Source organism: Sciurus carolinensis, chromosome 4, assembly GCF_902686445.1.
Source record: "Sciurus carolinensis chromosome 4, mSciCar1.2, whole genome shotgun sequence".
NCBI lineage: Eukaryota > Metazoa > Chordata > Mammalia > Rodentia > Sciuridae > Sciurus > Sciurus carolinensis.
The window spans coordinates 29881517-30025695 of NC_062216.1; the positions used below are offsets into that span (position 1 = coordinate 29881517).

Consider the following 144179-nt stretch of genomic DNA (forward strand, 5'->3'; position numbering starts at 1 on the left):
TCATTCTGATGGCATGCTTTAGTTATCTATTTTGTTTCAAGAGAGAATGAATCACTAACATTATTTCTAGTAATTGAACAGAATAGGGTGGTATATGAAATGCTGAGTGAGGAATTTGTGTTTAGTGCTCAGATATTCTGTCTTCCTGCGAACTCTGTGAGTTCTGAGATTTATTTATTGCTGCTGTGGCTATTGACCTCAGCTTGTGTTGCTTCAGAATAGTGGAACAGGTAGGTAAGTCCATGAAAAGTCTGCTCTCAGGGTCAATTTTTTTTCCATGTAGAAGCACAGCATCAGTGTAAATCTGTGGCTTTCAGAACCCCCCTCTCTCTCTTCCTGGGCATATCTTTTTTTTTTTTTCAGCATATTAGATCAGAATCTCACTGGCTCAGCTCACCATTCAATCCACACCACAAATCATCCTCCTGCCTATTGTGTGCACTTGGGGAAAATGCCCAGTCATCTGTAGAAGGAGACTGCATATGATTCACGTTGTATGGCTGAACTTGATAGTGGCTATAGGACTGACACATTTTCAAGGCATATGTTATGTTGTTCAATGAAGATGAATAGCTCTGTGATGGATTTACTATTTAAGAGCATCCCTGGGAAGGTCATCCAGGTCTGATTATGTATCACTCCCCAGAATTTAAATTATATTCTAAGTCCCAAGTTCCTGCAATATGGGAGGGATGGCCATCTAACATCAAATGCAGAGGGCAGGGAGTTAGGGAGAGCTCAACAGTAACTGATCTGAAGGACCTGGTGTCAGGGATCCCTAACTGTTCGGATGCTCCATTCCAAATGACTGCATTGCAGTCTTTGTTAATGAAGTGCCTTCCTTCAATCTTTAAAATGAAGAGCATGATTAAGAAAGCAGTTGAATTAGTTTAGCATCACCTTTCTCTGGTTCTAACACTAAGAGGAAGGATGCTATATCTTTCCGTGCATCCCAAGTGGGCAAGGAGGAAGCAGTTTTTGTCTTTGCTAATTGAAGAGGCGTACTGTAATCCTTAAGGGGAAGGAGATGTAGAGAAGTCTTTGAGGAGGAGGACGGTGCGAATATGATAGTGCATCCTGTAGTGAACTCACAGTCTATGGAGAAGGCAGACAAGCAATAAAAAGTTCATTCTATATTTTTAAGAATGTGGATAGAGGTCTGCACAGGGTCCCAAAGAGAGCAGATGGACACACCACCAAACTGGGGGATTTGAATTGCTTCTTGAAAGGACTGGGTTTTTTTCTTTTAGCTAACTGTTGGTGGAAATGTAGTAGTTATAAGATCTAGGTAGGGGAGGTTCCAGGCAGAGAGAACAATATTTGCAAAGATGAGGAGGCATATTAGTTCTGAGAGTCTGTTTTGTGATTTTCACACTTTGAACTCTCTTAAATCAATATAAAGACCCTTTGAGATCTGACCAAATCCCTGCCCCTCTACTATCTGCCAAATACTCACTCTCACAACACACTGAGTCTTTCAGGGAAAAGATGCTGGCAGATGTGCATTCCCTTTGAAAATGAATTTCACAAAACTATTCCGGAACTTAGATACAATCCCAGGAAGAAAGGAGGAATGGCTGAGTTCAATTGGGATATCTCCCAGAAGAGATTTAAAAGCACTGGATTGAAGGAGTTTACACACAGAAATGGCCAGAGTTCACTTGGTGAGAGTCAAGCTTGAGATAAAAACTAAGTCGTGTTTGAGATAGACGTTTTGCAAACATGAGCATGTGATTCATAAGATTTGTACTCATGATACTTGTTTTTCATAGACTAAATATAATTTTAAAACATATTTGAATCCCCAAAGTTACTTGTCAAAAGACTCGTTGAATTTAAATGTAGAATTAAAATGGAAAGAAACCCATCATTTAAAAAACTGGAAAAACTGAGACCCAGTCTCTGACCCAGACACTGATGTGACTTTTTAAGGTCAGAGAGCAGATGGGGAACTAATAATCTTCTGAATAAACTTCCTTCCATCAATCCTGAAAGCTTGAAATGTTTACTTCTGTTTTTAAGAGAGAATGTAAGCCTTAAGAGAAGGTAAATTGTAAGTGACAAGAAAAAGAAGAAGAAGAAAAATAAATTAGAGTTACAAAGAGTGTAATATGTAAGGAAGGGGATAAGTTTTTAGTCATTTTGTGGACAGAGAACTACAGTCAGCTGGGTTCAGTGCCATTATGGAAAATCAAGACATCAGTAGATATACTTAAAACTTCATCTCTGATCAGGCCTATGTTTCTCTTTACTTTCTCAAAAACATCAAATATATGCTGTGGTTATAAAAATAATAGAAGTTCAATCCTTTCTCCTAAAAGTAAATGTTTTCCCAATGTCTAGCTATAGTAATTATTTCACTGTATTTCTTTAATCTTATGCTAAATAGTAAATTATTTTGTTCTTTGCCTTTGAGGAGTTTTACCCCTGGATATGTGTGTGTGTGTGTGTGTGTGTGTGTGAGAGAGAGAGAGAGGTGGCGGGGGGGAGATAGAAAGAGGGAAATATATTTGGATTAGAAGACTTCTGAGATACTGACTTTTTCTCTGCACTACTCTACCTCAATGCCCATGATATAATGATTTGAAAAAGATTATTGCAATGGAATCATATCCTCTATTACCTTCCCTTGTAAAGTAAAATACTATTTAGAACAGAAAAGTCATTTATTCCAAGAGCTAATATTCACACTTGATGTTAACAGATATATGATACATTTAAATTAGAGCATTTCTTTTATAAAACAATCAACTGAAGCTAAGATACAAGACACAAATATAATGAAAAATTTTAAGTATCATTTTAATTTCCTATATTTATTTCTCTTATTGACACAAGACTAATGAAGAGGGACATATTATATTACTTTTACAATTTAAAACTTTACCACTAGCTCAGGGAAAATCTAGTAAAAACTTGTGTTTAGCAAAAAACACCTTTAATAGCTACTTATGTTTAATGAAGTTATTTTCTAATAAAAATCCATTTAAGGCATATTATTCATGAGGACATTACAAATATATTAGACTGAGATTTCTGTAAAACAGACATTTAAAGGTCCCTAGCCACATAGGAGATACTGTTCAACAAAAAAGCTGCAGTTATATTTTTGAAAAGCTTAACACATGTTTTTAATAACAGCTGATATTTTCTCAAAATGCAAACTTAGTGACTCTGAGGTTATACAATATGAGTTTATTTCCCCATAATCTTTAAGGAACTAAGAGGAGAGAGAAAAATGGACCCTTGGTTAATAAAACAGTAGCCAAAACACTATATCAAAATTTGATACATCTATGAAATTTATCAAGATATTTTCCCTTTCTTTACACAGTTATAAGTATTTTGATTATCTTATTTCTAACTCTATAATAATTCCAAATCTAATGTGAGTTACAAAGTTTGTACAACATTTTATTTTTTCCTTTTGCACTCAAGTATCATTAAAATGAAAGAGAATAAAAACAGTACTCCCCTTGCAGGGGACTAGTTTAGTAATTATTTTATACAACACTCTCTTTTGTTATCATTTGCAAGTACGGTGTACTGAATGAATACTTATTTTGTGTGAAATGAATCTGAGATGCTGCTATTAAGGTCTACACTAGAAACTAGAGTTATAAAAAGTACAAGGAAGGGGATATAGGGTAAATTTTTTTTACAGTCTCTAGGTATGCTAACTGACACCTCCTTTTAATTTTCTTTAAAAACTCCATAACTTGAGTTTTTTTTATCCTTGGTCTGATATGATGATCCCTAGAATATAATCCAGGTCCTCTTTATCAATTGGCTATGAAGTGCATTTACTCCAGTCCAGGTACCATGGGTATTGACAACTTTTGACATGGAAGAGTACTGAAGTCATATGAAAGCATTGAAGAGACACCTTAAGAAGCAACTCTGGAAAAGGTCTTCAGAAAGGGTTAACAGGAGCATGATCTAAAGATATCAGGGTGAGAGGGCAGTGGTAACTTTCAGTTCGCTAGTTTTTATACAGGTCCATTTACTCTGGAGAAATGACTTGTGAGTTCTTAGCAGAGAGGAATGCAATTTACTTTATGAATTAATCACTCTAACCACATGTACACATTCAGCCTAGTGGATTTTCTCAATGAGAATCATCTTTATTTCAAAAAGCACGTTTACTCTTTTCTAAATTATATTCATGTTTTGTGTCAATATCAAAAACACACAGATAATAAATTACCATAGCCAAAATTAAAGTTAACTCATTATTTGGAGAGCATAGATCTTTTGAATATAATACAAATATATTAAATTTATAATTACAATTTCAGTAAAAGTTCACATTTGTTCTTTTCCACTCTGGAAAAAAAGGATAAAATGGAGAATTTCTCATATTTTTAAATCAACAATGGATATATTGGGATAGCTACAAATGTATGGATACTTTAAATGTATCATAATTCAAACACAGTAAAAATCCTAAAATGATCGTACTAAGTAGTACACTAAAAATGAAAAGTGATATTTTACTGCTTCCCTGGGTGATCTCATACTCACTTTTACCCTGGCTTTAGCAACTTTTAATGTGCAATACTCATTATGCAAATTAAATAGAAATTTTTGATTTTCAAAGAATTTAGAGCTATTTTACTGCTTTATCGATACTGCAAGAAATTCTGCAATAATGTTGGCAACTGGAGCTGTGGAATAAGATGCAATCTTGGTCTTCCTATGCAATTTCGGATACAGAGTCGACAGAGTTGGCAAAGAGAGCTTGGGGTAGCTACAAAAAGACATGAACATTTCTGTTAATTAAAATTCAAATGAGTTTTTATATGTGGCAAGATATATGAAATGACATCATAAGATCCTACAAGGCTTATTAGGAAGTGAGTATAGTATGACCAGTATACTAAGAAACTTTATGTAAGCATTTATGTTACTTTTACTTATGAGATCTTATAATTGAGATATATGCCATGCATGTTCATTAAAACATTATCATCTTCAATCTTATGAAAGAATCATTGCATTAAAAGCCTCAGAAAGAAATTGTGCTTTTTGAAGGAGATATAAATCAAAAAACCCCAAAAGCTTTATGTATTACAAGGAGAAATTTAAAAATTATGCATTTTCCCTTAAGTTTAACATTTAAGCTAAAGAAAACTTTTATTATAGTCTCTGAACCAGGCTTAACAATTTCTGTTTTAGAACAAGAGTCTTAAGTGTTAAAATCATTCCTTATTATGTTTCTTCAATGTATTGCAGAAGGCACATGCCCTTATAAAATGGGGCATGTTTCCAAATATAAATTAACAGATATTATATCAGAACTACATATTATGCATTGTCAAAACAAGCTTAATATATTTAAACAGAGAAATGTGAACATTTGGATATGATGAAAAAAGGAAATTATCATGCTATCTTTGTAGATAAGTTGAAAATATTTCCACTTCCATGAAAAATATTCCAAATTATAAGCCATTATTATTTTACATGGCAACAAAAAGTCTTTCAGTTTCATCTGTTTGGGGCAAATATTCTTTTGTTCACATATGTCTTTCTTACCTTCATGTTGAAGCAGTATTCTCTCTACCATACTGTTAGATATAGATACATCTATAGGTCGCAGAAGCTCTGTATTTTTGGCATTGATATCTGCTCCAAATTCTAATAGTAAGTTTACAATTTCTGTACTGGATTGTTGAGCAGCAGCGTGTAACGGAGTATCCCAATATTTGCCTTTCTGCACATCAGCGCCTACACGTGAATAAGGAGTAATGACAAACACACACAAAAAAATTATTAGATGAGTCAGTTCCTATGTGGGGAAGAAAGGGAAGGTCCTTGAAGAAGGGGACAAAAGGGACCTCTACTTTGTAATGACTTATTTCTTTATATACACACACACACATATATATATCTTATATCTTCTTATATCTTTATATATACACATATATCTTTATATGGGCATATATATTAACATATATCATGTATATTTCTCATATACACATATTACATGTATAAAAATCTTAAGCGTGGTAACTTCGGATGGGGAGGTACACACACGGTATATTCTTCTCAAATACTTTATTGTATTCTTGAAAGATCTCATAATAAAGAGATTTTAAATGTTTCCAAAAGTAATTGTATTAATTAATATAAACAGGGCATGATTAAGTTCCCACATATCTATTTTCATGACAGATGACAGCTCTTAGGATTATTCAAGAGTTTATCACTTTTTTTCTTTTCACTTATTTTAAGATAATAGAGGTCTTTGATTTCTTAGAAAAGTCATGAATCTAGACATGTGATCCATTTAGGTAAAATGTATACAGATTTCCCTGCCACTTTTCACTTGTGTAGATTCCATCAATAAATATATAGACACTGAGCCTCTCAAGTGGAAAAGTACATCAATGATATCTGTGTGCAAAGTAAATTTTTTAAAAATGCTCACAACCCTACAATGTAAACTTCCCTATTGCATAATTATTGTATCCTTACATGGTGATCATTTAATGCATGCATGATGAAAAAAATGATGTTTAAAATTGTAAGATTATAATCCCATTTTCTGGTACATAAATGGTTACAACACCAAGAAATGCCTACCAGTAAAAATGCGTAAGTTCTTTTCAACTCTGTTTGCTGAAGCTGTTTGAAAAATTAATGAACTATATGAGAAGCAGTAAATTTTAAGTGTTTCTTTATGTCCCTTCTGCTATTTTCAAATTTCCATAAGTATAATAGTTTTCAATATTTTTAAAATATATATAAAATGTTTAGTGGGAAAATTACATTCCACAGCAAAATTTTCATAAAGAAAGCATAGACTCTGTTGGTTATTCAATTTTATGAGAGAATGGGGCATGAACATAATAATCAATCAGCCATTACTAACAGCACTTTCTCAATATTTTTAAGCCCATTATAAAATGTTTCTATTAAAAAAATCAGGGATATGAAAGCATAAGTCCAATGGTTATTCCAAATTTATGGGAGAGCATGGCTAGAAAATAACATTCTGCCAACTCAATAACAGGATTCATGTTTAAGACTCTAGATATGAGAATAAAATAATAGAAGCTGACTCTGCTTGTAAGAAATTTATAAATAAGATAATGTAAGTAATATATAAAAGGGTTATTATTAAAATATGTTTGAATGTATTAGGGAATCAACTGACTATCATAAACAATAAGTACCATAGAAATATATCCATTTTCTCTCTCTCTCTCTCTCTCTTTTTTTTTTTTTTGTATATTCTAAGCAACTACCCATGAGAGGGAAGGACTGTGTTAGAGGGATGATGTGGGAAGGGGGCATAATCCACATCCTCATGGAGCTCCTAGTCCTTTGGTGGTAGAGACCACTATGGTCTCAACATAATAGGAATGTTTCTCAGGGGGCTAAAGCTGAATCTTGAGTCATTTCATGTAAGTGGGAAAGAGTAGTAATTCTTTTCGAGTAAACAGAACAAAACATAAAGACTCATTAAAAACATGTGAGTTTTTATGGTTGGTAGACTATAAGACCATCCAAGCAGTCACTACCCCTTAATTTTCTTTTCATGGATTTATTTACAGATATATACATATTTAGCAACATTATATTCAACCTTGAGGATCTTAATTTTATGATCTTTCATAAGGAGGGCTTTCAGGCTCCTTTATATCCAAATGTCTGCTAATGCTGTGTGTACAAAATATAGATTGTATATTAATCTGTGAGCTTTGAAGTATTTTCATAAAGACTGAGATTCTTTTTTATTGGTTATATATTCACACGGGATTTATAAGGGAAAATGTTTGCAATGAAAACATTATTAGCAATGAGATATAACTTTTAAAGATACTTAGAGAAATGTGTAACTGCTTATGTAAGGAACGAATGGAAAATGTTTTAAAGACAAGTACCTGCATAAAGAAGTTTCCAAATGCAATGGAATTGCTGTGACATGCAAGCTACATAGAGAGGAGTTCCCAAATGAGGAACATCTTGGTCAACATCTATGCCCCAGGATATCAGTATGTCGAGACATTCATGGTGACCTGCCAACACAAATGAGATGAGTTCACTCTTGCTTTCACTACCCGCCAACACACAAGCACCTCAACCATGCTTCCCCCTAAAATGTAATTTACTAAAGGGTAAATGGAACACTGAATGTCAAGGAGCTCTCTTCCCTTTTCACTTAATCCCCTCTCTAAATTACCTTTACTGGCAGCCTCATGTGTGGGAGATGGAAGACAGGATTCCAGCTGGGCCTTGGCACCATATTCCAAAAGAAGTTCTGTACAGCTGGCACTGCCTTGTGAGCATGCATTGAATAACGGAGTCACGCCATCTATTGTGATTGCATTTACCTAAATCAAACCAAAACCTAAGAATAAGATTTATGAATCACACGCAACTAACTTAGTTATGTATTTTCAAGATATGCAATTGCAAACCAAAGTAACTAGGAAACTGTGTGCTATAAATATGACAAAGTGTATTTAGTTCTTACAGATCAATAAGAAAGCTTTAAAACTTCAAGAGGTGAATAAATAGAAATACAATATGGCAGATAGTTCACAGAAATAGGCATACAATCAGTGGAGAGCATGAAAAAAATCTCCATTATTGAACAAAAATGAATTTAATGATTAGATAAATTTCAGTGAGGGGAAACAAATGAAAAAAAAAACATAATATTGACAAAAGTTGTGCTGAAGCCTCTTTACTGTGGTTGTTTAAATTGGTAAAATTGGTCATTCTATTTCTGAGAATTTATCTGAGGAAAATCATTGAAAAAAATGAGCCAATATTATAGGCCTGAAGGTATTCATTTAGAGTTATGAAAACAAACAATAACCTAAAGAATATTCTATATTATTATGCCATGTCACCCATTCATATGATTGTTAGAAGTTCTTTTCAGATTGTAACGAGAAGGCAAAGGCAATTCAAGGGCTTTATTTTTATTCTGTTATTTTTGAGAAAGAAGGACAGAAAAGAAAAATGCTTACGTTAGCTCCAGCTTCCAGAAGAGCTCTGGCACAGGCCACATGATCTCCCAGGCAGGCTTCGTGCAATGGGGTGACATGGTCTATGGTGACAGCATTCACATTATAACCCTAAGCATGACAAACCATTTTGAAAGGTGAGCAAAGAGTTGTATGAAATCATCTCCCTAAATGTCATTAGAGAATGATACATTTTAAAGATCAAAGAATCTCAGGCAAATCAGTTTCCGGTTCAGTAGGATTGGCCAGTTTGAATGCCATAGAGTCAGTCAGTTGCCAAAACTCCTTAGCTCCTCTCCTGTAGTTATTCATAATGTGTATTACACATATCATAACTAAATCAGCCCACTGTGACCTAGAATACTAGAACTTACCTATGTTCTGGTGTCCCTCTACCCTCCCTCTCCCCACCCTTTTCTGCTTCTAGTAATCACTATTCTCCATTTAGATAGATGGTTTTAGCTTTTTTTGCATGCTGTATTTATCTTTATGTGTCTGATTTATTTCTCTTAATATCCTCCAGTTCCTCCATGTATTACAACTGATAGGATATCTTTCTTTTTGATAATCCAATAATATTCCAAGGTACCACATTTTCTTTATCCATTCATCCATTAATGGGCATCTAGGTTAATTCTGTATCTTTGCAATTTTGAACAGTTCTGCAATCAACATAAGAGTGAAGGTATTTCTTGGATATGCTGATCATTTCCTTTGGAGCAGGAAGTTTCCAAATATAAAGTAATGATAAAGAGATGGAAATATTAATTGCTCCTGATTTGATCGGTATACAATATATGCACGAATTGAAATATCACACTGTACTCCATAAATAGGCAGAATTATTGTTATTCAGAAATTGTTTAAAATATTTAAGGAAATGAAAACACCGCCTTGATTTGCTTATTACATACTATATACATGTATCGAATTATCACACTATAGCCCATAAATATGTAAAATTAAAATTTTTAAAAAAATCTTCTTAGCCCCAACGTTATAGTACCATTGTGCTGTGAAATAATAATATTTTAAGTATTTTGTTCAACAGGTTCTGGTATTTTTTAAAATTTTGCTTTCTTTTGTTTTTTGGTACCAGTGATTGAACTCAGGGGGACTAGACCACTGAGTCAAATCCCAAGCACTATTTTGAATTTTACATAGAGACAGACTCTCACTGAGTTGCTTAGCACCTCACTTTTACTAAGGCTGGCTTTGAAATCATGATCCTTCTAATTCAGCCTCCTGAGCTGCTGAGATTACAGGCATGCACCATCGCACCTGACCTAATTTTGCTTTCTTAACTGTTTTTTGTTGTTGTTGTTGTTGTTGTTTGGGGGGAGGTGTCTTTATTTTGTTTGGATTTTTGTGTGTGAAATTAAAGACTATTTATAGGCTGGATCACTAGTTTTTATTAGGGCTACAAAATTACAAGTCAGTCTAGACTGGGGGGTAAATACTATAGAATTTAATAAACTGCTTTGTGAATTTCTATCACTAGAAAGAATATGACTAAATTATAGACCAGGATTAAGAATTCTGACTATAGAGTCAGAGAGTTAAAAGCCTGGCTCCATTATGCAGTAACCTTTGTGATTTGGACAAATACCTTATCTTTTGAAGTTTAGGATTATCATGAGGATTAAATGAAATGAAACCTGTAAAGCAATTATCATTATAGCACCCAGTGTATAGGAAATATTAGGTTTTGTTTTCTTTTTCAGTCAATACTAAGTAAATACTTTTTAACTGTATTTCCATTAAACTGACCCTATAAGACTAAAATAGTTAAATACTAGGGCATGACATTCTTTGCCTTTTTGCTGTCACTAGTAATTCATTGTCTATCAACAAACATACTAAGCACTCTTATTTAAGGAAGAATTTCAGGCCAAATCCTCCTAACATATTACAGATTAGTAATCTGTAGTTACCAGAATGGACATGAAGAATCAGAAAATGAAGGTACAAATAGAGAACAACACCAAATCTTTGTCATTAGCAAGTGGAAATTTTTAAGATCCTCTAATTATCCCTGCAAAGATTTCAAGTTGCTAGCCAGCAGATTTGGAGAGCTGCCCCAGATTGCTGCAGAGTGGCCGGGTGACACAAGCATGTGAGAAGGTCGAGGTTCCCTTCCACATGGCGCCCTGGGGCAGCTTCACACTCTTCTTGGCTGGTCTGCGGAGGGATAGGAGATACACATTGAGAAATACCTTAGGACGGCCCTCTTCTCAAAGACCTGCGTGACACTCTGAGGGATTACCATTTGAAATTACTGACCTTTTTATAGGGCATATTTCCCTCTCATCAAGGGATGAGCAAAACAAAATAGTCACATGGTTGTCACAGAACTGGTTGGCCCCAAGAGAGCGTCTCATGCACATCTTCATTTTGCAGATGAGAAAATGGAGCTGGGATAGACAGTGGGTCAGCCCTAGTGCCAGCCCAGAATCCAGGTCTCCTGAGCCCTAGGCAGTGACATTTAAACTGGGCCATGGGACTCTTTGTTGTCCTTTGATACTGGGAAACACTAGTACAGTGACTCCTAGAACTGGGTGTATATTTAAATCAGAAGGGAATCTTAAAAAAATAAAATGCACAGTCCAGTGCCAGGTACCCTGTTTCAAGAAGGAATCTCTTTCCACTTTTCCTCTGGTGAGTCTGATGAGCAGGCAGGTGTAGAAATGAACATTCTATTGCCTTCATAGACAATTCCCCACATTACAGATTACCATGTCACAAAAAGATTGTTTCAGAATCTAGTCTAGTCTAATCACCCTTTGTGGTTGTTATGTGATTAAGTCTCCGATCAGCTATGCGCAATAGACAGAGTTAAGCATATTTTGAACGATTAATAAATAATACATCCAATTACTAATTACTTAAATTTCTATCAATGAACCAATATACCATATGAGAAATTTAAAATACTAAGACATAGGATTATACCAAAATATTTATAAAGTAATTTCAAAGATCAATGAGAAACTATTGACTTGCCTGGCACAAGTTAAAAGGGCAGTAGTAAAATTTAAGCAATTTTAGTGTTTTTGAATTGATTTGTTTTGACGATGTCCTATGCTGTTGGGAAGGGGGCATGTCTAAACTATATATAATATTTTACCTGTGATAATAATGTTCTCAGAGCAAGGAGACGACCTTGACTTGCAGCTTCATGTAGTGGTGATCGATCTGCCCAGGAACCTGTCAAAAGAGAAAGAAAACCAAAATTAGTGAGTCAAAGCAAACCCTAATAGGCTCAATCAATTCCCATGTCATATAAATGATTCGCACTCAGCATTCCACAAGGTGACCCAGACACACTTTTCCTACCTGCTAGGAAATTTGATTTTTACCAGAAGGACCCAAATAAGTAGTTTTGTGTGTTCTGCAATTGATCTACCTCAGACTCAACCATAGCTATCGAGTTGTTCTCCAAAGAGGATAATGATTAGGTCACCAGATAGGTCACCAAAAAAATAACCTCTATTTCACGATTTTTCAGACAGAACCAGAATTTTTTATTTTTTATTTTTTAGCAGTGACAGCAGCCAGAATACTCACCTCTCCATACTCCTAGCCTTCCCTGACCCCATGAGGTACGATATGTTGCCAAGGAACCCAAGTCTGAAATATGGAACGGTCTAGGTGGGCCCTAAAAAGGGAATTCCTAGGTTTGAAGGGGCACAGGGCCAGCTGCATTTGAATTGGTGCTGACTGTCCATGTGACAGGTGCGGATGACCCTCCCCCTACAACCCATGCTCTGGTGATACTGCGCTGACCTGTCATAAGCCCCCAAGTTTTCTTCTTCTATGTCTTCTGCACCTTTTGGTCTCTTCACATGAGAAATCCTCCTTTCCTTTACCCCAGTACTTGTTGGCACCCAGCCACCACTCAAAGGCCCAACCTCCCCTCCCATTTTCCTCACCCTGTGGTCACCTAGGTGGTTTTTAAAATATACCAGGTTGATGCACAGTGATTTTCCTGTAATTTAAACAGGACCAACACTGTTGGTTCAATTTACTAGACATGAGAGGTAATATTAGAGGTTTTGATGTGATTAAATGAATAGATTATGCACACCAGAAAAAAAATTCATTTGAAGGTTACCGCTGGCTCATAAAGCAACACTAGCGAGAGAGAAAAAACTTCCCAGCAGAAGATGATTATGGTTGCTAATATCTGTCTTCCTGTCTACTACCTCTTTTCTCCCACTTTCTAAATCCAGAGGATGCAATAAATTAAAATATTTTTAAATTTGATTCTAGCACAATAAATAAACTTACTTAATTGGTAATCAGAAATACAAGTTTATGAAAAGCACTTCTAAAGTTTGTTTAAATAGGCTAAGAAAATTATTGGAAACACAGCTGCAGTAGAATAAGGTACTTTAGAAACCATCTCCTATCCCCAACTTTCTGTGCTTTGAAAAAAATCTATACATGATTCCTCCTATTATTCTATTTTATAGTCTTACCACAGAGCTTCACCACCACACTGTAGGTTATATTCAAATTAATTCCATTAAAGAAAATTCAGGGCACATAACACAAGGTAAATGAAGCAATCCAGTGAGCTTGGTGCAGAGAGCAGAAGTGCCAATCACCCATCTTTTTATGTCTAATGATACTACAGGATTTTATTGGAAATACAAATCCTAAGGGAGAGGAGATAGAGTATGTCTTCTTACTGTTGATTTACCAGTACTTATCATAACAGCTAATGTCGAGTAGCATTTACTAAGTACATCGTCTAGCCCCTGCACACAGTGCTATACGTAGTAAAATCACTATGTATAGTATTCCAGTTAGTTCTCACAATGATATGAGGTACATGCAATTACTATTTCTATTTTAAAGTTGAGGAAATAAAATCTAGGAAAAATGAAGTAATGTAGAGGTCCACATATTCTATCTAAGCTCACGACTGATAATTCTAGTCATAGCCCTGTCCAGTGATGTGGGCCTTTGTTTTTTCTGTGGGCTTATTCAGAGTGATTTACTGTAGAGAAAGTAATTAGCTGCCTTCAAGGATTCCCTGAAACTATAATGATACCTATTTTATGGAAGCCAGCAACAGAATGCTCAGTCAATAACTTGGTGATAGTTACCTCCCAGGAATTTGTGTCTAGAAGCAGTAGAACTCAATTCTCAGGGTCCTGCAAATGCCAGAAAACTAGTATGCATTGTATTCATTAAGTATAATTTACAATGTGTAAAACGTACTCTGTAGGAATGAAAAAGAGCTTCAAAAATCTGTTGATTCCCTGAGCAGAAACTTAGATGAGTACTTTTCAGTCTTATCACATATATCTAAGGATCTGGGTTATGGAGCATCTCCTCTCTTAAGTTCTTCCTGCTCTCCAGAGTGATTATTTTACAGTGTCAAGACTATATTGAATTCTTCCTTTAAGGTCAAATACTTTAAAGCTTATTTTAAAAATAACCTTAGTTTTCTTATCATTCCAAAAATTCTGCAGTTCATATAAGAAAACTGTCTGGAGCCATTAGGCTTATCTTTATCCTATGGTTATACATGGGTCAGAGAGACCCATCCTGAGAATTAGGCACAAGCATAATACAACCTACCTTCCTTGACAGACTTGAAGTTGTCCTGAATATATTTGGATTATTACTATTATTTTTCTTTCTTTCTTTTTTTTTTTTTTTTTTTTTTGAAACAGTATCTGGTTGTGTTGTCCAGGTTGAACTTGAACTCCTGGGGGTTATCAATTTCCCTATTCAGGCTCCCAAATAGCTAGGACTACAGTAGCACGTCACTGCACCCTTCTGGATTATAGTTTTCAAATGTATGAAATTAATGAAATTAATACCTGTGACAGGTTTCTGGTTGTTATGATTTTTCTCTTTCAAAATATACTGAAACTATAGTTATTATCAGCTGGAGACTTCAATCTTGTTTGGAAAGGGGTCCTCATGCAATGAGTGAAAACGTTCTGGAAGTGCCTTAAAGTTCTGAGCACTGTTGGCAACCTTGGCAGCAACAGCCTGAGCTGAGAAAAGCTAGTTTCCTCATTGATAAAATGACTAAATAAAAACAAAAGAACACTGTTACAGTTTGGATGTGAGGTGTAACACAAGAGCTCATGTGTGAGACAATGCAAGAAGATTTGGAGGAGAAATGGGTTATGAGAGGCTTAACTCAGAGAATTAATCAACTGATGGGATTAACTAAGTGGTAACTGAAGGCAGGTAGGGTGTGGCTGGAGGAGGTGGGTCTTTGAGGGTGTGCCTTTGGGGTATACATTTTGTATCTGGCAAGTGGAGCTCTCTCTTTCTGTTGCCTAATCACCATGTGAGCCACTTCCCTCCGCCACACTCTCCTGTCATGATGTTCTGCCTTACCTCAAGCCCTGAGAAATGGAGCCTGCTATCTATGGACTGAGACCTCTGAAACTGTCAGCCCCCAGATAAACTCTTCCTCCTCTAAAATTATTCTTGTCAAGTCTTTTAGTCACAGCAGTGAAAAAGCTGACTAAAACAAACACTTAATTCAGTCCTGACCATGTGTCAGGAACTGCCCAAATTGCTGGTCACAAGTTTTCTTGTTAATGCTCCCATGGATCCTTAGAGATAGGCACAACTATTATCCCCATTTTAAAGGTGAGGAAACTAAGTCATGGAGAAGTTAAGTAACTCACCCAAGGTCACACAGCTTCTAGTTATGAACGTCAAATTCAAACTGTAACCTCAGTTCTGAAGATAATATTTTTTAAAATATTTTTTTAGTTGTCAATGGACCTTTATTTTATTTATATATATGCAGTGCCAAGAATCAAACCTAGTTCCTCACACATGCCAGGTAAGCACTCTGCCACTGAGCCACAACCCCAGCCCCTGGAGATAATATTTTAAATTCTGTGTAATACTGCCTTCTCAACACACACATGCACACAATACACAGTATGCTAAGTATTTTAGTAAATGATAATACTATAAATCTCTTTGGAAATTTATTGGTTTATTTCATTGGTCTATTTTTCCTTTCAACACCCCTCTAATCTAAACAGCAATTTTATTTTATTCTTAGTAAAAGTATGCCATTGCTGTGACAAGATAAGATTTGCTGAGCAGTATAGGAAAGTTTCTATATTTTTGCAAAAGAAACAAAACAAAACAAAAAACTCATTTGTTCTGTGGGATTCAAATTAAAGGTATTTTTCTCATGTTGGATATATTTCTTAGATATTCAGGAAGCTTCAATTATGTTCTCAGGTTTTATTAATCATCTCCTAAAACTTTAAAATACAGCCTGTTTCACCATATTCCTTTTCACTATATTTTTTTCCATACTCCAATTTCAGGATAAAAAAAAAATCAATGAAGATTAAGTCATATCAAGTCTTTATAAAAGAAAATAAAAAGCAAATTCCTAAGTATGCCCTAGAAAAGGTACCAGTCCCACTGAGTTTCATGTACCGGTTTATCTTGAGTCCCAGAGCAATGACTATTGAGTTGTAAAATTTAACACACTCTAAGTCTCAAAGGAAGACTAAATTATATTTTTTCTATTTATAGTTAGATATATATTTTAAAGTTTCCTAACATTATTCCTTGCTTATCTAGAAAAATTAGTAAGCCAGACAATGAATTGAGTTTTCAGTTGCAACAGGAATTACTAGTATTAGTTTTTGTGTATTATTTATTTGCAGTGTACAACAGTGCTATCTTGGATTCAAAGCAGAACTGTAATAATGCACACCATTAAATATTAGTTGACCGGACAAAATTTGGTGGCAAATTAATAATTTATAAAAAATTGGAACATTATGTCCTCACTAAGTAAAATGCAAAATTCATCATCATAAACAATGTTTGTTGGGGGAATGATCACATTTTGAGTTCCAGCTTCTAAGACGAAACCTGATGTTTATAAGTCATATGCATTCATTTGTTTTATCATTAACAACATTGATTACAGAGTGAAACCCTAAGAACTTTAGAACATATATCAATTTTCATTGTGAATATTTAAACAAGAAAATATGAAAATTATAACATTAATTTTCCAAATTGCATATGAGAAACCACTAGGTTAAGTTATTACTAAAATTTTAAATAATCAGTGCTTAAACATATGTTTTAAATTAACTTGCAATATTTGTAATGATCAGATTTTCCCTTCCTGCATAATGACTTAATAAACTTTACTACCTTTACCTCTAAAAACCACATACTAAGAGGGCTGGTGATATAGCTCAGTTGGTAGAGTACTTGCCTCATATGCATAAGGCCTTGGGTTCAATCCCTAGCACCCCCCAAGAAAATATGCTAAATTATATGATGCTGAGTTATTATTGCTGCTGTTATTCCACTGTCACTAGCTAACATGACAATTAACCAGAATCAGGGATTGGCAGAAACCTGGAGGAAATGGCCTTTTCAATTCATTTTGGACCTATTTCCAGTATATTATTAAGACCTTTATGGGGCAACAAAGCTAACAATATTTCCAGCTGAGAGCTACTTGATATTCCTCCCAGCCCACTCTCTGTCTTTGCATTCTAATGTGTTTGTTCTTCAAAACGATTACATTAGCCTTCTGAACAATTTTTGCATTACTTGCTGGTGTTACAGAGAAACAGAGAGAAAGAAAAGGAAAATGATCATTTCAAAAACGGTCACACAAAGGCCAAAATACATCTTTTCTTTCCTAAGTAATAAGAAATAAAGCCGTATCAACCTATGAAAGGAATAATTTATAGAGCATGTCTGCCCCCAAAGAAGAAAGCCTTTTGCTTTGAATTTTGCTTGCTGAACTCCCAAGCAACTCCACCTCATTTTGCTTCTTTGTAATTTCTTCAGAAAACTTCTGTAATCTGGTAACACAAGAATCAAAGGGCACTAGATCATTTTCCAAGTTCTCTTTTGAAGTAAGTCTTCATCCTATACTGTTTCTCCCCTTCAAAATCTGAAATTTAGCAACCACAGGTTTCTATTCAAATACATGCAATAATAAATATTTTACCTTTCAATAGGGATATGGCTTTATATCATATTTAATAAGCTCTCTCAAGATCAAACAAAATATAAATCTCTCCATGTATAACTGTCCAGTAGATTTACAACTGTGTTAGACTTTAATAGAGTACCTAGGATAAAAGAAACAAAACCCCTACTTAAAAAAAATGTTCAATTTAACTCTTTAGGATAAATTATTCAGTGTGAAATTGTTTTACAAAATATCTGCAACTTTCATCATGTTAATCAAGTGCCTACTGTTAAGGCTCTGTAGCTACACAGGAGGGTGACTCTGCCTATATTTAGAAACAACACTAGTTCCCAGACATCTGGTACATAATTTACAGGGTGAAAGCCTGCCCTGTTTTGTAAATATCACATTGCTCTAGCAAAAACATTCATGGTTTAAAATATGAGTAGTTTCGTAAAGGTCTATACCATACCTAAATCACCATCTCCCCATGGCACTTCAAGCCAGCCACTGTTGAGGTAGATCCGACTCATATCTTTTTATATCAGCACGAAAAATAAAATCACTTGTCATTTGCTAGTCTGCTACGGCCATCTTAAGAAGCCCTAAGCTCCTTGTAATATGACCGTTCACCTCCAAAAAAGAAAAACAGCTTTTGAATATCTGACTTATTTTCCAAATTGAAGCAACACTTTTCTAATTGACAGTTCTTGTTTATATGATAAATTACTGGTCCAATTTATTTTCCCTCCTTACTATATAATCCTTGCAAGGAAATAAAAGCACTTCAATTCAATCTGGTCCGTGGCTATGGTGAAACCATTTAATTATTAAGAAAGCCTTTACTTGTTCTGAAGCTTAGCACCATCAATGGAAATAAGATGTGAACACATTCAGCAACTAACAGCACTGATCAGAGGTATTTCAGAGTTTTGTTACACCCAGTTTTCCTTAGTGTTCTCAAAACAGGAAACACAGGACACCTATCTCAAACAAGGAATTAAAGGAGGTAGGAAACAGTGACATTTTCATATAACATTTTCTTTTCAGTGAAAAATTTTAGTACATTTTATAGCTCTCTTAGCTGTAAAATACTAAATCGTATCTTTTTCACAGTGGAGACAGATTTACTGTGAAGCAAATGCGACTTAAGTTCAAGACCCCTAACTTGCATGGATCTTTCTTAAGACAGTAGGTAATTTCATATCTTCTTTTTTTTTACAGCTGTCCCCCAAATGTCTAGCACATAAGCTTCAGGCCCAGCCATTTGGCCTATCCTTACTCCCAAGTTTACAAATAAGTCACCAGGCATTTATTGATTGGTATTGTAAGCATTTGGGCAATCAGATTAGCAGAGCTTGAGAAATCCATAAGGAACATGATTAGTAAGGGGGAAGTAATGTGTTTTAAATGCCAGTGATTGTCCTTGTCTTTCCATTCTCACCAACTCTCTGAGTGCTCCTCAGAAAAATGGCAGTCCATGTGTGAAACCACCAGACTGAGCTGTCCCTAGTTGCTACAGGAAGATCCACAAACTTAAACTGACTTGCAACTTACTCCAATTGATTTCTTATCACTCATTGCTTATGAGCCCTTCAGACAGGAAAAAAAAAAAAAAAAGATAATGCACTGCTATAGTTTATCTAAAGAAAAAACTAAATTTTCAACAAGCAAAGATAGTAGTTTCCCCCAGGAATATCCAAAATTCAGTAAAACAGAGTTTTAAGATCCTTTTCAGAAAGTAGGGCCACTGTTGGAGATCATTCTGTCATCCCAATTATCCATTATTGATCATTGGTGCTGTGAGCAGAACGTACTGAAATTGGGTGAAAGATAGATCTGAGTTCCCATCCTAGGGTAGATGTTTACCAGTTATGTGACCCTTTACAGTCAACATTTTGGAACTCAAATTTTTAACAGTAAAGATAAAGAAAATTCTACTTCAAAAGGTTGTGGTCAATGTAAATAAAGTACTTAACATCGTACCAAACCCATTTGAAATATCACAAGTACAACCCAAATTCCATTTTAAACAATTATTTTCATGTCTTCCCCCCCATGAGCTTTTAACTACATCTTATAAACAGAAGGATGAATAACTTATTTAGAATTGTGAAATTTTACCTTATCTTTTCCTCTTGCCTATGGTCTGTAGAAGATAGAAATAAGTAGGAAATGGTCAAATTTTGGGGACAATTACCACATCCATATGGATAACCATACAATCAAGAGCTCTTACCCTGAAATCTCCCTGGGGTAGGGATGTAGTTCAGTGGTAGAGTGCTTGCCTAGCATGCATGAGGCCCTGGGTTTGATACCCAGATCAAATGAACCAACAAAAAATTCTGATTTTGCCCCTAAATTTCAGTTCCCCCATTTTAAATTTACTCCTTAGCATTTGCGTACATATTTTGCTGAATTCTCAACACATTTCTAAAAGCAAACTCATCAGCTTTTCTTTTTAGCTTCTCCATTGGTTCTAACAGTATTATCATTCCCTCTATCACCTAGCAGTAATAATTTGGTTTTACACTTAAGCACAATAATTTTTAAGGAAATTTTATGTACATTGACTGGTTTGTGTATAAAAGTAGGCTGTTATTATTGGCCCAGCTGTTTCTTGCTCACCTTCTTTTCCCCTTTGGATCTTCCTTGTCCCAAGCTCAGTCCCCACATCTATCTACATTCACTCTTGAGGAAGCTTGTTCTACTCCTATTGATACAAATATTGTCTACATATTGATTACCCCAATTTTATTTCTCCAGACCAGTCATCTCTGAACTTGAGACTTTCAGTTCCATCTGGCTGTTCAACTTTTCCACTTGACAAGTAGACCTAACATGTCCCAAACTGAACCTTTAAATTTTTCTTTTGTTTTTAGTAGATATAATTCTCTTTTGTAATTTTTTTCCATATTTTACTGGTGCATTACAACTATACATAATAGTGGGGTTCATCGTTACATATTCATACATGCACATGATACTATAATACATTTCGGTCAATACTGTTTCCTACTACTTCCCCTTTCCCTCCCCTCTCTTCTTCTCTTGGTCCCTTTCTTCTATTTTGATAGTCTCCCTTACATTTTCATGAGATCTGCCCCTCTTCTTTTCCTTTCTCCTCTCTAGCTTCCATGTGTGAGAGAAAACATACAACCTTTAACTTTCTGAGTTTGGCTTTTTTTATTTAACACATACTACTCTGAAGCTCCATTCAATTTAATGAAAATGACAGATTTTCTTCTTTATGACTGAATAAAACTCCATTGTGTATATATACCTTGTTTTCTTTATCCATTCATCCATTGACAGATACCTAGGCTTGTTCCATACTTTGACTATTGTGAATTGTGCTGCTATAAACATGGGTATGCATCTATTGCTATAGTATGATAACTTTAATTCTTTAGGATAAATACTGAGGAATGATATAGCTGGTCACATGGTGGTTCCATTTCTAGTCCTTTGAGGAAACTCCTTATTGATTTTCACAGTGGTTTTACAAATTTACATTCCCACAAACAGTGCAAAGGTTGACCTTTTAATTTGATACTCCCCAAATCTCCTTGTCTCCTTTCTATTCAATGGCAACTCTACTCATCAGGGTTAAAAATCCTTCATATAATCCGTATTTTCTCTCATCCCACAGGCCAACACCAATAAACCTGTTTTCCTCTACCATTCAAATGTAATCCAAATTCTTAACTGCATCTCAGCCTCCACTGCTACTACCCTAGTCCACACCACCATTCTTCTCACCTGACTATTTCTAAAAGCCTCCATTAACTGGTCAGTGTATTTCCAGCTGTGCCCTTCCAATAGTCAGTACCAAACACAGAAGTTAGAGAATCTACTTTTAGTCAGATAAACTCCAAAGGCTTCTATTCTCATCCACAGTATCATCCAAAGATCCTCTGAATGGCCTGCTTCTTTTTCCCCTTAGGTTGAACCACAACCTCCTAAATGATTTCCTAACACCAGTGTCTACCCACCTTTCTTGTCTGTATACTGCTTCTGAATTAAACTTCAACAAATACCTAGAGTCCCAGGGTAGTCCATATGATGCTACATGGAAAACCAGGGAAAGGCATCCCTTTCATTTTATATGCCCAACACTGGGTACACATCCCAGCCTGCACAATAGTTTATGGCTGCCTGAAATCACTACTAGGACCTTTCCATTTTCAAGCTCAAAGTTGTTAATGCCTCCTGACTGTGGTCTAACATTCTTACCCTGTTAATTGGAGATTATCTATTATATGGGTTAGGTCTTTTTTTTTTTTTTTCTTTTCTTTTCTAATGGTATCTCCACAGATTTGCATGCTCCCTCAAACAACTTTTTTCTTTCTAGTTTCATATTATCTTTCCCCACTCAATTCTTTTTTTCATGTTGCAAAGTGATTCATTGAGGTGTATATGTATTTTCTGGTTTTCCTACTTGGTTTACAGAAGATTATGAAGTCTAAACAGCTGAAGAAGCTTCAAGATTATGTCAAGAGGTTCTAGTTAGGGAGAAACTACAATAGTAGGGAGAGAAGGAGAGAGAAGGAAATGAAGAATAAAGAGGTGGGATGAAAAGTGTGAGAGAGGACGGATAAAGTGCAGAAAGAGAGAGAGCAATACAGATAGGCTTTTCATATTGGTCCTGAGAAATAGAAAGAATATAGGTCTATGCTAGGTCATGCCCCTGAGAGTTAATAAGACCTCAGGAACAAGACAGGGTTTAGGCTCTTGTGTCCACATATTCAGGACAGAGTCATATGCCTTAAGATTGGAATGGAGGCAACAGATTTGTTGGACTTTTTCCCCAAGGATAAAATCGATATATCCACTTTGTTTATCAGCAGGAATCTTGTACAAAGAAGACCAGTTGTGCTACCTAAATATATCAACCTTCACTCTAACCTTTGCACAAGCTCTAAGGGAGATGGGAGAAGACATTATTGAAAAGATGATTTTCCCAATCAGCCTAGTGGAATGAGAGCAGAGGCCCTATTTAAATTGGATACTAGGGGCTAGGTCTGTTGGCTCAGTGAGAGCACTCACCTAGCATGCACGAGGCTCTGGGATTGATATACTCCCAGAACTTAAAAAAAAAAAAAAATTAGATATTAGATACTAAATGGACCTGTCATATTTTAACCATATCATCTTGAGTAATATTCTTTCCCACCAAAATGCAATGGTTTCTCTTGGGTCTCCAACCTGCCCATATTGCAAAGTTCATCTCAAAAGCTTTCTCCTCCAAGAAACCTTCTGATAGGTCAATAAAAGTGCTCCCTTCTATAATCCTCAGGTCCTATGTATGTGAGTACTTACAGAATGGGTCCTTCCTGTGCTGCAAGTATAGAGTCTGCAAACTCTTGGACTGTTTAAAATCAGAGTCATAATCACCTCAGTTGCACAGTGAGCTTTTTCTGCTTTCTAACACCTGATGACACCAAAAAGCAAGGGGTGTGGAGGAAGACATATTTGGGTTGAACTCTATCACATATTGACTGTTGCAACTCAGTACGTTTTTCTAAATTGCTACATCTCTGTTTTTTACATCTCTAAATGGAGTCAATACCACCCATATTTTCTATTGTTGTAGGGGTTATTATATGGGCTCAGGTGTGAAGTGTCTAACACAAAGCATATCCTTAATAAAGTCATTATTATTTCCATTGTACTAACCTCCCAAGAGAATAAATGACTTGCTTCAAGTTATAAACCAGAAATGACAAAGCCAGGAAGCCAACTCAGTTCTTTTGAATGCCCAGTGAAGTTTCATGATACAATATTCTCTTTAACCCAAGAACTCATAATGTACTTAGTGAACTGTTAACCCATAAAGTGTCCATAATGAATATAACTAAGTGATGAACTAAACCAATGAAGCAGATTACCTGTTAAAAAATGAAAAGACCTGCGAAATTTTGTTTTCTACATTTTTGTATAGTAGAATGCATATCTGAAAGAGTAGTAAAATAGTACAATGCAGAAACAATATCTGATTGTCTTGGTGACTATAAGAGTGGTTTTATACATCAGATTAAAAAATGGTGACTACACAAAAAATCCTAATACATATTCCCAATATAGCCATTTTAAACATTTTGGTGTATCTTCCACCTGACTTTCTTATAAACACACACGTTTTTTAATCAAGATGCCACACTATTCATATTGCTTTCTAATCTATTTGTATTTATTTAATGATATCTCATATTCATTGTTTCATGTTGCAAAATGTAATTCTATAACATTTAAATGTTTACTTTATAATATACATTTCATTATATAGTTGGACCATTATTTATTTAGTTGATCACCTTATCAAATGTTTAAGTGACTTTTGGTTTTAAGAAATCAATGTAATTACTTATTTTTGTGAATAAGTCTAATTATCTGCTTAGACTAAATACTTAAAGTTTTTATGCAGGTTATCAAATTACCTCTAGCAGGACTGGGTATATTTACATTCACATTAACACTGCTTGTAAAATCTGAAAGTAAATTGAATAAAAGTTTGCTAAGTCTTGTCTTTTTTTATTTTTTTTAAACCAGAGCATGAATCATTTCTCCTTTAGTACATTTTCAATAATAAAGTATGTCAAAGAAAGTTATATAAAAATGAATTGTCTTTACACAAAATTAGCCTTTGAACATTATTTTGTAGCTTATTTTCAGCATCTACTGTCTCTAGCTGTGTTGCAAATACCTGAGAATCACCCAGGCAAATTCATTTGCTTTTCTTTTCTTAAATTTTTTGCCAAGTCCCACATCCTTCCTAATATCTGTGGTCTACTGCATAATTAGGCAATTTACTCTTCATTTGAAAAATGACAAGATTCTCTTTATTTCTACAATAATTGCCTGTATTCCTCCAGGACATTAAGGGCCATGAGGTGATGAGCTTATTTATTACAGCTTCCCAACGTCTAGCACAGTGCCTAGCACACAGCAAACCGCAATAAGCATTTGTTGAATTGTTAATTTGTTTTCTTTGTAGTCAGCTTCTTTTAATTTATGCTAGTGTGCTCTCAATTATTGTTTAAAAAAAAAGACAATAAAAAGGAACTGTGTTTGGGTTCCGAAGAAAGAATCCAGTTGCTTTTTTGATCTTGTAAAGAAATGCTAATATTTGATCCTATTTAAACCAATGCTTTGTTTTTAAAATTTATAATCATTTATAAATAATATTCTTCAAACTGCAACTACCCAATAGCAAATTTAATTGTTCTGGTTTTTGAGAGGGAGATCATTCATTTTCTCTGAGTCTTCATTTCCAACATTTACGTCTTCCTTGGCCCATATGATGCTGTACTACAATTTACTGTACTTTCCCCTTTAAAAATAATTTCCTTATGTAGGTCTCTTTGGTACTGTGCTCATTTTTCTCCTCTTACAATTTTCTATTATTAAAGTTAATAACTTTGTGTCAGAGCATTTTAAGGAAGTTTGTTCTATTCATTTTCTTGCCTAAATCATCCTTTTAGCTGATGGTTTAATTTGCATGATTTAAAATTTCCACATTGCCTGTAAGTAATCTTTTCCCCAATTAATATCCTGTTTCTGTTTCCATACCAATTTAGAAACACCTGCTGAAACAGAAAAGTGAACACAAAAATCTGTAAGTTTACCACTATCTTTAATATCCAGTCAGGAAAATGAGACAGCTGCTGCCTTTTCCATACACCAAAAGGTGAAAATAGTGCCATCATGTGACATGCCATACACCTACATTTCAGAATCCACACTCTGGAAAGCACCCACAATTTAAAGTTAGTATTTGCAAAAACAGATCAATATATTTCATTTCATGTCACCAACAGATTTGCAAAGGCCGCTGTACTAACCTTGACTGGTCAGAATACCCCAGCTAGCTTTTCGTTTAGAAGAACATTCCTCTATACTGGCTAGCCTTCTTTTCGTGAGGATCTGCTTAATGCAGTTCCCTTCAACAGCAATATCGGCAGACATGGTTTGGTTGGCGTCTCTGCCTGTGACAAGCAGGTATCATGAATGCAAGTGCTCTAGCCAGAAGAAACATTAGCATCTGGATTTCTACCTACTTTTCCCTTCCGTTCAGACTTTCTCAAAGGTGCCTGTGTGCTGACTGGAGAATGGCTTCACACTGAACTCTATTCAGAAACCCTTGGAGCAGGGCTGATGGATGTAGTTTGGGGGATGGGCCAGAAATGCTGTAGCATTTTCTATTTTTAAAGTGGAGACTCCCTGCTGCCTGAAGCCTTTAACTATTTGTGTGATATAGAAAGCACAACATGGGTAACACTTGTTTTTCCTGGTTGAAACTGAATAGAGATGAGCTGTCTTTAAAATATGAACGACTATTTAAATGATCTAAGAATCATTTGAATGTGAAATTGCCCATTGATAGTGGCTGCAGGCAGAATATCGTAGTCAGAAAGTCCAGTAGTGATCAGTGATAAAGTAGCCTTTTTCCTTCATCCTCAGGAATAAATACTGTGTATGCATTAGGGTCAGCCAGTAGCTAGCTCGTGTTTTAATTTTGTAAGGATCTAAGTTTAGATTTGGCTTTAGTACAAAATCACCGCCCTTATTTATATAGGCACAGCTCACAATTGTGATTTTTTTGGGGAGGTCGTTTCTAAACCAAAAGACGTCAGCAAGCAATTTAAGGGCAGCCGAGATTTTTTCACCCTAAAAGGCAGAGGAAAGGGTAGCTGGAGAGATGAGAGGAAAAACCAAACATGTTATTGTTATTTTTTGCTGGTATGTAAAGCTGAATGAGACACGGTCCAGGATGGAGTCAGGAACAGTGACTGATCTGTGCTGGGCTCCAAGGATTAACTGAGTTGGTGATCAGGTTACGGGTATTAACATATTGAGATTTGTCTGGGTGAAATATGGGTACAGATTGTGTTGTCTGTCTTTACTTTTTAATCACCATTTTTAAGACTAGCTTCTGTTGGTATGTACAGGGAACAAAACTGGGGAGTAGGAAGTTGAGTAATAGAGAAGAGCATTCCACCAGCAAAATGATTTCCTACAAGCTCCCTATTAACATACGATGCTGCTGTTGACCTCAAAGACATCGCTAATGAACACCAAGAATATGTTTTCCTCATCTTGAATTAAGTTCCGTTGTTTGTGTGCCCAGGGCAAGTACCTTAACAATACCTCAGTTTCCTCTTCCATAAAATGAAGAGCTTGGATATAATCATTTTCAGGTTCTAACATCCTTTGGTTCAAATTTTATCACTAACACACAAAAGGCAATTTACTATATGCATTTTAAGCATATTATAATCCCAAATATTTAGAGCCAGCTCAGCCTGGCAATTTGCTTAGATGGCATATTCCCAAGTCGTTAAAAAGATGGAGGAAGGGTAGGTAGGAAGATCACAAGTTCCAGGGCTGCCCAGCAGCTTAATAAGACACTGTCTCCAAATAAATAAATAAATAAATAAATAGGCTGGAAATGTAGCGCAGTGGTAAAGCAGACCTGAGTTCAATCCTCAAGTACCAAAAGAAAGAGACCGAGGGGTCTGTTTAGGTCCACTGCATTTACTTGAACCAATTGTCACTAATCACTAGCTCATTGTTCCCTAGGTTGTACTTACTAAGGGAATATAATAATCTACACCAGCTATACAATAAATGTAAATTATATTTTGTTTAAAATGAATTAAATCTAAAGAAAATTCAATTTTAAGCTTATATGACTTTTCAGCTTTATGCTTTTGTTATGCTAAAATAAATACAGGAACCTTTACTGTTAAGTATTGGGAATGTTTTTGCTTGTTTTCAAAACAAAACATTTTAGATATCATGTATTATGATGTTCTATTTCTGTATCTGTCTCTCCTAATAGACTGTGCAGTCTGATTACAGGGACTAAGTCCTGTTTCTCTGTTGTTTCATAGCCTAACTCTTAGATAGTGGGCATTCAAAAAAGTGCCAGTTTAAAGAGTAATTCAAGTATGGAACTTGAGAATGTTTCAAGAAGGCTTTTCATAGTTTTTGGTGATGACAAATTAATTTCCAGTGCAGTGGGAAAAGAAAAAAGAAAAGAGACCATTGGCTTTGACCATGACTACAGAGTTAACCGAGATGCATGCTAGCATGTGGGCGGACCAAGAAGCAGCAGTAAGTATTATTCACTCAAAAATTTCAAATAGATCAAAAGCAAAAGTAACTCTTTTTAAAAGTGATCCATGAAATGGAAGGAAAATGTTATGGTGAATTCAACAGGGAAAAAAAGGGACAAAATGTTGGATAAGTTGAATATGCTCAACTGTATGATTTTATAAAAAAATACACAGTGAAGTGAACATGTTTGGGGCAGAATCCTTTAAATGTTGGTTATCTATGTACTGTGTACTGTGGAATCTCTAGACATGTGGAATGTGACATCTCCCCTAGTATAAAAACAAAGCAAATTCGATAAATTACAGGGTATTATTAGGTCTTCTTGTGAGTGGGGCAGAAGTTTTAAAGAGAACCAATATCACATACATTAGGGAAAATAATAAAAGTTAAATGTTATAGGAAATATTATTATGTTGTGGAAAATCATCAAAGATGTACCATAAATTGGAGCTGGACCATTATTACTACTTACAGAGGATAAAATAAAATGTTAAGCCTTGTAGGGGCTGCGGCTGTAGCTCAGTGGCAGAACGCTTGCCTAGCTTCTGTGAGGCCTTGGGTTTGATCCTCAGCACCACATAAAAGTAAATAAATAAAATAAAGGCATACTGTCCACCTACAACTACAAAAAAAATTTTTTTTAAATGTTAAGCCTTGTAGGAAGGATATGGTATAAAAAATGTGGTGATTCTACTCCCAAAAGCTATTCTATTCCCATTTTAACCAATCCCCTTAACTGGGGAGTAGGCCCAAGGGTGATTTACCACAAAGCTACATCCCTAGTACTTTTTAATTTTGAGACAGGGTCTCACCAAATTACTTGGGGTCTCAGTTGTTGAGGCTGGCCTCAACTTGTAATCCTCCTGCCTCTTCCTCCTCAGTTCTTTGATTACAGAGGTCCGCCATGTGCCTTTCTGAGAAATCTTTACTTTTAAATATGTCAAAGTGGACAGTTGAATTCTATGAGGCATTATGACTGAAATCTCTATAATCATGAAAGGCACGGTTGGGAGTAACTAGAAACTAGAAAACAGGATCCCCTTCTGACAATTTTAAAAGCTAAATTAGGAACCAACGTAAACTCTTTTTTTAGTTGACACAATCAGTCGCAAACCACGAGGCCACATTGCTTCCAAGATGTAGTATTTAGATAAATTAATGAATGAGTGATCCACAGATAAAGATTTTTGAGCATATACTTCTGAATTATAGGACTTAGATGATGAGCACCTATCCCTTATTGACAGAAAAAGATCAACATAATTATATTCCTGCTTAGATCTGGGTCCACCCTTTCTCCTGCAAATTTGACTACAGAATATTTTGAACATTTCCTCATGTTCATCACCCATTTTCAGCAATTATTAACTCACAGCTAATCTTGTTTCATCTATAACCTGTCCATACTCCCACAAACAATTTTAGGATGATTTTGAAGCAAATTGCAGTATATCATTTTACACATAAATATTTTAGTATGTCTCTCTAAAGGATAAGGATTCATTGTAATCATAACTGCAATATCATACTCATGCAAAAACAGTAATTTCAAAACATCAACAACTACAGGTGGGTAATTTTTATTTTCTAAGGAGCAACTCTGTTCATATACTTCCTTCTATAAATGAAATCTGAATCATTATAATCTTTAAATCCTTTACTGTAGGGTAAAAATGTGATTTCTCTATTTTCTGAATATCTTTTTAAAACTGTGACATTCTCATTATTAATTAAAAAAATATTTATTTTCTCCAAATTACTAAGGGTTCACCTAAGGATAAGATAGTGTCTCCACTTTCAGTCATCACAAAAATATCTAAGATTCTCTTTTACCTCTTAGTGTAAAATTTCCATCCTTGTAGAGATGCATCTGGAATAGGCCATTATTCAATTCTCAGAGGCTGTGTTGCTTGGGTTTCTTTATCAGTTGCATTCAAATAAATCTAAGGAGTCATTGCTGAGCCCCATTATTGCTCCAATTTATTTTTTATTCTCTTTTATTTCAACACGAATGCCTACATGTTTTGGCCTACTGATAGTGGATGAAGGTACATGAGTTCTGAGGGCAAGCCTGACACCAGTATCCTGGGAAAAATAGAGTGATTGTTAACCCACAGTTAACCTTTGTTTCAAGGGCCATTCACTTCTCATATAAAGGTTGCTGGGAAACCTACAGATGTCAGTCTTGTGGTCCCTGGTATTTCCTCTTTTAGTTGGCATTGAATGATTGGGGAAAGCCATAAGAATCTGAAAACATCACAATGAGAGTAAAGATGGTTGGGATACCTAGAAAGTTGCACATAAAAAGACATCAGGGCCTGAACCCTGTGTGCAGGGGTTTGAGAAGAGATGTAAAAAGATCTTTTCAACTTTACCGACTTTGATACAATGAAGAATAATTTCCCTTTAGCTGTTCAAGATGATTTCTACCATATTCAAATATTTGTTAATATTGAGAGCTAAAAACTTCTCAAAACGTGACACAAATAATGTCACACACAGAAATAAAATAACAATACAATTTTAACCCCAGTGCCTAAATGCCCAAAACATGAAAGACTACCATAAGCTCTGTCTACTAAGTATATTAAATGAATGAACAAGGTGGTGAAATATTTATTCATTCATCCACTCATGCTGTGTTTATTGTGTGCCTACCAGGTGTTTTATCCTCAGGACACAAATATGAAAAGACAGTTGCTGCTCACTTCAACCGCAAACTCCAGTGAGGAATTCAAGAGGCATTGCAGAACAGAATGAAACTCAGTCATAGTAAGCAACATTAGTTGGGGAATCAAAGAATCTAAGAATCACAAAAACTCAGAAATGCTAGTAGTTAGGTTGCAGTACTGGACTATAATGTATCTAATTTCCATATGATTTTTACTGAAGTTAAGTAAATTTTTAAGTAGGGCTCTAAATCAGTGATTCTTAATATAGAGGGCATGGCATTATGGCATTATCATAGATAATATATTTCCATTACTAAAACTTTTATAAACAACAAAATAATTTGTGGAAGAGTAAGGCCGATACAACTTTTGCATTGTTGTTATTCTTTTTTTTTTTTTTTCCCCCTAGTTCTGGGGATGGAACCCAGGATGCTGTATAGGCTAGGTAAGCCACTGAGCTATAGCCCCAGTTCTTTCTGTTATTCTTAGCATATCCTTAAAAGAATTTGGCTGGCATATAATCTGTGAAATTAACAGTAGAAAGACATCAAACAGAAAGATAGCATTGTAAAACAAAACAAAACAAAAATAAACAAGGAATATCTGACCAAAAATAGAACTTGATGTCTTTAGACTTTGCTGAATATAGTGAGAAAAAAATACTGCTTTAAAAAAAAAAATATATATATATATATACATATATACTAGTTTTATTTTTTTAACCACAATACATAGAAATAAAATATTTTAAACTTACATTGGTATGATCATTTTTTATAAATGCTACTATGTTAGGAGTTTACCTACATTTAAATTCAGGATCCTCAGTAGAGATGCTCAGGGAACATAGTAGTTAGGAGTTTCGGCTCTCTAATCAAACCACCAAAGCGAGGTCTGTAGTCCAGTTCATTCAAATACTAATTCGCTATCTTGGTAAAGCTAATTCACTACTTTGTCCCTTAATTTCCTTATCTAGAAAAGGGGATGACAATAGCATCTACTTCACAGTATGTCTGAATTACTAAATAATTTCACAAACAAGACATAAATTGGACCAGTGCCCAGTACACAGCTAGCTCCAATTAATGTGAGCTTGTTGCTTGTCATGGCATTATTCATACTAGTATACAATTCACCATCCACACTTTCTTCATTGACTCTTACCTTCTTACCAAGGGATAAAGTTAAAAGGCAAATGTAAAAACTGCAACTCAAGCACTCCAGTTATTGGTAACTTCAGATATTTATGGTTCATTACTTACTTGATAACTTTGTGACAGTTCTTGGCAGACTATAAGTTTTCCTTTTTGTAAGTGAAACCAAACCTAACAAAATAAAAACTACAAACAGAAGCAAACAAACAAAAACAGTCCATGGAAAGGAAGTAACAAAAAAGCAGACTAACAGAGCCATGGACTCAAAAATGTATGAAACTTATATCATTGGTGAGTCTATTGGTTGCAAAGAAATAAATCCTGGTAGATATAATATATGATAGTCCAGTCATTATTATGTAAAAATAAATAAAAAATTAGAAAAAGTACTTAAAATATTAGAAATAAGGAAATTAAAACTAAAGGATCCATAGTAGAGGGAAGGGAACAGAGGGTGGGGGAGGGGAGGTGGGGACTGAATTAGAACAAGATATATTCTATACTTTTATAATCATGTCAAAATGGATTCTACTGGCATGTATAACTAAAAAGAACCAATTTTTAAAAAAAACTAAAGGATCAGGAAGAAGCCACAGAGTTTGAAGCAATTCAAAGCAGTAATACTCTTTTCTGTTTTGCCCTGGGAATTTAACCCGGGGACTCTCTCTACCACTGAGTTCTTTTCATTTTTATGAGACAGGATCTTGCTAATTTGCCCAGGGTGGCCTTGAACTTATGATCCTCCTGCTTCAGACTCCCAATTCACTGGGATTCAAGTGTGTATCACTGTGCCCAGCTATTGAAGCAGTCATACTTTTGAAACACAGAAATCTCCAAAATATATTTATTGACAGCCCTGGTTTCTGTAGGGTCTTGCCGATGGTAATAAAACTGTCAGACCTGAACAATCTCCACCTGCAGGTTTACTGAACTGAAATGAATGCTTTTGTCTAAGTTTTTCCCTAGGTAAAATTCCAGAGTCATGAACAAAGAACAGATGATAGTTCTTAAATGTCTAATAATGCACTATCATGTGTTCCACTGAAAGTTTATTAATAAATTTAATTGTCATTACCCCAGGACTTTCAACTGTTGAGATGGAAGTATGCATGATCCAATCCCATTGCTTCATCAATGTCAATTCTCCACTCTCAAATTTCCCTTGATGATGTTCATATTCTTTCAGTCAAAGGCCTGAACTAAGCTATAGGAAATACTCTCATAGTTGCTGACGGTTCTCCCCACATCATTCTGGCCATCATATGATCCATTTTCTTTTTATTGATTAAACAAAATGTTTGGGATTTTCTTCAAAATAACCTGCAGGTAACTTTTGCAGGTTTGATTGTATTCTGCAAAAGCGAGATTGTATCTCCTAATAGAGTACTTACTCACTCCTCCTCAATTTATAGGTCAGGGTGCTATGTAAAACAGGAAACCTTATCATGATATATTTCTTAGAAAACTGACTCCTCATGCTAGATTTGGTTTGCCGATACTTATTTTTCGTAGCTTATGTTTTGGTGATTGGTCTAAATTTGCTGATGGTGACTGGTTCAGTCAGGGGTTAGTAATGTATCAGTTTGGGTGTAGTTTGTTGTTTGGTTTAGATATTTAATTTATTTATTTAATTTTTATATGGTGCTGAGGATTGAACCCATGCCTCACACATGGCTAGGCAAGCACTCTACCATGGAGTTCCAACCCCAGTCCCATCAGTTAAGGTTTGATCACTGAATATTCTGAATAAGGGATTTATTATACCAATTATATCTTCTACCATTTCAGGGGCTGATTAAGTCTCTGCCCCTGGTGTTGGGCTTTGAAGTCACTATAGGCTGCCGGACTGGCAGCCCACAAGGAGAGCTGATGTCAAGTAGAGGAGGATAAAGCTGGAATGATGTCTGTCAACATCTCCATTCTCAATAATGCCAGTGATTGGAGGAGAAGCTATTGTTCTTCATCACAGAACTGCACTTGTACCTGGCCTGGGACTCAGGCAGACAAAAGGGGAGATCAGGTAGAGCAGAAGTAGCCATGGAGCTGGGTGTTGCAAAATGACATGTGACCAACCACAGCACCTGGTGCTTCAGCATGTATGACTGGCAGCTCCTTCACACTGCCATCCAAACCTTATACTAACTTTTCTTCGGGTCATTTCCACCCAGAACAACACAGGAAAGGGAAGCAGTTCTGGCATAACTGAGTTGACTAGCACAAAGCCATCACAGGTGGCTAATCCACAAAAATTGCCGAAACAAAAAGATTTTAAAATAGAAGAAGAGGTTAACAGAGAAATAACACCCAACAGAAGAGAAGCATGTGGCTCTTCTTGCCTTGATGTTTTTTATTCCATGCTACAGTGATATTGGGACCCCCTGCTCTCCCTAATTGCTCAAATGCAGAATTTCTATCTGTTCTACCACTGAGAGCAGTAAGAGACTTTATTTCTCCCATTTGTGCTGAAAAGTAACTGTTCATCTTTATGGAACAAACAAAGCACTCAGCATGACCTTGGAACTTTCTCCTAATACTGGAAATGTGCACAGTAGAGAGGACAAGAACCTCTGCAGATGGAAGAGTACTCCAGAGTGACTGGGGAGCAAAATTGCCCACAGTGTACTCCAAATGACCTTGGGTGACCCTGGAAAGGAAGTGAATAAATGAAATACCATTTGCAAGGACACAGGGAGTGAGTGCTTTAAAATAATTGTCATTGCATGTTATTTTGTGACTTGAGGCAGTTGTTCTGGGCATTTCTGTTTAGTACATTCTTCAAGTTCTGGAATGAGGTGGCTGAGGTCATGGGTCCAATAAAAGTCACAAAAGGTAACTTGGGTTCTCTGTGCTAAAAGCTTCTCTGGTACAGAAAATGATTCACCAGAAATCGAAATAGCATGAAAGAATCAGTGTTTCAGAACTAAAAGTGGACATAGATATCATCTACTTTAGTGATTTACAAATGGCTTCAGAGAGCCTTATTAGTTCAATAGAGCCACCGCAGAGGGTACTGGCAAAGTGTGGGGCTGTTTCAAACAGTGCAGTTTCTACTCCATCAGCTTACAAATTGAGCTTTCAAATCATTGCAAAAGAAAGGGTCAGTGACTTTAAAGAGAGATTCAAAAACCCCTGATCCTATCTATCTTCTTTCTTTTGCAGAGACAGAAACTGAGGTTGAGCAAGGCAGACTGTATCCTCAAAGTCACCCATGGAATTAAGGGCAAAGCAACCCTGGGACAGAGATTGCCTACTTTTACCTTGTGTTCTTTCCAATATACTGTTTTGCTACCCAATACCGCATGCAAATAAATCTAAACCAGTGGATATAAAATAAGGAAGGCAAAACAGATCTAATGATCAATAGCACCTACACAGCAAGATTTTTGACAAGATCAAATGAGTTTGCAAATGGCACATTTTATAAAAGCCCCTGGAACGTGTGTAAGAACAAGTTGTTTTCTATCTAGTCTCATAATATGCACTTTTTTGCTCCTTATGTATTTCTTTCACTTTTCCATATACTGTTCTATCTCTACCAACTGCCTGCTTGAAATCTTAAAAGATTCATACAGGAAATAAAATCTGCAACCCTTGTTCTCTAGTCTTAGGACAACAGCTGCTGGAGAGAAAATCTGATAAGCACCACGGAGAAGGGTTCAATGTAAGAACAATTTTACACATAATCTTTTTCCTCTCTATAGTTCTAGCTGCAAATAGCTTTATCACCGCTAGCCATGTGTTTATGGAAGGTTTACACACTGAGAGCAGTTAAAATGTGTTATGCTGCTATTTTTCATGAAAATTAAGTATATTTGTAAGAGTAGCAAAGGAAGTTGGGGGTCCCAGAGGTGCCACCTCAACTCCAGTGTTACATGCCATCTGGGGTACATCCACAGATGGGGGATGCTACCTTCTCCTTACTCGTTGTTATATCAACCATAGGAAAATTGTTCTTGACACTGGACACACAGCGTTTCTCTCAATGTGGTCCTCTAGAAATTTGTGGATGAATTAATTAGCCAGCTGTGTGCGTGAGAAAGTTAAAAACTTTTTAATTTTGCTTGTTTAATCATTTTTATCACTTTGCTAAATAAAACACATACTATAGGATTTGAGGTTCAGGTATAAAATACAGAGTGAAACCAAGGGTCAAGATTTAAAGTTCAGAGTTCTTGTTTTCAGCTCGTACTGATTCTCAGTGTTCTATCTTCCATACCCCTTCTTATAATCCTTGCTAACACTTGACAATGTTATGATCTGCTTTAGGGAAAAAAGAGAGCAAACTCTTTCCAATTATTGTGGTTTCTGGTGGTATTTTCTGTTTGCTGTACACACTTTGAAGTAAACATGTTGAGTGTTTAAGTTCAAATGAACAAAGAACATTTAATGATATTTGAAGTATTGGCTCAGAAAGTATAAAATCTTAAGAATTAAAGTATATTCACTTAAGATGGAATATCAAAGGGTGAACAAGTAATGTTCTTCACCAAAGGAAAGAAATCTTTGAGTTAAAAGGAGATGAAGAAAATGTTTAAATACATTAACAGCCATTAACTGATCCCCGTTAAAAAGAAATACATAAAGGATTCCTTTTATTTGTGGAGGGGACTAATGATGAGGATAAAAGGTGCTGGGAAAAGTAATAATAACACTGATCAAGAAGAAGGATAAAAGGCATTACCTATAGATTCAATTTCTGGATAGTATTGTCTCTATCTTTATTTGTTCTTGGAGATTCCCAGAATCACTATCTGTTAACAATTTGAATGTAAATGGGTGTACACCACTACCAGACACAATTAGACTAAGCACCACCCTGCATTAAAATTGAATGTAGTAATAAAATTGATTTACTTAAGTTGAATCCCCTCACTTTCTCCCTTCCTCGTTTCCTTCTTCCTGTATTACTTCCAACCTTGAATATTTATTAAGTACTTTCTGTTTGCTAGGCACTTTCTAAGGATGAAATGAGTCCTCATATTGGTGAGACTTCGAAGCTCTTAAGTATACTGACTTGACAGTATAGTAGGTTGAATTTGTTTAGGCTATCATGATACAAAACAAAGAAGCAGAACCCCACAATAGTAAGTCAGGAGTGATGTCAGAAGCAACCTCAGAAGACCCAGGCTCACATTTTCACTTTCCTCTAAGTAGATCAATAACCTTGAGCAAGCTCCTCTACATTTTTAAGCTTCTGTTTCCGTCAATACCATTGACTTATTTAGAGGACATAAAAAGGATGAAAATGGATAATATATGTGCAAACCTTCAAGAATTACAATATAAATCTAATATTTTATCAATAGGAAACGTGAGGTGGAGCATGCCAGTCAAAGCCTAGGTTTAGGTAATATCAAGAGCCAGGATAATCACTCTATTAAGTCTAATTATAGGGAATTTAAAATAAGGGATTCACTCTGTGCTGAAGAGGATGTTTACTTCTTTCCGTGTCTCATTTTCTCCTCTAACATATTAGCCACATAGTAGTTATTAGAAAGGCAACACATGGAATTACCTCAATTAAAGAAAATGTAGGACATGGAAAGTTTTTTTTGTTTTGTTTTGTTTTTTACACTAAATGAAGAAGTTGTTTATTTTCAATGGGACTCCTTTAAATACAAGTTTACATAGTGTAACAAAAATTCAGTTATTTAAGTTGTTTTATATACAACATCTTAAGGACAACTATTCACATATTCTGGTATAGATATTTGGTATTTTAGCAAGTTTTAAACATAGATTTTTAAAGCATCTAGGATTTAACTATTATGAAAAATAGCAATTCTGTTAAAATACTACTGTTCTAATATCATCACATGGAACTGGATTTCTATCACCTCAATGAACACATGATCAGTACCAACATCAATATTTTCCTTAAGAGTCTACCAAAGGGCTGGGGATGTGGCTCAGTGGTAGAATGCTTCCCTGTCATGTATGAGGTTCCAAGTTCAATCCCCAGCACTGCCAAAACAAAACAAGAACAGAAACAAGATTAACTGAGCCACATTCTGAAAATTTTAGAGGTTGTCACAGACTGATGTTACTCTGAAATGCTACTCTTAAATTTGGGAAGTCACCATAATACATTCTTCTTTGAGAAAGTTCCTTGTCCTTCATCATATTCCTGCAAAACTTTCAATAGTAAAACCTCAGTTTTGTCTCTATACATACCGTCGGTAGCTTCTCAGATTTTACAACTCGCAACCTTTATTTTCCTATTAGTTTGTCACTTTTCCCCAATTGTAATATTTATAGTTTATCACTTTTCCCCAATTGTAATATTTATAGTTTAATGGTCTCAAACTGAAGATTGAAGATAAAAATTATTTTTAAAATAACTTTCTGGAAAGAGGCTTAATCACTTCTCCATAGACTTTTCAGTGTCCTGAAAGCAGCAATGGCCCAGGGAGTCATAGCTCTTGAAAGGATATTTTCCAAACCTGTGCAAAGAGCCCCAGGTAATTTAAAATATGGACCAGAGTATGAAGTTTATCGATGATTACATGAGACAATTCTGTATTCATATATAATGTTTATTTTCTAAAATTATTTTCTTCTTTCTCAAAAGAAAAAAAAAAAAAAAAACTTTTGTAAAACCTAATGGACAAACAATGTTTTGGTCACTTCCTGGAGAGGAAGGCTGGCAGAAAAGAGCAGAGAAAATAAAGGAAAAAACTAAATCACTGAACTGGCTGATTCAGCTTTTCACTGTTAATGTTGTCATTATTTTTTGTCTTTCCTTTTCAGCTGCCAGGGATTAAGAGAAAAGAAAATAAAAGAGCAAGAGACTTTTAAGAAGCATGGCTTGGCAGAGGATGTTAATATCCGGTGCTTTGGTATGTTGGAGGTTAAGCAGGCTCCAAGTCTAAGATGTTGACTGTAAGAAAGCAGCCAGAAATTTGCCATTACGTGTCATTGTGACAGGCTGCTACAAATTTATCAAAGAATTTCTACAAAGAAAAGTTTCTTTGATATAGTAAGATGGTAGAAAAAAATGTCTCTAAGTAATTTTACATCTCCCAACTTCTGAACTAGGTTTCCCACCATAACATTCTGCCTAGGTTCTTGGCCACAGGAGCCAAGGAACATGACTTTGCTCCAATTCTATAATGACTCAGAATGCCTTGCTTTGTTTCATGAAGTGTATCAAAGAGAGTATCTGAAAAAACACTAATAACTTAGTCTTAAGGCATAAAATGTATGGGTTATTTTGTTTGTCTTTAATAAACATTTTAAATAGTTAAAATTCTCTGCTATGAAAAAATCCAGTAGACAAAGTATGTGGATGGGACAGACCCGATGAACTTGATTTGGCCACTCACCCTTGGTTTCCTCAGTGTGAAAAACTGTGGAGTGAGAGAGGTCACTGACCAAGAGCAAAAAGCTCAGCCCCAGCAGGGGCTGGTTAGAAATTCTGTTCCTTCCGATTACTTATTGATTTCTTATTTAAAAAGACAATAACTTCCTAAACCTTCCAGAGCTCTAATTGTTTATTACTCAGTTGACATATAAATGAAACCAGCTGCTTAAGTTCTAAAGCCATCTACCTAATGAATGGCCATGGTACTAGAACCCAGCACATGCTTAGTAGATTCATCCTGGTATTATTGCATGTTCGTAGCAACTCCTTGGCAAACAGTTAATTATCATAATTTCACTATCTTTTCTTATTGATGATTTTCTGTGTTACTAAATTCTGGCCAGTTCTATTTTTGTTTTATAGAAAGCTAATAACATTTAGGGAGTGTGAACTATATACTAGAGACTGTGAGAAGTGGCTGAGGTGATAAATTGTATCTCATGTAAGACTGACATTAATCCTCTGAAGTACTCATATCTCCATTTTGCTGCTAATGAAATTGAGGCCTACAGATGTCATGCTACTTTCCTAGGATCACACAGCTAAAACGTGTCAGAACGTAGTTGAACAACGTGTCATTAGATTATATGCAATGTGATCTTAACCTCCATTTTTTCCTAGTTTTTTTTGTTTTTGTTTTTTTCATACTACAAATATTTGCTGACTTTCTTCAATATTCAAAGCCTTATTTTTCCTGTATACCACAGACAATTATTTCAAGGACCAAGTGACTTTATTCTAGTAAACTGTAATTTCCTGCTTCAGAATGACAGCAGCTTTGAAAGATCAGCTTTACTTCTCATACTGTTACAACTCAGTCTCCATTTAAGTATTTAGCAAGAATTGCATTTGCTTCTTGAGCTTTAAGTTAATTACAAACTAATCCCCCCTTTTACTTAACCGCTTTGTCTTTCAAATTAATCAAATAATAAAAATATTAATTACAGTGCTGTAGAATCAGATCTGTGATCATATGTGTGTACTTCCTAAAATGAACTTTAAAAGATTATAAAAGTCTCTATAAATCCAATTAATCTTCATAAGCAAACTTTTTAAACACATTTAATAAATACATTTAATATAATATCATCATTGCCAGTTAATCCTAAATATTGTTCTTACTTAAACATATTTCTCCTCTTACACATTCTTGAAATATCATCTCAATTATGTAATGCAAGTATTATTTAGGACTTAACATTCACTATACCGATTTCCTTTCCACACAAACCAGCCTTGCTTCGTTGGCTTATTTGAATAAAATTTTGCTCCTACCCTACTTTTACTAGATAAGTAAATTCATAATAACTACAGGGAGTGGGAGAGAGAAAGAAAGATTGCTCAATTATCATTTATCTTCTTTAATTTTTTAGTTTTTAAATTTTTTTTGGTACTGGAGATTGAACCCAGGGGCATTTAATCACTGAGCCACATTCCCATCCCCCCTTTCTGTTTTATTTTTTCTTTTGAAACAGGGTCTTGCTAAGTTGCTTCAGGCCTCTCTATTTGCTGAGGCTACTTTCAAACTTTCAATCCTTTTGCCTCAGTACCCCAAGTTCCTAGGACTGTGTCCAACCCAGCTCCACTCCTTTCAGTTCTTGGAGAGTCACTACAAGGAAGTACTCAGTTTTTCCCAGACAAAAGATCTGTGATTCTGTGTATCTGAATTCAAAAGGACTAGCCTTGTTTCCTTTTCCAAATTTGCCCTCTGGATCACAGTTCAAGTGAGAAAGAAGACGTCTAACTTCCAAATTCAGGAATACAGTTGGTGCAACACCTCGTTCTAAAAATCACTTTCTACATTTACTTAATGGATGATAGAAATGATGGTTTCTTAGTGAATGAGGTAGAATTTGGAAAACATGAGTGTTCAAGAGTCTTCTGAGTGTTCGTCAAAGACTGGTTTTGGTTATCAATGAGGAGCTGAGTCAGAGTCCTTACTGTTTCTGTGGTCATTAACTGCTACTGGAGTGTGTTGAAACCCTTTTGGAGAAGGATGACTTTCTCTCCCACTTTGGTAACCTTACCTGATTCCCGTTCTAATAACAAGGGACTTCGCAGCATTATGATAGTGAAGAGTGGATTTTCAATGGATGAACCTTAACTTTAATTTTATCATTGTCAGTTTTCATTTAAATCAAACTGCACACTTGACAGCTGAGGTGATCCAGTGTTTCTATTTAAGAACATGAGTGGCATTTTGGTATTAAATTTCAGTTTACTTGTACTGTGCCCATAGTTTAAGACTATAAGCCTTCTGGAAAGAGCATACGTATTTCTGAAGGTTTCTATTTTACTCAGTAGGTAATGGTGACATGGAAATTTTAGCTGCCCTAATGGAGAGAGGATGCCCTTGTGCCATTTCACATAGTTATGTACATTCCTGACAGGCCCAAAATGTTAACTGTTCTTCTAATCCCTAGGAAAGAATGTCAGAAAATTGTTCAGTTATGACTCATAGAGTGAAGGTCTGTAACTCGATGCACATAACTTAAATAATATTTTAAATAAACTGGGACAGTTTGGTTTTAAACATTATTTTAGCTCTTCCTTTGAAGAAAATTCCTCCTAACACCCAACTTACAGAGATTCATGAAAGTAGAGTTAATCTATATAAAAAGGAGAAAGAGGACATGAGAATTTTACCCCTTACACCACTCAAGCCTGTCTGTCCCCAAGGCTCTTCTAGAAAACTCTTAATTTTATTTAGAAGACAGATTTTCAAAATCCTGTTTCACAGAAACCAATGGGGCTTTGTAAGACTGAAAAAATTACTAATTATTCTAAAATGTCTGCCCTTAATCTGAATTCCACAGAGTGGACTTGTTTACTCACAGACCACAGGGAGGTTTTTTTCAGAACAAACAATTTGACAATTATGAAACCCCTTCAGCACCTCCCTCTCTGACTTGATAGTACTTGAGTATTTCCATTTTAAAAAGCCAATGGTCTGCTTTAGAGCATTTCAGAGGGAAGGCTGGAAGAAATGAACTGTTGTTCCCCATACAGCTGGTAAAGAGGAAATGCCAAAAGTTCTACATCTAAAAGGGGCAAGTAACCCCCTCTGTTCCTTCCTCCTTTTCTTCTTCTCTGCTTTCTTCCTCCTTTCTTCTTCCCTCCATCTTTCCTTCCATCCATCATTCACCCTTTCTTCCATCCATCATTCACCCTTCCTTCCTTCCTTCTTTCCTTCCTTCCTTCCTTTTCTCTTTCTCCTTTCCTTCTTTCCTTTTCCTTTTTCTTCCTTCCTTTCATTTCTCTTTCAACTATTTGAGGGTAACTTTGAGGAAGAAGCATCCTAAATACTCCACCTGATTTTAATGACACGGTTTGTCTGTTACTGAGAATAAACTTTTTCCAGTTTAGAAAGTGTGCTGAAATTCTCGCAGAGATCCCTGGAACTGCCATGGAGCCACTTAGGATGTGCACCACTGAGCCAGTGTCTGTGAGGTATTCCATCTTCTCTGACATGTAGTTCATGAAATGCATATAATGACATATTAAATCATTACATCAAGGGTTTTATAAAATATTATGGCAGTAATTATTACCATCATTAGCTCATGACTCTTACATATGCTGAATTCAGGAAAAGCATTAGAGAGTTCTTAACTATGAATTTTTGGATGAGTGATTTGAAAAGATGTGTCCATTAGCACAGACCACTCAACTGTGTATCTTCATCTTTAACAAGCATGCTTCAACCTTTGCTCCAGATAAACCAGGACTTCTTTCACTCCACATTCTAAACTTTTTCTTTTTTTCATTCTTAGTATCCAATTTTATTTCATCTCCACTTCTTGCATAACTACGTGTGCTCTGCCTTTGAATTTCTGCCTTAAGTTCTGCCTTCTCTGTCGTGTCTTATATGTCAGCTGAACTCAGTCTCTTCCCCTCCTGACTTCTAAGAGAACAACTGTTGAAAAACTTCACTGCTTTTAATTTAGCACCCATGATTTTCTACTTTGCTGTTTGGTTGTTTTACATGTGCAAGGTTTGACTCCCCTCATCCAACTCTTCTCCTTTTTACTCAAAAAGCAGTGATATACTATGTGCAGTAAATATAAATATTTGTAATTTATTATGTACCTAGAAATTATATATTGTATACATATATTATATTCATATGTATTAGTATATGTACATGTAGCATATACCTGTCAGGAGTAAAGCAGATATAAAAGTATTTGGTAGACAGAGTTAAATTCAGAACTATATAGGTTATGTCAATGAACAAGAAAAATAGCTTTTTAAAATAATTTACCATTTTCTAAAAGAGATAGTAACATGGGAAACCAAAAGTTAAGACCTAGTTTTCGTTCCTTCTCCATCCTTATTATACAATTCTTTAAAGACTTAACTATGGGACTGGGGATATGGCTCAGTTGGTAGAGTGCTTACCTAACATGCAAAAGGCCCTGGGTTCAATCCCTAGCACAACCAAAAAAAGAAAAAAAAAAAAAAAAGAAGACTTGACTATGTCCAAATCACCTATCAAATTCTGAAAATTTTCACCAAAGTATTTGTAATTTTTCAAAAACATTTGTTGATAAGCAATGAGCATACTTGTCCCTTTCCTAAAACTAATTTTTTTTAACAAGACTCTGAACCTTAGGTAAAGCTTTACGCAAGAGGTATTAACTTAGAAATAACAAGTAAAAAGTAAGTTAATGAGGGCTGAAAGTGGGGAACTGGAAAGTTTTTTTGAGCATTATGAACAAGAATACATGCACAATTGAGGGAGAGAACATGTATATTGTTAGAACAGCTTTTATTTAGCTGACATATCCCAGGCAAAACTATTTTTAGCTCTATACTCTTTTCTCTGTACTCTTTCAGCACCTTCTTTAACCCTATAATTAGTGTTTACCATCTAATTACTTGGTCATAATTTCTCTCCCACTAGATTATATACATTTTAAGGACAGGGATATGAGTTTTGGTATATTTTATTCTTCATACATAGGGCAGTGCTGCAAGTAATAAATTAGCAAGTAATTGAACAACTAAAAGAAGAAAGAGAGGAACAAAAATGTTTAAGAATAATATTTCTAGAGAAACAGCATCTTCCTAAGCTACCACCAACTATATCAGGTTTTCCAAAGATAAGGGAAGAAGAAAGGTATGACTACTTTAAAATTGGAGAAAGTCATTTCTGAACTCAGAACTTTGTTCCCATGTTTAATTTTTAGTTTGCTAGATTACATTGGTCTTTTCCATTAAACAAATGCTCTTAGTCTGGGATTGTGGCTCAGTGGTAGAGTGCTTGCCTAGCATGTGTGAGGCATTGGATTCGATTCTCAGCACTGCATACAAATAAATAAATAAAATTTCATCAACCACTAATAAAAATATTTTAAAAAAAAATTCTCAGGCATTTGGACAAAAGTAAAACCTTTTTAAAAATTAACAGCACTTTTGAATATAATGTGATGTCTTTTGTCAGACAAAAGCAGTTCTATTGGTTTCAGTTATTCTTATTTGGAGTTGTTTCACTGAAGTACAGAAAATATGTCCAGGCTATTTTTGTACATTCATATAACGAATACCAGTAAAGAAGTCATTCTGCAGATTTGACTCCTGAAATTTGTCATTGCTGAGATTTTAAGAAATGTTTCTACCATAATTGATCTTATGCACAATAAATATGGTGGTACTAAAAATCACATGAGCAAATTCCTCTTCAGAAACTCCTGCCATTGTGGGCAGTGACTGTAAAGTCAAATTCCTAAAGTTGATTTTAATTCTAGGATGGACTTTAGTGATGGAAGAAAAAAAAAAGATATTTCATCACATAAAGTTATAGATGCTTTTCCAACCCAGGTCACACTACTCTTCAAAATGAAAAGTTCTTTTACTATTTGACTTGAGGTGGCATGTTGACACTGTATCCTATTTCCAGGTGTCAATCGCAGTTGGAACAAAAAATAATTGTGTGCTCAATGTCAAACTTAAAACCCAATTTACAAAATCGCAAACAGAAGTATTTTATCGGAATGTTCTGCATATATTCTATATTCCACAGAGTGGTCTCAACAATAAAAGGAGTGCCTGTGAGGTTGAGTGTCACCAGAATGCTTCTCAAGCAGCCAATAGAGACACATTACCTTGAGGAATTTTCCACAATCCAAAGTTTGGCTCAGGGCCTTGGGAACTCTGAAACCTGATCTATTAGCACAGCTGGAGAAAATTCATATCTCAGAGATAGATTTATAGCTCAAAGAGCACAGGATACTACAGATTGATATCAAGATGCTAATATACTAATTTACAATAAGCACTAAAAGTCTCAGAAAGACTAGAACTCTCTGGAGGGCAGGCCAGCATATTCATTTTTAGTGGGGAGTCAAATCATAATCAGAAGGCTACCTGGGAACAGAAAAGTGGAGCAAAGGAAATACATTAAATAAATCAAATGCAAGACTAGAATTCAGATTCCAGTTCTACTACTTCCTTATTACCTTGATTCGTCACAATGAAGATAGGTAGGTGACACACACCTAGCAGCTGAAGGTCCACCTCCTCCAGGTGGCCTGGGCTGAGAGCTGTACATTGGCCTGGGTAGCTGATCAATCCTTCTGATGGGTCCACATCTCCTTCTGAAGACCCTCAGTTACCTACAGTAATGATGCTCTCTCTGCCAATGCTATTTAAAGGCATCATCGGATTCATCATCAGATTCATTCTTCTTTCCTTTTTTCTTTCTTTTTTTTGGTGGTTATTCTTGATTTTCTATTCACACCAGTACCACCAAATCACGTTTATATCCTCATCTTATGGCAAAATACTAACTGGCCCACTTACTCAAATCTGTCCCATTGTCTAATCCCAAAGATGACTAGTCTATTATTCTACCTTACATTATGGTTTCCTACATGTCTTATCTTCCGAACTTCATTCCTACCAAAAATTTTCAGTGACTTCAATTGCCTTTAGTCAAGTCCAAATTGCATAGCTTGCAATTCAAACTCTTTCATATCTGGGTCTGAATTATTATTATTTTTTTCTACTGTATGAACTCTCAGTTCTAGCCAAATCCCGTTTCCCATGAACACACCCAAATCCATGCTTTCACTCATTTCTGGGGTCAATTCAAATCTGCCTCCTCCATGAAGATATCCCTAAAAGTCCACATCTGAAATTTACCCTTTAATTTTTTAATTTGTTTGCCATTTGGTAGGTCTGAAAGTGAGTATCATACATGGATTTCCCATCTCCTCAATTAAGATATAAACTACTTAAGGATGATAACAATACATTTTGCCTTTTTTGTATCCTGTTTATTCATTATCTTGGTCTCAAGGGTGCTGAAGGAACAGATGCTAAGAACTGGCCCTGTCTTCTTGAAGGTAAAACTGCTGAACCCTTTCAGAGCCTAAGGTAGAGTTTGAAAAGTATTGTCCTTAACAAAAGAACTGCCTCTTAACATCCTTGGGTATTTGTAGTTCATGACTTTGGAGTAGTTCTATGCCTTTAGAATGATTTCACCAAATGAATGTCCTCCTCAACATCTATATTTGTCCTCTGCACTGTTTAATATTACATTGAAAACACCTTTCAATTCTTTTAAATCCCACTGTTATTCTCAAAGTATAGTGCTAGCTTTATAAATAGATGACCTCTGATATACAAAGATATTTAACAGCAAGAATGATACAAGAGATGGTTAAAAAGAAAAGAATAACAAAGAATAGGTAGGTCCTTTTAATATGATGCTGGGGTTGATGAATCTTCAGAGGTTAAAAAAATAGGTTCGTAAAGTTTATTGGAGTCACAAAGGGATCAAGAAGGAAATGTTTTAAGCTATTTTAACTACCACATAGCTTTTCAGCCTTCTGGTATGTAATCATACCTAGGTCTCAGTTGGTTGGAAAGTTTTTAAAAACTAACCTTTATTTGTCTGCTACAGTGAACTGTATTGCATTACTACTGAGAAAAACCAACAGCCTCTTTTATTTCAAACCAAAGTACTTCTGCTCAGGGGGAGGACATCTAGAATGTCAACAAGGTCTTTGATTATGAAAGACATGAAAACATGTACATCGTATTTTACTCCATGGAATTTGGCAACTCCACACAGATATTTTGGGGAGCAGTCTGGTTAAGCCTTGAGAGTAGGAATGAGATACCTAATTCAAAGTGGAATGAAGGTGATAATCTTTCCAAGGAAGGAGGAAATTGCAGGATTAAACAAAGATAACTGAACCTGATTAGTCAACCTAAAGATACAAATAAAATAAAAATAGCTTAATTGTAGTTTAAAAAAAAAAAGAGGCAGGGGAGAAAAAATTAAGCTAAATGGAAAAAGCAATATCCTAAGTAAGGAAGAATTTTTTTCTTAGCAGTAAGAGACTAAGAGTTTTTGTAAGTTACTTGATTAATTCTTCTAATATTAAAATAAAATTGTACACTAATTATGCTTGCACTGAAAAAAATTACATTTTCTGTTGCTAAATATATAGATTAATGTACGAGATTGGAAAGTAGAATTTTGTTGATTAGGTCTAACATTAAAAACAACACAAAGCTTCTTATAACTTCATTCCCATTTTAGATTTCCAGGAAAAGTGTTTTCTATTAGTATTGATTTCCTTCTTGACTATGTTTTGGGAGAAAATCCTAGAGGTCTAATATATCCTAAGATGGAATCAGAAGAATTGATGGGAATATGGGAGCCATTTCCTGCATAAGCCCACTAAGATCATTCTAAAGGGAGATGCTTCTCTTTCTTTCTGTCTCTGTCTCTCTGTCTCTACTTCTCTCTGTTGTTGTTTTGCTTGTGCTAGGCACATACTCTACCACTGTGCTACAACTCCAACTAGAACTGTCTCTTTTTATTTGTAAATATGAACAAAAAGGAGTATCCAAAGCCTCCTGTAAAACCCTTGCCAATACACTTTAAAAAGTTTCATTCTTTTTAGCCAGTATTTCAGTGTTCTATGTAAGGTAATACTCATAGTGCATATATAGTATTTGACTATGAAGTAATGACCTATAAGTTGTCTAAAGGAGTAAATTTTATCACCTTAAAATGGTATCGTTTAAAATCTAATTTTCTGTTTGCTGTTTTGCTCACACAAGTATCCCACTTGCCAACTGAACTTGTTATTTTTGGTTGGATGACATAGTAAAGATGTCATATTTAAATATTTATGCCTGTTTTGAAGCAGAGTTGTTAGGTAAGGATTGAATTTTGCCTATTTCCTCTGGATTTCATGTTCCCTATTAGAGTTTCATATTGGCATTAAGATTTTCCTCACTTTGAGCGAGTATATAAAGTCGTCACTTTGCACAAAAGCAATCTTCCTCAGAAAACATATACTCTATCTACTTCACATATCACAAAAGATTTTCCACTCAAGTTTCCATGTATTGATAGAGTAAGCTAGACTTTAAGATGAATTATGGACCAAATTGACAAAGAGTTTAAGAAGCCAAACTTTCTACTCTAAGTGCTTCTTTTTTTTTTTTTTAATTCTGTATTTTCTAATTATGTGACACTAAATTTTGATTATGAAAATTTAAATTGCTTTAGAGGTATTTAGCCTGTAAAATGTTCATGCATGCCTTGATTCACTTCAAATCAGAAATGAGCTGAAAGACTATAAGAAATTAAAATGTCATTTTTAAGCCCACCATCTGAATCATTTTTACTGTATAGAATAATGGTCCAATAGAATGTAAATGGTTTTACAACTTTTAAAGCATATGATTAATATCGCTGTTTTTCATTTCACCACACATTTCAATTTCTTCTAAGAAACATGGATGCGCTTGGCTGCACCCATAGAAAATTTGCTAAATCATGTTCCTCTCCTTTTATAATCAATTTTTCACAAACTGAGCAAAGCAATAACAATCCCTTTAGGAAAACACATGCCATAAGTCTTCCTTTTTTGTGTTTTATTTTAGAATTGAATTATAAAACTGTGTGAAATGAAATCTTGAAATCTCTTTTGAATAAAAATTATTTTATATAGTACTAAATATTTGATTTAAAATATTGTAATGCAGATTCAGGTCAAAGCACATTTGAAATGCAATCAGTAGCCTCTAAAACTATAACTTGGCAAATGAAATGTTTGAAGTTTTTAGATGCTTATTAATAGAAGGATATATATATATATATATATATATGAATAATAGTGTATTTCTATTAACCAATTTTGCAAGGATACCTTGATTTTAACCCATACATTCACACAGAAAAGTAATTTTCTTTATCATGATACTATGAAATGAGTGACAAGTATTTTTCTTAACAGAAGTTTACAAAATATTTACTTTGAAGCTGTCGATAAAGAAAGCATGTGATGTTCTCTTGGATTACAGATCAAATGATAGTTAAATTCAACTTGAAATGGGAGAGCATATCATCAACGTACCTTGTCCTTGGGTTACTCCATAAAACTCAGCTGCTATCCTTGCCGCTTCCTTGCGATTCCCTTTCACAATGTAGAAATGACTGAGGATGGCAAGACTGATTTTCACAAAAAGTTTAAAGCAGAAAAGTGAAAGTATTGTAAAGTAGACATTGGATAACTGTTGAGCAAATGGTCGACTTTCTTCTAACACCGACATTGCTGCAGAAGAATCTGCGGCAGTCTTTAGTTAGATCCAAGTCTCAACTGTGCCTGGCTCTGATCCGGGATGCTCCTGAACAGCTGGTCCTGAGGGAAGAAAATATCAGCTGGTAATGATGCCTACAGCTCAAAATATTTATACTGTCCATAAAAGTTCTTCGCAATCTCCTATTGGTCTGACAATATTCCATGGAAGCAACTGCATCACGTTTCACAAGACTCCTGACTTTCCGTTCTCAATATAAAATGATACACCACCTCTCTGCTCTGAATTTCAAGATCCAGATATTGAAATATAATCATGCCTATTGTTTCCTTTTTTGCTATCTAGTTATCAAGAACAATTTAAGTATCTGGGGGTCCCCATGGTTCATGTAAATAATATCACAATATTGAAAAGTCCTTCAATTCAAGGCTTTAAAATGGTCCTATTTGTGGACCATGAGCTAAATCAGCAAATAGGCCATAACTTGGATCTTAATGACTGCTCATCACACTAGTCAACTGTATTATTTTCATTGTTGGTTGGAAAAAAGAATTTTTCTTAAAAATAGTTAAACTGGATCATAGGTTAAGAACTTTACACTGTACATTTACCCAGGGAATGCTTTTAAAGTATCTTTTAAATATCAAGCATTTTTAAAAAAAATTTTTTAGTTGTAGATGAACACCTTTATTTAATTAATTAATTTATTTATATGCAGTGCTGAGGATTGAACCCAGTGATTCACATGTGCAAGGCAAGTGATCTATCACTGAGCCACAACTCCAGTCCCATATCAAGTATTTTTATAGATGTTTTGGGGAGATAAAGATGAATTTAACAGTTCCTGCCTCAAGGATCTCATAATCTGTAGGAGGAAACAGACAAGAAATCTGAAAAACACAATATAGGTATGGACAGGGTGTTTTGTGAGCAAAAAGAGGAAGAACCTAACCCCAATTTAAAAAAAAAAAAAAAGCAGAAAAGGCTTCCTGGGGATGTGGAACACGCAGAGGAATTATCACATGAACATGTGTGTCATCAAGAACGGCTTACACCAACAAAACATTGTATCTTTTAGGCCTAAAAACTTTGATAACCTCCGTTGATTTATTCATCAATGAAATGTAATTGTATGTGGAGTTATCCTTGAATGAGCTAGAGTCTAAAACAAAAAATAGAAAATATGAATAAAAATGTAGAGTGACAGTATTTTGGCACTTAAGTAAAAATAATGTCAAAGCACAAAATATGTTATATGGGGATTTTACTTATTTATTTATGAGCAGGTTTGGAGCCTATTACCTGTTGTATACCCAATTCTGAGAAATTTCAAAGTAACAGGTAACAAAGACATAAGAAAACAAGAGTGGCTCTTCTTGGAAAAAGGAGTACATCTTGATGGATCACACTGGGATGAGCTGTGTGCTTATCTGCCTTGATGTATACTTTGATCCTATGAGACTTTTCTGATTAGACTGATTTATATGAAATATTCCTATGACCAGGGATAAATAGCTGATAACTAAATTCATCAAATGAAGCAGGCTGCTTTTTTCCCCCAATGAATGAGTGGTTCCCAGTAAAATAAATCAGACTAACATAGTAGAAGAAAATCATCAATCTCTTCATGAAAATGGCCCTTGGTGTTGTTTTCGAATGCAGAATTTTAGCTGAACAGTCCATAATTGGATCCATTGTGCCATTTCATATGTGCTTTGGAAATCAGTGAAAACTATCTTCAAAGTATTGGAGATAAATGAACTGCATGTTCCTTTCTCTGCATGTTCCATGTTCTCAGTGTCACAGGGTTGACACTGTGTTGGGTAGATGAATACAGATGACTACGCTGCCGTGAGTGTTCCCTCTGGCAGGATAATGCCTGACCACACACTGGAGAGGCATTCTTGTGGACAGCTGGGTCATCACAATGCTCTGAGTCACCGCGTGACTTCCACTCCAGTGCTTTAGAATCAGAAATAAACCCGCCTTAGTCACACATCTAAGTGCCTGGCTAAGGTTTCACTCCTTTCTCTTTACCAGTAAGTGCTATTATAAATAATCATGTCCACATCAGTTAATCAGGAGCCTGGATTCTTTGAGGCTAAGAAACACTTCTATTTCACTAAAGCTGCTGTCATTTGTGCATTAAGTATACATCTTCACAGTTTTGTTAGCAGGAAAAATACTACTACATGATCTTCAGGTTTTCATATCAAGATGTCAGGTTTTATTTTCATGAATTCCTTGATTTCCACTTCAATTTTTCTGTGGTGGCACTCTCCTTCAGCAAATTTTACCATCTCTAAGTCTGTTAATTAAATGTAAGGCCAAATCAAATAACTCACAGTGAGTAAACTCATCAACTGCAAATCAGATACTCTTTTTGTATTAAAGAAATTTCCAAATAATAATACATTGAATAACTCTGTTAATACTTAAAAAGACACACAAAAATATTGTGCATCTGTTTTCCTGACATAAGCATTTTTTCTTTTTCTTTCTTTGTACCAGGGATTGAACCAAGTGTGCACTGACTAAACCACATCCCCAGCTCTTCTGATATTTTCTTTTGAGACAGGGCCTCACTAAGTTGCTTAGGACCTTGATAAGTTGCTGAGGCTGGTTTTGAACTTCAGTTCTTCCTGCCTCAGTGCAACCCCCTTGCCCCAGAACCCTCATCCAGTCATTGGGATTATAGACGGATGTGTGCTATCACTTGGCCTGACATTAATATTTTCTTTAAAAATAAAATAATTATTAGTAATTTAAGTAATTATAAGTGCTCTTATAATTTACCTTTTTGAGAGGATGGGGTAGAGGGATTTTTATTGATTCTCACTGTACCTCCCAACTTTCTTAGTAGTTCAGTTTTATTCAATCAAACTAAAATGTAGAAATTGAGCACAACATGGTGCTACTAGAAAGAATGACATGGGAGAAATTTAAAATATAGGAAAAAATCATCTTTTGGAGGTCACATATGTGTGTATCTATGTATGTATATGTACACATACATTTCTATTTTATTGTGTCTTGGGGGGGGTCTTACTGTTTTAAAGGTGGAAAAGCTGAGCTTATAGATCTTAGTGACTTACAAACGGTAACTATAGGCCACAACACTATTTGAACATAGTTTTATCTTTAATCAGATGCTCAAGTTGCATTTAACACTTTCCATGTTTAAGCACTTATAATCTGACTGAGCAAGTACAATTCACACCTCTAAAGACTGAGATAGTCGCATAGATTCTCACAAAAGTGTGTACATGCACACATTACATTTTATTTAATTAGGCACCTAAATTAGTGAGGTAGGCTATATACATGCTATGATGATTAAAAAAGACAGAACCTTGTATGTCTACAACAAATGGGAATGTTTCATGATGTGGCCAATATTTTTGGACCATTCAAAGCTAAGAGTCAGTGTGTGACCCCCATTTAAACAACAGACAGGAAACCAAAAGGGCAGTCAAATGTCAGTACATTAAACATAGTGTTTGAAGTAGGGTCAAATGACTATAGTGCTTGAAGTAGGGTCAAATGACAAAGCAGGAGCTCAGAGGATAAGACTAAAGAAAAGAATATTAGGTCTGGCCAGGAGTTCAGGGATGACATTTAACTCAGTATTCTGATAGATAATAGAGTGGGAATCAGGACATCAGTGTCAAGAGGGTGAGCCTCTAAAGCAATTTCCAAAAGAAGAAGAAGAAGAAAAAAAAAAGGCTCCTTGGCTTTCTCCTGGTCTGCCCTTTCTAGGTACAGTCTGTTTCTCAACATCATATACAGGTATCAGAGAAGTCACTATAAGGTCAACCATTCTTTCAGGTCTCTTGTCACTCTTCTCCTTTAGAATCCTAGGGTATTACCAAAATTGGCCATTTTCAAAAAAATTATGTGAGGAACTTAGTTTCATGTCCTTCACAAGTTGAGTAGGATAACATCTTTCAAATGTGACCAGATTATCCTTTAAATTCTTTAAAAAAAAATTATCACCTGAGATTGTGCAGCTTCCTTGACTTCCTTGAGTAATGATTCAAGTTATTAGCTTGAAAAGGTCAATGGGAAATAATAACAATTGCTGGTTGCTAGTGTCTTATGATTGATAAGTCATAGCATAAGCAAAACTTTTCTTTTTAAAGAAATGTGATCACTTACTCTCTGGTAGAAATGCAAAGTCTCTGATTCAATTTTTAAAACTTGCTATCCACCACTGCCAAAAAACATAGGGACACACTTCAAACAGCAAGTTGATAATGTTCAGCACACGGCAGGGATCTTCCCAGACTCAGAACAGGGTTGCCGAGGATGACATATTCACAGTGAATGCAAACTGAGAGAATCATTTACCCATAAATTTGAAAAGTCAATGATAGCTGATAGCACAAAAGGGAAAAATCACCCAAGTTGTTATTGGCAACAAAATAGGTCACTATTGGTCTTAAATCACCATTGGGAGGGAAAAAACAACCTTTTTTGGTTGTTTCATGAAATCTCTGAGAGAAAAATAAAAGCAAATGAGACCCTCAGGTATTTAAAATACACTGGAGCCTTAGGTGTTTAGGACATGCAGGAATTTGAAATAAAAACACTTCAAGTTGAGTTTCTTAAAGCAAAATAATAACTGGAATTTAGTCTTATCTGCATTTGGTATATTCTGTTCATCTTAACGTACCCAAAACCTGTGCTCATGGAAATATCTCACTTCATAAAGGTTGCAAAGCACATTATCATAATTCCTGGTACAAATTTAGACATTATGACATCATGCTTCTGTCATAAACGATACCACAGCACAAGCGTAGGCACCAAAGCCTTGGGTTCCTATTAGTTATCCTTAATTATTGCATTGTCATAGAGATTGTAAATATCATAATAATTATTACTTATGTTGCTTGTGGGAAGAGTATGGGTAAGAACTATTCTACTTTGCTTGACTATACATCTTGTGGGTGAATGCTTGTGTTTAGCCAATGACCATAGTTTTCATATAATGGAACAAAATAATAATTTCTGCTAGCATTATGATATTTCTTTAAAAATATCTATCCACAAAGTTGTCATTAATAACTTTCCATTGCATTCAGGTTCTCTGGGGAATCTCAGACTTTCTCCAAGTGACAAAACAGACTCTATCCTAAAAATGGAGTCCTATAAAATATCACCATTGTGATCTGCCCTAAGTAGATGTTGCCCAAGGTTAAACGCGCTTTAGTCCTCTATGTGTAGTCCAGGAAAACTTGTCTGAAAGCTGGTAGCTCTTCATATTTAAAGGTTTAAAAGCTAGATTCTCTTTTTTTTATTATTTAATATACATTTATTAAATACTATGTGTCACACACTATTCTAGACATTTCACCTATTACAATAGAGTTTTTTAGGTTTTTGGTTTTTTGAAACCCCAGTATTTCTTTTCTTTCTTCCTTTCTTTGGAGTGGGGGTTGGTACTAGAGATTGAACCCAGGGTTACTCTTACCACTCATCTACATCCCAAGTTCTTTTATTTTTTATTTTTGAGACAGGTTCTTGCTAAATTGCTGAGGCTGAACTCGAACTTGCAATCCTTCTGCCTCAGCCTCTGGAGTAGCTGAGATTACAGGTTTGTGCCACCTATCCCAGCCCAGCATTTCTTTAAACCTCAGTCCATGTACTTCATCTCCTGGATTCTGGGAGGGATGCTTGACCAAATGAGGCCAATGAAAGATATTTCTGATGGAGTTTTAGAAAAGGTCCTCTGAGTCTACAGGGAAGGAGAAAATGCAAGTCCTAAATTAAAAGATGTTAGGAGCTGTCTCTGATAGTAAAGAAATAGCTTGCTGAGGAATTAAGCCAATACAAAGAAAGTGCAGTCAAGATGTGGAAAGGCATGATCATGGTGATTTCATTTGAGCTCCTGGATCTAGTTGAACCTGAAACAGCTGGATCTGACACTAGGAGGACTTTGATAGTAATGTAAAATAATAAATCCCTTTTTCATTGTTGTCAACCCAATTTGAATTCAGGGATTTTTCACTTGAATAGAAAACATCTTGATATATTTATATTTTCTGGAGTCATTATAAAGAAATCATGAAGTAGATATTATTATCCTTTCTAACAGGTGAGAAAACAGACACTGAAGAAAACAAGTGATTCGTAAAGAGATTATACGTCTTGAAGTGTATGTTCGACCCAGGTATTTTCTCACTGTCATTCTTCTCAGGTTATTTTTCAAACATTAGAGCTGAAACATTCATGTTGTCTGGTTTACCACGGTCCTGTTCTACCACACCCTGTGATTCACAGCTCACAATTGTGCCATGTGTGGCTTATAAATAGCTTTTGGCTAAATGTTTGTGTATTTCATTGGGCTGAAGCTAATAGACGCTACTTATGTCTTTTGTGACTAAGAATTTGTTCTAATCATCTTATTTTAACTAGCAACATATTTAAAAGACAATATTAAGGAAAACCTTTCTGTGTGCCACATGATGAAGATCAAAGCATGGGACCATACTAATAGAGGAATAATGTCACAATGATCCTTATAAGAAATTGCAGCAGAGAAATTTGATAAGTATTTTAGACTTTTTAGAAATTAATAATTATAATTTCCACTAAGTGATAAAATATATCATTTACCCCAGAAATTGGCAAGTTGGCTACTAAAATAGGAGTCTATGAATGACCCCATTTAGGATCTAAAGATTAGAGTTTCTTTATCATAGGTACTAACTTGTGTGCTCTTTGTTCAAATTTATTTATAATTTCAACTATGAATTTCAGAGAAAAATCGTATTTTAAGTATATTCTCACTAGACTTAAAAATCTAATACTCTTCTTATAAAAATAAAAAAGCAATATTAGTATGTAGTTCACCTTTCCCCAGTGATTTATATAGTCAGCTTTGTATTCTTCATATTTCCAGTTCCCTGCAGCCTTCAGTCCCATAGAAAATTAGCCTCCAAACATGTGTAGAGGCCATGGTGTAGAGTCTGCCAGTGGTCCAACATCCAGCCTCTGTCTGTTCCCTGCTCATCTCTGGTGCTTCTGGCTTAGAAAAGCAAGGCAAGTAATATTCATGCCTTAGCTGGTAATATTCATAATGTGCCTTCTAACCATCTTCATACTTGTAGGCAGTAATATAAACCTAGATGTGGGAGCATGCCAACTTCCTGGGGTAGGCAGTATCTGGCTGATTCACCTTCCTGATCCCTTGCATCCAGGTAACAAGGAGGCAAAATCAATTGGTCCACCTGTTAATGGAAGAGAAAATGAGCTGGTTTCATCTTTTCCCTGTTTAGTTCCTAAGAAGAAATCGTATGTGAAAAGGACATTAAATATCCAATTTTCCTCTAATATGAGATAATTTACCCAAGACGGTAGAATATAACTTAAGTGCAAGTACTAATCTGACCTTGATTCAGTGATCTTAAATGAATCAGTAATGTCCTTGTGCCTCCATTTCCTCGTTTGTTTGAGAAGCTCCATAAGCCTATAATCCCAGCCACTTGGAAGTTGAGGCAGGAGGATGGCAAGTTCAAGGCCATTCTTAGCAAATCAGCAAGGTCCTTGGCAACTTAGAGAGACCTTGTCTCAAAAGTAAGTAAACAAATAGAAGTGGGGATATAGTTCAGTGGTATATCTCCTCTGGTTCAATGCTGAAAATTAAAATAAAATTAAAAATTAAAGGGGCTGGGGATATAGCTCAGTTGGTAGAGTGCTTGCCTCATAAGCACAAGGCCCTGGGTTCAATCCCCAGCACCACAAAAAAAAAAAAAAAAAAAAAAAAAAAAAATTAAAAACCTCACAATTAAAAGGTCTACCTCGCATGTTGTGAGGTTTAAATGCAATAATTCGTATTAAGCACTGCCACAGGTACAAGCTCAGAAAAATATTAACTATACTGTAATGATTTCATTACTTTGTTACTCAGATTGTTTAAATTAGACCTTTGTATACTAGGCACTAAAATTTTGCTGTGTGATTTGTTCACTGAAATATCCTACTTGCAGTAATACAGTACCCACTGCTTATTGTAGACATGTAGTCACAGAAAAGAAATATACTAGACCTCCTGGTGTTAGACAGTATGTCCATTTCTACAACCAAATTAATAAACAATGTAATATACAAAACAAATGATAGATCATTTGCTTTAATGATGTGAAAGATGGTTATAACTTTCAGGGAATTTAATCATCACACAAATCTAATACTCTTCTTGTAAAAATAAAAAAGCAATATTAGTATGTAGTTCACCTTTCCCCAGTGATTTTTTTTTTCTTTTAAACTTTCCCAGGCCTCAGGACAAAGATACTCAACAGTTTGGGATACACCATGAAGACAGAAGATATCATAAAGTTGAGAGATGAAGCTGATCTCACACTGGCATTCCTGGCTTCTGGTTTAAGAAATTGTGTGTCTAAGGCTTGCAAAGTCCTACCTGAAGATGTGGCACTGGCCATGATAATAAAAATGGTATCAGCTACATGTATTTTGTTATATGTTATCGTGACTCTAATCTGGCCCATGAATTAATTGAAATTATACTGGTAGGAGACTGAAGACAGGGGTACCTCCATGGCCATCTTAAAACCAGATCATTTGCTCCCATGAGCATCTAGCAACTACTATTAGGTATGTCCCAGGTAATCAGGGTAAGTTGGCAAAGGTGCTATGACAAAGTCTTTAGGAATATCACTTTAGAATATGTTAACTTGGGCAGGCTTTTTAATTTCTCTGACCCTGTTTTCTCATTTATAGAAACAGAATAAGTGCAGTCTCACAGACTTGTAGGAGTATATGAAAATCTGCCTTGTTGTTTTGTTTAATTTCCTCTTAAAGGCAACTCCTCAACTTGTGAACCCCTGATTTGATTGCCCTCCCCCACCCAGCAATAACTCAGACTCTTTCTGCTAATAAAGAAGTGCAACCTGCTTCTCTGATTTTGGCAAGTCAAGATGTGGCCCCTTCTTTTTATACATGTTTCATGAGTGCTTCCCATGTGCCAGGCACCGTTGGATACTGAGGACACAACTGTGAACAGGCAGGTGCTTTGATGACATTAAACCTGACATCAGCTCACTTAGTCTGGACTTGAAACAAATAAAATATTTATTTTTTTAACAATTGATTTTTCTCTCAATTTTGCAATTTGTTTTGCTTTTTTTCTTTATTTGCTGCCTAGAATGCCAAATCAACAACAACAACAACAAAAAAAAAACCAAGAGATTTCATATGACCACCAACCTCAGCATTAGTTTAGCATTTATATTTTTTATTTGTCTTTCTCATTTGGTGCTTGAATAATTCTCAAGTTTTTTTTTGTTTGTTTTTTGTTTTTGTTTTGTTTTGTTTTGTTTTTCCCTTCACTTAAGAGTTTGGTTTTGCTTTTTCATGGCAATTATCTCCCAGATTGGTCGGGGTAAATTTTCTATGGAGAGCTCCCCCACCTGGTCTTAGTCTGTTATATCACCAAAGGCATTAGTGAGCCTTAAAACATTTTGCAAAGATAAATATATGCATTACAGGGAGGTCTATGAAACCAAGATTATGCTTGAAAATGATAAGGGAAAGCCATGTCCACAAGAGTACTGAGGATAGATGAGGGTACCCTGAGACCTCCCTTGTATTTGTCATATGGATTTGAAAAATCATAGAGAAAATGAAAGATGGCTCTCTGATAAGTCAGCGAACTTACTGCAGACTTGACTGGGGTTCACAGGTATTTAAATTGCTTCTTGGATCAATCCTTGACTTTCAGTGAGTCTCTTTTGTTTGACAACATTGCCACTCAAAAAAAAAAAAACATGTTTTCCCAATTTTTGTACAGTACTATACTATAATGAATATCTGCAGCATGTTTAGTGGACCAGGTTATATACTGAAGGTTATATGAGGGCACTTTGGGGAAACACCCTGATTAAATATGAATATTCCAGAAAGATAGCATTGCCTCTAGTACTGTGACTTCAGAAACTTAATTAGCCTCTCTGTACCTGTTTCTCCATCCATGAAATGTGAATGCTAATAAGTTAATATTTTAAAGTATTTAGTGCAGTGTCTAGCACACACTAAGGACCTTGTTAGAATTTGTTAAATAAATAAATTTTAAAATAAAAAAATGACAGCTAAAACCAGCTAATGAAGATTAAGATGGGAGATGGACATTGGTGTAGGAAAATCCAATAATATAGATATGCCTTAGGTTTAAATATGACTGCCCTCTCATTTCCCATGATAAATTAAATTCAAAAGATCAGTCCTAAGAATGGTCATAAAAGGTACATCCATACGAACCAAGCCTGGAAACAACACAAATGTCCATCAGCAAGAATTGGATAAATAAACTGTGATATATTTAATAACATAGTATAGCTGAATAATAAAAGGAATAAGTTATTGATATGTGTGAAAAATGAATGAACCTTAACATGTTGAGCAAAAGTATGTATTATGTAATTTCTTTTATATGAAGTTGAAGGTCCATAATATAAATATATAATGAAGGAAATTAGACAACTGATTGTTGTTGGGGGTGGGGTGAAGCAGGAGAGCTCAATGGAAAGGTGGATGATGTGACTTTCCAGGAAGATGGGAATGCTATCTTTATTTGAGTGATAGGAACTCAGTAACACATTTGGGAAGGAACAATAAAACACAATAAAATCTCAATTTTCTTTTTAGGATGGGTGCACTTTATTCTATGTAAATTAAACCTTAATAAAATAAAAGCAACACAGAAAAAATAAATACATCCTGGTGGTTTCTGATAAGGCAGGCTAGTTAATTTAGAACAAAGCTCCCTTTGAAGACAACCACAATTTCTGAATGGAGTACAAAATCATTTTCTTAAGAGCATCAACAAATGATGAAGAAAGTGAGAAATGACTGGACGAAGAATCCTGGAGCAGAGGAAAATTCAGAGAGAGGATATGGAACTTAGGACCACATTTGCCCTAGAATAGTTTCCTATGAGGAACATATGGCAGGGAGATTAAGCAATCCTTCCAACAGTCTTGTAGGGAAAGGGGAAATAAAAGTTGAAGTACAAGGTCGACCAAGATTAGGACCATGGTAAAATAAATGGAAAAATAAATACTATGGTATAATTAGTAACATACCATATTTGAACAATAAAAAGAATAAGCTACTGATATGTGAAGAAAATGGATGAACTTCAAAAACATAGCATATAAAAAAGCATGTGTTTAGCCTTGATATCCATAACAGCTAATTATCTTAATAAGAATAAACCGGAAGTAAAACAGCCCTTAAATGACTGCAATCTATGTGGTCTAGAAAGCTTTAATCCTTCACATTGAATTAAGGTGACTCAAGATTGCTAGCATGCATGGCCACCTGAAGGAAAGAAATAATGCATATTCTAGGCCTCAAATTATTTCTATACATATTTTTCAAAAGTGTCTAGCAACTATTCAAAAATAAGGAAACACAAAAATATGTGTCAATGTGAATGAGAACTAGAGCAAACAATGATCAACAGAAACAGAGCTGTAAACAAGCCAAATGGTGAAATTTTCAGAACAATAATATATGCATCAGTTATTTTGCTAAGCTTACAGAGATAGAAGTCAAACTTTAATATCTCAATAGAAAGCCAGAATCTTTAAAAAGGACATTACAGATCTGAAAGCAAAAGAAATCCTAGAACTGAAAAATGGTGTCTAAAATTAGTAACTCAACCACTGGGTGTATCATCAGATTAGATGTAATGAAAGGTTAGTTATTGCTAAAGATAAGTCAGAAGAAACTATTCATGCTGACAGAGACAAAAGACAAGAGGACTAGACGATCTAATTAGAAAACTAACATTTAATTGAAGTCTTAGGTAGAAAAGAGTGGATAAAAGCAAAATTTGGATAGATAATTACTGAGAATTTTCCAAAACAAATAAAAGACATCCATCCAAAAGTTTAAGAAGCCCAGTAACTCCCAAGCAGGCTTAAAAAAAAAATCTTAAAAAGCAAAGCAAAATGAATGTAAACACCAAAATCCTTCCTGTCCAGCAGGAAGGTTCTAAAATTTTACACTAAGTGTAAAAAGTTAACCAATCATGGTTTCATGACTGTTAATAGAACATAGGAACCTCCTAAGTCAAAGACTTAATTTTAAATGAAAGAACATTATATTCATGGTACAACAAGCAGCAATAATTTAGTGTTTATATCAGTTTCTCTATCTCTCAGGGACAACATGAAAGGGTTCAGGTATATGCTACACATGCATGAGGTTTGTGTCATGACTGAGGAACTCCAGGTTTTAGGAATCTAGACCTTTTATAAAGGGTAGTAAGCCTACCTTTACTTTACTCTTCATTGTACTGTATAATAAACAAAACCTCCCTTTGATCCAAAGAGACTACTTGTATCACCCAAGTTATTTGCTATACAAATATCCTGAAAAGAGAATCTAGAAAAAAAGGCTCAAGTGCTTGGGTTCACAAGAAGAACACAGTCACAAAAGTTCCATACAGCTTTATCTGCAAACAGTATCCGATCATCCTTTTTACATCATCTTGCCTTGTGACCATCTTTCCCATTGAATCTATCAATCTTTCAGCTACCATTATTAGTCTGATCAACAGAAGCTAGAACCAAATCCTTTGAATTTGTCTCATACAGAATGTAGTAAAGCTACTATTTAAACAGGCTGAGGACATTCTGCAGTTTTAATTTCAACCACTCCCCTCAGAGACCTGAATCCAAGCCATTAAACAATTCCCATAAACTCAGCATGTACTTTCCAGTGCTGATTTGGTTTCATTGATCACCTGATAAGTTAGAGACAAATTTTGCAACACCTTTTCTGCAAGGAGTACTCTCACTGTAGGGATAATTACTCTCAGAATATGCGTAAGTTGCTCTAGGGAGCCATTCCAAGAAACCAAGGCAGCCTTATTTTGGAGAGATCTTTATAGTCAACAGGACTCATCATCTATTAATGGTATTTTCTACATCATTCCTTAGATGTAATCCACTTTGTTTTCAGGATGGAGAAAAGTTACTATCTGGTTTTCATTCAAGATGTGCGAACCAAGCATAATCATGACGTCTCTGGAAAGAAAATATTGTTTATAATTATTGGGCCTTTCCTAGTGCTACCTACATTATGTGGGGTCAGGAGGACACAGACTAACAGTGCCTCTAATAAAATGGCTTGCTGATGAATCTTAGGATTTCCAAGTTGGTTTGATAATTGAGTCTGGTTCTTAATTTTTATGGGACTGACTGCGGCCAGTCAGTGCAACCTGTCCAATTTGTTCACATTACGGTAGCTGGCATTCACCCACCCTCTGGGAAAGCTGAGTGATGAAACAGTGATGTGAATGCAGAAGACTTCTGGATGCATTGACTGGAGACTCAGGAAATGAAGCTGTGCCCTGCTACTTCCTATAGATTTCCCACTACAAGGAAAGAGAACAGTGGTTAGAATCATTTGGCTGAATATGCCATCTTCACCACCTGAATTCTCCCTGCAACCATTTGAAAACTCTCCAGAAGGCCATGTTTCTCAGTGAGGAGTGGGTCAAAAGATGCAGGGACTACAGGTGTAGCTCAGTAATATGGCATGTGCTTATACACAGTCTCTAGGTCCAAAATGAAATAAGAAAAAAAAAAAAAAAAGAAAAGTAAGGATCATTAATGTCTCTTCCTTCCTAAACCTCCCAGGGTCGAAAGTATTTCCTCTTCATGTTCCCAGTTCATAGTCTAGGCCCCTCAAATACCAATGAATTAATTAAATAAAGTGGCTTAAGTATCAGTACTTATGAGCCCCTTTGGGCTGGGATGTTACCAGGAGTGTTAGTTTCTGGGCTGGCCTAGATTGTTATTAGGGGGAAAGAAAGGTGCATCATTCCCAGCAAAGCTCAGGGCAGAAACACCATATTTCATGATCCATATAACTCTTCACCCCATTCACTCTAGTTATTACTCAAGAAGCAGAGGAGAGAGATGCTCCTTTTCTGGAGACAGACACATTCAGCCAACAATCTGCTGATATGGATCAGGAGGAGAAGAAGGAGGTAAAGTCAGAAGTCTTTCTTTAGTTGATTGTTGAGGTAGCTCTTTCAAAGTTCTTTAGTATCAGCTTTCTTTACATAGTAAGGAATATGGAGGTCTATCAAACGCCTTCACTATCTACCCACTGTTGAGTAGCTTCTATAATAAAAAGCCCACATTGTCAGGCTATAAATGCTCCAAAAAGATGAGCACATTAGACACATTACTTTCAAGGGTCACAGTAGTTAACTGACTTGCTTGTACTATGGTCTGAATGCCCCACCCTCTGCAAAAACTCATGTTGAAGTATAATTGCCAATGTTATGGTATAGGCAGTTGGGGCCTTTAAGAAGAGATTAGGTCATGAGATCTTTACCCTTGTGGGTTCAAAGCCTTAATAAAAGGGGTGTAGAACAGAGTTTCTCCTCTCTGGAGGATGCAGTGATCAAGACACTATCTTGAAAGCAGACTGGGCCCCTAACAATCACCAACCTGCCAGCCCCTTGAACTTGGACTTCCTAGCTTTCAGAATTAGACGAAATAAATTTCTGTTTATTAATAATTAATCTGTGGTATTCTATCACAGCAGCAAAAGCAGACTAAATCGGATCAGAAAAACAATATCATAAGCAGAAAAACATGCTAACAGGCTCCACAGACTGCACCAGGGGAGGGTCAAAGGTCTGCCAGAAGCGAGCAGGAACACATCCCATGACAGGAAGCCTTATTCCCTGGATGACAAACAAGTCAACTGCTGACAGGATCCACATGTCTGAGGCAATGGTAGCTCTTCATCAAAAATAAAAAGTCCTTTGTTCCCTGGGTATCATGGTGAACATGCCGCACGTTCAGAGTGATGATGAATCTGGGAAGCGATGTTTGCAGACTGAGTGACACAGACTCAGCAGCTTGACTCAGTCTCAGCTCCTTTCATCAGAACTGGCCCCTAGCATGGGCATTGACATGAGTGACCCAGATGGTTCACTTAGTAGTTGTGATTTGATTCCAGACTTTGTGCCCCTAAGAGAAGTACCTTGAATATGCCAGAGTACGGTTTGCCAAGTGGCAGACCAAACAGCTAGGCTATTGGCCACAGTCCAGGAATCAATAAACTATAACAAGGTTCATCAAGGTGACTATTGGCCAGAAGTCTGAATGTGGAATTAAATTCTACCCAGGGAGTGGAGCAAACATATCCATTTTTAATTCTGCATTGTTGGCACCAAGGTTAAACAGTCTCAGCAGCCCCAATGGTTACCATCTGGTTTCAACTTAGCCAAACCATCAGTGAACCAGGCCCAGGCACTTCCTTGGTTATAAAATCAAGCACAGCTACACATGTATGACTTTCACAAACATCATGTTGAAGAAAAGATTCCATATACCAAATAGAAACAAAAAGAAAGGTACTATGTCATTTCATATATAAAGTAGCTTATATAAAGGTAAAATGAACCTCTGGGGCTAAGGACATATAGGTGATAAAAGCAATAGAATTTATCATTTAGGATAGTAGTTATTTTGGGGGAGACAAGGCCCTATTTCTTGAACCTGGGTGATCTCTCTATAAGAATTTGTTAAGACATACATTCGTTTTGTGCATTTTTAACATATTCATTTTTAAAAATGAATACATTCCCTGGTACGTTAACTAAGGAACTCAATTTAAAGGAGTTGAGTCCAAAACCAAGTTCACTTGCTCCTGTGAGTCAAAGTTAAAAAAAAAAAAAAATCTTAAGCAAAATTAAATTAAAATCCAAACACAATTTTTAAAATTTCTTACTTTGCTTAGCTTCTGTCAGAAGGATTCCCAGGAATGGGGTAGAGTTGAAATAACTGCAACAGCCCCAGCCGAGGTTCTCATTGGAAAAACTATAAGATACTTGGGTCTTCGAAAGTCACATCTCACTGCCAGGTGCTTGGTGTCCCTCACTTGTCAAAAAGTTCAAAGAGATCGTAGGACATATGAGATTACCAACAACCCTGGCCCCATACTCAACAAACGCAGAAAACAAGCCAATATCCTTTTGCTGGCAATTATCCCAGGAAAAATTACATTTCTACAACACAGTATTAGTATTGCCAAAAGCTATAGCAGAAACTCAATAGAGTCTGAGTGTAGGCGGGTGGATAAAAAAAAAAAAAAATTGGCTTTTATCTTCACCAGATTGTCTATCAAAAGATGCCAATGGTATAGTGTCTGCAACTGTGAACTTAAAGTGAAGAAATTTCTCAGTAAGAGTTTAATTTCAGTACTACAAATTTACTATATGTGGAAAGGAAAACCCACCCCTACATACTATTTCCTCTCAAAGAGTGACATTTGTGACGGAAGTCTTATGGCAAAATTTCTAAAGCAATGAAGATGTTTCTCCCTGGTCTTGTTTGAGTTACTTTTCTTTTCATCCAGTAAAACATCTCAATTTCCATTTCTTTTGAGCCTCATTTTCTGACACATTTGTGAGTGAGCTCAATAAGCCAAAAGGACCTCCAGAGCATCCTGTAAGCAGTCATTTTTAGTTTTGTGCCAAAGAGGCTGCTGCCACTGCATTTTCTTGTGAAATTGCTTAGGTTTAAGAAACAAATATATTTGAGAAAATATACACTAAATTCCCCACATTTGTTCTAACTGGAAAATCACCCTCAGTGAACTCCTGAACTGAAGCAGGGGAGTTTTAATGCCTGTTCTCCAAGAGACCCACGGAGGCCTACCTAAATTTGTGAAGATACTATCTTTACAAGACTTTGAATTCTGAAATCTTCTCAAGAATATTCTCTCAATCCGGATGGAGCAAGTTTGAACAGCGGCTTGGTTCTAGCCTTAATGGTTATTATGTCACTTGTATGTTTATCTATTGATTCCAGTACTTTTATATTTGATTTTGTGGAGAAGTCATACAAATTCAGTTTATTATTCCATAGTGTGAACTGCACCTACAGGTTGAATTTGAGAACTTTAGTAGTGTTTGGTAGGAATGAAGCAATCAGCCACTCTGCATTAACAGAGTGTAAGTTAACAGAAATATTCTGCTTCCTATTATCTAAAAGATTTGTAGACAGAAAGACATTTCCCTATAATGAATCCTTGTTCCAGCTTTTCGCATAGTAGCATCTGTTGAGATCCCTTGGTCCAAAAATGTATGCCAAATGTACCTCTAGGGCAAGCTGTAGCAACCTGTGCCCTGAGACTGCACTCTGGCTGATGACCTTGTCCCTCTGCTTCAGAAAGATGCTGCTCTAGTGCTGTTTGCTTAATTCTACATTCATTAGGAGCAGCCTCTCACCTGTGGACAGAACAGGGTGACCATTACTTGCATGAACCATGAGGATCAACATCCACAGGAACAAGTTAACAGAGGTCAAAGCAATTAATGTCAACTGAGCCGCTGTAAATGACTGATCATCCTAACAAAATACGTTACAGACTATTGAACAGAGTTGCATTAAATCTTTTGTGGGCCCTGGGTACTTCTGCCATTAGAAACTTCTTTCATTAAAAAAAAAAAAAATTAAAAACTATTAAAATATTTAAAATTTCATTTTATGACTATATTAGTATGAAGACAACCCAGGTTCAATTATATATATATTTCTTTTCTTCAAAATTTATAAAAGGTGAAAATGTTTCTGTGAGTCCCTAAATGTATCATGGGCCTTAGGCACTGTGCCTACTGTGACTACAGGTTAGTAGCCCTGACACCAGGTCCACATGCCCTCAATACATGGAAATCTAAGCCCCAGACCTAGGTATTGACCAGTTCATTCTGGGTTTAGTTTATTACAACATATTTCTTAGTGATCTTGGCCAATGTAACAAAATGTGAAGTGTTGAGGGAGTCCAGTAGATGACATCTTTAGTCCTCTCAGAAAGAAGACAAATAGGAAAATGAGGGTCAAAATATTGCCTCTATTACCAATAGAGACCAGATGAAAAGGAAGCATCCATTGACTCTTACATTTATTGTAAGAGGTAGAAAAATGTATCCACCCCATTGTAGGCAATGCTGAACTGAAGCAGGCTGTTCCGTGAGTCAGACAGCAGAGAACACCTCCTCCTGGTGAGAAGTGAGCTCCTGGGAGGTGGGACAGGGAATGGGAAAGCAAAGGTGAGATTTCCATTTCCAGATTTCCATTCCCCCAACATTTCTCAATTAGATAAGTCACTTTATGCCTGTGGGAGGAAAGAAGGAAAGCCAACCAAAAACTGGATAGAGATACCCTTGAGTAACTTTCACAGGGAAAAAAAATTCACAGGGAAAAAAAAAAACAAGTTTAGAAGACATGATCCCCTCAAAAAAGTCTATGTGAGATGTTAAGAATGTTTAGGAACTTTCGAGGGATTGGAAGGGTAGGGAAGGAATTATGCTCAATATTATTTTGAGTTTTGAAGAATATTTTATAAGCAGAAGAATGGAGGAATGTGATTAAGTTTATGTCATATAATCAATAAATTAATGCTGCTTATTAAAATAATTATGAGTTAGGCTTGGTGGAACACACCTATAATCACAACAGCTGGGGAGGCTGAGGCAGGAGGATCGCAAGTTCAAAGTCAGGCTCAGCAAATTAGTGAACCCCTAAGCAATTTTGCTAGACTCTGTTCTAAATTAAAATAAAAGGAAGAGAACTCTAGGGATGTGACTCAGTGGTTAAGTGTCCCTGGATTCCCGGTACCCAAAACCAAATAAAATGGTTATGATCCAGTCCATTGGAAGAGAAGGGGTTAAAAACATTTGAAGCATTTTTCAATGCATGATTGAAGAATAGTCATTAATTCTTAATATCAAATTAACAATTTGATAGTTAATAGTCAAATTAACAATATATAAAGAGTACAAACATGATTCTTTGTACTTGAGTTTCTATTGCTAGGTTGATTGTACTAAATATAAACAAAGTAGAACTGTCATGAATAAGATTAACCTTTATTGTTATGGAAGGATTCTAGCCTAACTCCATTCTCAAATCCCTGTGATGTTCATTATTCATTAAAAAAATTCATTGTCTTCTATTCTTTAGGAATACAGTCATTTTTCAAAAAGACAGCCTTTGTCCTCATAGGACTTATATTCTTTTTTTTTAATCCCCATATTTTTTAATTGGTGCATTATAGTTGTATGTATTGATGGCATCTGTTGTTACATATTCGTACATGCATGCAATATGAAAATATAATTTGGCCAATATCACTCCCAGTACTTACCCCTTCCTTCCATACCTCCCGTCCCTTTGTCCTTTTCCTCTATTGATCTCCTTTTGATTTTTAGGAGATACGCCTCCATCTTTTTTTCCTTTTTCCTCTATATCTTCCACATTATGAGTTTGCCTTATTTCACTTAACATGATAGTCTCTATTTCCATCCATTTTCCTGCAAATGACATAATTTTATTTTTCTTTATGGCTGAATAAAATTTCATTGTGTGTGTGTATATATTTACACACACCAAAATTTCTTTATCCATGCATCTGTTAATGGACACCTAGGCTGTTTCCATAGTTTGGCTATTGTGAATTGTGCTGCTATAAAATGGCTATGCATGTATCACTATAGTAAGATCACTTTAATTTTGGGGAATAAATACTAAGAAGGGATATAGGTGGGTCATGTGGTGGGTCCATGCCTAGTCTTTTTGAGGAGACTCCATACTGATTTCCACAGTAGTTATACTAATTTACAGTCCCACCAACAGTATGAGTGTTCCTTGTTCTCCACGTCTTCTCTGGCATTTATTATTATTTCTCTTCTTGGTGACTGCATTCTGACTGGTGTGAGATGAAAACTCACTGTGGTTTTGATTTGCATTTCCCTAATTGATAATGATGTTGAACATTTTTTCATTTATTTGTTGGCCATATGTATTTCTTTTTTTGATAAATGTCTGTTTAGTTCATTTGCCCATTTATCAATTGGGTTATTTGATTTTCTGGTGCAATTTTTTTTGAGCTCTTTATATATTCTAGATATTAACTGTTTGTCAGAAGAGTAGCTAGTAAAGATTTTCTCCCATCCTGTGGGTTCTCTCTTCACATTCCTAAATGTTTCCTTTGCTGTGCAGAAGCTTTTTAATCTGATGCCATCCCATTTGACATTATTTCCTGAGCTTCATGTGTCCTGTGCTTAAAAGCTGAAGTGTTGACCCTATGTTTTATTCTAGGAGTTGCATAGTTTCTGATCTAATTCCTAGGTTTTTGATCCATTCTGAGTTGCTTTTCGTGCAGGGTGAGAGATAAGGGTCTAGTTTCAGTTTTCTACATAAAGATAATCGGTTTTTCCAGCGTTTTTGTTAAAAAGGTTCTCTTTTCTCCAGTGAATGTTTTTGGCACCTTTGTCAAGAATCAGATGACTGTATCTGTGTGGGAACTTACATTCTTGTATCCTAAAACAAAGAAACTCAAAAGACTCAAATGCTAAAAGGAAATTATACCCAAATGTTGATCTTCAGTTCCTTAGTGATAAACAAAACCTTCAAATATTATTGATGAAAAACATTTAAAAGATAGAGTAGCCTTTGAACTCTTGGAATTATTATGACTAGCAAAAAAGTAATATTTATTGGTCATAAATTTATTAATTGCCAACATATTCTTGTCTCTCATACTATGTGTAGATATTTAAAAAATACATCCTCATAATCAAACAGCAGAGAATTACCATAATCAAGTATTAGTCAAACAGGAGTCAGCTTTGTTCAATGGTGATTTAATCGAATTAATTATCCCATGATATTTCATTTTTTTCTATTTTAAGTCTTAAGGCTTTTTACTTTCTCAGTTTTATTTTATGATAAGCCACTTTATCAATTAATGTCCAACTTGGTCAAGATAACATTTAGTCTTAATGAAGTGGTGTTATATTTCATCAATAATTGTCTAGTAAGTTTACTAGTCAAGTTTATGGTATAGACCTTGTGTAATTGTTATAGGTGATCCTGTAAGGTGATTATCATTTAAATTTTGTTCGACCAAATAGGTTTTCCAGTAGCTGCACACCTAGATATCAGGTTGTCTTTAAAACACATTCCTTTTGTCATTTCAATCTTATTTCTGAATAGCCCCTTAGTAAGGACAGTTCAGTTTTCATTTGCTTATTGTTATTGTAATTAATGGTAACAGTATTGTGCTTTTCTAGGATGAGCATTGCTGCAATAATTATACTTTTAATAATCACATGAAAGTTATTTGATATGTTATTAGTATTAATCATTGCTACTCTCTGACTGATAAAACACAAAATCAATTTGATCAGTCCAGACTGGACAATCATGAAGCTTTCATAATGCAAAAGTATGTGGTGAAGATTTGTATTCATTCATTCAATTAAAATTTATCATATGTCTATCATGTACCAGCACTGTGTTAGATGCTGGCAAAATAAGTTGGAGCAGATTGGATTGATGTCTCTTTTGTCATGGAGCTTATTTTCTTGTGGAAAAGTCAAATAATAATAACTAAAAAGATAAATAGACTGTGATGAGTGTAACGTAGGTGATAAAAAGTGGGGTTGTGATGAAGCATATCAGTGGTGCCCCATAGTTAGGGAAGTGAGGGGATGACTTTTGGAAAAAGTGATTTACACATAGACCCAAAGACCAAGAGAAACAGTCAGGTGAAGAGCTTGGAAAGAATATTCCAGGCACTGGGGAAAAGGTGTGAGGGATTTGGGTTTCCTGGGAGCTGGCAGAAGGCCAACATGAGTGAAGGAAGAGTTGCCTGAGATGCTGCTTGAGAAATGAGCACTTTTTCATGAGTGACAGGTATAAATGAGAGATGTTGACCGTGATTAACATTCTAAAATCTTCCCTCATGGTTAAGCTCTACTGAAAATATCAATATATGCAGTTTTTCATGGAATAACATACATGGAAGAAACAGACAACAACAAAAAATAATTGTATGTGTGATTTAGGATGTTTCTTATAAATAACAATTATTTGAGAATCTGCCTTACATCTTTAGCAGTGGGTCAGCTGTTAACTTCCTTTTTGACAAAATTGGGAATGAAAAAGATTTTTAAGGAAGCTATAATAGATTATTTGCACTCTCTATATAGGATTGCTTTGTAAGAGTTATTTACAAGGTGTTAGATCTAAAAATGCCTGATAATAGTAATGGAATACTTCTTTCATAATTTCACAAGGTCTTCAAATAACTTACTCCAAGACACAGTGAGCTAGCTGTTCATGGGATACCACTGGGCTCCGTCTAGTCAGTGAGCTCAGCACACACAGTGTGTTGGAGAGCAGGGTTCTATTTTCTTTGCTTCCACAATTGATTTTTCTCCTAGCAAATGAATTTTCAGAAAGGGATGACTGACATCAGTTCTTTCAGTTTCTTTGTCTAAAGCAGTTTTTTGAATAGAGTCTACACTAGTTTCCAGTAGGAGTAGAAGGATCTATTTGAATCCAACCCTTAGTAATAGAGCATTGGCCTGCCATTGTTCAAATTCCTTTTCAACAGATTCTCTTCTTTGTTACCCAAAATCACAATGTTGGACAGTAATTAAGTGGTGGATGAACACGTCTTTATCAAAGCAATGTTCTGCAGAGACAAAACCCCTCTGGTATAATGACCCTAAATTAGATATAAAAAAGAAACAAAATGGAAACATTACACCCCTGTTTCATGGCCTATAAAACAGACTCCTTTCACAAGGCTGACCCAACTAAAACGAATTGTTTTGGTTTGCCCCATCTAATAATATACAATTATAATTATGGAAGAAACAATTATATTAGCTTACATATATGTAGATATATAAACTACATATATTATACGTATTTGGATAGTTTCCAGAACTTATTTTTAAAGTACATTATCTTATTTAATTCTTAGAACACATTAAACTGAACAAAAGTACTGTGTGGGTTGAATGTAGAACACAAATAAAAATGGCAGTTTAACTAATCTTATGCTACATTATCTAAAAAGTTGCTTTCAATCATTTGAAATCATTAAATTATTTTTGGTGTTATGTAGGCAATGAAGACAGGCCCTAACAGATATTTCTTATTTTGAGGTCTCTACCAAAAAGCTATACTTAAAATAATAGTAGTTTAATCAACATCTAAAAATACATAATGAAAATGCTGAGCAAAATGACTCAAAAAATGTTAAATGTTGAAAAGAAGCTTTAAAAGATCGACAATAGCATACAACAAATTAGAAAGTAAGCATCTCTCCCTATTCTTTCTTCAGAACACTTTCCTGAGTACCAAATAAATATTTCACACAGATATTCTGTACTTTTACACTGATGAAAGCCTACTATTTTTCACTGTGCCATAAAGCTATTAATGTTTAATAGCTATAATGCATAAACAGGACTTCAGCTGAGGGTATTTGTCCAGTTCTAGGTATAAAAAAAAAAAAAAAAAAAAAAAAAAAAAACAGATTATTTTGTTTGCTGCCTTGGGTCAGCTTCCCCTTTTGACCCTTTCTTTGAAGACTACAGTTTGGCTCTGAAAGCTCTGTTCACCATCCATCTGTTTTTCTTTCTGCATATTCTTGGTATAAATACAGTTTTTCAGGTAGAAGCGAATAGCAGGAAGGTTCGTAGGTATCACCAGCACCTGAATGACAGGTGTGTTTATTACCTGTAAGAGAGAGTTCCTAACAATGGTTCTTTCTGCATAATGAAGGGCCTCGGCTTTTTATTGGGCCCCTTTCTCTCATCCTTCTAGATATCCCCAAGTATTGAGACTATTAGCAATTCTATGGAAGCTCCATCAGCTCATTGTACTATGCCAGAACTGATGTGGGATACCCTACTATTATTAATAACACATAAACCTGTATTCTAATAATAATTTATAAGGGATAATACTGTATTCTCTACCTATGGTTCAGATCAGTTACAGAATGGTATGGATGCCCCCTTGCTTCTGGTACTCTTTTTGGCATCTTTCTCTACACCTTCCCCTGCCCCCAAAGCCCTGGTCCCATCTGCCACTAGATCTGAGTCATCTGTTTTCACTACTATCACCATTAAATAATACTTTTTAGTTCTTAAACATCATTCTTGACAAGGCAGGGTGGGGACACATTGATTTTTAAATCTTTTTTTTTTTTTTTTAATACCAGGGATTGAACCCAGAGGCACTTTACTACAGAGCTACATCCCTAACCCTTATTTTATTTATTTTATTTTATTTATTTATTTAGAGACAGGTTCTTGCTGAGTTGCTTAGGGCTTCACTAAGTTGCTGAGGCTGGCTTTAAACTTGTGATCCTTATGCCTCAGTCTTCCAAGTTGCTAGGATTACAGGTGTGCACCCCTAAGCCCAGCTTAATATTCATTTTTATCCATTCACCATGAAGGCACGTGTAGGGTGGCCTAAATCAGAGACAACTTTATTGTTAACTAAAGCAAATAATACATGCATTGGATCCCTTTCCCTAAAACTTATCCCTGGGGCAAAGGGATAAAAGCAGAAGGAAACATCTTCACAAGTTGCCAGACACTCCCTAAGTGAGGGACAGAGAATAACAAAATTTGTCCTTTTATATGCTGGAAAGAGATGAAAAAACCTGCCCACTCCTTACCCAAAGAGAAAAAGAGAAAACAAGAAATTGTTCTTCCTTCGAATGGAGTGGAAAGGATCCTGGTTTCTCACTTTTCCTTCAGGAAAGAAAATACATCTTTCTAGAAAACCCAGGTCCAGGTGTTTGCAATTCAAAGAAGTCTCCTAGGTTTGAGCTTCATTTTTTTTTTTTTTTTTTTTTCAATTTAACTGCCTAAGGGAAAATACTCTAGTCATCCTGGTACCTGGGGGTGTGACCTCGTCTGGTAGAAATCTTTGGGCCCTCTCCAGAGACAGGAAGAATGTGGTATCTTTTCAATCAGAGGAATTGACAAAGCCAGACAGATGGAGATATAATCTCCTGGTATGTGAAAGGTACAATGTTTCTGGGAAAGTCAAAGCAACATTTCTTACCTGTATATAAGTTTTATTTCCAAACCTTAGGTCCATAGGGTATTTTATAGGAGCACTGAAAAACTAGGGACATTTTATTTCCCTCCTGGGGGTCAGGGAGACGGGGAACAGTGTCCCATTTCAAAAGCAGAGTTGCTTAAATCCCTATTGATAGAAGTTTTGGTGGTGGTGGTTTCTTTTCTTTCTGTGGTTCCCCTTCCTCACCTCCATCTCCTTCTTCCCTCTTCTTCTTCCCCCACTCCTCCTCCTTTTTCTTCTTCTGCAGAGATGGTGTCTCACTGCATTGCCACGACTGGTCCAGAACTCCTGAACTCAAGTGATCCTCCTGTCTCAGCCTCCAGGGTAGCTGGAACTACAGGAGCAACCACTGAGTCAGGAAGATTTTTTTTTTAAAGACTTTCCATCCACATATCTTTCTCCTACCTCAGAAATTAGGGTGTGAAGGGGTGGTAGTGTCTCCCATTCACTACTTCTTTTTTAAAAGTGATATTTTCTCCCCATCACATTTTTGGTTCACCCTTGCTACATGGGCAGGTGTCACTTAATGACCAGGAGAACTTTTGAGACCAGTGTCTACAGAGTGTACTCACACAGAACTAGATAGTGCAGGTCAATCACTTGACAGGACCTCCTGATGCAATCTAGAGATTTGGTGAACATGAGATGCATGAGACTGTTGCTGGTATAACATGGCAAATTACTTTACAATAAACATTTTTCTTGTAAGTAGCAGGAGTACACCTGAAGTAACCATTAAAAGCACAGTAACTGCATAAATTGGTAGCATAGCCATTTATTGTCATCATCCAGTATCACATGCTATATCTAATTTTATTTGCTTTATTTTTACAGTGCAGTAGGTTTGTTCACGCCAGCATCACCACAAACATGTGAGAAATGTGTTGCACACAAATTTAGGGCAGGTGCATTGTTACTAGATGATAGGAATTTTTCAGATCAATTATAATCTTTTGAGACCACCACCTTATATCTGTTATTGACCAAAATGTCATTATGCAGCATACGACTGTATTATAACTTTCATTGACGTCTTCTGCATCCTTCTTCCCTACTGTCTACAAATCACAATTATGGGCCACATTCAGGTTGTAGCCATTGAAATTCCTGGGTTTTGATAAAATCAGGAGTTAAAACATAATATGGTGGGGCATTACCAATCCATACTTGATGGTATCTGTGAGTTTTAGTTCAAGAGCTGTCTCTTATGTGCAGTTACTATTTACAACCTAGAGATGATAAAGAAGATGAACATGGTTGGTAATAAAACACACAGACTGCATATATTATCACTCATCTGCTTTGTTGGAAGTAAAAATTAAGCTTTTTTCTTTTCTGAATCGACAGGTACTAATCACACCCTGTTGTTTGTATTGGATTATTCTTTCAGACAATACTTAGGATGACTTTTGCCAAACATAATGTTTTCTTCCCAGTTCATTTTGTATAAAATAATGCTGCCCTATAACACAATAAAGCAACTAACTTATATTGCAAGTTTTTATTTTCTTGTAGATGATTATGATCATGCAACTTTGCTGTTTTATCATTAACTATATTCATTTCATTCACCATCTCTAGGTTTTAAATACTAACTGCATTTGTAATGCAGTTAAATGCTATTTTAGTTCTTCATAAAATGTTATATGTAGACATACCGAGTATAAAGCCCTATTCTATATGCTATTCATACGGTAGCTCACTTTTTACTGATTATATCCCTGTTACTGACTGAATTGTGTCCCCTGAAAATTCACATACTGAAGCTACCCCATTTGAAGGTATTTGAAGATATGGCCTATAAAAAGGGAATTAAGGTTAAGTGTTGTCATAAGAGTGACTCTTGATCCAATAGGACTACTGTCCTTATAAGAGGAGGAAGAAACATGAGAGAACTTTCCCTATCTGCATGCATACAGGGAAAAGAACATGTGAGGACACAGTGAGAAGGTGACCATGTATAATCCAGGAAGGGTGGCCTCACTAGAAACCAGTCTTGATGGTGCCTTGATCTTGGACTACTAGACTTCTGTTGCTTAAAGCACTCAGTCCGTAAAGTTTTGTTATGGCATCTCTAGCCAACTAATATAAGCCCTATGAATGAGGTAACAAGATTAACAGTTTCATTTTTTTTTTTTTTTGTGGTGTTGGGGATTGAACCCAGGGCCTTGTGCTTGCAAGGCAAGCACTCTACCAACTGAGCTATGTCCCCAGCCCACTAACAGTTTCATTTTACAAATAAGGAAAAAGGCCTAGGAAATGTTTAGTATCTTGCTCAAGGTCACAAAGCACACAGTATATTAATTTTAAGCAGACTGGATGGCTACAGGATCAGTCAAAATAAGCTAGAAAGATATGAGGTACTATAAGCAAGAATAGTTAAAACACAGATACAATTTATAACAACAAAGCAAGATTGCTTATACTGTGATTATTATTGCTGAAAGAGAAATCTGGGCAGAGAGAAACAATTTTATAGAAAATAGCAGGTCACTCAGAAAAGAAAGAAATGGAATTTTATCTATTTTTTTGAGACTGGATAACCTTTGGAGCCAATTCATCAAGAATGTTTTAGGTTGACCCCGGAAAACAAACAAGGGGGTAGCTAGGAGATAAAGATGGAGTCAACTGTAAAAGCCTGCTGTTCATACTAATCAAAAAGAAGAAAAAGTCTGCTGAACATCATATTTAGGGTAAAGGCCAAATTCCTTAACCTGGGCTACATTTGGAGTATAATTCCAGGATTTATTATTCAAATCAGAACGTTTTTCAAAGTGACAGTACTTTTAAAATTTTTTCTAGGAAAATATGGCTAAACTAGGACAGTCTAAGCACACATTTCTACAAAGTTACCTTAAGGATAAGGTCCCAAATCATCTGACCCATGTCTTATATCATTTTCTTCCTCATTCTTGTTCAGAAACACAGCACATACTTTGAGTCCATCAAATCCAAACTTCTCTTTTCACTTAGGTAACTTATAACCTCTGTAGGGCAGTTACTCAGCAACTGTTACCTTCCAATTCCCTCTTCATTATACCTTGATTATGTCTGGTCCTCCCTCACAAACCTGTAACCCTGGGAACTCTGCAGTCACATCTTTGATCCAGTGAGGCATACCAACTAAAGTAAGTCAACCAACTATGGCAGTTGTCTCTCTGGGAAATGACTTAAGGAGGAGGTGCTAGTTTGGAGTTGCATATGACAGAAAAACAACTCCCCGTTAGTGGCTTGAACAAAACAGAAATTTATTTGTCCCTCATCACCAAGAAGGGAGAAGGGAATGGTCATCAAGGGCTGATGTGGTGCTACATCTGTCAGGCACTCTGCACCCACATTCTTTGCCATGTTCAATACGTGCCTCCAGATCTCGGCCATCAAGCTCACATTCCGGCAACAGGAAGACGGGCATGCTCCCTCTCCGGAAATCTATATCCCCCAAATTACACGAATTTCTTCCACTTACATCCCATTGATAAAACAGTCACAGGGCCACACTTAGTTATTAGGTATGCTGAAAATGTCATCTTTATTCCAGGTGGCTATGTGCCCAACTAGACTGACAGGATGGACTCAGTCTATAAGCCTATTTAGTTTTCTCTCCCCTGGTGAATATCAACTAGAATCCTAGCTGCAACAATATTCAAGTGTGAGAGAAAAAATCTTATAAATTTTTGGGGACAAAACCACAAAAAGATCAAATTTTAAAAGGAAACTGATATTATGGACAACACAGCAAAAAGTAGAACCCAAGACCATGAAGATGTAGTTAATTAAGCCACTAAATCCAACAGCCAGGAAAGCCGCCCTACCTTAACATGTCCTATGTCCTAAGATGAAGCAATTTTTCTTTCCCTCCCTCCCTCCCTGTAATGTACAAAGCTGCTCTCCCCACCCTTTCTGTTGCAGCCATTTTCCCTGCCTCCCAACCACTTGTCAATCTGTGAACATCCTAGCTAGCTATTGGTTCATCAGTCACCTTGCAAGTGTCCTTCTCCTATATTGGTCCCGTTAGCCCTGCGGAATTCAATTGCTTTACTGTAGCTACCCCGCCATCTTTTCTCATTCTTCTATCTCTCCTCCTTACTTTCTCTATCCTCCTGGCTTTCACACTCTCTCTAGCACGTGCCCTTTCTCATTCTTTTTCTTTTCCTCTCATTTTCTCTCTTACCCTGCAGGGAGACACTCTGTTTGTTTAATAAACTCCCTTACTGATTTCCCGTGTCCCGCGTGGTTTCCGTGGGATTCCTTACCCACCCTTCCTTCCTTCCTTCCCTCCCTCCTTCCCTCCCTCCCTCCCTCCTTCCTTCCTTCCTTCCCTCCCTCCCTCCCTCCCTCCTTCCTTCCTTCCTTCCTTCCTTCCTTCCTTCCTTCCTTCCTTCCTTCCTTCCTTTCTTCCTTCCTTCTTTTATTTTTTTGTGGTGATGTTGGGAATAGAACACAAAGTCTACCACCAGCTGGCAAGAGATTTACCACTCAGCCAAACCCCCAGCCTGAGAAGCAGTTTCTTTATTGTATAAGCCACTTAGGTTCAGAGTTTCTTCTTCTTGTACCTGAAAGTATTTTAAATGAACTCCCTGTAAATCTCCTGGAACCCTCAATCTCTATTAGAGTTGATCTTCGTAACCTCTTCTTTGCCTTCACAGCACTTATTACGATTTTGTAATATAAGGTTACAAATTTATACCTCTCTCACTGAGAGACAGTTATGACTAGGATTACTTGCACTTTTGTTCCATCCTGCAGGAAAAGGACAGAGAAATAAGGTAATAGAACAAGTCCTTCCCTTCAGTCTAATTGGGCCACTGTGGCTGAAAGGCTGCTAGTTGTCCTCCAAGATCCATTATTATCCTCAATTTTTAGTGGAGCACAGAACCACCTGGAACAAAGATTGCATTTCTACAATTATGACAAGATGTGGCTCTGGGAAGTAAGAGCAAGTAATTACAAGTTTGAATCATTTATCTATTACTTATTTAAAATCTAGCTCCTTCACCAGTCATGAACTTTAGAACTCTGACTCTTTTGTCTATTATTGTACACCTAGTGAATGGTATGAAATGGCGAACACACCACAGGCTTGTAAGTCTATAGTAACTATCATAAAAATGGTGTTGAATAATAAGCTTCATTCACAGAGATGACCCCTCCTTAAAGGTAGAACTAAAACCACACAAAGTCCTCCACAAGAATAGCTTTGGGGGTCATTCTCTCCTTTATTTTTAGGTTCTTGTCATATATTATTTACTATTTTGACTACATCAAACATCTGTTTTCTAGCTTGGTGAGACCTGCATTTGAATATTGGGATACTGACAGCTGTGGCTTGAGAAGGAGCGACAGCAAAGAACACAGAGGACAGTCCCAGCAGCAGCCTTGGTGGCTGTGCTGTTGATGTCACTTGGGCTTCACAGGCACAGGGAGTGCATCAACAGAAATAGTTCTAACAGTCTCTTCTCGCACATTACAATGTGGAAGCAGTACCTTCCCAAACACTGGGGACCTTGACTACCCTGCAGGTGGCAATCCTAGTCAAGTCTAGGAGTTAAATGTAACTCCTTTAAAAAAAAAAAAAACTGTACAAGAGTATATTTTAGATTTGTAAATATCCTTCTATTAAAAAGGGGTTTGGAGATTTAATTCATTCATTTACTAATCATGGATATTTTGTTTCAAAATGAAGATAAACATATACAATACCAGCCTTCTCACCCCCATTCCTTCTCTCTCTGGTCCCACATTTTCTAGCTTTTTAGGGCAATAATTCATGACCATCCCCTTTACCCTCTAACCTATATATTCAATGCTATAGCTATAGTCAATTCCGTCCATAGCAAGGAACATATTACCCTCACACCCTGGAGCTCAGCAGAGTTAATTAAAGATCTGGGAGGCCAAATTTTACAACTTTGCTCCTTGAGCCTCTTAAGTGAGTAGCTATGTATGCTCACAAAATATAATTTTCCCATCCCATTCCTATCATTCCTATCTTATAAAGGACTGAGAGGCTTCCATGGTCCTTACTTCAGAATCTAACCAGATTATTTAATGAGTACCCTGAGAGTCTTGCCCTGACGACCCACTGATATCTCGTGGTCTGCATGGACATATCTTACTTAATTACCACCATTCACCTCCCTAATGCCTAAATATTGCCTCTATTGTAAGTTTCTCAACCCTGGGTTCTTCTCTAATACTCAGAAAATTAATCCCAATTAATGCCTGTGAAACATAACTTCAAAGATTCACCAAGAATTACTTTTGTATGAATTAATATAAATGGTCAAGATATATTCTTGGATCTCCATTATCTATAAGTTGTATTATAGCAACTGTCCCTTCAAGCTCTCGAATGACTTTTAAAACCTGTTATAAACATAAGAAATGATTCTTAAAAATGTGAATTCTAGGCTTCGCAGGAGAATTGTTCTCTCTAAACTGTCAAACCAGAGGAAAGTGCAAGTGTCATCTATATTGCTCTCTTTACCTACACTTATATCCAAAGGCTCAATGAAACTGAAGAAGTGTACTTTTAGGGTCGACTAAAGGTTACTCTTTTTTTTTTATACTTGAGAAAATAGAGAAGAGATTCATGATTCTTGAAGATCATGTCAAGAATCACTTGAACTCTCTACTAGAAAAAGCTCCACATAATTTACTGTCTGATAATTTACATGAAATGTGTCTCATAGAAATGAACAATATAGATAGGCATCCACAGAGTTCATGTGTAACTCAGTCCTCATTTGTGATTGTTCCTAAATTGCAGCTGTTCTTACATGACTCTTGGGCACTGGGTCTTGCCTGCCTACATGGTAAAATCAGTGCACGTGGCAAGATCCATTTTCTTGGGAACTATTAACAGATATCATTCCAGGCTACAAGTTCTTTTCTTCCCCACTCACTCCTATAATACCATATACCTTATGACTGATTCCCACAATATGACACATGATTAACCCACCAAAGCAGAATTTGTGCTTTAATAATTTCAGTTTTAGTAGTATATCCACATCATTCCAATAGTACTTTATATTTTCTTCCAATAGAAGGATTTGCAGACATGGAGTAGTAATTCACAGAAGTTTAATATCACAAAATATTTTTAATATATTCCAGCAACCAGAAGCTAAAAATTTAACAAATTAATTTAAAATACTTTTTTTTTTCCAGAGTAGATCTTTCCATGTAAGAAAGATATGAAGAATTTGGATATTTTGTTATACATTTTTTTAAGGTTACCAAGTGGAATAAATAAGAATTTCATGTGGACTGTTTACCTTTGTAGGTATTCTCAGTAATAAAAAAAAGTATATACAAGATTTTCTAATCTTCTCTGTTTAATATTGATTTTTAACTTCTTTTTAGTTTTACATACATAAATAAGGGGGCATAAAAAATGGCAATGGATCCAAAGAATATACCTATTATAGTAGATTTTGCCTTATATATATTTTTTTTTTTTCCTTCACAGAAGACTGATGGGCTGATGAAGCCACTGATTAGCTCAATTGTTAAGAACAAGCAATGAAAGCACTTCCATCCAATGCTGGGGATGGGCGTCAAAACAGAAGAAGATGAACATCTAGACTGAGCAGGTAACTCATCAAGAACTTAGGAAAATATGTCCATAAGAGTTCACATGAAAAGTGGGGCCCAAGATGGTCATTGGGAACTGAGAAAAACAGGCAAGGAATCTGAGCATTGGGCACAATCAGTCTGAACCACAGGTCAAATGCGTGAGCAGTGTAGCAATCTGAACAAAAGATTGAGTTTATATGAAGAGAAATTGGGATTAAAAGAAACAAACGAAACAATAAAAAAGAGGACTCCTTCCCTTACAGAGCAAGATTGGGCTAAGTTTCCCTAGCTTTCATAGAAATCCTGAAGATATTTGGAATATGAAAGTTTATGAGATTTGAAGTAGTCTTTGTGTCAGGAGTGCCCATAACCACCCCATTAGCAGGATTAGAAGGACTTGGTACATGGTCATACATACAGTTAAGGTTAGCATAGTGAAAGGAACAAAGCAACATCAGCAAAAGGAGAGGAGGGTGCCTGGGAAGAAGTGTGGAGGAAACCAGCACATGCCCCCAGAAGTCCCTTCCCTGTGAATCACATAAGGAACACTTAATTCCTCCAGTAACTTTTGTCAACTAGGGAAGCTTAGTAGAGACCCAGTGCCCAGGAGTTTTACTGGAGGTGGTCTGCCTAGCACAAACCAAAATTCCAGATGCCCAGAAGGAAAGCAGGTGTATGACAGTCTCTCTTCTCATTTATAGAATGTTTTATGTCATCAGCACAGGGAACTATTTACTAGTCAAGTTCCCAGATGCCAGGCAAGGCCAACCTTGAAAGCAGGATTCCTCAGGATAGGAGTCTCAGGCCTATTATGTTAACTTGTTCTCTCAGTTTGCATAATCATCTTCTCCTTTTATTTCATGTCCATATATAGGGGGCTTCGTTTGTCAATGGGCATCCAGAAGCTTTTGTACAATAAAGAGCACTCAAATAAATTAAAGATAGTAACCAGGCAAAATCTGAATTTCTGGATCTTCCTTGTTCTAGAGTTTTGGATGAGGACTGGCTCAACTCTATGTAGTAACATCTTAAATCCAAACTTGATGCTAAGAACTCTTTCACAGATTCATTTACTTGAGCTAATATTGGGAGAAATCGTAGTTCTTGGCTGGCAGCAGTGAACGTCTCAAATGTGTAAGGAAAACTTGTGGGGAGGAGCATTCTGCTTTGGCCACCTAGGAAAGTAAACAACTGCCCCAAATTGACTCAATGTTACCAAGGGAACCGGTATGGGAACCTGGTGGTCTGATCACCCATGGCACATTGTGATTGGGCAAGAAACCTATAAAATGTATAGCTGTTCCCACAATAAATGATTTTGCAGGCTGCTCATCACAAGCCTGCTTCCACCCAACTCCTGGAGTCTGGGTCTTGAATCCACGCCTTTACCCCATGTGTGAGCTAGCCCGGCACAAGGGAAGCTGCATCCTGGGACTAGTTTCTTTGGAATGTATATGCAGTGATACGAATTAGAAACTGAGTTATAGTTTCCACAGTGAGTTTCTGGGTTAATCATAAGAGGCCAGGGAGAGAGAAAAGTTGACTAGTTTCTTCAACTATAAGAGAATCCCACAATCTTCACCAGGAGTCAGGCAAGCCCTCTCTTTCTCAAAAAGGATGGTTGTCCAGATGATATGAGCAGAGAAGCTGAATATTAACTGCTTAAACTCTTCAAAGAATCTCAATAATATTTGGATGTCTTTGACTGACTAGAGAAATGGAAGGGCTTCTTGTCCATTTTCCTTGGGAGAGTGAGGTATCAATCTTCAGAAACCAATGGCTTCTGGTAGTTTCTGATTCTTCTTCTAAGGATGTTTGGCACACTAGTTGGCACATATATGTGGGGTAGGCAGCCATGAATACCTGAGATAATTTGTCAAGCAAGCTAATAATGAAGTACATGTAGGGCAGCGATTGTGGGTTAGATGGCCAGGTTCAAAAATGAAGTCTGAACTGGGTGTCATGGCACATGCCTTTAATCCTAGCAACTCAGAGGCTGAGGCAGGAAGATTCCAAGTTTGAGGCTAGCCTCAGTGAGGCACTAAGCAGCTTAGCAAGATCCTGCCTCAAAATAAGATTAAAAAGGGCTTGGGAGGTATCTCAGTGGTAAAGCACCCCTGAGTTAAATCACCAGTACCTCTCCCTCAAAAGAAAAATAAATAAATAAAAGAAAAAGGGGGGGAGCTGGGATGGGAGTGAAGAACTAGAATTCAAAGCTAAGATGCAAAAAAGTGACATACTGGGAGGATGGAAATATGGACTAGAAATCACTTGGAGAAACATTATAGAGACTCTTGGCTGCCAATGGGCTTTTATAAGCTCTCTAGTCTATGGAGTGAATAAATTAGCTTTATTTGAAGGTTTTGGGCCAAATGGACAATTTTAGGGTAAAGGAAAATATATGAAGGAAATACACTGTAACGAAAACTATAAAGTATATTCTTAGAGTGTCATATGGACCATAGGACTCATTCTTGGAAAAACTTTTTAAAGAAATAAAATGACCTGAAAGCAATAAGTTTTTTAAATGATTCTAACAGGCCCAAGACTTCTATTGTTAGAACAGCTTGCCCTGGGGGCATCTGGGAATTTGGCTGGTAAACAGTTCCCTGAACTTTCCCTGAGTGATAAGAGTTGCCCACTGTGCCTAAATTGTAGAAGGATGTTTTATGTGCAACACCTGTTTTCTTTCTGGGAGTTAGGAGTTTTGATATGTGCTTGGCAGAAAATGGTTCTCCTTTCTGCTTAAATCAGTATATGTGTGTCCGTTTGTTTCCTGGTTTTCTTTCAAGAGATTCACAAACATAGGACTCCTAGAATTATTGCGGTGGCATAGTTTATTTACCAGTCTTGAGTGATAACTAATTCAATTAACTAAACAAATATCTTCAAAACAACCACCATCACCTTGACCACCACACCAACAAAACCTCCTGCTCATCTGGTCTATTGTTAGGAGGTCTCATTTTTTGCTGTGAAATTACTTACCTACCTACAGTCTCTGTTGTCATGATACAGCAAATCTAAAATCCTCAAAGGTTTCTTGTCTCCTTAATGATGTTCACATTTACTAACTAGCATGGCATTTGACTCTTTTACAATTTGTCCTTGGCTTACATATCCAATTTAGCTTTATACTTTGGCATTTTATCAATTTACTCTTTAAATGTTTGTTACCTGTGCATGACATACATTCTTTAACTTCAAAAATATCATGGTCTATGGATTCAGGCTATCTCAATTCAAAAAAGATTCTTTTAATACTCTTTATTTTTTGAGCATCTACAATGTGCAAAGTTCAGTGTCCTGAGTACTGAAAGAGGTTAGAAAATGTACAAGACATGATTCTGACTCTCCATGTGGACAGTATGATTTATAATCCTACCTGAAAGCCATCTTAAATTTGAGTCCTTAATGTGCCAGACCTAAAACATGCTCCATTGCAAGAACTTCCTTACATAGCTTAGTGCTTCGTGGACTCTTCAGATATTCTTAGCAACAACATATTTGATTGGAATGCGAGCTTTTTAGGTTTATCCCCTTTTTAAACAGCTTAACTATTTAACCATTTGCACACAGATTTATTTAAAGTATTTCCTCATAAAAATGATTTATTCTTCTTCCCTATTCTTAGCTGCATGGTACAGAAGAAAATTATTTGCAAAAAAGATCAAAACTTTACCTTTATCCTATGTTTCTTCCTATTCTTCAGAAATACAGTTAGCAATGTCTTCCCCACTTGACCATGCCCTACTTATTTGAGTGTTGGCAAAGTATACCAATTGCTCCTCTTTTTATTACCACTAGGTTCTGATTATAAACTATCAAAGTGTACAAGGATATTTAGTTTAAAAGTCCTAAATTTTAATTAGAGGTCTGTGGTATTATTTTACATAAGTCACAGCCTTGATTTCCATCTGTGCAATCTTGGTGTCTGACAAGTGAGAATTTGAAACACTAGAAGATGGATATTTTATAATGCTTAAGATTAGCATTCATAATGAACATGTAACATTTCCTAATATTTGCTTACCAAATATTTAATAACTTTTATAAAGCAGATACTGTAGGAGATGCAAAGAGGAGAAACAGACAAAAACACATTAGCACTGGAGATTTTAACATCCATCTCAATCAAAGAAAATCGAGATTATTAAATACTAAGTATAAGAATGACATAAATAACAACGAATAAGGCAGATCTCATATATATTTGTGTATATATACATATATCAAATTGTGTGTTCTATGAATAGAAAATGCATTGCTTTCCAAATGTACATTGAATACAGTAATTGAATGCTCTTACTCAGGGTTTCTCTTTTCATGGTTTCAGTTACCTGTTGTTAACCAAGGTCCAAAAATAGTAAATGAAAAAATTTCAGGAATCAACAATTAAGTTTTTAAATTGCACACCATTCTGTGTAGCATGGGATGAAATCTTGGGCTATTCCCTTCCATATTGCCCAAGACATGAAACATCTTTCACCTAGTCACTTACTAGCCATCTAGTTATCAGACCAATTGTCATGATACGGTAGTGCTGGTGTTCAAGTAACTCTTGTTTTACTTAGTAAGGATCCTAAAGTATAAAAGTAGTGGTGCTGGCAATTCAGACATGCCAAAGAGCTGCTGTAAGTGCTTGCTTTAAGTAAAAAGGACAAGTAAAAGAAGATATCTTGAGAAAGACTACATTCATATAACTTTACTGCAATAATGTTATTATTGTTCTATTTTATTATTAGTTATTGTTGTTAATCCCTTACTGTGCCTAATTTATAAATTCAACTTAACCATAGGTAAGTCTGTACAGAAAAACACAAAGTATATATGGAGTCTGCAGCTATCTGTGGTTTTGGCCATCCACTCAGAGGTCTTGGACTATATCCTCCAAGGACAAAATGGGGAACAACTGTAGTCACAAAAGGGACTTTTATAGGGCACAAAGAAGACCTTGATAATTCAAAGAACAGAAATACTACAAACAGTTTTCTCTGTCTATGTGAAACAAAATCACATGTTAATTTAAAACAATCAAAAGAAACAAGAGCCTGCCTCCTGGAAACTCTCCCCCCCCCCCCCCCCGCCCCACAAAATTAAAAACTCTTTGGTCAAAGGAGAAATACAAAGTTTAAGCTCAACATATCAGAAGTTTTAGGATACAACTAATGCAGTCATCAAAGCAGTAAAAATAAAGAAAATACATTAACTAAATATCTCATTCTCAATGCTAGAGAACTAAGGAAAAATTGATAGTTAAATACAAAACTTAATCAGTTAGAAAACAAAGAACCACAGAGTTAATTAGTAAATACAAAATTTAGTTTAGAAAAACAATTTTTTGGCAACGTGACAGTATTATCTTTCTATCCACGAATGTGGAATGTTTCTCCCAATTTATTTAGTTTTGGTTTCTTTCATTGAAATTTTAGTTTTCCTCTTGTAGATTTTGAATATATTTTGTTAGACTTAACCTTAAGTATTTCTTTATTGGTGGGGTGCTAATGTAAATGGTAATGTGTTTTGAATTTCAATTTTCAACTTGTTCATTGCTTGTTCATTGTGTATAAAAAAAGATAGATGTTTATTAACCTTGTCTGCTGAAACCTTGTTATAATGTCTTATTAGTTCCAGGAGACATTTTGTATATTCTTTAAGATTTTCTAAACTGTCATCTATGGAGGAAAAAAATTAAATGCAATTCAAATAATAAATAATAAAAGGTAGAAAGTACAAACACACAATGAGAATTACAGTTAACAGTCATCAAAACAAAAGAATAGCATCTTGTGGGAATTTCTGTCACTATTTTAAAGATCAGATAATCCAAAGGCTACTTAAAATATTTTAGGACATAGAAACATAAGGAAAACTTAAAAATTCATTTTCTAATTTGCATATATCACTATGAAAAAATGAAAAACAAATGATCAATTCTGCTATGAATATTGATTACAAAATTTTTAAAAGAAAAAAATTAGCAAAAAGTGCCCTAGAGCACATTGTTAGGGGACTGACAGATAAGGATGGTGGGAACATGAAGCAAATAATTCTACAAGATGGGCCCACTGTGCTGACCCCTACACACTTTCTTTGCTGCAAAGCAATTTACCTGCAGCTCTGCCTGACATAAGTAGACAGCAAATGTCACATTAATAAACTGCCTGTTACCTGCAGAAGAAATGCAGGCCCAAAATAATGTGAATAACAAGAACCCAGAGACTCTGGTGACCAGAATCGGAAACTCAGGGAGATAAGAATAACTCCTCCTAACCATAAAATCTGTAAGAATACATGGTTAAGAACCCAATTAGAACTGGTCAGCATGGGCCAAAGTGAAATAAAGTTGCCCTAGCAGTGAGTACTTAAGTCTATGTCATCTTGCTGTCAGTCAAAAGTCTTGAGATGTACCTGGGCAAGACTCTCTGGGAACGTCTCTGGGATCCCCAATAAAACTGGAGTGCAGGCAAGGCACATTGTCCCTCTCCTCTCCCACAGAACCAACTCTCTCCCTTGAGTGTCCCCTTTGAAGGATATGGAAAGTAACAACCCCCAGGGAGAAAAGAGAACTTTTGGGGCCCTCTCTGCCATGTCTTCCATGGAGGAGGGAAGGGTTGTCTGCTGGAGGAGGATGTTGGCTGTTTTTCTGTTACCAAAAAAATGTATTTACTCAATAAACACTCAAGAGCCAATACTCTTTTTATGAGAGGGGGTGTGACGGGTCCGGGTCATACCAACTCTGGCCTCTTTACAACAAAGAGTCACCCAACTCTCTTTTATTTATAGTCAGGTAAAAGGGGCAAGGACCAGGAGGAGCTTCTTCTCTGATGGACAGAGTAGGGTGGAGTTAAGGGAGCCATCCTCTTAGGGGGAAAATTCCAGAAGGAAACAGGGACCACTCTCACACATCACCACATACTTCCCAGCAGTTCTTACAGGACAGTCCTCTGAGTCACATGGCTCAACGGAGTCTGATTCTGCTAAATAAGGACAGCTTCCCACAGAGAACAATGGGTCCCAGGAAGAAAAGGTAAAAAAATGGGCTCTGGACTTTCATAATTTCCCCGATCTACAACAATTCCCCTGACTGCCCAACCAGCACATTCTGCTATGACTCAGTCTCACTGAACCCTATAAAACTCAGACCCCTATTGTAACCGGTTGCCATTTTCCTCCTGAAAATGTGCCCCTCCACTGTTTAATAAAGCATCACTGATCTGTTGAGGTCTGTCTCCATTTCTTTTTCTTTCTCTTTCATTTGCTTTTCACCCTTTCCCTATCCCATCAATAAACTCGTCCCTGTTACTCTGAGAAACAAGTCTGCAATCTTTCTGACTTGATAGGAGAATCCGGGTTTGAAGGGTAGGTCTTCAGGGTGCCTGGGTTTCCCAGAAGGCCCCAGCTCTGTAACAATACTACAAACTAATTCAAGTGGAATTATCTCAGGAATGCTTAATGGTTCAATATATGAAATCTATTCATATAACCTGTCATATTAGAAGAGAAAAATTATGTGATTGCCTCCAGAGATACAGAAAATGCATTTGAAAATAATTCAGCACTTGTTCCTGTCTTTAAAAACCCTCCCAATAAAATAGGAATTAGTGAATAGTTCCTTAATATCAACGTGTGTTCCATATTACACAATGATATATGTGTACACACATTTCCATCTCAGAACCAGTTTTACCTATTGAAGAAATGAAACTTCCCCTCTCAAATCAAGAACAAGACAAAGATATCAGTTGTCTCCATTATTATTAAGCAGTGTGTTGGAAACATTAACCACTGAAATTAACAAAATAGAAGCATAATAATGGAAAAGAAAAGGGCAAAATGATATCTGATGTAGAAGATATGATTAAATATTCAGAAAATCAAGAGAAACATTTGGGAAAATACAACAGAATAAGAAAATTTCCTATCCCATCCTGTTCCTCCTCCTTCTGTTGACTTCTGTATATTTTTGGCTTTCCTGACAGAGACTAAAAATGAGGTGGGGCAGGGGTAGGCTCTGAACTGAGACGAACTTCCTTCAGTTGAGAGAAGGAAGCAAAAGAGGTACAACCCCCACTTTGACAGGTACCAAAAAAGTACAGAGTGGAGACTGCATCCTTAGGGATCCTGTCTAACACCGTATCAATAGGCATATAGACATTTCTTGCCTTTGTCTTGTTTCCGTGCCTCTTCCTTAAAAGTTCTCAAGTTCATGGATTTTGAAGATGAAATATTTTGAAACGGTTTTCTTCTTTCTTCAAAAGCTCAGTTTGAATAAAACCTGTTTTCCTACCAATTTGACTCTGAAGATATCTTGGAACAGTTAAGCTTTTTTTCTTTCTTTTTTTTTTTTTGTGTGTGTGTCCTACTCTCTTCTTCCACAGGTGGTATGAGAGTCACTCTGTAACACTCTCAGTTATTAAAGTTCAAAACCATGGTGTCATAACAATAATATTAATTCCACTTGTGCTTTCACAGTCTACTTTCATTCTGTATTTTGCAGAGAACCCTTATCTAAGCAGTTGCTAAGTCATGTATATTTCATCTTTGAAATGTCCATTCTATCAATAATCCTTTTTTTCTGTCCCACTGCCAATGTTCTCAATTGTTCACCCTTTTCATCTGTCTTATCAATGGCTGGCTGCCTGCTTGCATGGTGATGCTACTCTTGTTTAATATGTAAATTCCTTGATACAAAGTCCCAACTGCATGACCTGTTTTTCTACAATGGGCCCTTAATTTAGGATTCCAGATGTACTCCTGTCTAATCTTTTAATTGCTCATTGTGTAGCTGAACCAGACTATTGGGTGTTTCTTATATGCCTGTACTTGCAACTCAGTATATTTTGAAATGTTCATTCTTGGCATTACCATTTCTAACAAGCATCCTTTCTCTAATTTACTCTATAAGAATTATGTGTGTTAATGTTTAGGCACTATGTTAAATATTTTGTGTATGTTGTTTTGTCCTCTATCTGCAGATGTGGTTTCTCTCTTCTCTGAAGTCTGCAGCACTCTCACCAGGTACAGTGATGCAAGCCTATAACCCCAGTAACTCAGGAGGTTGAGGCAGGAGGATCGAGTTCAAGTTGCATCAGCAACTTCAGGAGACCCTATCTCAAAATAAAGAATAAAAAGGACTGGGGATGTAGCTCAGTGGTAAAGTGCTTTATTTTATATTATTTTATTTATTATTTAAGCTATGTGAGGGTAAAAAATTATTAATACATCTCTCTCTTTATCACTAGCATCACAGTAGCCATTCGATAGATACTTGCTATATTGAATAAAGTGTGGCTGCCTGAAAGATAAAAATGTTTGAAGCTCCGCTAAGGATTCTTTGCCTTATTAGCGCTGTATTCTCAAGGCCTGGAACTGTTCCTGGCACATGCTAGGCAATTACTAACAATTCTACTTGTACAGTTGTATGAAAATTAACAGGTAATAAATGAAGCAAAGAATCAAAGGCTCAACAACATAAGCCAGGATCAGGTTTAGATCATGTTTTTGGTTTACACGTATCATATTCTATAATAGATGTTCTTAACCTATTTATAGTTTATGGGCACAAATTTAAAAAATAAAATACAGTGAATTATTGTACCCTCTGAATTCTGTTTTTATAATTGCGAAAATCCCTAGCTGTGAAAGGAACAAAAGTATTGGTAGATAGTATATTCAAGGTTAGAAATTGGCCCGATATGAATCCTAAACCCCTTCAGAGCATTGGAAATGTGAAAAATTAATTCCATTACTTAATGCTTATTAATTTCATGCTTTTATTATGCTGCAGAGCAGTTCCATAGCTATTATGTCTTTTGAGTTCAAGAACCTAGACAGGTTGCCTTTCGGTAACCAGAAATTCCTGTTAAAATGCAAATATTTAAAATTGGTATCACGAACACTTAGCTTCTAAAACAGCTTTAGCTATCTGTAGAAACAAAGCACCAACAAGAACTGGACCAAGCCTGAAGGTGGAAAGTAAAGGCGCACAAGGTTGTGTACTTGTGACTGCTTTTAGGGACCTGGATGGCCTCATTTCTACCCTTTCTCCACATCCTCCCAAGAGGCTTATTCCTAACTTTGACCAGCTTTGATAAAGCGGGGAGAGGACCACGCGTTCTGTACAGAGCTGCTTCCAAACACGACACACAAGAACAGACTCCAAACCATCACTGCTTGCTGCTGTTTTTAACTTAAAATGAATGGCACCGAGGCAACCAAGAAACCGCAGTCCCAAACCACCTGACCCAAGAATCTAGAAAAGAGGGTGGGCTATTTTCTTCATTGAACTCAGGGAGGGAACCGAGAACTGGAGAGGGCGGGTCGGCCTTGGGACCCCGCCCATTCCTTTCTCATCGCTGATTGGCGGCAGCTTTTGGCCCCGGACAGAGGGGCGGGTTCACGGACTAGTCGCTCCTTACAGCCCGATCCCTCTCGCGCGGTGGGTGTGTCGCGGTGGGCGGGTGCGCGCGCGCTCACGTCGGAGGACCGGAAAGGAGGCGGGGCCGCGGCTGCGCGCGCTCCCGGAACGTGCGCACCGCAGGCGGCGCGGATCGCAGGGAGCCGGTCCGCTGCCCGAACCGGACCCCGGGAGCCTGCGTGGAGACAGGGCTCGTGAGAGAAGGTCGCGATGAACACGGTGCTGTCGCGGGCGAACTCCCTGTTCGCCTTCTCACTGAGCGTGATGGCGGCGCTCACCTTCGGCTGCTTCATCACCACCGCCTTCAAAGACAGGAGCGTCCCGGTGCGGCTGCACGTCTCGCGGATCATGCTGTGAGTGCGGTCGAGGCCGGGGCTAATGGGACAGGGCACCTGGCCCGGGCCTGGCGGGGGCCGAGGCCGGGCCGATGCGCGGGGGACGCCGGCAGGACGCCCGCGCCGTCCCCAGGGTCCCCTCCGGAGCGGCCCTTCAACCCGAAGGCAGACGTCCTGGGCGGACTTGCTGGCTCTCTCGGCTTCCCCTCGAAACTGTCCCCCTCCGTCGTAAATTCCCGGGCTTGCTCTTAAATTTTAATTTTGAGTTGCTCGGGTCGGTGCCTCCGCTTCCTTCCTGTTCCTCACTTCCCTCACCCACGCCTGGCCAATGAGGGAGCAACACAACAGCAAACCCGCGCCGCCGCCCGGGCCGGCGCCTCCCGCGCGTCCCGGGGCCGGTGGGTCTGCACGCGCCCTGAAGTGCTGCCGCCCGGCGCGGGTCGGATCCGGCCTTGCGGGGCAGCTCCGTTACGCTTGGGGCTAAAGCAACTTGCAGGGTGGCTTTGTGCCATCTATAACCAGAGTTTGTCCTGTTTGACATTCCGTTTACAGTTTTTGTCTTTCCACCTTCAGAACGCAGTAAATACTGGCAGCTGCTTTGAAGTTAGGATGGAGGGTTGTTAAGATGCACTCAGAGAATTTTGAACATGTTAGCCTTCTGCTTCAACCTGTCCTTGCTTTTCTAACTTATTTGTATATTTTAGCAAAACTTTGCTGGAATAAATCTGTGAAGACGTCAAAAATAGGATTTTGGAATCACAGTTGCATTTCGATATTGCCTATTTTTTTCTTTAATTTTTACTTTTAAATTCCCCACCACTTTTGTGTTTGATTTGTACCATTTTTGATCTCCATATCCAGTTACTCTGTTGCATCTAACAACAATATCTGTGTCCTTCTGCAGCCTTACTTTAATTGCATTGTCAGAATCACTAACAAGTCAGTCATCTATCTGGCTTGGTGACTTCTCTCCTTTTTTTTTTTTTTTAACCTTAATCCCCCTTCCTTATTTTTGTTAGATACTGTTCGAAATTCACATAGACCTGAGGTGGAAACCAGCCCTGCTCTTAAGTTGAGGGCTTAGAATATGTATTAAACACTGAATAAGTAGATGTTATCTTGAGACAGTTTCTTACTCCTCTGAACCTTAGTTTCCTTTTATTTAAAATGAAAGTAATGCCTAATTGGTAGGCTTATGAAAATTATTTGAGGTAATTGTGAAAAATACAAAGTGGATTTGACATGTGATAAGCTTTCAATAAATAGCAGCTGTTATTTTAGTTTTCCACACTGCCTTGTCATATGTAACCTTATTCTACCCATCTTCTTGTTTTACATCAGTATTTAGAGGATCTTTTTAGCAGTTTTTATAGTTTTCCTTGAGTTTTGCTAGATTCTCTTAAGGTATATGAAAATAACTGAAGACCTTTTTTTAAATATTAAATTGTAATGTTTACCTTGTTTTCAGACTGAAGTTTTCTCTTGTTTTTTACTTGTTTCTTTGTGGAATTGCTGTTCTACCTGTGTACCTACTAGGTCCTTTCTTCCACTTTAAATTATTATGTAAATAGTGTATGAAGTTATTATGTATGAAGGATGGTAAAACTTTTATCTTTACTTCTAGAAAAAATGTAGAAGACTTCACTGGACCAAGAGAAAGAAGTGATCTAGGATTCATTACATTTGATATAACTGCTGATATCCTTTAAAGAAATATTTATTTTCTTTTTCTGTAGTTTTGTAATGAGATGCATGCTGTTTAGAGATGGGGGGTACAGCGAGTATGACTTCCCAGTTGAATCAGCCAAACCTTGGAAAATCCTGTTACATATGTTTTCTTAGCTAAATAGTTTGAATACTTGCTCACACTTAGAGAAAATGGTAGTTTCATGAGTTATGTATATGTAACTTTAAGTTCTTCCTTAAATTGATTGAATTCTATGTAAGAAAGTTTGAATTTGTGGAAAATAAAATAAAATTAGGTGATTTGGATTAAAGAAGGAAAAACGTTACAAGAGTTCAGTCTGCCTAGAAATATTTCATGTATGGTCTCAAAGAATCCATATCTTATGATAGTGGAGAGAAACATGTTTAAAAAGTGAATTACATTTGTAATGGTTCAAACAGCTGTTGTCGAAATGGATATCATTAAACCATGATAACATCTCGTTATGATAGTTCTTTTTATAAGAACTTGTAGAAGAGTCAGAAATCTTAATGAAAAGAGTGACTTTAATGGGATGATTTAACTATTTTCTCCTTATCCTGAATTTCTATCTTAACAACTCTGGTCATTTTGGCCACTTTTATTTTATTTAGGGTTATATGTAAGTATCTTGGCAGTGTTGTTCTTTGCCATTTCTGTCCTGATCTAAGACCCCATGATTTATGATTGTGGAGATTGAATAGTCTGAACTTGTGTAAAGCAACCATCTGAACATTTGGGGCAGATGATATGCCTGGGGAGTTAACTTTCAGTTCCTACTACCATGGAATTCCTTTTAATTTTTCAGAAATTATTGAATTTATATGTAAACTAGGAATTAGTTCTAAAGGCACCTTTTTAGGAAGTAGAGTGTGCCACCAGCAAGTCTTATGCTAAACTTTGTGTGTGTGCTTTTAAATCTTGACATCATTTAAAAAAATCTACTCAAGGAGTTTAGATCTAGTATGAAAGTAGTCCTTCTATGTATCTAGAGCATAACAGCGAAATCTCCTAATATCTTGATTATTATATTTATGTGTTACCAATCTCATTAGTTATATTCGGATTTTCTTAATACTACTACAAATACTTGAAATTGTACTTATTGTAAAGAACTGTCCTAGTCTTCTCAACTCTAAATAAGTGATTCTTCATGGCTCCACATAATTAAAAGTGGAATGTAATAGACCTGTCACTATAAATATATAAATACACATAATATAATGACAATTTACATATGATATTTAATTAAATCCATATATAAAACTGCTCATTTGTTTGTGGTGGCACCAGCATGTAGTTAATTCTATTAAGTGTACTTCCTTCCCCCAGGTTGATTGGTGCCAAGTTAGTGTTCATTTTTTTCTTACCAAAGCATCTCTTGCAGACATTTTGATCTCTGTGGACGTGTAAACAGAATCAACTAATACATTTTATTAACTTGGTTAATTACTTAAGTTTAGTTTATGTTTGCATATTGCTAAATTTAAATACTGGTGATTTGGTTATACTTAAGAGCTCCAGTGGAATTGAATGTGCATGAAATACTAATTCCTAGTGGGTTAATGTTAGAAAAAGGAGTATTTCATGCACATTCAATTCCACTGGAGCTCTAAAGTATAACCAAATCAACACTATTTAAATTTAACAATATGCAAACATGAACTAAGCTCAGGTTAATAAAATGTATTAGTTGCTTGTGTTTACATTGCAGCAGAGATCAAAAATAGAAAAAATTTGGGGTATCTTTGTTACTTTCATGTTAACCAAAGTATCTTAGCTAGTGATACTTGCAGGAGTAGTGGTGGATGCTGATCTTACACTCTATTTTGACTTTGGAATGGACTGGATTTTATAAAATATTTATCTTCTGTATATTTTTATTAAATTAGTGATTCAGTATGTTTTGAACTACCTCTCCTTTTTTTCTATTTTAGTATTAGTATTACTGTGGATAATTAATTAAAGAATAACAAAGATCTTTTAAAAGTCGTGTGCTGTCTTATGTCTTACATCCTTAATTTGTTTACATTTAGAGAATATATTTGATTGGAATGTTAAGCAGTTGTTTCTTTATTTGTCAGCAGAATATTCAACAAAAAATAATGTAAGTATATATATGTTTATTTAAGCATATTTTAATCATTACTTAAAACCTTATTCTTTATGAACAACAAATAAGAATGTTCATATATTCAAAATATCTGACCTGCATAGCTTAGTAAAAACTCACAAGAGGTGACTATTAAGAAAATTTTATCTCCTCTCTGGTAGCCTCTCTCGTTTTTTTTTCTGTGTATACTGTAACTCCTTAGCATTGTGGCGTTCAGAATGGTGTGCATACAAAGTAATTGATGGATATATAAGGGAAACAACTTAGAATTTTTATTTTATATTTCTCAATTAAAATTAAAGGGAAAGAATTTAAGCTCTACTAATCGTTGCTTTGTGAACTGACAGTCCATAAGTCAGATGATCATATGCCTACTATATGGAAATATTCTGGAGGAAGAGAAAGAATTCTCAATGCCAAGAGGTTGACCATACTACCTAACATATTCATTTATTCACTTTCAGCATTTTTCAAAAACATTGCAGTACATAGCAGATTGTATTATCTAGTTGTAAATAATTGCTGTTAAATGGAAAAATAACTTTTAAAAAGTCCTGCAAAGAAAAGAAAGATTGAAGATAATGTTGATGTTCCACTACATAAACAATAAAAAAATGGTAGAGCCCATATATCTGTTCCTATTCTAGTTGCTAAATCATGTTAAAGGATTAAAAACAAACAAAAACCCTAAATAATCTAATAAAAAGATGGAGGAGAAAATTCCATTAGTTAAGATTATTTGAAATGTAAATTTGCATTCACTATCAATGATAAATAGTACATGTGTATTATATACATAATAAATAAAGGACATAGCTTAGAAGTTTGTGCTCAGAGTAATTTGTGCTTAAAAGCTCTTGTAGACTTTCTAGTGGTAAGATGAGAAATGATGTTGCTGAACTCTGAATTACGTATGAAATGAGGAAGTACTCTTGCTGCTCAGCTCTGTTTTCTTTAAGCCAAATGTTCTTTTTCCACAGTGGAGATTAGAAAGCTACTTGGCAACATAAATAAATCAACAGAATCTGAGGTCTGATTAAAACTTTCATTATGAAGATAGGTAATCAAAAGCTGTGAAGATTATTAAAATTTTTGAATCACCTGAGATGATTTAAAAATGCATCTTAGTACCAAATATTTATTTTTCCTTTTTAAAAAATCTATGATAATGAACTGCTGCTAGTGTTATTAAATCATATATCTTAAGTTAATATTTGCTTATTGAAAACTGTTTTCCTTTATTTTGGAATTGTATGAAATTCATCAATCTGAGTACTTAATAGTCTTTATAATATAAAAAGTCTTAATAGTCTTTATAATCAGTAGTTAATAGTCTTTATAATAATTTTTATAATTAAAAACTATTGTACTGTTAGATCAAAACATTAAAATGATTTAGTCTGACCTAGAGCTTTTGTTGCAGGTTAGAGTAGTTGTTGGGATATTTACATAGAATCTTGTTAAATCTTCTTAGGTTCTATTTTTAGTACCGATACTGAAGGTATAAAGAGGTATAAAGTAGTAGACTTAAAATATGTAAGTGAACATGAGAATTAAAGTGTTGCTTATATGTTGTTGAGTTTCTTTTTCTTCTTCCTTTTTTTTTTTTATACTAGGGATTGAACTCAGATGATTTAACACTAAGCTACATCCCCAGCCTTTTTTTATATTTTGAGATATCTTACTAAGTTACTTAGGGCCTTCCCTCCGTTGTTTAGGCTGACCTGGAACTTGCTGTCCTCCTGCCTCACAATTCTTTAAGTTGCTGGGGTTACAGGCACATTCGACGGTTCCTGTCTTACAGTTGTTTTTGCAGGTTTTCATCAGTGTAGGCCAGAGATAGCTTGTAATTAAAGGTAGGTCTGCATTTTATTTGAACCGTATTTGTTTTCAATGAAAATACATGTTGGTTAATCAGTTTTATCAGAAATTTTAGCATTTAACTAATTATACACTTATTTTGAAAATGAGAACAGGTAATTGTTAGGCAGTGGGACTTTGGGATGAAAATGTTTTGATTCTTGTCCTTCAAAATCAACAAAATGTTCAACAGAAAAAACTATTCCTGATGAAGAATAACAGCTGTACATGAACACTTTACAGATTTCAACAAATTGTTGAAATAGCTGTTACCTTTATGATTAATGTACCTAAATTGTATTTATAATCCTGACTTACTCCTAGCATAACTAGTAGGATAATGCTAATTTGGAATTTGACAGATTATTGCTTTGGCAAATAATAGATACACACAAAAGTCATTTAATTTCAGCCTGTCTTTGGTTTTTATATGTTTATTTATTTTTGTGGTACTGGGGATTGAACCTGGGGTTACTCTGCTACTGGTCTACTACCCCAGCATCCTGGAGCCCTTTTTATTTTTTATTTCGAGACAAGGTCTGGCTAAATTGCCAAAGCTGATCTTGAAGTTGTTATTATCCCACTTCAGCCTCCCAGGTTGCTGGGATTACAGGCCATGTGCCACCATGCCCAACTATTTCTTCAGTCTTCATGATTCTGTTTAATATTAGAAAGAGGCTTAAAGATGTTGGTTTAAACCCTTTTTTAGAAATAACTTTGCCACATTTCTTATCAGTTAATGTAGTCACAATATACTGAGCATTCAGCCTCACAGACTGATGGATAATCACTTCCTGAGAACAAGTTCCTTGATATTTAATAGGAGTGACACATTTTTCCCTTCCATTTTATGTTCCTAATTTTTAAATGGAACTTGATTGTAATATGTTGAAATAAAGTGGCTTTAAAGAATCGACTGACTTCTAGAATTCTGCCATGTTAAAACAGTGATGCACGTTTTATTGTAAAGGGGGAAAAGATGTTAAGCTTTCATTTCTTTGATGTTTCCTTGACAGTTTTAAGTTCTTGAAGATTCATCTGTTTTCCTGACATCATCTGACAGTAGTAAACTCATATTAACTGGAATTAGCTCACTCTCTTTTCCCAGTATTATCCAGGGTCCACTCTGAGATGGAGAGTATCAGAAATTTTACAAGGAAAAGAGATTTAAAAGAATATCTCCTATCCAGGGATTCTAAGAACTTTGCTTTTTGTGGAACATATATATTTTAAACTTTGTAGTAAGATGTGAGGGCCCTATATAATAGAGTCAACTTAGCAAAAGGAATGATATCCTTAGGGAAATAAATTTTCTCTCCAAGGAAAGCTTGCTCCCCCTTCTTTTCATATCTACTTGTACTCATTTTGTATGAATCAAGATTTTAACAGGTCCATCCAAGTTGGGTTCCTTTTTATGTCAAATTATTTAATTACTAATACTTTTAAATGATAAGATGCTGTTTCTGATGAGTTACCTAATTAATTTTCATTTTAATGTAGGCTCTGAACCAAGTTGTCCTCTGGGACAAGATTGTTTTGAGAGGTGATAATCCGAAGCTGCTGTTGAAAGATATGAAAACAAAATATTTTTTCTTTGACGATGGAAATGGTCTCAAGTGAGCACTTCTTTTTTATTTTTTACTTTTAGTAAGATGTGAAACAGAAAGATATAATATGTTTTCATTTTAAAGAAAAATATTAGAGGATAAAAAGGAAAATTGGGAGAGAGGTATTTATGTAGATCTGAAGTATGAAGAAATATAAATTGGGTTCTAAGATAAGTAATTAGTTCTCTTGCAGTGTGTAAAATGTAAGAGTCAAACTAATAAAGGCATACAGCTGCTACAATAAGTACACAGGGAGCATACACTTACTTATATATGGTAGTGCTGATTGTCAAGTTAAAGGTCTGCTTTCTGAACATGAGTCAGAAACCTTAATGAAAAAGCGGTTTCTTAGGTCTAGGAATTGATACTCAGGCTTCTAATATTGGTTCTCTTGGCTTTTCTAAACTCTACTTGTGCTCTCATACAGAATGAGGCAATCAGTGATTGGCTTCCCAGATCATTTTTACCTTTTACCTCTTTTACTCTGAGGTATTATCAGAAAGAATTTTAAAAGAGCTATTTTGACCAAACCAGACCTCCATATTTACAAATAAGAATTTCAGACCATAGAAGATTTTGATTTGCTCCAGTTTGTGCAACTAGATAATGACAGAATTGGGCTTCAAATCATATGTCTCATTTTATATTCACTGTGTCTTTCTCATGTAAGCTTTGTAGTTGTTATTAACTGCAGCTGTAAATAAGTTTAGATTGGTTTTAAAGGGATACCTGCAAATGTCATTCTAGTATCTTTCAGCATTATCCTTGGAATTCAAATGAGAAGAGAAAATAATTCTGTTTACAGATTAGAATTCCTGTTAGAAATAACTAGTTATAAAATATTTGACTCTTCAGTGCTTGATTTAAAATGCTTTTATTGACTACCAGTGTTTTCACTGATGTCTGTTTGTTATATCTTTTTATAGGGGAAACAGGAATGTCACTTTGACCCTATCTTGGAACGTTGTACCAAATGCTGGAATTCTACCTCTTGTGACAGGATCAGGACATGTATCTGTCCCATTTCCAGATACATATGAAATAACGAAGAGTTATTAAATTATTCTGAATTTGAAACAACATATTTTTATACTTAATGAATTATATCTCATTTATCTCTTCCCTTGCACCTTCATTTGTTTTGGGTTGTTACTTTGTGGGTTTTTTGTTTGGTGTTTTTTTTTTTTTTTTTTTTGTATAAGAAGTAACATCAAAAGGCATATTTGAAGGGAAAGGTTAATAGTATACTCACACTTAACATTAAAAACAGAAAGAAGGCCCTCAGAGCAGAGTTTTATAAGAATAAGGCAACTACATAATAAGAACTTGTTATATATTTGAAGTATTCCCTGTATTTCCATTATTATTTATGGAATATAAAATGAGCATGAAGGGTTGTTAAAACTTTCAGGTGCCTGTAGAGTCATAAGAACTCTGAATTTTATGCTTGGCATTCATGCAAGTTCACATTGTTTGTGACTTAGATGTAGACATTCTCTTTTATCTCTTTTAGTGTATGTTAGATTACTGGAAAAATTAATATAGTTATTTGTTAGAAGCCTGGTTTACAAAAATGCCAAAAGTGATAGAATTTTATTACATTTGTCTTAGGATACCCATAATGTGTGTTTTTCTTAGATGACTAGCAGCTGTCTCCACTTAAAGACTAAATACCTCTTCTATGTTGTAAATCATTCAAACTCATTTTTAAGTTTCAAGTCAACCAAATGTGTGTCTTTTAGTGCTATCTCTAAAATGTTCCTTTGTGTATCTTTGTATACTTCTTTAGCATTGCCATTGAAAGTTGAAAATCTTTGCATGGTTTATCCTTTGAGTTAAGTTTGTTCTTGTGAGCATGCCAAGTGCCACCAAGTGGTAATTATTTGCAGTTTTCCATAGGTTCACATTTTAATAATTAGTGGAGTAGTAATAATATTTGGCAATGTGCTTTTCCATTTACAAAGCACTCTCTTACATTTTACGTTAGCCTCAATAACCAAGGAAGTAAGTAGTGCAAGTGTTAGTTCTTTGCAGATCAAGAAACTGAAACCCAGAAGTTTATTGAATTGCTCCAAAGTCAAATAGCAAGGAATGAAGTTTAAACTTGAACTCAAATCTTGTGATACTCTTAAGCTTATCCTTTCTCTTATACCTCATTTTATAGACTAATCAAATTTGACTTAAAATTGTCATTATGTATTTTATTATCCTGGACACTCTTTTCTATCACTCCCAGAAGAGGATTCCCATCGTGTATGGAAGCAACTAATTTTCAAGTTGCCAACAACTTAACATGGTTGTAATATCTCGTTCTCCACATAAATTCATCTTATTCATATTAAAGGTATAAGAAAATCTAAACGTGTGAGAAAATAATGTAGAGATTAAATACATAATACATGATTGAGCCTATGATCATATTTAAGATGATTTGTGTTTTCTGTAGAGGGGAAATAAACATCCTCAAAGGTAGCAACTGCAAATTACTCTTAAAAGCAAGACCAAACACTGTAGTTAAACTATCAGCAGCAACCAAAAAGGGCTAATATTTTCTAAGAATAGTTTAAATTAAATAATACTTGTTTTGTTTACCTCATGAAATACATCACTGTTTAGTTACATTCATTTTGACAGCTATCATATGTGGTCGTACAGTTCATGTAAAAGCATGTGCATATGAATTTTCAAACCAGCAGAAAGGTCAGAATTATAATAGGAATATTAGACGGGGTTTGACTTCCAGCTTTTTCATTAAACTTTTCAGGGTCTCGGTTTCTGTATCTGTAAAATGACAAGAATTGGACTAGTTAGATGGTGATTCTTCACACAAGTATATAAAATTTGTTTTATCTGTTCAGCCAAGAGATTGAACAGAAAAGCACCTTAGTAATGTGAAGATGGGAAGGTGATTAAAAGGTTAGCACATAAGTCATACTGATCTGACTATTGCTGTTACATTTTACATCTACAGAATTTAACTTTCTTATTTTGTTCAAGTACTAGACATGTAAACGTAAAATCTGCAGAAGTCAAAGCTTATAAAAACTGGGAATGTTGTGATTAAGGCTTGCACAGTAAGCCTGAAATATTAACCAGACATATATTCTGGTTTAATCGCATTATACCTTTATGGTGAGTGGATCTATTACTCTAGCAGAGGTTAATATTGAAATTGAGTTACAGTTTGTTTATTTGATAAGCCCCCTTTTGGGGAGTTTGGTGAGAGAGAGAAATAGACCCTACCAGCACAATGTGGATAAAGTTTTTCATTTTTACTCAACTAAGGGAAACTGCTCAGGATTAAGAATGCTTCAACATGGGAATAAGGAACCTGTGTCTCAGGAACTCATTTTTGGGTGTGCACAGCTTTATTAGTTTATCATGATTCTGCTTTTTAAAAATTTGATTTGTGTTCAGTTTGATAACCATATCCTTGGTCTCAGTGTATTAAAGAGGTCTCATCAAGTCTCTACAAAGACACAAGGCTTCAGAATTAAAACAACCCAAGTATGACCAGAAATGTCTGAGCTCTGAGATTATTTTGAGCAAACAAGATAATTACTGGATACTTATTTAAAGTAATTAGTTAGAAATGAATTTAATTTTAAAATGTAGCACTCATCCTTTAGCAGTTTAACGTAGGCAAACTGGTTAAATCAGTGTTTTTTATTTCCATATTTGATTTCATTTAGTTTATGCCAAAAGGAAAATAACAAAAGGCTTCAGAAATTCCTAAGGGTCTGAGAGGAAATGGATCATTTCGAATTTCCTTTCCTGGAATTATTTTGTAGTTCTTTGGTGGATCTGGCCAGCCAATTGAAAGCTTTGGAGTTGGGTTGTATAAATTAACAGAAGTGTTATTTTATGATACTTTGAATTGACTTACAATGGATTTATGGGGAAAAAACCTGTAAGCTGTGAACTTTGATTATAAACACAACATCTATCCATTTCAAGAGCTTTCCTTGCTTTAGCAGAGAGCTGTGTACATTACATGAAACTGCCAGTGGTTTAAAGGGTTTATTTCAAAAAGTCGTTGCATGTTTTGATGCAATTTAGAAAATTGTTTACTTCAAAAATACAGATTCACAAGAAAAAATCCAAAAAGCATATGTTTGAGGATTTTCATAATTGCAATAAATACTCAGCATTTTTTCTAATGAAAATGAATTTTGTTTATGAGTAAAAGTATGCATTTTAAAAAAACTTTCAGATTTATGCTTTTTATGTGAAGCTGCTGAATGAAACGTAAAAGGAAGAAACCAAGTCTAGTAAGTTTTGGTGGCAGGGTAGAGGGGAGGCAGTTAATTATACCTAAATTATCTTCAGAGACTGTATGCTCCTATACTAGACTGTAAGCCCTTTGAGGGCAAGCTGTCGGATTTATCTTTGTACTTTCCCCAGTACCTAGCATAGTGCCTTGTACATGATAGGCACCCAATAAATGCTGATAATGAAACTATTGTGTTTCTGATATGGCCAAACCATGGGGACTGCTTGTAATGAACACTTTTTCTCCTTTGAAACTGCTATTTTTTTTCATTCTTGAACTCCTCCTGACTTTAGATGGAACTGTCCTTCCTCCTTCCTTTTAAGCTCAGTTGACTGTCCAGTGCTCTTGCTCCAAGTGGTATGACCTATGTTGTCCCAGGCCTTTCATCAGAAGATAGATTTTATTTATTATTATTTTTATTTATATATTTTTGTTACCAGGGATTGAACCCAGGGGTGCTTAACCATGGAGCCACATCCCTAACCCTTTTTGAGACAGGGTCTTGCTAATTTGCATAGGGCTTCACTGAGTTGCTAATGCTGGCTTTGAACTTTTGTCCTCCTGTCTCAACCTCCTGAGCTGCTGGGATTACAGGTATGTGCCACTGCCCTCCATGGCAATATGCTATTTTAAGCCAAGCTTCAAATGCTCTCAGTTCATTTATATCATGAGATTATCCCCCCTTCCCCACAACAGTGAACCTGTGTTTGTTAGGAGTAAACACAGTTAAATTTAAGAGTCTTCATATTTGCCACCTCAATGAGGATGCTGTGTCCAAAGTTAGCTCCCCCAATACACCACAATCTGTTGGAAAAAATAATGGAATTCCAAGCAACTAGTGCACTATTCTTTGGCTGATACTAGCTTATCCACTGCCTGTGAGTGTTTCTTCACCTTGTACTTTATTACTGCACTGGGCTCAAGGCTTGGGTAATAAGAAAGCAAATTGATGGTGGCTGGTGATAAGATTGATATGTAAATTTTTTACTTTAATACTTTAAAATCCCAACAAACCTAACTTGAAGACAAACATGCCTGTTTATGTCTCTGGAAGAAATGGGTTAAAGTGTACAGCTGACTGAAAGCCAGATGTGTTTATTTAGCTTCTATCCTTGGGCTTATTGACTTATTTAGCTTAACTGCTACCACACATGTATTATCTGACTGCACTGAACCCACTGAGTTGTAAAAATTCTATTTTGCAGAAAAAAAATGATAAAATGCCATAAAAATGGTAAAATTATGCATTTAGAGTAAATTTTTTTTTTTTAACCTAAGTTTATACATCAGGGATGTAAGAGGTCAGCTAGCTTTTTATTTTGGTTGTTTCTTGTCAGTCCTTAGGATACTTTCTCTCGCCTCTCCCCAGGTGAAGTATTAAAACAATTCTGATTTCAGTAGAGATGAATGAATTATTGGTGTAGAAAGAACATTTCAATCAGTATACCTTAGTATATCCAAAGAAACCTTGAGCTCCAAGGATGTTTTCATGCATGTAATTTATACACATCCTAATAGGGAACAGACAGGAGCCATGGGAACATGAGGTTATGGGGATAATTCTATAATTAATAATTCACTGCATTTTAATAAAAATTATATTAAAATAATTATAAAATTTAAAATTACATTAATATAATTATAAATAATTCCCTCTTTTTTTTTTTTTTTTTTGTACCAGGGCTTGAATTTTAACCACTGGGCTACAACTCTACCGCTTTTTAATTTTATATTTAGAGACTTGCTAAGTTGCTCAGGGCTTGTAAAGTTGCTAGGGCTGACTTTGGACTTAAGATCCTCCTGCCTCAGCCTCCTGAGCTACTGGGATTACAGGCACCCACCACTGATACTGGTTATTTTTTATTGCTTTGTATTAGTTACACATTAAAATTCATTTTGACATAAATGCATGGAATGTAATTTGCTCTAATTCAGTACCTAGTACTTCTGTTTACCCTCCCCTTCTTACCTCCCCTGTTCCTTTTATGGATCTTTCTCCTGTTTGCTTACAGGCTCTTGGTTTTTTTTTTTTTTTTTTTTTTTTTAGTGTCTTGTGGATATATATAATGGTGAGAGCAACTGTAGTCTATTCATATATGTACATAGGGGATTTAGGTCAGGTTCATTCCACACTTCTATATCCTTTCCATCCTCCCCCTCAATCCCCTTTTTCTACTCCACTGATCATGATTGTGATGGAATTCCCTCCCCATTTTTTCACTCTCTTCCTTACTTTAGACTAGCTTCCACTTAAATCAGACAAAACATTCGATCTTACTTCCTAGGACAGGCTTATTTCACTTAGCATTATAGTCTCCAGTTCATCCTTTACCAGCAAATGCCATAAAGACATTCTTTATGGCTGAGTGATACTCCATTGTGTATATATACCACATTTTCTTTATTCACCTGTTGAAGGGCATCTAGGTTGGTTCCATAGCTTGGCTCTTGTGAATTGTGGTGCTATAAACATTGATGTGGCTGTATCCCTATAGTATGCTGATTTTAGATCTGGGTATATACCGAGGAGTGGGATAACTAGGTCATATGCTGATTCCATTCCTAGTTTTTTGAGCAATCTCCATAGTATTTTTCATACTTTTTCTCCACATCCTCGCCAATATTATTTGTATTCTTGACAACTGCTATTCTGATTGGAGTGAGATGATATCTAAATGTGGTTTTGATTTGCATTTCCATTTTTTCTCATGTATTTGTTCATTTGCATTTCTTTTGAGAAGTGTCTGTTTAGTTTTTTTGCTCATTATTAGGAAAACTATACCATTTACAATATCCTTAAGCACACACAACTTGGGAATTAATCTAACAAAGGAGGTGAAAGACTTCTGCAATGAAAACTATAGAACACTAAAAGAAATTGAAGACCCTAGAAGATGGAAAGACCTTTCATGTTCTTGGATAGCCAGAATTAATATTGTCAAAGTAGCTATACTACCAAAAGTGTCATAAAGATTCAAAGCAATCACCATCAAAATACCAATGACATTCTTCACAGAACTAGAAAAAAACTACTAAAATTGATTTGGAAAAATAAGAGACCCAGAATAGCCAAAATAGTTCTGAGCGAAAAATAGTTATGTTGGCATCATAATACTGGACTTCAAATGATTCTACAGAGCTGTAGTAACAAAAACAGCATGGTACTGGCACCAAAACAGACATAAAGACCACTAAAACAGAAGAGACAAACCCACAACTATGGTTATCCAATACTAAACAAAGCTACCAAAAATATACATTGGAGAAAAACTAGTCTTTAACAAAGGTGCTGGGAAAACTGGGTATCCATATGTAGGAGAATGGCATTTGACCCCTACCTGTCACCATGCACAAAAGTCAACTCGATCTGGAATCTGGTCTAGGAATTAGACCAGAAACTAACTGCTAGAAGGGAATGTAGGTCCAACACACCAACATGTTGGCACAGGAACCATCTTCCTTAACAAGACCCCTAAAGAACAAGAAATAAAACCAAAACTTAATAAATGGGATGCCATCAAGTTAAAAAGCTGAACGGCGAAGTTGACAAGTTATGTTCCTCAGCAGACCACCTGTTATCTGCAGGAGAACTGCAGGCTTGAATACCCATAAGAAACCAAGTTATCCTGAAGTGGGGGACTTTTGTGACAGATCAGATCCCAGAACTCAGATAAGAATTAATTCCCCCTAACCATAAAATCTGTAAGAACAGGTTCCATTTATAATGAATTAGCATGGACCAAAGAGACCTGAAGTTGGCATGCACAGTGGAAACTTGAAAGCCTGATGTCATCCTGCAGTCAGAAGTCAAGTGGTACATAGGGGTGCGACCCTGGAAACTTCCTTGGGACCTCCAACAAAGCTGGAGGGCAGGAGGAATATCTAGTTCTCCTGAGATGACTCATTCTCTCCCTTGAGAGGATTCTCTTTTCCTATCCTTTGAAATCTCGGCATAACTGCAAGAGTCAGAATTGGTAAGATGGGGAGACCTCCGAGCTACCTCAGTTTTAGGGCAGCCTCTGCCCTGCAACAATCCTATTTGTTTATCTGTGAGTGTAGTTGGAATTAGGCATCTGGGAATTGAAAAGTAGAAGGGTTGACTATAGAAGTACCTATTTAATACAAAAGAGCCTCTGCTCTTAAGGCTACTGTTTCTGTGTTTCTAAGCCTCATTCCCTTTTAGGGAATTTTTTTAGGGACTTGAAATGGTTGTAGCCTCCCTGGTAAATGAATTAGTACAGAGTGGGAGGGAATCTACTGGCTGTGGGTGAGGAGGAGGAATGTTCTGAGATGCACTGAGGGATCCAAAACAAAGTTATTTAAGGGAATTGGATCCTGAGAGTCTTCTCAAAGTTGTGTGGGCATCTCTCAGGTTTATTTTAGAAGTCTGGGGCTTGTCCCGTTGTGCAGCCTCTGCTGCCGCTCTAAGAATTCCCTTAGTGCTGTTAATGCTGTATATGCACAGACAACTCAGACCTATTAATAATCTTGTTGTAATCATACCTTTTATTAAAAGTTTGCAAATGCCAGTTTAGAAGAAAAAAATTGATTGCCACTGATAGTTACTCTCAGCTCAACATTTGAGGACATAATTAAACACTCAGTTAAAATAAATCAAGGGCCATAATAGACAACATCAAAATCTCAGTGACTTAAGAAAACAAGAGTTTATGTATGCTGATTCAAGGAACGAGTGTAGCTGTTCAGACAGCTTTGACGTGGTGTGCTGTAGGACCCAGGTGCCTTCCATCTGTGACTATGACCCCAGGGTTTACAATTTTTCACTTCAAGCTGTCTGATCTGGGTTGGAAGATAAGAGTAGAGAAGGCTCACCTGATTGGTTGGCTTGACCCAGTAGTATCACACCACAAACATATTCCAGGGGTGAGAATGAATTGCACAGCCTTGCACAGATATGAGGGGCATGCTGGAATCACAGTCTATAGAATAATCACTTCTCAGAAACAACCATATGTTAGGCAGGAAGCATGAATCTTGCTTTGCTTTATTCTATTTTTTGCTTATGTTCACCAGCTTAAATTGACCATCCTGTAATAGCTCAGTAGGGAATAATGAACTGATTGTGAGAATTTTAAAATATTTTTCTGTATCTTGTCTGTAGTGTGTAAGCATTTAGGTTTTTCTGAAGATATACATAATAGATTTTATGGGTTAAGGGTCTAACTTGTATTGGGCATATACAGCTAATCTTTCTGTTCTATCCAGAACTTATTTTTTTCTTGTGCAGTGTTATGTTTTGGGTATATGGTGTCCCTCAGAAACTCATGTGTGAAACAATGCAAGAACATTCAGAGGTGAAAAGATTAGATTTTGAGGTGTGGTTTAATCAGTGGATTGATTTACTGATGTGGATTAACTGGGTGGTAACTGTAGGCAGGTAGAGTGTGGCTGGAGGAGATAGGTCACTGCAGGCATGCTTTGGGGGCTTTCTGTTTTGTCCCTGGAGAGCAGAACTCACTTCCTGATTGTCATGTCCTGAACTGCTTTCCTCCACATTCTTCTGCCATGATGTTCTGCCTCACCTCAGGCCCAGAACAGTGGAGTAGGCTGTCTATGGACTGAGATCCCTGAAACTATGAATGCCAAATAAACTTTTCCTTCTCTAAAATTATTCTTGCCAGGTTTTTTATCACAATGTCAGGACACAAAATTGACTGAAACAACTAGTTTAGATTTTCCCTATCCCTCCTCCCCAGGCTATTGATGCTATTTATATCACTTGATTCAATTCAGATATGCAAAGGATCTCTTTCTAAATTCTGCTCAGTGTTAGCGTTAATCCACAGTTGCCCATGTTGGGACTTGGAAGGGATACCTGGAGTGTGACTCAGTTATGTGTAGGTAATTTTAAACATTTGGGACTTGTCAAAACTGCTGGGACCACCATAGGTTTGATATAAGAAACATAAACAAAGTTTGTTTCACTGAAATCACACCACCATATGCACATGCTGCAGTCACTACTAACTTCCTTTCTATCCTCAAACTTGCCAAGAAAATTCCTGCTGCAGGGTTTGCCCTGGTTTCTTTTTTATGGAATATTATTATTATTATTATTATTATTATTATTATTTTTACTTTGCCAGTGTTATTCTTTATTGCTCTTATTGCCACCTGAGACTGATTTTATACACACACACACATAACACACATACTCACACCCTTTAATTTATTGTTAGTTTCATGATAGGGAGTTTTTTTTTTTTTTTCTGTTTTATTTTAGGACACAATACATATTTGCTGAGTGAATTGATTTAATGAAAGGCAAGAAAATGAGAGTGTGGTCAATAAATTTTATGTGCAGTCGACCCTAAATGTCCTTGGGAGATTGATTACTAAGGAACTCCTGCCGAAATTTGAAGATGTTCAAGTCCCTTATGGAAAATATCATAGTATTTATGTATAACCTATGTGCATCCTACTTTACACTTTAAATCATCTGAAGATTACCTATGATACCTAATACAATGTACATGCTATGTAAGGAGCTGTTCAATAATAGGTAAAATGTCTGTACATTTTTTTTCAGTAGACAGTCATTGTAGATCCAGCTGCATAGTACAGGTCAACAACAACGAGACTATTTTTTTCAAATTTTTTGAAATGCAGTCAGTTGGATCTACAGATGCAGAACCTGCAGATATGAAGGGCTGACTATATATTGGTTTACACAGGTGTTTTGTCTGATATAAGATAGGCATTTCAGAACATTGCTTAACAAATTTTCCAAGAATAAATGAATTAGTTTATTAATTCATTTCCTGTAAAAATGTTGTAGTGGTATTTCTTGGTGATAAATGCTTAATGTTAAATAATGGAAGGAGAGGAATATGGAATAATTATATATTTGAAATGGATTAGGAAAAGGATAATCAAATCTTTATGAACTTATGTCTTTTACATCTTTTTTACCCTTTTAATGAGTAAAAAAGAAATACAGAAAAGTGCATGAGATATTTTTATAGAGTTTAATGAATAATTATAAGCATGTGCCTCTGTAAGTACTACTCCAATGATTAGATTAGCACTACTACCCCAACCCTCCCACCCCATGCTTCTGGAACAGGACCTCTGCTTCACTGTCTTCACTTTTCTATGAATTATTTTCTTGCTTTACTTGAAAGCTTTGCCACCTATGCTGTATCATATTTTTTAGTGTTGCTGCCATGATGAACAGTAGGAATGTCTTAGTGATTTATAAAAACAAGTCCATTTCTTGCATCAATGAGGGCTAATGTTTTGAGTTCTTTATAAATTCTGGAGAACAGTGCTCTATCTGAAGTGTGTGTGATAAACATTTTCTCCCACTCTGTAGGCTCTCTCTTCACATTGTTGATTGTTTCCTTTGCTGAGAAATAGCTTTTTAGTTTGAATCCATTCCATTTATTGATTCCTGCTTTTATTTCTTGTGCTTTGGGAGTCTTGCTAAGGAAGTCTGATCCTAAGCTCACATGATGAAGAATTGGGCCTACTTTTTCTTCTGTTAGGTGCAGGGTCTCTGGTCTGATTCCAAGATCCTTGATCCATTTTGAGTTGAGTTTTGTGCAGGGTGAGAGATAGGGGTTTAGTTTCATTCTGCTGCATATGGATTTCCAGTTTTCCCAGCACCATTTGTTGAAGAGGCTATCTTTCTCCATTATGTGTTTTTGGCACCTTTGTCTGCTATGAGATGACTGTATTTATGTGGATTTGTTTCCTTGTCCTCTATTCTGTACCATTGATCTACCTGTCTATTTTGGTGTCAATACCATGCCGTTTTTGTTACCATTGCTCTGTAGTATAGTTGAAGTTCTGGTATTGTGATACCTCCTGCTTCACTCTTCCTCCTAAGGATTGCTTTAGCTATTCTGGGTCTCTTATTTTTCCAAATGAATTTTATGATTGCTTTCTCTATTTCTATGAGGTACGTCATTGGGATTTTAATTGGAATTGCACTGACTCTGTATAGCGATTTTGGTAGTATGGCCATTTTGACAATATTAATTCTGCCTATCCTAGAACATGGAAGATCTTTCCATCTTCTAAGGTTTTCTTTAATTTCTTCAGTGTTCTGTAGTTTTCATTGTAGAGGTCTTTCACCTCTTTTGTTAGATTGATTGTCAAGCATTTTTTTGAGGCTATTTTGATTTCTCTTTCAGAGGGCTCATCATTTATGAATAGAAATGTATTAGAATTATGAGTGTTCATTTTATATCCTGATACTTTGCTGAATTCATTTACTAGTTGTAGAAGTTTTCTGGTGGAATTTTTTGAATCCTCTAAATATAGAATCACATCATCACCAAATAGTGATAATTTGAGTTATTTTCATATTCCTTTTATTTCTTTGGTCTGTCTAATTGCTCTGGCTAGATTTCAAGGATGATGTTGAATAGTAGTAGTGAAAGAGGGCATCCCTGTCTTGTTCCAGTTTTTAGAGGGAATGCTTTAAGTTTTTCCTTCATTTAGAATGATGTTGGTCATGGGCTTAGCATCGATAGCCTTTACAATGTTGAGGTATGTTCCTACTATCCCTATTTTTTCTGTTTTTAGCATGAAGGGGTACTATATTTTATCAAATGTTTTTTCTGCATCTATTGAAATAATTATGATTCTTAACTTTAAGTTTGTTGATGTGGTGAATTACATTTATTGATTTCTAGATGTTGAACCAACCTTGCATCCCTGGGATGAAACCCACTTGATCATGCTACACTATCTTTTTACTATGTTTTCGTATGTGATTTGCCAGAATTTTGTTAAGAATTTGGGCATCTATGTTCATCAGGGATATTGATCTAAAGTTTTCTTTCCTTGATATATCTTTGTCCGATTGGGAATTAGGGTGATACTAGCTTCATAAAATGAGTTTGGAAGAGTTTCCTCCTTTTCTGTTGCATGTTTTACTTTGAGAAGTATTGGAATTGGTTCATCTTTGAACTTTATACCCAAAATACAAATATCCCAATCAATAAATGGGCTAAGGAACAGAGCAAACACTTCACAGAAGATATACAAGTGATCAACAGATATATGAAAAAATGTTCAACATCTCTAGTAATAAGAGAAATGTAAATCAAAACTATCCTAAGATTTCATCTGACCCCCCCAATTAGAATTGCGATTATCAAGAATATCAACAATAGGTGTTGGCGAGGATATGGAGAAAAAGGTACACTCATACAATTGGTGGTGAAATCGGAAGATGGTGCAACCACTCTGGAAAGCAGTATGGAGTTTCCTTAGAAAACTTGGCATGGAATCATCATTTGACCCAGCTATCTCACTCCTTGGTCTATACCCAAAGGACTTAAAATCAGCATAATACAGTGACACAGTCACATCAATGTTCATAGCATCTCAATTCACAATAGCCAGATTGTGGAACCAACCTAGATGCCCTTCAATAGATGAATGGATAAAGAAACTGTGGTATATATACACAACAGAATATTACTCAGCCATAAAGAAGAATAAAATTCTGGCATTTGCAAGTAAATGGATGGACTTGGAGAATATCATGCTAAGTGAAATATGCCAATTCCAAAACCCAAAAGCCAAATGTTTTCTCTGATATGCTGATACATAATCGGGGGCAGAGGGAGTAAGGGAAGAATGGAGGAAGGATGGATTATGTAGAGGGAAATGAGGGATGGGGAGAGGGCAGGGGGAAGGAAAGATAATGGAATGAGACAAACATCATTACCCTATGTACATGTATGATTACACAAATGGCATGACTCTACTTCATGTACAATCATAGAAATGAAAAGTTGTACCCCATTTGTGTACAATGAATAAAAAAAAATTAAGTTAGAAAAATAAGGGCTAATGATTGGATTAAGATATACTCCTTATGTCTACAGAATGTATTCCAGAATTCAGATTGGAAGCATTGTTCCTTTTGAGACACTGAAGAGCAGTAGGATTCATGGAAACTGCTGGAACCTTCAAGAGTTACATTTCTAAGCTATGTAGTTTAGTTATTATAGGAATTTTTTTGTGTGTCCTGCTGCCTTTGCTGAGCATTGAATTTAAATGATTCTTTTATGTCTTTGTATAAAACTGTAGTTTGTTCATTTTCACTGTCAAGCAATGATCCCTTGTTATATTGTCATTTGTAGCAATCCATAGAAGGCATAATTGATTTACTTGTTTTCTTACTGATGAACATTTACTGTGAATATTCTTGTTTAGGTAGCCTGGTATGTCGGGGTTTCCGGGACCCCCAGCCTTGGGCATGGTCAAGATGGCGCCTGGCGCTGAGCCAAAAGCGGCCAGCTATACAGTAAACAACCAGTGAATTCCAATGATTGGCTAGTTAACGATGTGATTAGAGCATGCCCCCCTCGTGTACCTATTCTATGCCTGCAGCTGTCCACGCATTTACCTCGTGTGCTCTCCCCTGATTGGTTGAAGTGTATATAAGCTTGGGGGGTGGGGGAGTAAGAAAGAAGCTGAGAGTAGGAGAAGCTGAGAGTAGGAAGAAGCTGAGAGTAGGAGTAGAAGCGAGGAAGAAGAGTGCGAGCGAGGGCGAGAGCCGAGTGGGAGAAGCGGAGCGGCCGAAGCAGGCGTGAGCTGAGCGGGAGAAGCGGAGTGACCGGAGCAGGCGAGAGCTAAGCAGAGGGAAAGAGAGTGAGAGAAAGAAAAGAGAGAAGGGGATAGAAAAGAGGGAAAGAAAGGAAGACTGTGCACAATAAACTTCCAAAGCTTCAGACGTTTGTTGTGTCTCTCTCTGCGGGCACAGGGAACGCGATAACTGGTGCCGAAACCCGGGAATATGAAGGGTTTATAAAGAAGACAAGGTAAGATATCTTAAAAAATTTTCAATAAGTTAAACCGGTTATAAAAAAGTTAAAGGGTATTAGGATACGCCATCAGCGGTCCTGGGGATACGTGGAATGCGGTCCAGTTAAAGGGTATCAGGATACGCCATCAGCGGTCCTGGGGGTACGCGGGATGCGGTCCGATTAAAATAAAAATAAGGACACACGGAAGGTGGTCCGGTATCGGGATACGCCAGCAGCGGTCCTGACGCGTGGAACGCGGTCCAATTAAAAGTGAAAGTAGAAACACGCTTGAAGCGGTCCAATTAGGGTATAGGTAGCACGTGAAAAGCCGCTATAAAAATTTTAATGCACACTTGATAGATAGTTTTCCTTTCAGTAATCTCGTTGCTCCTGGCAGCTAGGCCACTGTTTGTTATCGTAACTGCCATAACTGAAGCTATTCAAATTAGTAACAATGGGGTCTGAAACGTCTAAATTCAGAATGCAGCAACCCCTCAGGGAGCTATTAAAAAACCATGGGACGCCATTAAAGGAAAAAACAGCTAAAGTATTTCTCGATACTGTGGAAAGGGTTTCCCCTTGGTTTTTGGATGAGGGCCTTTTGAATACCCTACAGTGGGAACAGCTGGGGGAGGACCTTCGTATAGCGGATAGGCAAAACCCTTTGCCAGTAGGCACTATGGCTATTTGGTCTCTTATTAAATCCTGTCTGCGAGATAAAAACAAAAAACCTTCACTCACCGAGCCTTTAGCTGAGGGAAGACAGGTTTTGGAAGAAATAAAAGAGGAACGCTCATATCTTTCTCAAAATTCAGAAAAAGGAACTAATTCAGATGAGGAACTATCAGAAGGGGAACTATCAGGAGAGGAACTGGAAAAAAGAGTACAAAAATTAAGACTAGATGAGCCTCCTACAAGTCTCCTAAAGATAAACTTAATTTAGTTCTCTTCATTCTAAATTTCTTAACTCTGGATAGGGACGGCCACTCTGCAGCTGATCGACATTATAATCCCCATGATACTCCTCAAGTATGGGCAAAATGGAAAGATATCCTGACAGGTTGTTGGAAAGGACCGGATCCAGTCCTTCGTTGGGTCCGAGGGTCTGTTTGTATTTTCCCACAGGATCAACAGACTCCAGTCTGGATTCCAGAAAGGCTAATCAGAGTTTTACAGCATGCAAGTGATGCTGCTCCTCCTCGCAATGGCGAGCCTGAGCCTTCCTCCAATAACAAAAACTCAGACGGAAAGGCAAACCCGGAACCTATGGGCCATTGTTAGCCTGGCCATATTTTTTACTTCTAACTAACACATTTTTTATCCTTCCTTTTCTTGTTTTTCACCAATTCCTCTACAAGCCTGTCAATTCTACTGATGATTTTTCAGGTCGTGCTGTTTTTGGTGACAAGGATATCTCTAGTCTTTCTTTGCTTTAACAGGAGGAATTTTTGCACTTTGCCGTTGGAATCATACTACAAATCAGACCCAGAGTAGAGCAACTCGTTCTGCTGACCCTAGCTGTAATATTGCTTTTCCTCCCATGTCAGCTTGTGTATTTCCTCCCTTTTATGTTTCTACCAACTAACATTTCTAATAACACCTCTTAACTGTTCACTAACCGTGTGCTATCTCTCACAATGCTGGAATGGTTCTTTTGCCACCCGTGCAATTTTGATGCACATTCCTATCTTCCTACCAGTCCTAGTTTCTGTTGCAGATATAGAATTGCCAGTGCTATTATCAAGAAACAGAAGAGGCTTTGACATTGCAACAGCCGTGATCATTGCCATCACAGTCCTTGCAGTAGCAGCATTGACACAACCATAACAACGATCATTTGGCCGAAAATACAGCTGCAGCCTTACAGACCATAGAGACTCTATCAGAGAGTGGACTTACTACAAGAACAAGTGGATACCTTGCAAGAACTTTTGGGACTGGGATGCGTTTATTCCCTGAGAGCTGTTTGTGTTGCCCGTATTGTAACTCTACTGGGATGTATATTGTTTCTGTATTTAATATGGCTACATGGTTTTTCTTCTGTTTATAGATTTATCAAACAGCGGGCAGGCTTAGGAGCTATGGTGGTACTCCTCTGCCTTGGCCTCCTTCTCTTCATTCGTTTTGGCATGCATCTACAAGCTAGCCAATAGAGAGATCAGATTATCTTTCATCAGGCCATGACCGCCCTAAAGGCCGACAGCCCCCCATTAGTATGGCTCTTGATGCTGGACCGGTAGTCAAAGACGGGTAATGAAGGAGGTGGCTGTGTACCAACCTAAGACAGGAGCTGCAGCATGCTCTGCAGGCTCTGATGACGGGTAAGGACATATGCTGACCACTCAGCCTAAGACAGACACGGTCCCGAGCCTTAGTTTAATAATAAAGAAGGGGGATATGTCGGGGTTTCCGGGACCCCCAGCCTTGGGCACGGTCAAGATGGCGCCTGGCGCTGAGCCAAAAGCGGCCAGCTATACAGTAAACAACCAGCGAATTCCAATGATTGGCTAGTTAACAATGTGATTAGAGCATGCCCCCCCCGTGTACCTATTCTATGCCTGCAGCTGTCCACGCGTTTACCTCGTGTGCTCTCCCCTGATTGGTTGAAGTGTATATAAGCTTGGTGGGTGGGGGAGTAAGAAAGAAGCTGAGAGAAGGAAGAAGCTGAGAGTAGGAAGAAGCTGAGAGTAGGAGTAGAAGCGAGGAAGAAGAGTGCGAGCGAGGGCGAGAGCCGAGTGGGAGAAGCGGAGCGGCTGAAGCAGGCGTGAGCCGAGCAGGAGAAGCGGAGCGACCGGAGCAGGCGAGAGCTAAGCAGAGGGAAAGAGAGTGAGAGAAAGAAAAGAGAGAAGGGGATAGAAAAGAGGGAAAGAAAGGAAGACTGTGCACAATAAACTTCCAAAGCTTCAGACGTTTGTCGTGTCTCTCTCTGAGGGCAGAGGGAACGCGATACTGGTATATGTGTTTGTTTCTCTAAGAAATGAATCTTCAACTTTTTTGGCTTATACAATACATTTTTTGAAAAAATACAAATATTATTGAGCATCAGAAATTTTTCATCATATTAAAATAATAATGCAATTTTGGCATTATTATAAATATCTACATTTTAAAGTACAAACTGTCACCCTTTTTTGCATTACTTTTAACAATATATTAAATGTATGTAGAGGAATTTAAATACCATAATGTTTTGATACTCAAAAAAGTTCATTTTCTAAAGAACAAATTCTCTCTTAATGCTTAAAAATTTTATCATTTCCCTTTCTCTTTCAAATCATAAGTACATTTCTCTTCTCCAACAAAATCTAATTCTAATGGGTAATAGTATAGAAAGTACTTTTCAAGTCTTATTGATAACTCTATCACAGTTCTTGGCAACAAAAGTACATACCAAACTTGGAATTGAACTTTTCATTTCCTGTCACCCAAACATTAGAAGTGTTTAGGAATTATTCTGGACTAAGTTATTTCTGTAACTATCAATAATATACAACTGATCAGTAAATGTAGTGGAAGTTTTATTAATTGTTGAATGCAACTCTTGATGAGATGGAATCAAGATGGGATAATTTATGGTGTTTTTTATTAATGGAATTGTCAACTTATCTCTTTGTCCCTAGATTTATTCCCTTGCAGCAATGCACATAGAAAGATTCTGGATGAGGTGTGTCTTTCTCCCAAGAAGGGTGATTGAGAAGGGAAGATGGAAGAGGACATCAAGCCTGGGCACCGTCAGCCAGATTAGTTTAGAAAAAGAATACAGGAGAGAGCAGAGCTGATTTCCATAAAGCAGTCTATTCCCATGTACAAAGTTTCCTGCTCCTCTTATTTAAAGATCAGTGCTCTCCATATATAGCTGAGATTGGAAATTTCTGAGGTTTGAGGATTTCAATACTACCATCTTTATATTGCCAGACTTTCTCAAAGTGGTTTTTCTAGGTATGAACTCTCTTTGCTTAGACTTTGCTTACATTTTGGTTTGCCAACTTCAGTTTATGGCAAGTGAATGAATGCCCAGTGGTATCTTATTTTGGTTATAATTTTCATTTCCCTGATTGCTAAAATGTTAGATTTTTTTCATGTGTTTATTGTATTTCTGGATTTTTTTTTAAATAAAGTGGCTCTTCAAGCCTATAAATTTTATGTTATCAATCTTATTGGTTTGCAGTATTTTAATTATAAATTGGGATAAGTTATGGTAATACAGACAATTGTTCAAAACACTTCCTTTGGAGTTTTGTTTTGTTTTACAGTGAACTGAGGTGTTCTCAGCCCTGCTTTTAAGATTTCCCTAGTTGTCGTAGAGTTGAAAATAACGTATTGCAATTGCAAGGATTGTTAATCACAGAATAAACATCTTAGAGTGGGGGGAGGTAGAGTGAAAACATTTCCACTTGTCACATTGAGGTCCTTAGCCAGGATTCTCCAGTGGATGCAGTGGGCAAGGAAGTTTGGGCTCCTAGGTGGCTGAGAATTCTTGCAGTTGATGAAAACACTAAGGAGCTTCATTGCTGTATTTGAGTTTAGGGTAACTGGTTGTAGTGGAATGCTGTTAAGCATCTCATGACTCACGAACTGGTAAGCCTGACTCTGAGGGGAAACATAAAAACTGTCCACAGTGTGGTTACAACAGATGAGCATACCCATTTCTTCCTATGAAATACATTTTGAGCTTCATTAAGAACCAAGTCTTAGGTGATATCAGCAAAGTTCATATAAAATGAGACAGGTGAGCTGCATTACTTGGTTGGTATTGCTAGTCGAAGCCAGAGAGACTATCTAAGTCCTCCTAAATTGGTCACTTCCCTCCCAACAGAGAGGACACAAAAAATTTCCCAAAGAACCTATGAAGATGGTAGATCTCTGTCCATCATTTTTCTTTCGTAACACACTCATACCACACAAAAAGGCATTGAAGTTTCACAAAATAACACTTGGATGGAGATATGCTACTTGTTCTTCTGTTTCATTTAAAAAACTGGTGATTGTTGAAGTTACTACTAGGCAATGTTTAGGAAAGCTTGTTCCTGGCAGCAAGGTAAGAAGGACTTTAAAGAATGTGATAATGAAGTGGAAGAGGAAGTTGGTCACTTCTCTTGTCCCCTATCTTCAGGTGGGGATCAAAACAGAGACCTTGGTGGTAAACCCCTGAAGAAATCCATCTGCACAGTGGGGGTGCAACAAATCCCATGTATCTCCCCTGCTTGTAGGCACAGTGCAGCCCTCCATGGTACCCCCTCCTGCTTCCACTGAGGAGTGTGTCAGTAATAAAATGTACAAAAACTCTCTGTTGAGTCCTCCACATTCTTTCTTTGGGATCAGAAAACAGTAGTCTGGGAACTTTGTAGACCTAGAGTTGAATAGTGATCATTTCCTAGTAAATTAATTTCAAGACTTATTGTTAAAAAAAAAAAAAAAAAAGAAAAAAGAAAAAAAAAAGTCTGTTTCAGACAGTAATAAGAATGGAGAAATTTGGAGCAAAAAAAGTTCATAATAACAACTGTAATTTATCAGCTACTTAGTATGTGGTAGGTGATTGTAGAAACATGATCTGTCACAATATTCTTGGGATTTGTCATTCAACAAATATATTGAGCTTCTATTTCCCTGAAATTATTCCAGTTACTAGAGACAAAGAAGTGACCATAGCAGAAAAGTTCCTGCTCTCATGAAGCTTGCAGGTTAGAGAAGAGAAATCTCTAGTAAACACAAAGTAAAATACATTTCATGTCATAAGTACTATGGAGAAAGTAATCTGAGAAAGCAGTAAGGAGTGTTGGGGTGCTAGTTTAAATGAGGCGGTGGGGAGAAGCTTCTTTCCTATTCTTTCCTAAGATGATCCCTGAAAGAGATGAGAAAAGGAACCACATGCATATCAGACAAAAGGTAAATCCCAGCGGAGGTCACAGCAAGAGTCAGACCCTGAAGCAAGAGAATTCTCAGAGTGTTCAAGGGGTAAGTTACAAGTGTGATGAAATGAAAAAAAAAAAAAAAAAAAAAAAATGGGTTTGGGAAATTCAGCTAAAGGTGAGGAGCACTGGTCCAGCTAGCTCTAGAGTCAGGAAATTCTTCACTATAAGTAATGGCATGTACTAGTTAGTATTCACCTACTGTTTTAGTCTTTTTTTTTTTTTTTTTTTTTTCCTGCTGTGACCAAAAGACCTGACAAGGACAATTAGAGGAGGAAAAGTTAATTTGGGGGCTCGTGGTTTCAAAGGTCTAAGTCCATAGATGGCCAACTCCACTGGGCCCAAAGTATGGCAGAACATCATGACTGAAGAGTGGAAGGAAGCAGCTGAAGGCATCAAACCAGGAAGGGCTGGGAGGGAAGGAGAGAGAGAGAGAGAGAGATTGAGAAGAGAGAGAGAGAGAGAGAGAGAGAGAGAGAGAGAGAGAGAGAGAGAGAGAGAGAAGAGAGAGAAGAGAGAAGAGAGAAGAGAGAGAGAGAAGAGAGAAGAGAGAAAATGTGCACCTGAGTGCACTCCTTCACCAAGGACAGAATATATACCCCAACGCACACCTTCAGGAACCTGCCTCCTCCAGCCACACCCCACCACTCAGTTAATCCCTATTAGGGGATCAATGCACTGATTAGGTTGAACCTCTTGTAAACCAATCATTTTTACCTCTAAACCTTGTATTGTCTCACATGTGAGCTTTTCTGGGGACACCTCATATCTAAACCATAACACCTACTATGTATCATCGTCTCACTTCTTACTCTAAAAATTTGGTGGTCATCTGACATTTTCTAATAAACAATTCAAGTAATTCTGAGTGTAAGTCACACAATGAAGGAACTTGTCAATAGAAGAAAGACACTGAGCCTCCAAAGAGGCAAGTACATCCAATGCACTTAAATGACTGGCGAGATAGTATAGAAGAATCATTTTCTTTGTAAAAGAAATATTTTTCATTCAGTGTAAAGTCACCAGAGCAAGAAGCAATTTTCAGCAATACAATTTTTCTTGTTTCTTGGTTTTAAATTTATTTACATTAAAAAATATATCCAGAAAGTATACCTTGAGCATTTCAGTTTACTTTCATGATGCGGAAATTCATGCTGGCCTGTTGTGTTCTTGTGAAAAGGTTTGGAAAATTCAATGCACCATCATTATGGTGTTTTTCTGAAATGCTTTTTTTTTTTTTTTTTTTTTTTTTTTTTTGCTGATAAGTGGTCCTTTGGTGCCCTCTGGTGATCAGTTGGTGAAAACAAGTAATAATTAAATTACACATTTTCTTTCTCATATTGCCATTTAAAGTTTGCAATACTGAAAAACAAAGAAACATTATCCACAAGAATGAGAGTGAACTTGTCAATTCATTTCATGTTGCCTTCATAAAAATTAAAATCTTTGAGAGTGTTAAAACAAGAGAAAGCAATGTTTAACTCCATAAGCTGAGACTAGGCTCAAAACTAGTGTCATAGACAATAGCCAAATTATGGAACCAGCCTAGGTGTCCATCAGCGGATGAATGGTTAAATAAAATGTGGTCTATATGCACAGTGGAGTTTTGCTTAGCAGTAAATAACAAAGTGATGGCATTCATAGGAAATTAAATGGAACTAGAGAACATCATGTTAAATGAGATAAACCAGACTCTAAAAGCTTTCTCTCATACGAGCAAGCTAGAGAGAAAAACAAGCAAACAAACAAAAAATAAACAGAAAGAAAAGGAATTTCGTGAAAATAGAAATAAGATCAGTAAAGAAAGGTGACGGTGAGAGGGCAGAGAGGAGGGGAAGGGGATGTGTGGGAAATGACACAGGCCAAATCATGCTGTGTGCATATACAAACATACCACAATAAATCCCACTGTTATGTTCTTATTGGAATGTACTGATAAAATCATTTTGAAAGGAAAAAAATCCCATAGGAAAAATTCATAAATCTTTGAGACTAACAAAAATTCATTAGATTATCACTTCAGTGTGCACACTCTCAATAAATCCTCTCAAACTGAAACAATGCAAGTAAATTTTAAAACCATTGAAAATCAGATTAAAAACAAAACACACCCACAGTAGGAGAGAATGGTATTTTTCTGGGTAACCTGAAGTATCAATAGGTTGACAAATATAGATAATATGGTCCTATGGTGTACAGTTGCACATCATTTTTTAATTATCTCAGTAGCATGGAGCAGGTTTTTGAAATCAGGTTGATAAATTCTTTCAATTGGTGGTAATAGTGATCATCAACATATTTGGACTTATTTCTCTCCTCTTTGTATTTCATGCACAATGTATTTCAATGCTTACTTTTTCCTCTTTGTTTTATTTTGGATTAATTGAACTTTTTTTTTATTTAAAAAATCAGTGTTAACCTTGAAATATTATCATAAATATGTAATAAATTCTTGAGTTAATGATTCTTAAATAATACTTAAGAATGTAAGTTCCTTGGGCTGGGGTGTTGTTTTCATTTGTCCACTGTTGTATTACCAGCTCCTAAGAAAGTTCCAGGCCTTAAGAACATTTTAACCATCTTCATCTCCTCATGACCCACATTCTGCTAAAATTTATTATTTTAGTGCTTTTTTAAAAAACTTTAACACAAATTTGACAACATCATTTTCTCTATCATCACTACTTTCAGATTTTCTTCGGTATTTATCATTTCATCTACTCACCATTACTTCTTGCTTTTTGTACCTTTAAAAAATTTTTTTTGTAGTTATGTACGGAGAGCATGTCTTTATTTTTTTATTTTTATGCAGTGCTAAGGATGGAACCCAAGTGCTCTGACACTGAGCTAAAGTCCCAGCCCTTTTGTATCCTCTTTTTTAAAGATTCTTTTAATTTGTTCTAATTAGTGTACATGACAGTAGGATGCACTTGTACATTTTGATAAATCATACATAAATGGAGTATAATTTCTCATTTTTATGATTGTACATATGGTAGGATCACATCAGTCATGCAGTCATATATGTACATGAGATAATAATGTCTTTCACTCTACCATCTTTCCTACCCCAGATCCCTTCCCCTCCTTTCATTCCCCTCTATCTAATGTGAAGCAACTCTATTCTTCCCTAACCACTGGCATCCCCTGCATTGTGAATTAGCATCCTTGTGTTACAGAAAACATTCGGCCTTTGTTTTTTTGGGTTTGGCTTATTTTGTTTAGTATGATATTCTCCAACTCCATCCATTTACCAGCAAATGCCATAATTTCATTATTCTTTAAAGCTGAGTAATATTTCATCCTATATATATATATATATATATATACACACACACACACATAAATACATATATATAATATATACACCTACACACATGTGTATATATCACATTTTTTTTATCCATTTGTCTGTTGAAGGGCACCTAGGTTGGTTCTATAGTTTAACCATTGTGAATTGAGCTGCTATAAACATTGATGTGGCTGCATTACTGTAGTACGCTGATTTTAAATCCTTTGGGTATAAACTAAGGAGTGGAATGACTGGGTCAAATGGCGGTTCCATTTCAAGTTTTCTGAAGAATCTCCGTACTGCTTTCCATAATAGTTGCACCAAATTACAGTCCCTCTAGCAATTTATGAGTGTGTCTTTTCCCCCACATCCTCGCCAACATTTATTGCTGATTATATTCTGGATAATCGCCATTCTGATTGGAGTGAGATGAAATCTTAGTGTAGTTCTGATTTACATCTCTCTAATTGCTAGAGATGTTGGACATTTTTTCATATATTTTTTGAAGTCCACTGTTAGATGTTCCTTTGGTTAAGGATTGATGGTGGTAATGCTCTTAATTTTTATTAAGAAATGTGTTGTCTAGAGTTTTGAAAAGTTTTTCTGGGTACTGGAGAGAAGATGGACTATTATTTTCTTTCTTTAAAGGTATTATTTCTCTATTTTCTGCCTTATGTTTTAGCTTCTAAGAATAAATCTGTCAGTCCAATTATTTACCTTATTTTGCAGAATTCCTGTGGCTTCTTATTACTCTTTTTCTTTCCTTTTTGATACAAGTTGTATTTTTTAAGTGCATACGTTAATTTCTTTGGTGTATTCCACAAAATTCTCACTTTTCAAATGTTGCCACTCTTTTTTCTTTTTTTTCTTTGTAAGACTCTGATTAGTATGTTATACCTTACTCCATTTTTCATGAAGCTAACTTTTCTCTCCTTCATATATGTATGTGTGTGTGTGTATTTGTATATGTATACAAATTTTTCTCTTGGTTCACTCTGAATTATTATCTTCAAATCCAGATTCCAGGTCACCACTTCTATTTTCAGGTGTATCTTAATCAACTATTTAACTCACTCTTGGAATTATGATTATTTTATTATTTTATTTTCAAAAATTTTACTTTGTTCTTTTAAAATTTCCACAACCTTTTTTTTCTTTGAGTCTCCTCACCCTTTTTCATGTATTTAGTAGCCATATTTTATATTCGAACGTTTTGTACATTTTATTATATTGTGTCTGAAAATTCTTATATTTCAAGATTTGTTTCCTACTGAATATCATTCAATAATTTTGTTTCTTGTGTATTGGTGATTAAAAAAAAAATGTGATCCCATATCTGGTAGGACTTTCTAAAAATGCTTTGCACCTAAATTGGTGAGTCTCCTTAAAAGACCATTTGCATGTGCTTCTGTCTTGGCCCAGTTTTTTGTTCTGACCTGAAAACTCATAGCTTTTCAAGAACTATAACTTAACATCAGAGTTACAGGTCTCCCCACTTGCCAGCCCCTTATCTTTGTGTGGGCTCTTTTCACTGAGGGTATTTGTCTTAATTATGTAGTGTAAATATGGTTACAGATACATAGTGAAGCAAGGGAAGGAGGAGACTGAAGTGCCTCCAAGTACTTGTGGTAAAAGATAACAAAAGAATATAAAAACCCCATAGAGGAAGGAGTAGTTGAGACCTTAAGGAATGAAGAAGCCCTGGTCACTGTACCAGCAAAGAAACCTCAACCAGCTGAGGTAGAAAATGGGTTGTAGAGGAAAGAAATTGTAAATTCGAACTAAGTTTTCATACCATTATTTTTTTCCTTGCATGATCATATACATATTTACATAATTTCCCTCGCCTATTTGCACGGCTTTTGGTTAATTTACTCTTCTAGTAAAATATTTAGAGAATATTAAAATGGGGTGTAATTGAATTGGAAAACGAACAATGAATGCAATTACTGATGAGGCTTTGGGTCTGTTTTGTCAGGGACAGCGTGAGCATATTTTTGTTTGCATGAGGGATACTCTTACTGTTAGGAATTTTTTAAAATGTAAATATTGGAAGGATGATGTGTATACATGTCGTGCTGTCAGTTGTGTTATCAAAGAGATGGGCTGCCACGGAAACTGGATTGCCTGTGTCAACACCCATCCTTAGAATTTTGCAGCAGGCAGAGGCTGCAGAAGTAACATCACGTTCTCAGACTTGCTGGCTGCCAGCACGGCAGCTAGTGGTTTAGGTTCTACCAAAAAGATGCACTCAGAGGCGACTGACTTAGAACTGGATCCCAGGAGGAGAGAGGCAGGATGTATGATGCCCATTTTTCTGACACAAATTACTTTAGTAAATTAAGTTGTATTTCTGAGATAACTGTGAAAGCAGTGGCATTCTGACTATGGCAGTGACAGAAACTTTACTCTCTGCCCAGTTTTTATGGTGTCATTTGGGAAATTATTTCTGCAAGTTTAGTTTAAACGCTGTTCCTTCTACCAGTTCTATTAGCCTTTAATAATTCCTTTCTGTCTAGACCATAGCAGATTATATTGTTTGAAATTAAAAACGCTAGCCAATATTGTATATGTAAGTGCACCCCCATGTTGACAGATACTTTATCCAATATTAGAGGGACTGAGAGAGTGAGCTCTAAACCAGCATGAGACTGTCCTACTCCATTACCCTGTTATGACCAAACCCTGTGCCACGGTTCCCAGGTGCTACCCAGTGGGTTGGCTGAGCTGCCTGTTGCTGGACTGAGATTTGGGCAGGCTGTGGTGGAGGTGGAGGCAATGGTGTGTCTGTGCCTTACGGATGCCTGCGCCACTGGTGGGCTATTATTAGCCTGCTGACCTACAGGTTGGGGAGACCCCTGGGTTGACTGACCTATATTCTGAACCAAAGCCTGTGAAGGGGTTTTGGCCCCAGGACCCTTATTATCCCAAGTTTCAGTATTCATGTTATGCTTTATTGGGGTGGTGGAAGACTTGACCCTGCAATGCCATTTTTGGTCTTCAGATTGGCTTGTCGTTTTGCAGGCTTGCTAGCAATATCAGCCCAGGATGCTGGTTTTGGAGGAGCAATGGTAGCTGGAGGCAAACTGTTGGAAGCCACGATGTTACCAGTAATGGATCCACTACTAACAGTAGAACCTACAACTTCTGGAACACTGCTTGCAACTTCTGTGCTACCCAGCTTCAGAGCTGCCATCCCTTGGTCTATAGTATTCATGCCAGGATCCTTATTGAGGGTCTTATTGGCAAAAGCTGACTATCCATCAATTGTGGCTCCACCTAAGAAGCTAGGTGCATAAGCATAATTGCTACTATTTCCAGAGATAAAAAAGACTATTTCATATACTTAAGAACCTTATTTTAAAAGTAACCATATCTCTTGAGTTCCAGGCTATGGCCAGAATTAAAGGAAGTGGTAAAACCCCCCTACAGGGTGGAGATAGAATAGTCAAGGGGTTAACCTTGAGTAGGGCACACATATATACATGCCCACGTGTATTTTATAGTACATATGTTCTTATTTACACACAAAATGGAAATTAAAAATTTTATGTGAATATATATTATAAACCTGATATACTTACAAAAATGGGATATTTTATATTAACTCTTAAATAACTCATATTTCATTTATGATATGATGAAAATTTTAATATTTTATTAAATATTCTTCTGCAACATCAATTTGTATGTATTACCAATGTTAACCAAATCAATCATTTGACATCTAGTATTTTTGAAACTTAAAAACACTTCAGTAAGTATCTTAGTTTTTAAGTATTTGTATATGTTTACATGTATTCATAATTATTTCTCTAGGATAAATCCTTATATAGGTAATTGCTGGATTGGGAGATTTAAAATATTTTGGACTTTAAAAAATATTTTAAATTATTACATATTTTTATATAGTAATTAAAATAGCCTTTCAGAGAGGTTGTGGCCATTTTAAAAATACCTGATAATTTATAGGGATTCTCTCTCTCTCTTTTTTTTTTTTAACCTTTATTTTATTTATTTATCTATATGTGGTGCTGAGAATCGAACCCAGTGCCTCACCCATGCCAGGCAAGTACTCTACCACTGAGCCACAACCCCAGCCCTGGGATTCTCTCTTTTTGCACCCTTCTTCACAGATTTTATTAGTTTTAGAAAATTGTCAATTTATGGGTGAAAAAAATCCACCTAATTTTAAAATTATATTTGATTATTGTGAAATTGAAATAACTTGATGTGTTTGTTTTTCTTGGTTATATTGCTTCATCATGAATGCTATGGTTTGAATTCATTTTCCAAATTCATGTGGAGACTTAATCCCCAGGGGAACAGTATTGGGAAGTGGGGCTTTCGGGGGAGGGGTTTAGATCATGAGTGCTTTGCCTTCATGAATGGATTGACTCCATTATAAAAGGTGTGATGGAGGAATTTGGTACTTTATTGCTGCTTCCATCCTTTTTTCCAGATGAGAACACAGCGTTCCTCTCCTCTGGGGGAGGCAGCAACCAGCCACCATTTTGGAAGGAGAGTGGGCTCTTCATCTTGGACTCCTACCCTCCAGACCTATGAAAATTAAATTTCTGTTCCATGTAAGTTACCCACTCAGCTATTTTGTTACAGTAGCAAAAATGGACAATGCCCTTTGCTAATATTTTCCTATGATTTTGCAACATTTTTAGAATTAAAAATAGTTGTTTCTTCTTCTGTCATAGAGTAGAAAATATGAACTTTTGCACTTACTACTTGTGCAGTAATTAGTATGTCTTGGTTTCCTTAATTTTTTTATTGGTTCTTTTTAGTTATATATAACAATAGGATTCATTTTGATATGATGATAAAAACATGGAATTTAATTTGTTCTAATTCAGTCCCCAGTATTTCACCTTTCCCTCCCCTCCTAGCTCCCCCTCTTCCCTTCCCTCTACTCTACTGATCTTTCTGCTATTTGGTTAGAGTTTTTTGTTGTTGTTGTTTTTGTTTTTTAATTAGTGTCTTGTGGATGCACATTATGGTGAAATTCACTGTGTTATATTCATATATGTACAGAGGAAAGTTAGGTCAGAATCATTCCACTGTCATTCCTTATCCTATCCCTCCCCCTCCTCCCTTCCCTTCATTCCCCTTTATTTACTCCACTGATCTTTCCTCTATTCTTTTTTTTTTTTTTTTTTCTTTTTTAACAACTGCTCCCCACCTTTTGGATTAGCTTCTGCATATCAGAGAAAACATTCAACCTTTGACTTTTGGGGACTATGCTTATTTCACTTAGCATAATTGTTTCCAGTTCCATCTACTTTATTTACTGGCAAATGCCATGAAGTCATTCTTCCTTATGGCTAATACTCCATTGTGTACATTTTATTTATCCATTCATCTGTTTAAAGGCACCTAGTTGGTACTATAGCTTGGCTGTTGTGAATTTTGCTGCCATAAACATTCATGTGTCTGTGTCGCTGCAGTATGCTGATTTTAAGTCTTTTGGATATATACCTAGGAGTGGGATAGCTGGTTCATATGGTGGTTCCATTCCTAGTTTTTTGAGGAATCTCTATACTGCTTTCCAGAGTGGTTGCACTAGTTTGCAGTCCCAAGAACAATGTATGAGTGTACTTCCTCCCCATCCTCACCAACATTTATCGTTACTTGTATTCTTTATAATTGCCATTCTGACTGGAGTGAGATGAACTCTCAATGTAGTTTTAATTTGCATTTCTCTAATTGCTAGAGAACATTTTTTCATATATTTTTTGACCATTCCTATTCCTTCTTTTAAGAAGTGTCTGTTTAGTTCCTTTGCCCATTCACTGATGATTTATTTTTTGGTGTTAAGTTTTTTGAGTTCTTTGTATATCCTGGATATTAACGCCCTGTCTGAGGAGCAGGTGGCAAAGATTTTATCTCATTCTGGTGGCTATCTCTTCATGCTTTTAATTGTTTCCTTTGCTGTAAAGAAGCTCTTAAATCCCATTTGTTGATTTTTTAATTTTACATGTTGCACGCTAGAAGTCTTGTTAAGGAAGTCAGTTCTTGAGCTCATAGGTTGGAGTGTTGGGCCTACATTTTTGTCTAGTGTTTTCAGGGTTTCTGGGCCTAATTTCTTTCACGTTGAGTTGACTTTTATGCAGAGTGAGAGACAGGGGTTAAAATTCATTCTATTACATGTGGATTTCCAGTTTTCCCAGCACCATTTGTTAAAAGGGCTTTCCCTCCAACGTGTTTTTGGCACCTTTTTCTACTTTCAGATAACTGTGTTTAGGTGGATTTGTCTTTGTGTATTTTATTCTATTCCAATGGTCTTCTTGCCTGCTTTGGTGCCAGAACCATGCTGTTTTTATTACTATAACTCTAGTATAATTCAAGGTTCGGTAGTGGGATGACTCGTGTCATTTTTCTCACTAAGGATTGCTTTGGCTATTCTGGGTTTCTTATTTTTCCAAATGAATTTCACAATTGTGTTCTTTTACTTCAATGAAGAATGTCATTGGAATTTGGTGGAGATTGCATTGAATGGCATGGCCATTGAATGGTATGGTGGTATGGCCATTTTGGCAATATTAATTCTTCTATCCAAGAACATGGAAGATCTTTCCATCTTCTAAGGTTTTCTTCAATTTCTTTCTTTAGTGTGCTATAGTTTTCATCGTAGAGGTCTTTCATCTTTATTGTTAGATTGATTCCCAATAATTTTTAAATTATTTTAAAAATTCTTTTAGGTTACTGTGAATGGGATAGTTTTTCTAATTTCATCACTGGAGTAAGGAACATGACTGATTTCCAAGTGTTGATCTTGTATCCTGTTACATTGCTGAATTAATTTATGAGCTCTAGGAGTTTTCTGGTGTTTTTTGAATCCTCTAACTATAGAATCATATCATCAGCAAAGAGAGATATTTTGAGCCCTTCTTTTCTTATTCATATCCCTCTAATTTCTATTTTTGCCTGATTACTCTGATTAGAGTTTCAGAATTATGTTGAACAGGAGTAGTGAAAGTGAGCATCCTTATCTCATTCCTGTTTTTAGAGGAAAAACTTTCACTTTTTCTCCATTCAGAATGATATTTGCCTTGGATTTGTCATATATAGTTCTTATGATGTTGAGGTAAGTTCTTTCTATCACTTGTTTTTTTCTAGTGTTTTAAACATGAATAAGTGCTATACTTTGTCAAATGTTTTTTCTGCATCTATTGAGATAATCATGTGCTTATTTTTCTTAAATCTATTTATGTTGTGAATTATATTTATTGTTTTCTGTATGTCAAACCAAACTTGTATCCCTGGAATGAAACCCACTTGATCATGGTGCACTATCTTTTAGATTTGTTTTTGAATGTGGTTTGCCAGAATTTTATTGAGAATTTTTTGCATCTATGTTCATCAGGGATATTGGTCTGAAGTTTTCTTTCCTTTGTGTAGCTCTCGTTTTGGTATCAGGGTGATATTGGTTTCAGAGAATGAGTGTGGCAGTGTTCCCTCCTTTTCTCTTTCATGGAATAATTTGAGGAGGGTTAGTATTAGTTCTTCTTTAAAGGTCTTGTAGAACTCAGCTGAAAATCCATCTAGTCCTGGGCTTTCCTTTGCTGCAAGGCTTTTGATAGCTTTTAAGTTTCTTTACTTGAAACTGATCTGTGTAAGTTTTCTATATCCTCCTGGTTCAATTTGGATAGGCCCTGTGTCTCTTGGAATTTGTTAATACCCTCAATATTTTGTAGTTTATTGGAGTATAAATTTTTAGAATAGATTCTGATGATCATGTGGATTTCAATATTGTCCATGGCGATATTTCCTTTTTTATCTTGGATTTTGATAATTTGAGTTTTTCCCTCTTTCTTTTGGTTAGTTTGGATAAGAGTTTATCAATTTTGTTTATCCTTTCAAAAAAACAACTCTTTGTTTTGTTGATCTTTTGCATTGTTTTTTAATCCTGCACTTTTTAAATTGATTTTGGGTCTGATTTTAATTATATCCTGTCTTCCACTGATTTTGGTGTTGGTTTATTCTTTTTCTAAGGCCTTGAGATGTAATGTTAGATTATTTATTTGCTATCTTTCCATTCTTTTCATTTATGAGCTGAATGCCATGAACTTTCCTCTTTGAACTGCCTTCATGCCAGGCTTGGTGGGACATGCCTGTAATTCCAGTGACACAGGAGGCTGAGGTAGGAGGATTGCAGGTGCAAGGCCAGGTTCAGCAACTTAGTGTGGTACTAAGAAACTTAGACCCTGTCTCAAAATAAAAAATGTAAAGGAATGGAGATGTAGCTCAGTGGTTAAGCATTCCTAGGTTCAAACCCTGTTTTTTAAAAAAATAAACTTCCCTTGGTTCTGTCCCAGAGATTTTGATATGTTGTATCACTATTCTCATTTACTTCTAAGAATTTTTTTATTTCTCCCCTTATTTCTTCTGCTATTCATTCATCATTCAAAAATGTATGACTTAATCTCTAGGTGTTAGAATTTTTTTATCTTATTATTTCTAATATGCTAGCATAGAAATGCAAGGTATTAACTCTGTCTTTTTTTTATGTATTTGCTAAGATTAACTTGTGACCTAAAACTTTTAGAAAATGTTCCATGTGTCACTGATAAGAAAGTGAATCCAGTCATTGATGGATGAATATTCTATAGATGTCTGTTATGTTCTGTTTTAATCAGTTTTTGTGCTGCTGTGACTGAAAGACCCAGCCAGAACACTTGTGGAGGAGGAAAAATTTATTTGAGGGCTCATAGTTTCAGAGGTCTTAGTCCATAGAAGCCTGGTTCCATTCCTGGGGCTCAAAGTGAGGCAGAACATCATGGTAAAAGAATGTGGTAGAAGGAAGAGGCTCACATGATGATCATGAAGCAGTGAGAGACTCCCCTGGCCAGATATAAAATATGTACTCCAAAGGCACACCTGCAATGCTCACCTCCTCCAGTCACATCCTACCTGTCCTCAATTACCACTCAGTTAATCCCATCAGGTGATTAATTCACTGATTGGGTTAAGGTTCTCAACCCAATCATTTCTCCTCTAAACCTTCTTTCATTGTCTCATACATGAACTGGGGGACACCTCATATCCATAACAGGTTCATGTTATTAACAGTATTTTTACTTCTGTAGAATCTTTACTTAGTTTTTATTTGAATGATCTATCTAGTGGTGAGAGAGGCATGTTATAGTCACCCAGTATTATTGCATTGCGTCAATTTGATTCTTCATATTTAGAAGGGTTTGTTTGATGTACATAGATGCTCTGTTGTTTGGGGTGTAAATATTTACAGTCATTATAAGTGTTGTATGATTCCTTTAAGCAGTATGAAATGACCTTTTTTTCTCTTGTGGAAACAAGGTCCCAAAAGTATCCAAACAATTCCTTTCACTTGCCAGTTGTGGTCAGAGAGGTTAAATGTCTACTGACTCTATGACCTTTGTTTAGTTACCGTGTCACATAAACCATGCAGTGTCCTCAGGGGATGTAAGAATTGTGCAACACAGAGAGACTGTTTACCCAGAGAGACTGTATTTCTGTTTACCCAGTTAAATGCATTTATGAGTTGTGCTATGTATTTTACATGTAACTAAGCATTTGTTTTCCATCCAGATTACCGGGGTTATGCTGAAAATATGAACAGTCCCAAAATTTCAGTAGCTTAATAACATAATCTATTTTTTATTCATAATACATATTAAAGAGATTAAAAGGGTTCTGATCTTTGTAATCCAGTCTGTGAACTTGCTAACTGGAAACTCAGTCTCAGCATTAACTTCCAGGATTTCTGAGGCAAGGAAAGAGAAGGAGAAGGAGAAGAAAAATGTGGTGGGTGGGGGAGGAAGAGGGTGGAGAGAGTGAATCAGGCAATGTCAGTCTTTCATAACATCTTTGAAAAGGAGGATTATTTGCAATCTATACAATAACAAGAGTATACCACAGTTACCAGCTTTCACTTCTGAATTCCCCATGACTTCTATTCTCTTTTTTTTTTTTCTTGTCTGGTTGCAAATCAGAGATAAATAACAAGTCTGTCTGTTCTTGGAAGGACTATTCTTTTGGTGGCACTTTGTCAAAAAGCCAGTTATTTACCTTCACTCACTTGGTCTTAACTACTCTCCAGAATTAAAGAAGAATGAGAGAAGAATTTCAGAACTATTCTGCACAACATGAGACCTCTTTTTAATAAAGTCCAAGAATGAATCTATACATAGAAGTGAGCACAACAGAAACCAGGTAGTCAGAATAGTTTAGGGAAAACCAGTAACAGAAATGGCAAGAAAGGGAAAGTTGGTATAACTCTGGAGTTTAGTGTAGTGTGGGTCAGCACAGTATTAAACAGACTATACGAGTCTGAGCAAGACTACTGAGGACAAATATATAGCCCCAGAGAAGAAAAATTTTAAAAATTACACTAATAAGAATAGTTGCTAAAAAATGAGTGAATGGGTGACACACACATATAAAATTTGACTCCCTCAAATTAAGTACTTTGTATTCTTCAGATGAGTGAAATGACACGCAGTGATGGTTGGTTGATAAGTGATGGTGCTACTATGCTAATCTAGGTCAGTTTGATTCTGTGGCCCACGGTTTTTCTAATTTTCAATTAGAAGTATTATTTCATGCAGGCCATTTCATCTTAGCTAAAGAAAATTTATCAAGGTCTTGAATTATGAGAGATTGGTTGCCAATAAGATCATGATACTTCATATTTTTATAATCAGATTGTACAGTATGTTCAGGTTATTTCAAGCACATAAAATTTTTGTGGCAAAGAAGTGCTTATTTTAAGGCTATTCCCATCAGCCCTTTGACCACTGAATTAGTTTTTGTGAGGCACCAGAGGGAAGAAGAGCAATTATACTTGTATATGAAAGCTAGCACAAAGTATTCGATGTGGAAAGTGAGTCTGTGACAATTTTAGTTGATTTCCACTAGATGGTACTATTGAGTTCAGGATTCGACCTGCTACTTATTTTCATGCAGGAATTTGACGAATGATAGAAAATATTCATATTGTGTCACTTTTCCCTCCCGTATTAACATTTCAAAAAAATACATTACTCTTTTTGATTTTGGAGGTAAAATAATAAAAATCTATTTGATTATTTTCAAATCTGGAAATTTGAAAACACTTAAGGTTTTCATGGCATGGTATCTGATATTTTTATCATACATCATATAACCAATCTTTTACAAAAAAAGAACAGGTTTCTCTGGTCATTTTTCATGTGTTTTAAGTTTTTATTACGGCTATTTTCCTTTTTTAGGTAAAATATAGATTTTTATTTTCAGACTATTCAAAGAGTATAAAACGACAGGAAGCTAGTTTTTCAAATGTTGTGTCAGGCAAGATAACACTTTGAGTGGATATGTTTATATGTGAAAATAGACTATCTGTGGGTTCAAATTTTTGTGTCAATTGCCAGGAGACACTATAAAAAATTCTAAATTGTAAGGAATACTTCTTTTATCTTTCAGTTAGTGAATAATGAACATAAGATATATAATTGATTTCTCTGATTCTGTGAGTATGTTATTACAAAATAATAAAGAGCATACAGTACTATTTATTTTTATTTGGGGCTTCCCTAACTAGATATACAACTAGAAGGGATCCTAGGAGTTATTTAATCCATATCCATCCTTCTACTACGGAAGAAACTCAGGATCTGGACCACATTTTAAACTATAAGAAAGATTTTGAGTCTCTGCTGAGTACTCTCTTACTGTCTGCCAACTTTTACCCCATACTTGATTACAGAGTGTCCAGAAGCAGGACCAGATTATGAGTAAAGAATCAGGGTCTTCAGTGTTTGTGGACAATCTCTATTATCCTCAATACAATTCATACAGTTAAGAAGTAACATGAATGACATTAGCATGGACAAATACAAAAACACTATGTCCCTTGAATTAGTTTATATAGTAAAAGTCGAAGACCTTGCTGTCAGGTAGAACTAGTATTGAATGACAGCTCTTTTGCTTAAACCTGTGTGAACTTGGGCAGGTTTCTTTCTGTACTTCCCTGGCGTCCAGACTTCTCATTTGTACAATGGAATGGAGCTGCCAGATGCTATGACTGCATCTGTAATTGCAGCTACTTGGAAGGTTGAGGCACAAGGATAGCTTGGGCCCAGCCCAGGAGTTTATGACTAGCTTGGTCAATATTGTGAGACCCCCCCGCGCCAGGTCTAAATAAACAAATTAAAATAAATAAGCATACTATAATATGGATTTAAAATCCTTACCTTGTGGACTTGTTCTGCAGCTTAAATGAAACAACATACTGGACTCTCAATAGTTACTCCTTTACCTCATGAAATCACTTTTTTTTAAGGGGAAATATCTTTTAAAGCTTAACTTAAGACATGGATCAGCAATATTTAATGGCATGAGTCTGTCCATGTGGCAGTTAGGTTGAGTTCTGACCCTTCTAATGATTAATCCTGATTAATTCTTTGGCTCTAGATTTTGGCAAAGCCTATTTGATTGATTGCATAGGCCTGGCCAGATCAAGCTAACACAAACCCACAGACTACAGAAATCAACAAAGAGATATAGAAAAGACACAGACAATAGAAATGCACTATTTACAGAGGTTGTGTAACTGTTCTAGGACTGAAGTGACCTTGACTGAACTTAGCACAATGCAACAAGGCAGGATTGCACATGGCACTCTTTTTTCTTTACACTCCATTACTTTTCTGTTCCTAAGGATTAATAGTAACATTTGGTCACAGATTCTAGTCATGGAAATATTCTAAAACTGTGAGCATTTATATACTTGAATTTTTTCTTTTCATTTCTCTCATAGTCCAGCAGATGTCAGTCATTCTCTTTAGATAGTCAACATTTATTCCCACCCTTCTACGATCAGTTGAAGAGAAATCACCTTTAGTTATGTTGAAGTGACAATTTTGTTGATCTGTAACAATAATAATGCTGCCCATTAACCTGTCAGAGACTCAAGGAATTTTGCATTCAAACAATGATGAATTTTTATTGAGTCACTTAATTTTTTTAAAAAAAATCTTCATCTCAGTTTCCAAAATGTGTAACTAGGAAATAAATGAGAAAATAACAAAGACATGCAGGGAATTTAAATGTGCATTTGTGCTAAAATAATTTGTTCAGTTTCTAAAAGTGAAGAAGTACCTCTTTAAAAGAAAATACATTAAGTGCAAAAGTCAAAGTATTCTTAAATGTTTTTCAAAATATCTTTGGTTTTAAGCCTACTTTCCCTTTTTTTATGGGAATTAGAGTAGTGTATCCTCAAGGAGTATGTTCTTTAAAATGGAGCAATATGTATAGTCTTCCTTTTTTTTTTTTTGCAAGACCTGAATTCATTCTGGGAAAACTGATAATTTCTCTTCAAGCTTTTTTTGATTCTTGTACTTCAAATTAGTTTATAGAGTCAGTTTGGCTAAATAATATATTTCAATACAGACATTCATGCTCATATCACGTTGAGCTGAACTCCTTGAGATCTCACATAGAAGATATCTCATCTTTACCTGTTTCAAAGATCCTTATTGTTCACCAGCCATTTGCAACCAGGAAAATTAAAATTACCATATTTTTATTTATTTGTTGACAATTGTTTATAATTACATAGTGCTTAAATCCAAAATAATTTAGATGGCTTTTAAATAAAAAAGTCAATTATTGGAAGTGTGGGTTAAACAGTAATTATTCCCTAGGAAACAAATAATCAGTGAAAAAAATATGCCAAACTAGGGAAAATTAGGAAAAGAAAAAACACAGTTGTACACCAAACACCTGTTAATAACTTTATAAAAAAAGTATGGTACATAGTTGAATAGGAAAATATGCTATTTTTAAATTCTAAAAAAGTTACACGCGAAGACTTTTATACCATGACAGTAATGTCTAGAATATATTTTTACACTTTTTAATACTAGACCTTTTCCTCATGGACTTAGCAATATTTGTTATATTATCAAAGAGTACATCAGAATTTATAAGGTAAAAGAAGAAAGAGGTATTGTTATTCACCCATGGTCCACTTTAGAAGTGATTGATTACTCAGTTATCTAAGTGACCAAGTACTTAGTTTTCCAATTTTCAGGGCATGTGGGAAAGTGAGAAGATATAACAGAAAGGAAAGGACAAGAGAACTGCCCAGACAGTAGTATGGTCCAGGGACATAAGGAAAATTGCAGGATGAAGCAGAGTAGGGAGCTGTTATATGTTCCCTGGGTGGAGTTTGTGCTAATGAGCTGCTTGGATTTGAGAAACACTGATTGATGAGTTTCGCCGACAAGTGCTATACAATCATATTCCCATAAGAAGTCACAACTGTTATCATGATATCAGTGCACAGTAAAATAAACACACTGCTTTTTGCATGAACTTGAACATTTGGTTTAGAGATGAGTACAATGGAAGTAAGTAAATCCCCTCCTTTCTATTTTCCCATATCCCCACTTCTAAAGAGTTGTCAGGTATTCAATCATTGTCATGGTTGTATGAAACACTAAGTCCCCATAGTTTATTATTTTTCAGTAGTGTTTTTGAAATACAATAATTTAGAGATCTCTTGACTCTTGGATTTACATTACAAATGCTGGTGTTATGAAAGTTTTGTTAAATTAGTCTACACCATGAAATATGGACTTGTAGTATGTTGTATATAAATTTGAAATTGAAACCCTGCCATGATCTTTATTTAAAGAATTTAAAGCCAGTTTTTAAATTTTAATAAGTTTTTCTTGTAAATGTTTTACGAATATAGTTTATATTTCTGAGGACTGAGACTGTAGATTTGCTTAAACCAAGAATAACCATCAGAACTCGGGTCTCTTCCGGGTTCAACATGTGTTTACTATTTCTCTGTGCCACCTTTCAAGAACTTGAGCTGAGCTGGAGAAAGTTGAGCTGCCAGCCATTGGAGTAGTCAATTAAGACAACACAGCAAAATGAAAGCAACAGATCAGCCTGGAATGGCTTTCTAAGGTAGTACAGCAAGAGCAAAGCAAGAGTGAAAAGCTCCAACTCTATAATGTTCCATTTTTCCTCCTAGAAGGACACACTGGGTAATGGTCAGGTGTACTGGGGCACCACTGGAGGGAATTGTCTCACTACCACATGAAAACTCTCCTGATTTTTTTTTTTTTTTGGACAGGGTTTGGGGGTGAGGGTCAGCAGGAGAGGAAAGGACTATATGTAGGAAAGTATGAGTACTGAGTTAGAGTGGAAATTTCCACTTGAGTAAGGAGGCCTCAACAGAGAGCCCTGGATGAAGTCTTCCAAATGGAGGCAACCAGGCTAGAAATGAAGATATGCCCAAAAGCATGGCTGGTGGGGTGAGATAGGGAATGGGAGGTTCTTAGTCCTGAACTCTAAGTCTATTCAGTGCCCTAGCTTTGCACTAGGTCCACTGAGAGGAGAGCAGTTATTCCTGAAGGTCTCCCAGGAAAAGTCTTGGTGATTTGTTCATGGTTGAGCTTGAAAGATCAGACATAGATAGGATTTGGGCCAGGTGCTACACTCCTTACCACCTTTTAATTTTAGATCAGATTACCTCATTTGCAAATTATTGGAATTGCCTTTACCTGTGTGCTTGCCTAAAGATTGTTTTCTTTCTTGACATGATCCATACCATTAATTGCCATACTGTTTGCTTCTAAATCACCAGTGACACTGTCTCATCCCTTTATTTTGGAATTGAGTACATGTTATTATATCAAATCCAAATCACTCTAGCTAGCATTCAAGGCCTCTGACTGGCTTCTGTTTATCCAATTCTGTATTTGCTCTTCGGACTTTCCTAGACCTAAGATGTTCTTTATCTTTTACTCAGGACTGTTCCTTCTCAGTTCTAGTCTATCATTCTTAGACCATCATGCCTAGCAGCTCAACCAGTCAACTTTATTTCTTTTAGCTTTTGTTCTTTTGTTTGTTTTCTGTGGTGTTGGGGATGAAACCCAGGATCTCGTACCTGCTACATGAGCACTCTACCACTGAGCGACATCCCCTGCCCCTCTATTTTTTTTTTTTTTTTTAAACTGGGCAAGACTTCTCCATGAGGTCATTGCCCTGCCCCTCACCTTGATTCTCTTTGCTTTTGCTGCTGCTCCATGAATTCTTCAGCCCCTGTTTGCCTCATGTTTTTCCACCAGGTTACTGAAATAGAGACATTTATTTATCAAACAGCTTCAAATTATTCTCTAGTTGCTTATTTTTTTAAGATGCTATAGTTCCACCTAAATTTCAGGTGTTATGTTCCCATTCTTGGGCAGTATATCTGTGTTTCCATGGTAGCAGGCACAGTGTTTGGTACTTTCATTTATGTCATCTGATTCGATCTTCACAAAGGTTCACAAGTCAGGTGATTTTTTTAATCATGTTTTTATACAAGATAAAACTGAATCTCAGAAAGTTTAGGTAGTTTTGTCACATGCAAAAGACCACTAGAGTAGTGAGAAGTTCTTTCTTGCTCCAATGTCCATGTTTTTTTCTTCTCCAAGATGCTGCCCTCGATCTGGAAGCACAATAGTGACATAATAAATGGAGAAATGATGCTAATTTACATTTATATTTTCTCTACTTTGAGAAACAGTATGTCTATTTATTGATTGATAAAGTTCTTTCTAAGGTTTTATTTTTTAAAAAATTGATGCTTAGTATTATTAATATGGCAGTGTCACAGAGTCACAGGCCTTGGGTTTGTCCTCCAATGTCTCCATGTTTCATTCAAGCTGTGTCCATTTTTTGTGGCATTGGTTAAGTTGCTAAAATCCTTGGGCTTTGTTTTTCTCACTTCTCAGATGATTTCTGAAGTCCACTTGAGGTTTGAAATTCTATAGTATTTATTTTTACTGAACTCTGGATTTGTTTTATTTAAAAAAGTTCTTAAATCCTCCTTCTCCAATATAGCCTCTATATATCTCTATGTCCTATTATGATATTATCCTCCTGTGGGACAAATTGCCATCTGAGAATTAGAATATGATACTCTTTAAAAATTTTTCATCATATGACTTAAAGTATCACATCTTTACCTGAATTTCTCTTAAAAGATGTATTAGTGTTTTTATGTAAACATTTAACCTAAGATCATTGTTGATTTAGTATCATTCTTAAAGTCATGACTTCTGTCATTTCTGGAGTCAAATAAACAAATTTGAGGGTTTTGTAAATTTCTTCAGGTCATGGACATGTTTTTAATACATTGATATTGCTATTATCATTTCTACTTAATATGTGTTAAAACATTATCTTCATAGCAGATATCATAGGAAAATTCTCAAGGACACACATTCAGTTAAAGTAGATAAAAGAACAAATATATAGTGCTCTTTCCCTAATCTGACAAGAGGAGAAAAGAAAGGAAATTTACTAATGGTGTTCTTATGTGAATAATACAGTTCTGTAATTGAACCTGATTTGTGTGTGAACTTCAAAGTATGCACTTGTGGAAAGTCAAAGTAAAATTAATGAACCTTTAGTAAGATATATGTCTCACTATATGTTCAGTATATGTTTTAAAATATTGATTTTTTTCCATTACTGTTCTTTAGTCTTGAGAAAAGGGAAATGATGCAGGATGAGATGGTGAGAACAGTTAAAGGAAACAATAGTAATGAGTCACAGTGTGAGTCTGTGTTTCAGAGATTCCCATGTTTAGCAAAAATGCTCACAGAGGGTAATGAAAAAAAAAAAAAAAAAAACACTGCTTTCAAAAATATTGTAGTAGCCAAGAAGAAAGTTCAAATTTTAAAAAGCAAAATGAATGTCCACGTCATTACATACTACCCCATTTCCTTGAATTATGGCCGTGTGAAATTGATTTCTCTGTAGATTGGATTCACTGGCAGTTTCCTTTCCTACGTGGTCCCACAGTTCCTTTTCCTTTCTTTAAAGAGCAAAAGTGCCCCTCAGATTTATTATAAATCGTAATGTCCATCCTTACCACAGGAACCAATCTGATATGGCATCTGCTTTGCTGAACAGAGGTGGGCTTTGGAGACCTCCCTGCTTTCTTTTGGGACGTGCACATTTCTGATAAGAGAGGCAGCTACTGGTTTAAAACAATGTAGCCCGAGTTTACACTGGCAAGTGGCTTTTCCTTATTGATGTGGAAACACAGCTGTACCCTCTGTTTACCAGGTTCTCAACATCAAATCTCTGAAGTTATGATCTAGTTAACAAGCATTTCTACTGATGATAAAGTAGAAACTTCCCTCGACTATAAAAGGAAACAGATTTTCTTCTTGGGAACCTGGATCTTGACAAATAGATTTCCTTTCTCAGTGGCTAACCTTCGCTCCTTTCTGCATATGGATCTTGTTAGGATAAAACACAGCTTTGGAGACATTTATTTTCTAATAAATATGGTAACTGCCAGGCTAAAGAATAGAGTTTAAAAGAAAAATCTCATGTTAATCATTTCTTAGTAATTACAAAGACTTACAAGCAAAACTACCTATGTATGTTGGTTAAATCTACCATCAATATATAGATGTACTCAACTGTTTTTCCATTAATATGTCCCCACTTTCTTAATTTTAATTCTTTTTAGTAAAAGAGAGAAACAACCCTAGTTTCCACTATATTGCTTGCAAGCCTACCACTAACATTAGCAGAGTCCCAATCAAAGAACAGATGTAAGATGCCTTAAGATTTGGCTAAATACCTAGCAATTTTAAACTAAGCTAATAGCAAATTAAGTAAAAATATGTACCATTTTCCTTAAAAAATTGACTTATCACTTGAAAGTGTTGATTTGGATTTAAACTTCTTGAACCATCTCAAATTCTGAGTGGGGAAGTGATGGTAGCGGGTGAGAGCTGACTTTTGGCTTCTGCCTTGTCCTTTGCCCTGCCTACTATGAAAGGTCTCAGATGCATAAATGTGGATACTTCAACCCAGCTGCATTCCTAAGCTCCATTCATACCTTCCCCATCTAACAAACAGTTGCACCGTGATCACCTGCAGGACCTAAAAGTATAGACACCAATGGCATAAGAGTCCTTGTGGGGAAAATGTCCCCAACACAAAAATAAATCCTGGAAACAGGCTTGAGATTCTTAGGACTAGAGTATATGAAAGGTGGTCTTGAAAGGTTAGTATAGGCTCAATGGTGAAAGGGGTAATGTCCCCTTGGTTGCATGTAATCCTCAGTTATTTTGAGGACACATCCAAGGAAATACAGGGTGTCCAGGAAACAGTACTGATTACTTAAATCATGGATATGCAGATTTTATGAAATTCTGTATTGAGAATAATTAGGAATATATAATAACAAAGCAACACCATAAGGTACTTCATAAACTTATTTTTAATTTGGGAATCTTATTAGAATAGATAAAATATATGGCTATTCACACAATGTTATTGAGAAGCACAACATCCTGTGCCAAGTATCAACCCTGTCTGAATGACATATTCAACTTTCAATCTATTTCTATTTTTGAGACTAGTATACAAATAAAATAATCATTTTAGATATTGTATCTTTATCCTTAATAACAATTAAGTCATTTTCAACACAATTATTGAGCATCTGTATTGTGCTAGACA

At 36.1% G+C, this 144179-nt stretch overlaps 2 protein-coding genes, 1 long non-coding RNA gene and 1 other non-coding gene across 6 annotated transcripts; 3 read left to right on the top strand and 1 right to left on the bottom strand.

Annotated features, from left to right (window-relative positions):
• Positions 1–2694: 2694 nt before the first annotated feature.
• Positions 2695–49935, bottom strand: Asb5 (ankyrin repeat and SOCS box containing 5). Of its 3 annotated transcripts, none has more exons than XM_047549980.1 (7): positions 49637–49935; positions 12112–12191; positions 8988–9095; positions 8192–8342; positions 7893–8027; positions 5539–5730; positions 2695–4750 (listed from the first exon to the last, which is right to left on the bottom strand). In XM_047549980.1, the coding sequence occupies exons 1-7, from the start codon at positions 49830–49832 to the stop codon at positions 4623–4625; spliced, it is 990 nt and encodes a 329-aa protein (XP_047405936.1). In that variant the 5' UTR covers positions 49833–49935; the 3' UTR covers positions 2695–4622. The 3 variants fall into 3 exon arrangements, with proteins under 3 accessions (XP_047405936.1, XP_047405937.1, XP_047405938.1); XM_047549981.1 differs by lacking the exon at positions 49637–49935 and adding an exon at positions 25785–26051; XM_047549982.1 differs by lacking the exon at positions 49637–49935 and adding an exon at positions 18413–18488.
• Positions 42612–58530, top strand: LOC124983077 (uncharacterized). Its single transcript, XR_007108348.1, has 3 exons — positions 42612–42701; positions 55921–55995; positions 58102–58530. It is a non-coding gene; the product is annotated as an uncharacterized LOC124983077 (long non-coding RNA).
• Trnam-cau (transfer RNA methionine (anticodon CAU)) lies at positions 57496–57569 on the top strand. The gene has a single exon. It is a non-coding gene; the product is annotated as a tRNA-Met (tRNA).
• Positions 58531–92840: 34310 nt separating the features above from the next.
• Positions 92841–104856, top strand: Spcs3 (signal peptidase complex subunit 3). The gene is made up of 5 exons (XM_047549916.1): positions 92841–93130; positions 94737–94810; positions 96848–96924; positions 100291–100406; positions 101324–104856. The coding sequence occupies exons 1-5, from the start codon at positions 92988–92990 to the stop codon at positions 101454–101456; spliced, it is 543 nt and encodes a 180-aa protein (XP_047405872.1). The 5' UTR covers positions 92841–92987; the 3' UTR covers positions 101457–104856.
• Positions 104857–144179: the final 39323 nt, after the last annotated feature.

Coding starts and splice junctions, on each gene's coding strand:
- Asb5 (XM_047549980.1), bottom strand. CDS start 49,832: ATGTCGGTGTTAGAAGAAAGTCGACCATTTGCTCAACAGTTATCCAAT. Junction 8,343..8,987: donor TTCTGGAAGCTGGAGCTAAC/GTAAGCATTTTT, acceptor GGTTTGATTTAG/GTAAATGCAATCACAATAGA. Junction 5,731..7,892: donor TTGGAAACTTCTTTATGCAG/GTACTTGTCTTT, acceptor ATTCACGTGTAG/GCGCTGATGTGCAGAAAGGC.
- Spcs3 (XM_047549916.1), top strand. CDS start 92,988: ATGAACACGGTGCTGTCGCGGGCGAACTCCCTGTTCGCCTTCTCACTG. Junction 96,925..100,290: donor AATATTCAACAAAAAATAAT/GTAAGTATATAT, acceptor ATTTTAATGTAG/GCTCTGAACCAAGTTGTCCT. Junction 100,407..101,323: donor GACGATGGAAATGGTCTCAA/GTGAGCACTTCT, acceptor ATCTTTTTATAG/GGGAAACAGGAATGTCACTT.